Source organism: Rattus rattus, chromosome 8 (genome assembly GCF_011064425.1).
Source record: "Rattus rattus isolate New Zealand chromosome 8, Rrattus_CSIRO_v1, whole genome shotgun sequence".
Taxonomy (NCBI): Eukaryota; Metazoa; Chordata; class Mammalia; order Rodentia; family Muridae; genus Rattus; species Rattus rattus.
This window is the reverse complement of record NC_046161.1, coordinates 65,014,860-65,136,755: the sequence shown is the minus strand read 5'-3', so window position 1 is coordinate 65,136,755 and position 121,896 is coordinate 65,014,860. Positions and strand designations below refer to the sequence as shown.

Genomic DNA, 121,896 nt, shown 5'->3' with positions numbered 1-121,896 from the left:
CAGTGACTTCATGAAATTCTTAGGCAAATGGATGGGACCAGAAAATATCATCCTAAGTGAAGTAACCCAATCATAAAAGAACATACATGGTATGCACTCACTGGTAAGTGGATATGAGACCAAAAGTTCGGAATACCAAAGACACAATTCACAGATCACATGAAGCTCAAGAAGAAGGCAGATCTATGTGTGGATGCTTCAGTGCCTCTTAGAAGGGGGAACAAAATATTCAAGGGATGAAATATAGAAACAAAGTGTGGAACAGAGACTGAAGGAAAGGTCTTCCAGAGACTGCCCCACTTGGGGATCCATCCCATCTCCAGACATGAAACCCAGACAATATTGTGGATGCCAAGAAGTGCTTGTTGACAGGAGTCTGATATAACTGTCTCCTGAGAGGCTCTGCCACACTCTGACAAATACAGATATGGATGCTCGCAGCCATCCATTGGACTGAGCATGGGGTCCCCAATGGAGTAGGTAGAGAAGGGATTGAAGGAGCTGAAGGGGTTTGCAACCCATAGGAAGAACAAAAATATCAACCGACCAGACCCTCTAGAGCTCCTAGGGACTAAACCACCAACCAAAGAATACACATGGACAGACACATGGCTCCAGCCACATAGGTAGCAGAGAATGGCCTTGTCGGACATTAGTGGGAGGAAAGGCCTTTGGTCCTCTTGATTCCCCAGTGTAGGGAATTTCGAGGGTTGGGGAGGGGGAGTGGGTGTGTGGGGGAGCATCCTCATAGAAACAGGGAGGGCAGATGGGATAGGGGGTTTCCAGAGGTGACACTGGGAAAGGAGATAACATTTGAAATGTAAATAAATAAAATACCCAATAAAAAAGAATGTAGAGGGGTTGGGGATTTAGCTCAGTGGTAGAGCGCTTGCCCAGCAAGTACAAGGCCCTGGGTTCGGTCCCCAGCTCTGAAAAAAAGAAAAGGAAAAAAAAAAAAAATGAATGTAGCAAATGAACTGGGAGGTGGGGGTGTAGCTTACATGGTAGGACACACACTCAGCATGCATGAAACCCAGGCTAAACCTCCAGCATTTAACAAAAAATTAAAACAAAATGTAAACACTAATAATAATAATCCTTTACAATAACCAACTATCAAATCCTACTTCACATATCCCTAATGATCTTTTAAGTTTTCCCACTGCAGAATCCAAACAAGTTCATCAATTGTCTTGGCAAACTAAGTCTCTTCTAATTGATCTTTCTCTCTTTGAATTTTAGTTGGTCACTTGCTCTGCAGTTTCCGGAAGGCTGGATTGTGTGGACTTCTCTATGCTTTCATTTGTTCCTTCTATTTTTAGAAAGTGGTGTCAGGTCTGGAAGCGAGATCAGGATATGGTTGGACTTGGTGGGTTTGCTCCTGTAGAGATGTGCTTCCATTGAGAGGTGTCATAGGCCTGCTGTTTCATCCTGAGGCTCACGGTATCTGGAGGGGATTCTCTCCACCCCTTCATCCCTGAAGGGTAAAATGGCAACGTCTTAATTCTGTATTTTTCTTCAGTTTGTTGGCCAGGATGTCTTTAAAATTTTCATATTCCAAAGGTAACTATGAATTTGTAAAACCAGAGTTTCAATCTCTTGAAGATATTATTTTTACTGTTGCTAAAATTATCTTCAAAGTGCTTCCTGAATCACTGTATAGACTGGTGTGACAGATTTTTTTTTCTTTTTCTTTGTACATATCTTTCCCTACACCCAGAATTAACCACTTATCCAAGGAAGTCTGACTCCTTTTATGAAAACAGTATTTGAAGACCACAGCTGGAGCACTAAGTTTTGACCTTCATGAAATCAATTACACAGTCTTCCACTGTTGTTTCCAATAAACTTATGTGGGGGTAATACATGCAGACTTTCAACTTCTCATATTTCTTTAAAGAGAAATCCTTATATGTTACCAGTGAAAGACACTATCACCTTTTTTAATCAATGACCTTTCAATCATTGATTAAAAAACCAAAAACTCTAGTTTTAAGACTGTACTATTAGACTTAGGATTTCCACAAAGGATTGTTTAAAATAATGAACAATCTGAAACTTAAAGACCCAAACAATGGGGAAGTGACTGATGTAAAAAGGCATACAATACCTCCATAGGGTGAGATCATTACAGCCATCAGAATGGTTAATACACCATCATTATTTTGCTAAATAAGAAAAGTGGATTACAAATTATACTTTTAGTCATATGCCATTGACTCACATATTGTGTCCTGAGATCTTGACAGTGGAGCCGAAGCAGGCATTATCCCATGCCCAGTCACCCATTTCACTTCAGGCTTAGAATGTGCTGTCCCTGGAGCTGACAAACCAGACAGGACACCTCCATCTGCTTCCCAGTTGCCAAAAATGTATTCTTGTTACCACATTCTTCCCTTCACCTGCTCTTTGTTGGATTAGCCCTAGCATTTTCATGGTGATTTAAGGACAGAGACGGTGATAAACACTGCATTCCACTCTCTTGTATTTATCTAGTATCCAGTTGTTTTTTAATAGAAAACACATTCTGAAAAGGTTACCAATTATAAATACACAAATGTCTAGTGAAAACAGCATATAAGTATATGTCTGAAAACACAAAACACATGGGAATACAGAGTACAAAGGTTGAATCTGTGTCTCACTAAAAGAGTTGGCTCCAGAAACAATAATGAAAATGTTAAACTGGTAATAAATGGGGAGAAAAAAATCAACTGGAAGTCTTTTGTTGTTGCTGATGTGGCTCTCTTGTTTGGAAACTTGTCTACTCTTGCCCGGCCTGGCTTCTATCTCTAGGCAACAAGCAACCCTGCCTCAGCCTCCTAAGTAGTTAGGACTGCTGGCATATGCATTGTACCTGGCCTAAGAGTTCTTAACTGAGAATCTAAAATGTTAAAATCAAAGCTGCACTCTGGGCAAAGTGATAGTCCTTTGTTTCTGAGACAGAAAAATAGAGTCCCCCTACAATCTCTTATAGCATTAGTGACTTCTCTAAAGATGATTTATCCTTACCAGTTGCTTCAAACTGGTATTCCCTGGCTTTGGGAGACTCTGATCCTCTAAGTATGAGGATGACTATTTCCCTTGTACCTAGGTTCACAAGACATTTGCTACATCAATGCTGAGAAACTCTGAGACCTTTAATTAGAAATACTCCAAGAGAACTTAAAGGCTTTCTCAAGGACAGTGTGCACATCTCACAGCTACCAAAGACACCAAAGGTTGAGAGCAACAATTAGGTCTTAAAACACAGTTGCAGCCCAAGACAGGACTTAGAAACAGAAAACCGCTCAGTTTTGGCAAATCTTCAGTTTTATATTCAACTATGAATGCAACAAATCTGAAGTGCCCAGACTACAAAGTATTAAAGAGACTGAAAAGCTAAGACTAATCTCATAAAGCTGTGTTTTCCTTAGATAAATCCTTCCCCAGCCTGCATATTGCCTAGTGCTATGGAAATCACTAAATCCTGAAACCGTAATGATATATTTGTTTGTAAACTGGTGTTCAAATTTAGAAACTATACCAAAAATAAATTCCAAACAAAATTTAAGCAGCAACAAATTTGTAATTATCTGACTTGGTAAAAATTATCAGTCTCATGGGAAAACAAAACAATCCCTTCCCCCCTATTACTTAGTAACTCTACTGTAAAAGTATGATAAAGTAGACACAAATATAAATGCCCCTGATTCCAGCACTTGGAAGGCAAAGGCAGTGAGTTCAAGGCCAGCTCTAGAGTAAGACTTCCACTTCAAAACAAACAAACAAACAAACACCAAAACAAAACCAAAAGAAAAAACAAAGTATTGCATATTTGCTTATTTGATATATGCCAATATTTACAGCTAGTCTTAATTTTAAAATAGGAATTTGAGGCATATTATTCCATATAGGGTACTATCCTATATACAAAATAATTTCTTCTACAATGTCAATTCTCTGCTTATAATATACAATAAATCTGGTAAGACAGAAAAATGTTAATTCAAAATTTCAAATATATTTAGACCAGGTCTTCTTTTGTGTGGGGGCACTGGCAGGGGAGCTGTGAATTGAAGATAAGGTCCATGTGCATGCTAGGCAAGTACTTCACCAGGATTGTTTGGGGAAGGAATCTGGCATATAGCCTAGGTTGGCCTTTTCTCTCCCTATCCTTCTATGTTAGCCCCTCTAGTACTGATATTATGGATGGCCACTACCACATCTAGATACATTAGACATTAATAAAGCACTTAGCGCCCAGACAGGACTTTGAGAACACAGAAAGAAGACTGCAAGTTCCCAGTTAGGTTTAGCTCTTCAGAAAGACAGTCCTGGACACTGACGAGAAGCAGTGAAAAGCAGCTGCACTGAGTGACTTTTAACATGCAGTGTGTGTATAACAATGACAATCAGCTCCTCACTGTGGCTCTGGACTACACAGTGACGCCTGCACTTGCATGGGGAGAGACCTTCCTGCTGAGTGTTCCTTCATTCAGCACAGCAGCTGCTTCTGACCATTCTGAGTTCACAGAGCATAGACCCATCAGATTGATTTCATCAAGTCTATTTATTAATGCATTTCAAGTTTCAAAAACCCTTACATCTTTGCACAATACTTTATTTTTTGCAGGTTTTAGTAAAAATTTCCAAAGTGAACAACAAAAAAAAAAGATACTGTATAAAACACAGTGGACATTAAACTGACAGTAGTATTAGATCTTACTGGTCCTGGTCCTTTCATTTTTTACCACATCTTGATTTGTAGTGGAAACAGTTCAGTGCATGTATCTCCTCAGAAAACATTTAACTTAGACTCAAAATAAAATAGGGCAGTGCATAACTGCGAAAACCCTACCACAGGATAACATTACAAGCAAAAAATGTACATGTTCCAAAGTCTACCACACTCAAGAAGTTACTAAGAACTCTTGCAGAATAAAAGTCACCATTTTAGAAATGCAAACCCATTTCCAACCTTTGCACACTCCACAAACAAAGGCATTTGAATGATTTAAAGCAGTGTCATACACAGCTACCTACTTGTTGGGTTAGAATTATTTATAGTCTATCTGGGGTTTCATGTACAAAATTTGTCTCTAAATCATGTACAAAAAGCTGTTTTGAAAAAAGTCCCGCGTACTGTACAAGTTTACAAGGAGAGATCCCATTGTTTCTCTAGCGGTTTTGGCCTTGCTGGCTCGCGTCACATTGTGAGTGATTGTGTAAACCTTAGACTCTTAAGAAAAAGGAAAAAAAAAAAAGCCAAACACAGTAATCTTGTCAACCTTCTCTAAATTGCCTCCTATGTAAAGCCAGGAAAATCACTGCTGTTGACTTCTAATTTAAGTGATGTAGCTGGAAAACAGAAGCAATGAATATGTCACAAGCTTACATTTTTTTAATGCCCCCTCCATTTTCTGCATAGCGATAAGCCTGTTAATACATTAAATGCTTTTGCTTTCTCTTTCTTTAAAAATGCCAATATTTATATCTGCTTAAAAAAGGAAGTTTGTAATGGGACACTGTGCTGTCTACCTTCATTGTTGCTAAAATGTCTTGGGGGGAAAAACAACATCAGAAAACCTATCTACAATTTCAACTACCTGCTGAGCAAATTACTCATCTCTAGTGGTTACCAATGATCAGTGACAGTGTGCTGAAGAACTGTCCAAATATTTCAATGAAGACACTGATTTTCTTTTCCATATCAGATAAAAACAGAATTAGCAGGCTTGAAGTACATGGAATACACAGAATAATAAGCAGGCTACAGATGAAAATGATCATTTCCAACATAATTCCTACCAAGGCGTGAAAAAAAATTCACCTAGCAATTTAAAAACGGAGTTGATTTAGAAAGTATAAAGTACTAACGCAGAAATCAGACAATGACATGAAGAACTGACTGAAGCCAAATGCTGTTGCTGCCCGGTTTGTAAGCCATCAGCTGAGCTCTTCAACACAGCCTCTCCTACTCACAGCAGCCATGGAACAAGGAAAAGGATGCATTAAGAACCAACTCCACCATAAGAAAAAGGGAAAATAATTCTCATTTCAAAATGGCCTGCATGAAGCATTACAGAATCCTGGACCACTGCACACCACCATTCTCTGTTATCCTGAGTATGTCAATTAAACAGTAATTTTTCATTAAGAGCGGAAAAATTTATAATACAAAGAAACATCCATATTGCAATTTCTGTTTACAATTGCACAGAGAAGTACAGTGTACGTAAGAAATACATGTCTGCATATAACAAGGTATGTACATTGGCAAGTGATGTATCCAATGTTGAGGTGGTCGAGCCTCCCAGCCTTGATTGGCAGTTGAAAAAAATATATTTCAATTTGTGATAAAAGTTTATCGAGAGCCAAGTCTGTCTGCAAGTGAAGAAAATGCAGCAACGAAGAACAGGGAACACAGGGCACACAATAATATTCTAAGACTTTGTGCCATTAGGTTAAAAATATCTGTCCATAAGAAAATTGGGTTCCTTTTCCATCCCACCCCCCCCAAAAAAATTGGAATTTTCAGGCTTTAAATTTTAGGTAATTCCACCTGGTCTGAGGACATGATCTCTTGCCATTTTTTCTTCAACTATTAACTGTGAGGGTTTCATTTGCAGATGATGACTTAACAGGTTTCTCTTTGGAGTGAAGTTTTCCCACTGTAGGCACTAGGAAGAACCAAGGCAAAAGCTGCATCAGCGTCGCATGTGTCCCATTTGATAACTCTCCCGGGGCCTCTGACGCGGGGGCTGCTGAATGGGCTGTGGCGGTCTCCTCCTCTTTAAAGTGCCTGCAACGAAAGCAAAACAGCTTACTGTGTGCCACCTCCTAATCTTCAAAAGTGAAGCACTCTTTCACCAAGAAAAGCTATTCTTTGGCACTGACCAGCAGAAATATGTGCTCTGTAACAGTTTTTCAGGTTGTCATAATAAAAATAAAATAAAAATTAATTTTAGTACTTATTTCATCTAGGCCAATCATACCAACCTTAACATGTACTCAATATAAAAATTACTAAAATGTTTCACTATTTTATGTTAAGTTTTTAAGTCTGCTCCATCTTTAATATTTAGCAGCACATCTCCGTGGAGATGAGGTGCATTCCAAGGACTTGACACCTTAAGAATTAGACTGAATTATTATTAGAATTATTATTCTAGCGTTGAGGGCGGAATCTATGCCTGGGCCCTGACGGACACTTGAGGCCTGTCTGCACAGCATATGGCCAGTCACTCACCCGGTTTGTCATACAGACCTTAAAACCGCCCTTAAGTATGTGCTCAGCACTTTTATGAAGTTTGAACAAGTGAACAGTTCTCAGAGGCGTCAGTACACAAGTCCAATGTCTCACCACTAAAGGAGGGCACCATGGCAACCGTGCCCCAAAGGTGTTCTATAGCTCTTGGAAATGTGTTAAACTCACACAAGTACCTGGGCTCTGACAACTCCGGGAACTTAAGAAAATGAGTATATCAAATCAAACATCCTCTACCCCACCATGAGGACTCCTGGGCTCTCTTGTCCCAACACAGGGAAATGCAAAGGAATAGCTGAGCGGAAATACAAAGTAGAAGAAACCACTTTGGCGTGAGACAAGGCCCTCCTGAGGAGGGGCACACCCTAGTACCCAACGCTGACTTCCCTGCTACTCTCTTAGGCAGTCTTCCCCATACCTGTAATGACTAGCCACACACACCTTGGATAGGGAAAGAAAGGACTGGTAAGACTAACGAGTAACAGAGCAGTTGCTTCCTCTCCTCCTCTTCAAATGCTCAAAGTTGACTCAGCCTAGTGGCAGTCAGTATCCTCCAGACAAAAGGAGACTATTTGACAGGTTCTTAACATCTGAACTAAGACTCCCCTACATGCAGATTTATATTTCTCAGTAAGCTCCTTCCAGAGGAAAATGTGCTTCCATACCAGAAACTATTTTAAGAATACAGACATTACAAATAGTATCAGAGCTATTAACTGTTTAGATACAAAGACCAATAATTTAAAATCACTTTAACTACTGTAACAAAAACAAGGTATGGTAAGAAACTGCGACAAAACAAGGAAGGAGAATCCAACCAAATATCAAAATGTTGGTCCAATGTTTTGTGACACTCAGGATGGACCAGCATTATAATGGTAGTCAATAACTAGACCAGACTGATGAACAATTACACAGCCAGTGAATCATTAGTCAGGCAATTTATCAAAAACAAAGCCCTATATAGTCAATTACTAAAGCTCCCAGGACTGTGTCCTCCCTGCCCCGCAGCTCTGGCTCTACTCAGAGCAGCACCCATTGCTCAGCACCTTACCTGGAAGTGGTTTAGGAGGAGGCAACTTTGGATTACTACTTGGAGTGTGAACACTGCAAATCTTGATAAATCCAGCCATTAGCATGATCAGGGCAATTCCCATAAGCAGTACTGCCCACCAGTGAGCCTGGACAGGAACAGAATTAGACTGTTCTAAGACAGCAGATATTAACATCCAACATATGCAATATTTACAACTTTCAATTTCTGAATGTCCACACTGGCTTTAATGTAGATTACTAACACTTATGCAATTACTACTAATTATTTCTAGCAAAACATTCAAAGCGCCTCTATCATCTGAGGCTTTATACAACTTACTAACTCTGTACTGTTTACCCAGATCCTAAAATATAAACACATGCTATGCCAAAACACCCCAGTCACTTTCTCTGCATACATAAGCTCCCTTATATTAAAACAACTTTTGTTTCTTCTTGAAAGAATCTCTAACATAATGAAAATTTGTAAGTACAGTGCAAAGAACTTTAAAAAATCTGAACCAGAGTCAGCTTTATACACCACACTACTCCCCATGAAAGTCCCATAACACTGGCTCAATTGGTAAAGTGCTTGGCTTGTCACCAAAATGAGGACCTAAGCTCAGATCCCTTGACACTAAAAAGCCAGGTGTAAAAGCATATACCTATAATCCCAGCACCGCAGAGCAGAGAGACAAGAGAATCTCTTGGGCTTACTGGCCATGCAGTTTTGTCAATCAGAAATCTACAGGTTTAGTGAAAGATCCTACCTCAACAACAAAAAAAGGTGGAAAACAACACCCAGCACCAAACTCTGGTCTCCCACACACATGCACATATACACGCAGACCACAGACAGATGGTTGAAGAGAAGGGCAGACATATACATACAAATTCCTACATTATAAAATATAAAAGCATTTCCTAGATTTCACTCTCAAGTGGCTATTTGTCAAGAGGCAGGGTACAGGACTCTTGTCAGTCTATTCAAACAGTCCAGAGACAATTTTGAGCAATGTTGGAAGCTCCACATTCCTTGAGTCCAGTTAGTAAATACTAGAAGAACCATTCGCTACTATGACAGCTACTGCACATTTCTGAGTTACTTCTGGGATCAGTGCCTTTCTGTATTGCGGTCATCTCTTACATGCAAAGGGCAATGGTCGTCCTGCTCCATGGAGGCTGAGGCCTAGTACTGGCAGAGCAGATCCCTACATCCTTAGTGCTTCTCATGTTCTTCCTAACACTTCAGTCTCCAGCCTCCTGTGCTCCTAATACCTTCCATATGGCTATCTGTGCTACAACTGTGCAAACAATGGGTTTGATTACACCTCCTTTCGTTTCAATTCTTTGTCCTAAAGCTGGATGGCCCAGGAGCGGGAAAGGAAAGCAGAAAATGAAGCCTGAGTGTGCGAAGCAGCATGGTTCTACTCAGATTCTAAAGAGCGCACAGGGAATTCATTCTCGGCAGACAGGGCAAGAAGCAGGCCTGCTTTTAAATGGAGTATTTTGTCAACCACTAAAATTCAGTAAGCTTTCAAAAGACTTTTCAAACTGTTTTGGTATGGAAGATTCATGCACTTCCTTCTCCATGAAACATTCCTGTACATCTGCTACTGCCAGCACTTAAGAATGCAGTTGCAATGTCATCTTTTTAAAGAGAACTTTCCAACGGCTAAATCATAGACAATTTGTCTAAAGCACATAAGGCCCTGGGGGTCAGTTCCCAGCAACACACACACACACACACACACACACACACACACACACACATACACACTATCTATATCTGTATCTACATCCACCTATCTCTATCTATCTATCTACACATACACATACACATATACACACACACTAAAAACAAAAAACGAATCAAAAACAAAAATTAAAAAAATTTAAGATTTCTCCAATAGAATTTGCTGTTTTCTATGAAAACAACACATAGAACTAAAACACACTTGTATGTGCCTGTCTTCCATATCCTACACTGGACTTACATCCTTCTCTCTCAATTCCATAAGAAGCCAACTTCAATTCTCAGCAATTCCATGGCAGTTCACACTGTCTAACTCCAGCTCTAGGGGATCCAATGCCCTCTTCCAGCCCCTGTGGTCATCTAGATTCTTCGGGTCAATTCTAAAGCTCTGACTTAACTGACTTGGTCAAGGCCCCATGGTGACACTCATGTACAATTAGCTGCTGTTCTTGGACAATGTTTACCAAATGATATCTAAGAGCATCAGATTTATAATCCTTCTATGAATAAATGCTCCTGTGATTGTTTTGAAAAAAAGTTATGAAGACACATACATTCCAGGTCTTTTCACCAGCCTCCAGTTTTCTCAGAGGCACTAGACAATCAACTTGAGAGCAACTGTAGTCTGTGATCCACTTGGGAACCACAGCTCTAAATATCCCACTCAAAATAAAAAAATAACAGATACTTGGTATCTGCATTCATAAAGTTAGAACAAAATATGGGGATAGAAACTGATTTAAAAAATGAGAAAATGAGCCGGAGGAGGTGGCACGTTTCTTTAATTCCAGCACTCGGGTAGGAGACAGAGACAACAGATCTGAGTGAAGCCAGCCTGGTCTACAGAGTGAGTTCCAGGACAGTCAGAGCTACACAGAAGGACCCTGTCTTGAAAAGAGAGAGAGAAAGTTCATTTTTGAAGTTGCTATAGGACTGCTGTTAGTTGGACCTCAGCTTGGGCTATATAGAAAGTACCAGGTTTAGGGCTATGATATATATGACTTGCCTAAATAAATAAATAAATAAATAAATAAATAAATAAATAAGCAAGCAAGCAAGCAAGCAAGCAAGCGTGCATGTACAAGCCCAGCCACTCAGACCTGGACACCATAGTAAAAAGGGGGATAAGGAATGATGATGATGATGATGACGATGATAGAAAAATACAAGCTTTTGGCAAACAAATAAAAATTCACAGCATAGTGAGAATGAAAGGAGGCATATAATGCTAAACCCAGAAAAAAAAAGATTAAAAAATGGTTCTCTGCAACATCAAATCTAGTGCAAAAGATGGAAAGAAAGATAAGACCACATCAACTATAGCAGAAAGTGGAAAAGAATTACTGATGTCCTCATCTCCCACTTAAACAGGTGATAATGGCCCAGGATTCTCAAGAACTGCATTTAGCAGGCACTAAAGCTATGGAGTATTTATCAATGCCTCCTAGCTAGACAAACTCAGCAGAGCATATTCTGGAAAAATCTAAACATGGTTGTTAAAACAACTTTCCACCAAGAAAAAAAAAAAGATCATCTCCATGACAACAGTACCCATAAAATATTGAAGTGTTCTCAGGGTTCTTCAAAGTCCACAGAACTGCATGAGGAGAAAAGGAGTCATAGAGCACCATCAATGGAGACAAAAGGACACCAGGCAGCACTGGAAAAGACAGTGAAGGAAGTCCTTCACTTCTTGCACAGCCTCTTAGAACGGAACAGCCTAGCAGTATATGTAACCACAGAAATGACAGGACACCAAGACACAAGCTATCATTAATATAAAACAAACCTTGTTATGCAAGCAAACTGCACAAAATCAGATGAGACAAATAATGTAAGAGACTCAGCACTTGTGGTCTTGCTGCTGGACCTGGCCAATGCTCACTAAAGCATCTCGGTCTGCTCTCCAGGCATTGTGGACAGTGCTAGCTGAGGATGCTACATCCATGTACATCCATGTTGACATTATAAAATAAAAGGCATGTATTAACTCACTCACAGTGTCTGATTAATCTATTCCAGAACATAAGATAAGCATTCTCATTGCTAATTCACAGAAAGGAATTTTTCATTAAATCAACTTTGTTTTTTTAAAAAAAAGTAGTAACTTAGAAAAGGAAGAGTCTGAGTTCTAAGTCAATTTACAAAGCAAACTACTGCACATTCCTAAACATGCCACTTGAAAGAACATCTCCTACACAAATCACTTGGAATGCATGAACATTTAGGCTAATCTCAGCAATTCTTTAAGAAAATCACAGGAAATACAATGTTTCAAAGATTTGTTTTGTTTTGAGACAGGGTCTCAAGTATCACTGGCTGGCATCAAATTCGTTTGTCTGTTTTGAGACAGGTTCTCACATAATCCAGACTGGCCAGAATGAACTACATACTATGTGAGGAAGTCCTTAAGCATCTGATCTTCCTCCTTTACCTTCCAAGTGCTAAGAATAACTATATTGCTACCACGCCCCACTTTACGAGTACTGGTTCCAACAGCTCAGAGGCTCATGAATAGTAGGTAAAGTACTCTACTGAGCTGCCCCCTCAAGTCAATGATTTTACAATTTAGAGAAATATAAAAATTAAATTAAATTTAGTAGATGAGGACTGAGTAAGCAGTATGACCATTAAGGGATCTGTGACTGAATTTTCATATGATCTTACATTGTTCAATATCTATCACAGAGAAGACTTACACTGAAAGATCAGAAGAAGAAAACCAACAACAACAAATGCAGGAAAAAAGCCTTCAGAAAATCAATTTCTTTCTCATCTTTACTGTTGAGCAAGGTAGGACCCATAGCTTGCTACCTGTTCTACTGAAACAACAGAGAAATAAATAAAAAGAAACCAAAAAACAAACAAACAAACAAACAACAAAACCAAGTAGCACTTTCCCGAAAAGCCCAGTGAAAACACTAACATCTGCACCACCAGAAGTCACCTGCAAGAGACAACGTAAGCAAAGCAGCAGAGGGAAACAGAACGACTCCACCCTCAACACAGCTTCAGATGGAGATACAGATCCCTGTAGAAGGAAGTAAGAGCTAGGGATATCTAAACATTCAAAGTCCACACATATAGTGATTCTAGTATACACAGGCACAGTGTTTGTCCCCCAATATTGGTGACTTCTGCCCAAGTAAAATTAAGATCAGACATTTTGAGGTTTTTATGAACGAAGTCTATACTTACCACAATCCACTCAGCAATGTTTTCATAGAGTTGTGGACTAAAAATTGCTTTTTTCAGCCTAGCTAGAGGGCCATCAGCATCTACTAATCTGCACCGCATGAAAACATCACAGTAGCCTCTGAAGTCATTACATGGAGAGCCTGGCTGCAGAGTGATAGTCCGACCATTGAACTGCTTGTTCCACTGCAAAGAGCCTGTACTGGCACAAGTTGATGGGGCCACTGGAAAAGAAGTGCCAGACACAAACAGAGATCAGTCTTGGAAAGAAAACAGACTACATAACTCATCCCCATGTTACACAGATCTCTACTAGTCTGTCAGAGTAGCATCATTACTCATTTACCTCAAATGTACAACAACTGACTTAGTGCCTCCAATGGCTTTAAAACCATTGAGGTTTGTTTACATACATTTTTACCTAAGGCACACAAGATCTGGTTTAATGTATTACTTAGCAACATTGTAAGAACCATAGTGTATTGCCACATTTAAACTTTTCTCAAGAGAACTGATTTAGCTGGAAAGTATCTGTCTAAACTGTGTATCAGTTTAACAATGAATACTTAAAGGCAAGGATCTCCTCTGCCCTATACCACCCCACCCCTGCCATTGCTCTCAAGGCAGCTCTCTCTCTCCCCCCCGCCCCCCATCTGTCTGTTTCTGTCTCTCTCTGTAAACTATAACAGGCTTCACTCCAGGTTTTAAAGAGAAGCTTCTTTTCCTTTAAGGCACTACGCTATTTTTGATACTGCTGTCCCTTTCTTATGCTCTCTCACATCAAGGTTCAATCATGGTCTCAAAGGCCCTTCTCCTAATAAACCTCATTCTCAAAGGATGAAAAAACAAAACCATTATGGAAGCCAACTTTAAGCTGAGTTATTGAAAGGCCTTACTTTTCTTCATGCAGCAAACATGACATAATTCCTTATCATCTTTGCCATCAGAGCTGGCACAGGTGCACTCCTCCAAGTCATACTTCTCACAGATAGAACCTGCACATTGCTGGGGAAAAGGTAAATTTTATTTCAACTCTGTGCAGTCAAGTTCATGGCATTAGGCAGGTATAAGCTTCTGATAACAAATAATAAAATGGAAATAGGAGTTACAAACAACAGAAGTAGGTTTGCACCTTCATGGCAAGCACTTGCTAGCACATGCAAGGTTCTGGGTCTGATCCCCAGCACCACAAAACAAAACCACAGATGAATATCAGAGCCAATAATACCACATAAATAGATCTGAGACTAAATGAGAGAAAGCTGTATAACTTTTAAAGGAATGAAGGGAAAATCAAAAAGCCTAACCAAAAGTAGAGGAAGAAGCGGTTCCACATTTGTGTTGGTTACTATGGCTCCTCTATAAGCAGAGAAAAAGTAAGTTTTCCTCATGCAGAACAAAGTGACATTTAGCCATGGGAGCTCAGAAGATTTCACACTCCAAGAAAATGACCAGATGAGTTCTTTTATTCAAACTCCTGAAATATTAATTTATACAACTTAAAAGCAGTGCAGATAAGACGACATGCCTAGTTGTACTCTTGTGATTACCAAAGACACATGGTTGCAAAGATGAAAAGTAAGTCAGGAGCTAACTAATGCCACTAGGCAACCGTGTCACATGCATTCATGGCTTTGTGGGAATAGATAGGGATCTTACTGAATGGGGCCCCAGAATAGTTACCTGGTGGGTGTCAACCATTATTATGAAAAAGGATGCTCAATAAGATTTAAAACATCTTAAATCAAATACTTACTCCATTAATGCACACTTGTGTATGCCTGTTACAGTCTGTAAAGTTGGGCTTGGGATCAGATGCTGGGCAAAGGGCTGTGAAGCCATTGCATATCCCTTCCTTTGCACAGTCAGAATCATCCCGACATTTCTCAGACTTTGACTTGAATGCACACTGTGCTGTACAGCAGGGTCCTTGACTTGGACTAGGAGAAACATTAAATGATCAAATAAAGTAAATCATTAGCTATTTATTATACACTTAGATATGAGCCAGATTTTCATATCATAGACTTCATCTGTTAAGTGGTAAGTACATTGATGGAATTCAACTTCAAATATTACTAGTAACAAGCTACTCTATTTGGACATTTTAGCAAGTCTAAGAAGATGACTAAATATATGTTTTCTACAGTCAAAAATGCTACAAATCAGCATTATTAATCTGCCTTTTGTGAAGTGAATTTAGGATTAGAAAACTTTTTAGTGTTTTCCCCCATAGGTACATAACACACTAATGATTTTACACCTTTCTGTGCTAAAATCAAACATGGATTTACAGACTAAGCATTTAAACAGTTTGTGTAAACTGTAGTCTATTTCCTGTAATCATGACTGCATTTGACAGTGAAATAACGATATGGTATTAAGTCACAGAAACCTACATGCCCCACTTCACCTAAATAGTTTAAAGTAATATAGTTAATGTTTCAAAGTTAAGAACTAAATGATACACGAATTTATGGAGCAACATTTTCAGTCTCTCTCAAAAGCCAAATCACTAAATTATGAATTGTTCCAAATATCAAAACAGGATGCCATTATTCAAAAAAATTAATGACAATACAACACAGGGGGGCAAACTTCCATAGTCATATGGCTCTCTTGATGTCAGCATTAAATCTGTCCTAAGTGCAGGGATGTTAACATCACTGGGGTTGGCAAGGCAGACAGATACCTGCACTGCTTCCCAGGCTTTAGCTTGCATTTCTTCCCCTCTGGCTGGTTTGCATCGAAGCAGCACTCATCTTTGCATTGGTCACTGTAGCCACAGTCACACTCTTCCCCTTGCTCCACCATCCCATTTCCACAGATAGGCTGGCCAGATTCTGAGGGAAGTCACAGGACAAGGTAAGCACTCTATGCACACACAAATTTTCTTCAAAATGTACAAGCTCAGGGCTGGAGAGATGCCTTGACAGTTTATTTAAGAGTACGTTTTACCCTTCTTGGGGACCTAATCTATAATTCAAGATCCAGGGGATCTCACACCATTTTTCAGCATCCCCTGGGAATCAAGCTTACACACAATTCAAACATGCATACAGGCAAAACAGCACACATGTAAAAATAAATAAAACTGACAAACTTTTTAGAGTTTTACCAAAAAGAAAAAGAAAATTATTATAAAGAAAAATACCATAGACCTGGGGAATCATCTGCAAACCATTATTTGAGTCTAGCACAATGGTGCACCCCCAAAGTCCAGCACTCAGAACACAAATATGGGAAGACTCTATGCTATACCCAGAACAACCAAAAACTCCCCAAGGTATCTGACAAATAATCAGTGATTTTATGAAGAAATCAAGGACGTGGAGAAAGAGAAACACCCCTCCATTGCTGGTGGATTGTAAGCTTGTACAACCACTCTGGAAATTAGTCTGGAAGTTCCTCAGAAAATTCAACATAGTGCTACCTGAGGACCCAGCTATACCACTCCTGGGCATACACCCAAATGATGTTCCAACATATAACAAGGACACATGTTCCACTATGTTCATAGCAGCCTTATTTATAATAGCCAGAAGCTGGAAAGAACCCAGATGTCCCTCAGCAGAGGAATGGATACAGAAAATGTGGTACATTTACACAATGGAGTACTACTCAGCTATCATAAAGAATGACTTCATGAAAGTCTGAGGCAAATGGATGGAACTGGAAAATATCATCCTGAGTGAGGTAACCCAGTCACAAAAGAACACACATGATATGTACTCACTGATAAGTGGATATTAGGCAAAAAGCTCAGAATACCAAGATATAACTCACAAACCACATGAAGCTCAAAAAGGAAGGACAAAGTATGGATGCTTCAGTCCTTCTGAAAAGGGGGAAACAAGGTAGAGGGAGACAGATAGTGGGAGAGATCTGGAGGAGGAGGACAAGAAGGGGGAGAGAAAAGGGGGGTAGGTTCAGGTGTTGGAGGAGACTGGGGAGGTACAGAGGGTCAGGAAATTGAAGGATATGTGTGGCAGTGGAGGATGGAGAACTGGGGGTAGCCACCAGAAAGTCCCAGATGCCAGGAAAGCAAGATGCTCCCAGGACCCAGTGGGGATGACATTAGCTGAAATACCCAACAAAGGGGAAAGAGAACCTGTAGAGACCAACCATATCCAGAGGTTAGGCATGGTCCCTGGTTGAGGCATAAGGCCACCCACCCATCTCAAAAATATTAACCCAGAACTGCTCCTGTCTAAACGAAATGCAGGGACAATGAGTGGAGCAGAGACTGAAGGAAAGGCCATATAGAGACTGCCCCAACTAAGGATCCATCCCATCTGCTGACACCAAACCCAGACACTGTTGCTGATGCCAATAAGCACTTGCTGACAGGAGCCTGGTATAGCTGTCCCCTGATAGGCTCTGCCAAGAGACTGACCAATACAGATGTGGATGCTTACAGCCAACCATTGGAATGAGCATGAGGATCCCAATGGAGGAGTTAGGGGAAGAACTGAACGAGCTAAAGGAGTTTGCAACCCCATAGGGAGAACAGTATCAACCAACCAGACCCCATCCCTTGCCAGAACTCCCAGGGACTAAACCACCAACCAAAGAGTACACATGGAGGGACCCATGGCTCCAGCTGCATATGTAGCAGAAGATGGCCTTATCTGACATCAATGGGAGGGGAGGCCCTTGGTCCTGTGGAGGCTTGATGCCCCAGCACAGGGGAATGCTAGGGCGGTGAGGAGGGAGTGGGTAGGGGAACACCCTCATAGAAACAGGGGGAGGGGGTATGGATAGGGGGTTGTAGAAGGAAACTGGGAAGGGAATAACGTTTGAAATGTAAATAAATAAAATAACCAATAATAAAAGAAAAGAAAATATAAGAGATTTAAAACAAAACCAACCAGCCAACCAACCAACCAACCAACCAAACAAACAAACAAACCAAACCCCAGTTTTATTATGTGGAAAAAAAGAAATCTCAAAATTTAATGAACCAACCAAACAAAAACCATTAAAACAGCTGCGAAAGGTGAGTGGTCATTTCATCAAAGAAGACAGACAGCAAATAAGCTGTGAAAGAGCTCACCACTGTTACCAGAGAAGGCAAAAGTCTCACAAAAGCAGTGGCTACACTAGACTTTGACTGATGATGATGATGATGATGATGATGATGAAGCGAGGAGACTGGTCATAACTAGACTGTGAGGATGTAACATACTATGGCCTCCCTGGAAAACAGTTTGGGAGTTTTGTAAGAAAGAAAACAAGTGATCATTGTATGGTCTGTTATCTAGACTCTGGATGTTTATCCAAAAAATAAAAAGTTTATGTCCATACACATACATGTGTGCGTGAGACAAGATCCAGAAGAGTCCAACCTAAAGGTTATATACTGTACACACATACATACACCCTACACGTGAATTTTACAGACATTTAATTGATAAAAGCAAAACCATACAAATAGCCAGCCTGGCTGTTTTTAGTAGATGAATGACTAAACAAACCATTACCCTGCTTTATGCTTCTTAGCAACAGAGTGGACAAACTACTGATAAAATATGAATGACTCTTCAGGGATTTCTGCTAAGTGAACAGAGGCAATCCCTAAAGGTTATATACTGTACAATCCCATCTGTACATTTTCAAAGGAACAGTATTTTACAAAAGGAGAAGAAATTAGTGGGGTGGATGGGGAATAGCAAGAGACAGCTAGGCGTAGTTAGGAGTAGAAAACACCGAGTATCCTTGTCCTGTTGGACTCTTCTGGATCTTGTCTGTGGTGGTGGGATATAAAACTACACATGTAATCATATTATTAAAAGAAACAAACACCCTGAGAAAACAAGAGTAAGGAGTGTGGAGTGTGCCCAGATGATAGCATCAACCTGGTGATCCATCAGTCTGCATGGTGTTACCAATGGAGACACTAGAGGAAGGTACTGAGCACCTACTGCTGCTGTTAACTGTATGTGAATCTACAATTATCCCAATAAAAACTGTATGTAAATGTATCTAGAAGTCCTCAGTTCATCAATCTTTCTCTGAATGTTCCTTATATACAAAAGTGACCAATGACTCAATTATTTGTGTTCAAGTATTCTATAGTCTTATAGAAAAGGAGGATACACAAACAACTTTAAGACAAGGCAGAATCTGAAAAATGTTACAAGAGAGATATACAGCTGAATGAAAGACCAATATTTGATATGCTTACACAGTGGAATATTGTTTACCTTTTAAAAGGAATGGAGTTGTGATGCATGCTATCACACAGGTGAACCTTAAAAATCTCATGCTAAGTAAAGTAAGTCAGACAGAAAGGAACATGCCCGCTGATAGAAGCAATGAGTAAGCTGTATTCAGTCCTGTAACACACTGATATTCAGCAACAGGAACAAAACACTGTGATGAACTTTGTGGAGTTAAAAGTAAAATTCCATAAAAGGAAAAAGCTGTGAATTCCATTTGTCTGAAATCTTAAAACAGACAAGCCAACCTTTGGTTAAAAAATCAGTTAGCAGTTGCTTCTAGAGACTGACTATGAAGTAGAATAAAGAACTTTCTGGGCTGACAGAAATATTCTGCATCTTCACAGATGTTTGGTTTAAATAGGCAATTGCCATCTGTCAAATTCACTAAATGTAGCAATTAACACTTGTGCATTTAATGAATCCATGTTTACTGTAGCACTATCCACAAGAGACACTGTGGAACTAACCTGGGTGTCCAACAAGAGAATCCAATGAAGAAACTTTACATATATACACTTTGGGTTTGGGGATTTCATTTTTTTTGGTTGGTTGGTTGGTTGGTTGCTTGATTAGGGTCTTGCTGTATAGGTCCTGGTTGGCTGGGAGCCTGCTATATAGACCAGGCTGGCCTTGAACTTACAACCTTCCACCTGCCTCTGCCTGCCAACTGCTAGGATTAAAGGTATGCATCACCACACTCATGGAGCATACACACAATAGAACTGGTTTTAGACATGAATGAAATTATTTGTCGTCTGTAGGAAAAGATATGCAACTGGACATAACCATCTTAAATGAATTAAGTAAATGTCACAAAGACACGTATCAAGCTGTCTTCTCGTTTCTGGTTCCTACGTTGTATATGGATCCATAAAACCATGTACAGATATGTGACATGAAAGCTGCCTAGGAAACAAGGGGGCCACCAAGAGGAGACAGCGTGAGAAAGGGAGGATAAGAGGTATGGGGAATAGCTCATTGTACAGTAAGTGCAAATGTCACACACGCAGCAGAGCATTGCGTATATGAATGTCATACACACACCACACACACACACACACACCACACACACACCACACACACACACACACACACACAATTGATTGTGCATTCACCTATGAAAGAAAGGAAGGGAGGGGAGGGGAGGGAAGAGAAAAAGACCTCAAACGATACTGAACTCTAGCTAATGAGATAAGCTAAAGTTCTCAGAAGGGAAATGCTATCTGATACTTAAGTTTCTAAGGGACAAATAAATTCCTTAAGTATTTGATAAAATAAATACTTTTTGCAATGTGTTAACTGGAAAACATAGGTGAGAAATGAGTGGACTCTTTCACATTTTCTGAATGTTTAAATATTTTGGGCTGGGAAGATGACTCATCACGGGAAGGTGCTTACCACCAAGCTGGACAAGCTGTCAGAACCCACATGGTGAAAGGGCAGAACTGACTCCATCAAGCTGTCTTCTGACCTCTACATACCTGCTGTGGCTTGTGTGCATGTAGAAGAAAAGGTTAATAATTAAAATGTTGGAAGATATACATACCAACAAAACAGTTGTTCCTCTTCTTCTCAAGCACTTGGCTTATGTTCCTAATGCTGCAGAGTGAAAATTTGTTGTTGTTAAGTTTGTCCCCAGACGTCGCTCTCGCATACATGATGTAATTGCCATTTTCTTTTTGTCCTAAGTTCTTAGACTCTCCTGGAGTGCACTCTGTTCCAGAATCATGCTGCCAAATAGAATATGGTGTTACATTAATAGGAAGTAAAATAGGGTTTCCCAGTAGAAGTCACATACCTTCTTTGAAGAAGGATTTAACAACTGCCTAGGATAGTGAGTTAGGATAACCACTTGCTCTATCAGGACCACTGTTACAGCATTGAGAAAAACCAAAAGTCTAAACATAAACTTTCTTAGAGCTTTGTAATTATGGACTAGAACTGAGCATACACTGTCATAAAAATTACTGAAAAGAAGATTTTAAGACTGGCAGTGATAATATGGATTAGCATTCATTAAAATACATAGTAAATTACATGCTAAAACTGGTTCAGGAAGACAGAAGTGAAAATGAAACTCAAGACCAGTGCTGGGGAAGGCAGAGTAAGAACTCAAGGCAGTGACACTTCCTTGTGAATCAGTGCAAAACACAGCCAAGCAAAATGCTGACTAGAGTCAAACACAAATTTTAAGAAAACCCAAGGCATGGGATCAAACACTGCTTTACAGAATAAACAGGAGACAGAGTTCTGTGTATGAGCACATGCACAGAAGTGGTTTTGGTTCTGGTAATTTACCCAGGTATCAGAGGTATGAGAAAGACCAAAGCAAGAGCTTCCAGAATCTTTACAAAGGAAAAAAAACCAACCAAACAAAACAAAAAACCAACAAACAAACAAACAAAAAAAACCCACTTTTAAAGCTGCGATAACAAAGCACCTGCTTTCCTTGCACATAACGCATTAAAACAACAAAGCCAGTGTAGATGGCTTCTCGGCAAAGAACACTTGATATCCATGCAAGAGGACCTCTGTTCAAAAATCCAGGACCCGCATAAAAATCCAGGCCCAGGACCAGAAAGATGGCTCAATGGTAAAAGATGCTTGTCACCAAGCTTGACAACTTCAATTTGATCCCCAGGACCCAAATGCAAATAGTTGTCCTCTGACCTCCACTCACAGGCTGTAGCATACAAATAAACATGAACACACACACACACACACACACACACAAATAAAATATAATAACAATTTTAAGAAAAAAAATTAAAGCCAGACATGACTGTGCTTATTTGCAACAACCCCATCACTAGACTTCAGAAGCAGATACCAAGAGCTCAGCAGATGACTAATCCAGCCCAAAGGCAGGCTTCTGGTTCAGAGAGCCTGTCTCAAAGCTAATGTCTCAAGAGTAATTGAGGAAGATACTCACTATCCTCCTCTGACTTCTGGGCGTGCATACATAGGTGCATACGCAGGTCCATGTACCACACACAAAACATCCTTAATACACACACAACACACACATGAAGGAAACCTCACACACAATGTCCTCAAGTAATTAAGGTATTCATTATTATAAAGGGCAAAAATGTTGGATACCAGAATGGTAGTTATATTTAACTCAATCTTGATTTGAATACCCAACAGCCAGACTCTTTATGACCAAACAATAACACCAAGTCACTCTGATTTTATATTTCCTCAGCAGAGGTCTTACAACTAACTTACTCTTCCTGATACTGCCCTGCTCATCTCCTGAGCCCAGATTCAGTCTCTGGCAACTACTTGCTCTGTACACAGTACTACCCTGCTTTATGCTTCTGTTCCTTACAACCCAATTAGGTTTTTTATTGAGTATGGTACTAGCAACACTCTTCATCATTCAAATTGAGAAACAGAAGGAAAAGTTCCAATACTGAATGGCTTAATGTGATAAAAAAAAAATCGCTAGCTATTTTACAAGGCAGTAAGTATTTAGAGTAGCCAGTTCTACATGGAAGTACTAAACTATACAAACCTATACAGATGAAATAAACATTGTCAAGCTTGGCAAGGAGTTCCATTCTTAAAAATAGCAAATTTTGACAGCCATCGCAGTACACTGAGTTCCATAGAGACAGCGCAGGGGCAAGTGATAGCTGGATGGGCACTGGGGGACTCTGTGACTCAAGGAGGAAAATCAACTAAATATGGGGCAAAGGAGATCCTAAGAAGCGGAGAGGCAAAATGTCCTCATGTGCATTCTTTGTGCAAACCTGCAGGGCGGAGCACAAGAAGAAGCACCTGGTTACTTCTGTCAACTTCTCAGAGTTCTCCAAGAAATGCTCAGAGAGGTGGAAGACCATGTATGCTAAAGAAAAGGGGAAATGTGAAGATCAGGCAAAGGCTGACAAGGCTCGTTATGAAAGAGAAATGAAAACCTACATCTCTCCCAAAGGGGAGACCAAAGAGAAGTTCAAGGACCCCAATGCCCCCAAGAGGCCTCCTTTGGCTGCCTTCTTGTTCTGTTCTGAGTATCACTCAAAAATCAAAGGCGAGAATCCTGTCTTACCCAATGGTGATGTGCAAAGAAACTAGGAGAGATGTGGAACAACAGTGCCGCGGATGACAAGCAGCACCATGAGAAGAAGGCTGCCAAGCTGAAGGAGAAGTATGAGAGGGATATTGCTGCCTACAGAGCTAAAGGAAAACCTGATGCAGTGAAATAGGGGGTAGTCAAGGCTGAAAAGAGCAAGACAAAGGAAGAGGAAGACGATGAGGAGGATGAAGGGGAAGACAAAGGATGATGATGACTAAGTTGGTTCTAACTCAGTTTTTTTCTTGTCTATAAAGCATTTAAACCCCCCCACCCCCGGACACAACTCACTCCTTTTAAAGAAAAAAAATTGAAAATGTAAGGCTGTGTAAGATTTGTTTTCAAACTGAACAGTGTCTTTTTTTTTTTTTTTTAAATAGTTCATACACTACCGAATGTGTCTTTAGCTGGCCCTGTCCTGGTGGTATCTTCAATAAACACTACCCTTGCCTGGTACAGTCTGGGGGTTATAAATTGTCATGGAAATTTAAAGCAGGTTCTTGTTGGTGCACAGCACAAATTAGTTATATATGGGGACAGTAATTTGGTTTTGGTTCTTTTGTTTTTGTTTCTTTTGGTTTTATTTTTGGGATTTTTTTTCCATCTTCAGTTGTCTCTGATACAGCTTATACAAAGATATTTGTTGTTCTGTTAACTGAATACCACTCTGTAATTGCAAAAAAACAAAAGACAAAAAATTGCGCCTGTTTTGTTGACATTCTGAATGCTTCTAAATAAATATAATTTTTAATTAAAAAAATAGCAAATTGTGACCTACTTGCCTAATCTCAATTATTCAGTAATGGTGTAACAGATCTCACCAAAGTTCACAGAAGGAAGAATGGACTGTAAACAAAGATGTTTACTTAGTATTTGCTACATCAGATATAGGAACAAAACTGGCAAACAAACAAATAAAACAAAACAAAACACCTCTGACACACATATACACACAAAGGATTATCCTGACTGGATGTCAAAAAGGACTCAGGATTCAAATTAAGAGTAAAGTTTCATGAGTATACTACAACTTTAGTTAGATAAGAAAGTAACAAAAACTACTTTGTAAATTCATAATATAAGATACATTTGGTGGAACAGTCTGTAATCTTAGCATTAAAGAGGCTGAGGCAGGGGTTGGGGATTTAGCTCAGTGGTAGAGAGCTTGCCTAGCAAGTGCAAGGCCCTGGGTTCGGTCCTCAGCTCCAAGGGGGGAAAAAAAAAGGCTGAGGCAGAGAGATCACAAATTTGAGGTTAGCCTAGGCTATCCAATAAGAACCTATCAAAGAAAAAGGAAGAAACAGAAAAGAAGAAGGTAACAAAGCGAGAAAGGAGGGAGCAAATATTCATAGAAAAGTAAGAAAAAGATTTAAGAACATATGAAACGAAATTATAATTGTTTACAACTATTGACAGTTTGGTGTATTTCCTATGATTATAACTGGCTGTATCACATCCTAATATAAACTCTGGGATCTGGTGTGTGCGTGCGTGCATGTATGTATGTATGTATGTATGTATGTATGTATGTATGTATGTATGTATGTATGTCTCAGCTTACCAGTATAAGAAGTACTGAAGAGCCTAAGTTTTTAAATAGCTAAAGAGTATTCCACGGTAGCAACCAAAGACATTTGTTGCTTCTTGAAGAAGACCTATGTTCAGTTCCCAGTACCCACATGGAGCTCACCAACCATCTATCTGTAAATTCCAATCACAAGGGTTCTGACACCTTTTATTCTAAGGATTGAGACATTCATGTTGTACCTAGACATTTATACTGACAAAACACCCTTACATATTAAAAATAATATATAAAAAAAGATTTTAAGGTAAGATAGGTTGAAGCGGGAGATTCATCAGATTTGAGAGGTGAGAGATGACACAGGATATATACTTTGTATTGAATTATGGCAAGGCCTAAATAAATGATGAAACCTGTAGTGGTTTGAAAGAAAATGGCCCTTATAGGCCCATAGGGAGTGGCACTATTAGGAGGTCTAGCTTTGTTAGAGTATGTCACTAGGGGGAGTTCATTTCCTGCTGCCTATGAAGCAAGATCTAGAACTTTCAGCTCCTTCTCCAGCATGTCTGCCTGCATGCTGCCATATGTCCTGGCATGATGATAATGAATTTAACCTTTGAAAGTGTAAGCTAGCCCCAATTAATTTTTTTTCTTTATAAGAGTTACCATAGTCATGGTGTCCCTTCATAGCAATAAAACCCTAACTAAGAGAGAAGTTAGTACTGGAATATTGCTGTGACCATGCTTCTGTTTAGAGGAATGTAGACTTTGGGACTTTGGATTAGAAAAGCAGTTGAACATTTTAAGTGGGACTTAATGGACCAGCCTAGTAGGAAGATGGAAGGCAGTGGTGCTGAGGGTGATTTAAACTGTTGGGGCCTGGCTCAAGAAGTTTCAGAAGAGAATTTTAATATGTGGCCTAGAGACTATTGTGGTAATTTGGCTAAGATTGTGGCTGCTTTTTGACCTTGTCTGAAAAGTTTGCCTGAGGCTAAAGTGAAGTTTTGGATTAATTTTGAATTGGCAGAGGAAATCTCAAAACAGCCTAGTACTGATTCTGTCCTGTGGTTTGTTAGCGTTCAGTCTTATGAAGATGTATAATGAAAAGAAGCAAACTAAACAAGGAAAAACAAAAAAATGTACAGATCAAGGAGAAAAGGGGTACAGGGAAATGGAATGGAGCTAAATCCTGTGTTCAAGGAGGTAATCATATTAAAGGGAAGGATGATATTGGATGGGATAAAGGGAGGAGACCTCAGGGCAAGATTTCACCCAGCTAAGATTCCAATTTATGAAAAGAAATTAAATTAAGGCCAATCTGGTCAATAGAGAGTGTTTCAGGACAGCCAAACTTAGATAATGAAGGAACCTATCGAAAACAGGAAGTTAATAAGTCGTAACTGAACAAGAGGACCATGTTCCAGCCCCTGCAAGCAGCAGAACTTTGCAGCTTCAACCACGTGGTTCTGGCTTTAGAGTCAAGGATAGAATAAAGGTCTATGGAGTCCCCTTTGTAGCTAAGGAAAGCCACTGAGGCCAAGTATGTGTCAGGGGTGTTCCTGCATGGAAGCCCAGAGAAGCCATTGTGTGAGCTGTGAAGGTGAAGCCTAGATTGCTTTGGAGACCCAAAATATTGAGGTGCCAGAGGTGTGGGATACCTGCCAAGGAAAGCTGCTGACAGAAAGTGGAACCAGCCCAGGAGCAAAATGTATGTTGCAATCAACAAAGGTGAAAGGAGTTGGAGATCTGAAGAATGTTCTGACATCAGACATGGAGATACAGTCTGGAATTTGCCCAGCTGGTTTTCCATCTGGCTTTGCTCCTGTATTTCCTTACTATGCTTTCTTTCCTCCATTTTAGCATAATAATATGTATCCTGTGCCACTGTATGTTGGAAGTCTGGGATCTGCATTTTCATTTTGATTTTACAGGGCTTACAGTTAGACTGCATGAGTCTCAGAAGAGACTTTGGAGTTTTAAAAAGTGCTGATATTATAATAGACTATGGGGACTTTGGAAGTTGGACTTAATTCATTTCTGCATTCTGATATGGCTACACACCTACAAGGGTCAAGGTGTAGTTTGAAAGAAAATGTCCCCTATACACCCATGGGGAGTGGCACTATTAAGTGTAGCCTTGTTGGAGTGGGCATGGCTTTTTTGGAGAAAGTGCTTAATAAATATTTGGGATAAGAAAAGTGAATATAAAAAGGAATGTACACCACTTGGAGAAAGTAACATTATATGGCACAGAGACATAAGAAGAGGGAAGCATGGAGAAAGAAAGATTTCAGAAATGTCAAAGTGGACAGGTTTGGGTATTCATGGTTCCAGTTTATCTTATCATAAATCACTCAAAAAAATTCGGACTCAGGATCTACCATGTATATGTATGGTAAAATTAACAATATATACAAAGAAAGTGTGGTTAAGCATTAAAAGTTAACAAAGTTGACAAGGGATGAGAACCAAATTACCTATTAAGCAATACATAAGATACAATAATGGGGGTTGGGGATTTAGCTCAGTGGTAGAGCGCTTGCCTAGCAAGTACAAGGCCCTGGGTTCGGTCCTCAGCTCTGAAAAAAAAAAAAGAAAGAAAAGAAAAGATATACAATAATGTTAATTTACTAAATGCAATCGTTGGCAGTCAGAAGACTAAGATTAGATGTGAGGAGGCTGGGGAGATGTGGCTCAGCAGGTTAAAGCGCTTGCCACCCAAGTCTGCAGATTTGAGTTTAGATCCCTAGAACCTACATCTTAGTGAACAAGGCAGTATGCTGGCAGTTGAAGAAATCTCAGAGGTTTATAGGACAACTGCTCAGACTAGCTAAAAGGTGAGCTCTAGGTTCAGTGAGCTGTCCTGCCTTTAAAAAAAAAAAAAAAAAAAAAAAAAAGACTATGAAACAATGGAGGGAGTGCAATGGAGAAAGAAACTTGATGGTGGCTTCTGACTGCTTACAAACAAACATGCACCCCCACCAGGAATCAATATTTTGGGTTCCCTGGATGATTTATATGAACATTAAAACAAGACAGGCCAACCAGGTATGGTGGTACTCACCTTTAAGGCCAACATTTAAGTTGAAACAGTTGGATTGCCATGAATAAGCCTGGTCTACATAGAGAGTTCCAGAACAGCCAAGTTTACACTCTCCAAAGGCAAATAAGGAGAGAGAGAGAGAGAGAGAGAGAGAGAGAGAGAGAGAGAGAGAGAGAGAGAGAGAGAGAGACACACGGGGGAGGGAGGAGGGAGGGAATTAGAAGGGCACAGTGCTTGTGAAGAAGGTATGTTTCCTTGCACTTGAAATTGCAACTTAACCATCAGCGTCAGCGCTCTGCTCATCTCTGACCCTTCAAGAACTCCTTTGAAAACAGCCTCTCAATTTATGATGGAGACTTAGACAACATAAGTGTGAGATGATACATTTTTAAAATTTGGAAAACTTAGAAGTGCCTTTTAAGATTTTAAACTACAAACTCATGAATGTTTTTATTAGTTTATTTATTTCGATACTAGAGATTAAACCCTAGGCTTCATGTATGCTACATATGTACTCTATACTGACCTATACCCTCAACGCCAACAAATTATCCTTAAAATAATAAACATTCCATGTTTTAAAGTAATAAGGTTCAAGTAAGATGAATTTATAGTTTTCAAGTAGAATTTTCCCAAACACATACTTGATAAGCTCCATTAAAAGCAGATAAAATCTTTTACTAGTTTCTATTTCTGGGTTGAATTGATGTTTATTTGATCACTTTAAAATCATTAGAATGAACCCAAGTATTGCAGAATACCAAAGACAGCTGCTATAAGTGTAATAAACACAATGTGGTTTCATATGCAGCCTTTCTTCTAAAGCCTGTAAATTTAAACATCTTAACAAAGAAAAGGAAGGAACACAAAAAGCAGACAATGCAAAATCATGATAATTACCAACCAACTCAGGGATCAGCAAATGAACCCACATTACACACAAGCTGCTATTACATAGCCTAAGCCAAGAATGACTTTCCATATTTGAAGATTTGAAGAACTGAAAAATAAAGAACATGGCCTGCTATGCTATTCTTTCTTCTGTGTGTCAGAGTTAAGAAAGTATAAAATATTAATCTATTTATATAGTAAAAAAAAATTCAAGTAAATCACAACATTGCTTTAATAGAAACAAAAGTCAAAAAGCTATCACAATTTATAAGATTACTTAAAAGGAGACTCATTCAAAATATATTTAAGTGTATTATATGATGGTAACTGTTTCATAAACAGCAAATATAGACAGATCACCTTCTGTATAAACAAGCCAGACTGAGTGAGACACGGTTGGGGTATACAGATATTCACCTAGAACTTGGGAAGCAGGGATAGGGATTGGAGGGTCAGGAACTCAAGACTGCCTAGGCTCCACGAGACTGTATCTCAAAACTACCCTCCCAGAAAGAAGCTAAATAAGATTCTGGGCTTTCACAGAATTCTCCTTACTTCCAGTATGGTCAGTTACATCACATGTGCTGGCATACTAACACTCCACACTCATATGTGCAAAGTATCGCTGAAGATAAAAGTCAAGCTAATTGCTTTTAAATTTTTAATAATTAGGCAGTACTCACTGGGGATCCAAAGTTATGTCCAACTTCATGAGCAAAAGTAATATGAGAGACTTTGGGAGGCACGTGAGAGCCATAGTTTTGAACAGTAATGATGCCCGTGTTCAATGACTTCTTCTTGCCATCTGAATATAACTTGCTTTTCTCACATATTCCTCCAGAGCTTCCTAATTCAGATTTTAAAATAATAATAATAAAAGAAACTAAATTAGTTATCTATTCCCGTACCCAAAACATGCAAACAGTAATTAAAATCATTACATGGAACTTAAACATTTATATTTTTCGATTCAATGACTAAATGTACCTAAATGATTCAAATACTCCAATTAGTTCAAGATCTTAAAATCATTTAAAACATTAATGGTCCCTGTAAAGAAACCCCAGGATTTAGTACACAATCTTTACATATTTTTTAGCATCAAAAAGTCAATTTTTTTGGCCATTAACATAGCAAAACATTTCTATTTCCTTTAAACTTGGGTAAGTCCTTCATCTTTTAAAGGGAGAACTTACAAATTAAATTTAAGTTAAAATATCCTCAATGTTTTACATTCTGCAAAGGAAACTTCTACAGAGTTTGATGGGCATCATCACGTGCCCACAGTCCTGGAATGTACTGTATCACTCATCTGTCAGGGAGACACGAAGTGACATGGATTGAAGGACTAAAGACAGGAAAAAAGAAGGGTGGAGAGAAGGTGGGAAGAAAAAAGAACAGGAAAGCAAATATGGGAGAATATGAGTATCTGGTTGGCCTGGTGTTCACTGCACTATTCACACAACTCTTCAGCAGCTGTGAAACTTAAAACAAAACAAAACAAAACAAAAAAAACCTGAATTATGATTTTGATGTGCCCTGAAATCATTTTCAAAATTTAAAAGACATTACTGAAGTCACAGGGAGTGGGGAGGTCTGCTAGGGTGGGAGTGTGGCAGGGCATCCTCTTGGAGACAGGGGAGGAAGTAGGGGATGAGGAACAGTCAAAGGGTGGAACAGGAGGAGGATAAAGACCGGACTATAAAAAAATAAACTACAGAATTAAAAAAAAATTACTTGAAGTAAGCATAGTAACCTATTTTGTAGTTTGTCTTTTCATTAAAAAGAACTTTGGAGTTCAAGATCAAAATGATAACATTTTCCCAGCCAAAGGCAGTTACACAAAATTAATAAGAGACAATAAGAAAATCAACTCAACCAGCTCATCGATCCCTGCACTGACAAGAGTGACCTCTCCTTGTGTTTGTCTTGTGTCTGAGAGGGTCCACCTGTGCTCACTTCCCCGCATTTGCCATCTTCTTGATCTCAGACTCCCAATTCTTTTAATTAATTTTAAATTTATTTAAAATTTAAATAAATTTATTTAAATAAATTTAAAATTTATTTAATTTTAGATACTGCAACTAGTTTTGATACACCAGAAAGTCAGTGACAGGACGACTCAGTAAGCTGACTGTAACTCGAGCTCAGTAACTACAGCATGCCAGCGTTTGCTGCAGAGTTATTAGAGAAACAAACTTGTGATTAATGAGAAGTGAAACTGATTAACACTGAGACTGGTTAATACAGGTCCGAACATACCTGAACAAGCCAGAGAAATATATTTCAGAGTGTGTTAAAGAGGTTCAGCAAATGAAATGAAACTGAATGAAGTTGATGGCTATCTAACCTAGACTTTCTGTAACCCTAGAACTAATGCTTGGGAACCTGTAACAAGAAAGCCCCAAGCTCAACACAAAGTCAAGCTTACCTGTCTAGAGTGAGCCCTTTTACTCAAAACAAAATGTACTTTGTTATAAAATCATCATGATGACAATCAAAATGATAACAGGTTATCTGTTTACCACTGAAGAAAACTGTATAGTTTCTTCACTGTAGAGTGTTCTGTTTTGACTTTCTCACTGGGACTGATCAAACACTAGGCCTTGTATATGCTAAGCCTGTGCCTGCCACTGGGCCACACCCCCTGTGCATCTTTGAATAGAACCAGACTCTTTTCTGATGGCTCCACTGTAGGCAGAGCATAATTTTAAGTGGGAATCTCCAGGTAAACTCAGTTCAACGGGTAGATATGATTTTCTTGATCAAAGGCACCTAAAAAAAAAATTTCAAATAAAGGAAAGTACTAAGAAAGAAGAAAACTAGAGAATCTTTAGTATACATGGTGTCCTAATTCCAACACAAAAGTAAAAGAAGAGATTATTCAAAAACAAAACAGCAAAAGACATAAAGGCCAGAAAGTTACTATTAAAGATACTTCAACCCTCATTGATTTTCCTGCATCAATTGGGTCAGCAAAAAAGACAACCATAAATAATCTACATACATATTTTGTGATAATTAACCACACCATAACAAAATATCTACCATATTTTTGAATAGTAAAGTAACTTCAGAATTTAATGAATTAAATTTAAGGCAAATTATAAAACAGGATAAGAATTAATGAAGATTAATTAAACCAAAAAATGAAAGATTAAGAAATATTAAAAGACTATAAACTCAATAAGTCAGCTAAAGTGTTATCTAAAATGAACAAGATAAAAGCAAACATAATTAAGACTTAAAAGCAGAAAGATGGAGTCTCAAAGGAAGGAGAGAAGAAAAATTATAACACAAATTATCTGATGCAAAGTAATTTACTGGAATGTATTTTAAAAAAGCAGGTAAGAGCTCAGGGCTCTTAGTGCCACTACTATTCCCACAGAGCTTTACCAATGACTCCACCCGGTAATGCTGAAGTATAACACAGTTCCCGTGTTCACCTTCTTCTCTTAAGAAAGAAGGAAATGCAATCAATTAAATATAAAATCTACTGGGGAGCAGAAACCATTACCCTGGAATAATCAAGCAGATTACATACGTAACATCCTTTATAAAAGAAAGTGTTTATCAAACTCAAAATTAGCTCAGTACCGAGGACAAAGCTGCTAGTGTTATTTCAAGGCACAACCCTGTATTAAGGCAACTGAGTCAAGAGAGAAAAGACTCCTTTCCTTCACTCTGACCTCTAATCTCTCTGTCTATACTCTCTAAAACAGCTTTTGGAAAAAACCTTCTAAGACCCAGAGTTGGAAATTTAACAGTCAAGTTAGAGTACATTTCACAACTGAAATAAAAAGTTACTAACACAGAAAGAAAAAGAACAGAGAAGGGGGAAGTGAGGATAAAGGTTGGGAAAAAAAGTCATATATTTTCCATTCTCACTGCTCAATCTCTCTTTGCTCATGATAGGCTAAAGTAGAGTCCTGCTTCTCTCATACATAGAATCTAACAAAAAAAAAAAAAGGAGCCCACAAGTCACACTGTTTTCAACCTAAAACTCTACCCAGCACCATGTTAACAAGATGAGCAGCATCACAAAGCACAAAGTAATGGTTCAAATATCCCAAAATCTAGACATACAAGCTGTGTCCCTAAGCCCACAGCCTCATTTGATCATAAAATCACAAGATATCCTAGAATCCAGCCAAACAGTGTTCTTCAAAACCAGTGGGGAGAGGGGACTCTCCATAGCATCTGCTTCGTTTTTCTTTAACTCTAAAAACTATTCTAAAGAACAAAAAAATGAATTTAAAAGGAAATTAAGCAGTTATGTATATAAAAGACATGAAGGCCTCTAAAGATTTCAATAAAGTTTGGCCAAGTTCCCAAAGTATCCACCTCCCCCCATTCCTTTGTTTTAGAGACAAGCTCTAATAGGTGGCGAAGGCTATCCTAGGACTCAGGATTCCAGGCATTTTTGATGAACAATAGTCTGTAAATGAAAATGCAAAATGGTAGCAGTCATTTTGGAAACTGTCGTGCTTGCTCGGGGGGTATTTGGTGAGTGAACATCAGAGGCATAAATAGTTTTGGTGGTTCTTGGTCTCACACTTTAGTGAGCTGCAATGTCATTTGGTAGGCTTGTTCAAAGACTGCTGAGATGCATAACAAAAGTTACTGATTCAAAGGTGGAGCCTATGAACCATAACATTTCTCACAGGTCCCGGGCAAGGCAGGCACTGCTAGCTATGTTCCCCAGGATGAGAACCATTTACTTACCCAAGAATATCTAGAACATATGCAAGGGAGATCCAAAGAAATACCTAAGCTTTTATAATACTCACTGGTCAATAGTAAAAGGGAATCATTAATCTTGTGGGGAAAAATGTTCAGCTATTTCAGGGAAAAGAGAAGAGAATTTATAAAACCTGAAACATCCTGGGAAGAAGAGAGCTGAACAACTTGCAACAATGCAAGAAGCATGAAAAGAGGACTAGGCACAGACAGACTGAAATAGCACCAGGTAAGAGAAGCAGTCCATGGCAGACATCTGTACCTAAGAGACACAGCAGTCAAGTGCACTTTATGACATGGGGAAAAAGAAAAGGAAAGCCTTGAAAATAAAAATATGGGTATTTACCATTGGCTTCTTTAAAAAAAGCAAGAAATGTAAAATGAAATATACTATTTAAAAACATGGAATATATAGAATAAATCATAGAATAAACCAAACAATGAGAAAAATATGCTTTATACCATGTAAAGAAGGGTCAATTTGTGAATAGAAATGAGGCATCAGATGAGAAATCATTGCTTATGACTCCAAAGTTTATGCACAACTCACACTCCACACAGCCACACTCATATCCAAAGAATCTGAGCTCCCTTCTACCTATCTTTCAGTGACTGATCTGAATCTGCCAACAGTTCCCTCAAACCCACTGTAATGGGAAGGGGACGGCTCATCTCAGCCTTCTCAGTGTTGGATACCATCCCCACAGTGAGCTTAGATGATGCCCACAGAGCTGTGTGGCACTTATGCTGCTGCCTAGATTGCCTTCCAGGTAGTACATCTTTGCTGTTAAAATAAAGGCCAGAGGAAAGCAAATGAAGATATGTTTTCTTTCTTTCTCCCTGCTGCTCCTGGCCAGAGTTTCTTTCTCTCACTGCAGAACATAAGAATATTGTTGTTGTTGTTGTTGTTGTTGTTGTTGTTGTTTGTTGTTTTTTTACCTCTTTTGACAAAGCAAAAACTATTTTCCCCTCTTGACTTTCAGGCTCCATTCCAAGGAGCAGGCAGGGGAATAGAGTAGAATTTAGCATTTAGCTTTTGTGGGAAAACTTAGGTTTCCCTTTTATGGTGTCACACATACTACTTCTTCCCACAAAAGTGTTAGCTTCTGGAAATCCCAAAATCAAGGTACTTCCCAAACTTCTCTTTTCTTTTTAAACTTTTACTTATTTATTTGCTTAGTTACTTGAGATAGTGTCTCCCTATACACAGTCCAGGATGGCTTTAAATTTACCTTACCTCCTGACTCAGCATGAGAGCCGAGATTGTTGGTGTGTGCACCACAGGCCAACTCTTAGATTCCTTTCAAAATAAAAGGCTGCTTCATCTATTCTGCCATTTGCTTTACGTTATGCATCTAGTCTTAACCCAGGTTATATGAATAAATTTCTGTACAGGCATTGTTTTCTCCTATACTTAGTAAAACTCAATCTTCCCCCCAAACTTGCTTTTTCTTTCAAGTATTAAGACATTGTTACACAATCTACCTGAAGGTGCTCCAACCCATGCCAGACCAAGAACACCATCATCAAAATCCCGGTCCGTGAAGACATAGGCCAAGCAGTAGTCATCATGATTCTGCTCAGAATTCAACTCCAGGAACTTCTCCACACCAATATTAGGGAAACGGAAAGGATTTGTAGGATCTTTTTCATCAGATGTTGTATTGATCTAAAATCAAAAACAATGGATGATTAATAAATAAATTAATAAATGGAAATTAATAAATGAGTATTGCCACCTGTTCTTTACCCAGCCCCTCCACAGACCTGGACAACATTCTCCTGCGTTCCAGAGATGTTCTCCCTGCACACAGCCCTGAACCGACTGTAGAAACCATAAACACACAGATAAAAAGAACAAAAAGAGAGCAGGGCAGAAAGAGTGGAGCTGATGCTACTAAATGTCTCAGCAAGGGTATGCCAGACTCCTGAGCAGGAGCATGTAGAAGACACTGTGCCTCTACCAGTTCTGATAAAGGAGGTGCCGGAGCAGGCTTTATGGGAGCTCTAAGAATGGGACCAGTGCAAAGACATAAAACCTCACCATCAGCTTACAACCAGAACTAGGTATGAATGCAAAGCTCGGTTTACCAGATTCTCCTGGTCCTCTTGCCTAGACAGCAGGTAAGTTAACCCTAACTAACTATTTGATCCATTGTTTTCTTGGATATACACAAGAATTCTGAATTCTACTTTCACCTCCCTTCTCGTACTGTTTAAGCTAAGTTACTGCAGATCTTTTATCTGATACTTGGCTTAGTCCCTCCTTTATAATCTGAAGAACAGTTAACAACAGACTTTTACAGCTTTGGGAGAAACATAGAGTTTAGTAAATGATTGGTACTCTGAAGACATTTGTATCAATAAAAAATATGACAGCTTCAAAGATTGTAACTGAGATTGTAATTTTCATTTAAAGCAATACTACTTAAATATTAACTACCTGTTTTTAATGTAGCTAAAATTTAGGTTCAGTTTTTAGTTATAGCCATTATAACAGAAATGTCAAGAAATTGCAACCAGTACCCTGTAGTTCAACAGTTTTGAGAGTTACAAGTGATTTTACCACAAAAAAGGATTTCATGGTCAAATTTTGAGCTTTCTTTCTTGGAGGACTTCTCAAATCTGATATATAACATTCTAAGCTGTGAAGTTTCAAGATTATAACAGTAAGTGTTTCTCCAAATTTTAATTTTATTTAAGCACTGTATTTATTTCCTTAGCCCTAGAATAACAAGTAGGGGACACCCAAAACAATATACACAAAGCAAACCTTAAGAAACTAGTAATGTGTTCTGGGGGCAGGGGGAGAACAATGAGTATCAGACAAAAAACCAATACTGTTTTACCTTGACTGTAGTCACAATTAAGGCCTGGTTGATTTGATTCTTGTAGTGGTATGTGTATATGCTCATGTGTTATATGCATTGAATGCAAGCATGTTTGTATGGAGGTCAAAGGTTGACCCTGGTGTCTTCCTTTAATAATCTCCACTTCATTTTTGAGACACGGATGCTCCTTAAACCTGGGGCTCATTAAATTAGCTAGCAAGCCTAGCCAATGAGCTTCAGAGATTAGCCTCTCTCTGCTCTAAAGATAAAGTAAAAAGCAAGTATTTTCTTTCTTTTATGTTAACTTGATCTTTACTAATTTTTTAACCTTAAGATTTAATCATTTTTATTTTATGTGTGTTTTGCCTTCATGTATGTAAATAAATTGCAAGCATGCAAGTGTCCATGGGGACCAGAAAAGGGCATTAGATCCTCTGGAACAGGAGTTACAGACTGTTGTGAGCCACCATGTGAGTGTTAACCAAACCCAAGTCCTTTGGAAGAACATGAGTGCCTTTAACTGTTGACCCAGCCCCCTTAACACTTTTTAAAATGTCTTTAATAAAGTTCCTTACTCTTATGCGTTTCACCATAAAGCTGATGTTACGGATTCCGGAGAAGTCTGTAGTCTGGTAAATTGTATCAATTGCTTTAACATGACTGGATATCTAGTAATTAAAATAGAGAACAAAATATTTTAGGGGCAATGCTAAAATATGAAAAAAACTATTAATTTCTCTTTGTAACATCAAGAGTCATTTATGCTGCACATTTAAATTTTAAAATATGTACGCCATATGTTGAATATTCATAAAAGATGAGTGAGCTAGGGCAGAGAATGGATACTCTTGTCTTTCTCAGGCTCTGGCTAATCAATCAACTGATGAATCAATCAGAAAGTATACCCTACATCAGCCCTATTAAAAACTTCATCAATCCAGCTTGCAGAGTCCCATTCCTCTGCTTTTCACACACTGCTGACCTTAATGCCTGGAATGTCTTTATTAGTCCTTAAGACTCAAACACCTTCTACAAAGATCTATCAGTCTCGGGGCATGCATTCCATCCTCAACAATAGTCCTTCTGTTGCTGCACTGACACGAATTCCAAAAACTCTGATTACTTTCTACAACTAGGCACTGTTTCAAAGGTCAGAGATAAACTAATAAATGAAATAGAGAAGGTCTCTATAAATTAATAGAGTTTTACTGTGATGAAGTATACAGAAAGGAGATAATCTGAATATAAAATAAAAATGGTTATATCTATTTAAATTCTAAAAGGAAATAAACTTAGTGAAAGAACACAAGAGGTTTTTGTTTACTTAGCTGACTTCCAACTAAGCATTGGCTCTAACCACTTTACATGCGACCTTCCAACTTCATCTACAAAAGAACACACTGACTTCCACCTAGGTGGAAATATGTATGTGTGACTTCAAAACTTGTTGAGAAGACACAGAAGTCGGTCAAGAAGTAGCATTAATGAGAATATTTCAAAAGCAGCCTACACTGACAAACACTCCAAGGAGTAGGACAGCAGTGCTGAAGGGTCCATCCTGAACTCACGTGCCTGGCCTCAGCTGCTCCCAAGGCTTAGCCCAGTTTCCCCACTGTTTCTGCTCCACGCCCATCTGTGGTAATTCAGACATTTCTGCAGGCATGATTACATCCCCTGCTTTACTTGGAGTCCCTCCCTCTGTACCTTTAGCTTTCTTCTTTCCCTCTAAACTTCCTATCTCCTTCTCAGATGTGACTCCTCCTTAAAGGGTAACTTAGGGCTACCCTACTCCTTAATGAATGTCCAAGAACACTTTCTCTTCAAAAGACACTGTGGCTATTTAACATTACCCATGTGCCTCTATTATACTGTCTCTCTTCAAGGCTCTTCCCTGCCCTTTAAATATGCTCACTGCTCTCCATTATCCCCAAATTACAGCTTACTCAATCCTTTCTATTTCTCACATTTCTTAAAATGTCTATACCTACCACCAGAACATAATCATCATCTACACCACAGCACTTCCTTCTTCTCAAGCTCAAATCCTTGGTCAAAAATACATTTAACAACTTTCCCTAGGTTCTTCAACATAAAAAGACATTTTAAAGGGAACCCTAAAATATTTTATTTTCATAAAGATTTTCATACAGGTAGAGCAAACCTGTAATCCCAGCACTCTTAGGAGGCTGAAACAGAAGGATTACCATGACTTCCAGGACAGCCTCAGAATAAAGTTGAGTTCAAACCATTCTAGGCCTCAAAGAACTTGTTCTCAGCAGGGAAGGTGGGGGACAAATATAAATAATAATTTTACTTGGAAAATGCTAAGTACAATGAGACACAAAGCAGAAATTATATACTTCTAATTTAAAAAATTCCTGTTTTCTCTTGCAAAATCCAAATGAAAAATGGAACAGTTTTCAAAGTTTCATACTTGTTCACCACACAAGTCACTAGGCCCAAGTCCAAAACACTAAGTTTCAATGTTACTTACAACTTTAAAAATTGTTTCCTTTATCTCTCTTCTGATTGCCAACCCAGAATCTAAACTGGTCTTTCCCTCTCCTCTGCACTAAGTTTACAGACTTCCCTGTGGCACAACTGAAACAATAATACACTACATAACAAAATAATGGGAGAAAGGCATCACACGGTGAGTAACTTTAGTACCTGAGCAATCACAGCTTCTCGTGTTCCATAGTATTTAAAGAACAGGTGATCTGTCTGGATATAGAGCTGACAAGTATTTCTCTCAGCCAGAGTTGTGCGCTTTTTCCTCAGGAGCTCAGGACCCATACTAGCAGCATGCTCCTCTGAATGTGCCTGTATGTCAGAGCCATTTCTGATAATTAGCTTGTTTTATAATTATAGTTTTATAGTTAAGAACACATGTTAAACAATTTTAAATCACAAAGCTATGCAATACCCCAAGTAGTTCTAAAGTCACTAGAAAATACCTCATAGTATAAAAGGGTCATTAGAAGTAAGAAAAAAGGTAAGGAGTGTGGGGTGGCCAGTGGACACCAAAAGCTAGAAACGGAGGACCACCATGCTCTGGTGTTCTATGGCTCAGCAGGGCAACTATGTTCTACTACAGCCAATGACAAACTCCCAAAGAGATTAAGAACACACACACACACACACACACACACACACACACACACACACACACACACAAACAACACACACACACACACACAAATAGTTCCACCTAAGGAAGTGGAAATGCTGAGGACTCTGATCATCATATACTACGCGTGCACCAAGTCAATAAATATGTACAAATATCACGTCGCTTACATTTTGTAATATTTAGAATTTACTTAAAACCAATACTTTTGTCTATATAATATTCTCCACATGGATAACATACAAACAATTCCTTCATCTTTAAACATTTTCAAAGTGTATAAAACACATTCATTTAAATGTAAAGCAAGTCTTAATAACCATGCATAGTAATTTAGTATCATCTTTCCATTCCCACCCACGACCTGGTCTTAGCAAATTTATCCCCTAAGGCATTTTCTCTGGCTCAGCCACTTCACTAAAGCTGGAATTTGAACTGGTTTTCACACTCTCATCTTTGCAAAGATGAAAATGTTTTTATTCACCTGAATAATATATTTCAGTGAGTTCTTATTACTCTAGAAACAAAGCTCTCAATTCTTTATATGCTCTAAGAGATCAGTACTGCACAGCCTTTATTTACCAACCAAACACTCTTTTTCCATGTTGCTTTCAGAAAAGAGTCTATATGACCCAAGCCTACTTACTCTCTATGGTCTAACTGCAGACGCCTTTTATGATTCCCCAGCACACAGCCTGCCTATCTCCCACCATTCTTCATACACGCTTATGCGCTCTCTCTGGAACCATTAGTGTCTTTTCTCAGACAGAGACTGTTAGTTCAGCCAATATATATATATATATATATATATAACTTCTCAGAGCCATGCACCTGTCTTCCTTACACAGTAGGACCTTGCAGTTATTATTTTTTGCTTAATTTCTGTCCCTCACTCATCAACAACTAGAATATACATTTTTGAAGAGGAACCACGTTGTGTTTGTTCTTCACTATATTGTTATCAGCTAGCAGATTTAGCAGAAAGTATTTCTTTAATGAATTACCACTGTTGCTGAATTCAAACACTTGAAAATGTTTAAGACATCAAAAACATCATTTTAAGCCTAATTTGATAGTCACATAGAACTTAAGTTTTAAGCTACAACTCCAAATTTACATTCACATTTTATGCTTTCCTTCTCCCTTGACAATTTATACAAACTTAAATGCTGTATTATGTTCACAAAAGACGTGCAATAGTGTGATAATGAATGTTTTAATTTGCTTTCCTAGAATAATCATTTTATTCTATATATTATAAAGACGATATCATTAAAATATACAATTTAAAAAATTTTAAATGCTATAATAGGCAAAAGACAAATTCTACTGGGCTAGTGATATAGTTCCGGGTTAGAGAGCTGGCTAGCATGAATGAGCCCTATTCAATCCCCAGTCATGGGAGAGGGACAAATCAATACAGCCCTAAACAGTACATTTGGAGGAAGCATGTCTTTAATACTGTTTTCCTCAAGATACTCATTTAGGTGGTTTCTAGGTGCCAGTCTGTTCAGCTTGAAAGTGACTGAAAAGTACTTCATGGGACCAAATTTGTGTTATATAATTTATATTTACAATCATGTTACTTCTTACATAAATGATTTTATGTTAATCTTAGCTATACTTAAAGTTGTATATACAGTTTGTTTTTTTAAACTTCAGGAGGAAAGTCTGAATGCTCCAATACAAAAAAAATTTTTTGAGTAAAAATTTCTGTTATTCTCAAATGTAAAAAAGACTATTGAGTTAAGAAGTTAACATAAAAAAATATAAAAAGAGAAGTTAACATAAATTAAACGGTCAAGTTTATTAATCATATAATTCAGAATTTCCATATCTTTATTGGGCTTTATTCTTTGTCTATTTTCTAAGAAGTAGACTAAAATGTCTTGTCATACAGTCTTTCTACTGCTCCTTTTTGGTTAGTCAATTTTAGCTGCATTGTTCTGTTTAGAGACAAAGCCTCATATAGCAAGGCTGGCCTTAAATCCAAAGTGGAGCTCAGGACAAGCTTGAAGTTCAGATCTTCTTGCCTGTACTTCCAAGTGCTAGGAATACAGATATCTAACAAGGGCGCTACAGCCCCAGGCCCTGCTTTATATACTTTGAAGTTTCAGTTTAATGCTACAACATGAGGGAACTAAACCTTTTAAAAAAACATTTATTTTACTAATCTTTTCTTGCCTAAAGTCTACTTTGATATTAACAAAGTATATATAATATTGGTGGGAATTGGAAATATTTTTATCTTGTATATTGTTCATTTCGGCCTTTCTAGATTCTTATGTTTTAGAGGAAGAAGTTAACTTAGAGATAACCATATAATCCTTAAGTTAACAAATCAAATATACTTTTAACTATTCACAGAACGTTTAAGAACCTGAGAAGACATTCGTTATCTTTTAGACTGCCTCAGCCTCCCAATACTGGGATTCTAGCCTGGTGGGCAGCTTCACATATTCTTAAAGCCTGTTTTCTCCTGGAGTGTTTATCTAGCATTTCCCTAGACACTTAAATTTATAATACCTGAGGGCATTGTAATCTAGCATAGAATGTTTGTGACGAAAAAGTTTTAAAAATCAAACGGAAAAAGGGAATGATCAATGTGTAATTAAATGTCAAAAGCACTGAGCTTTTATTTAGGGTTAATAATCATCTTGGTTTGTCTAAAGACTCAAGACTTTTAAAACAGGTGATCGCCACCATTGTACTAACTGCTAAGTTAGGTGCATGGTCTCTTGAAGTACTAAATGAGAATATTTCACAGTGGTATAAATATTTCACAACTCCTGGAACATATGTGTAAAAGGAAGAAACACTGGCCCAGGTTCATTCTGTTTCTTAACTTAGCGAATGCTGAAATCCTTACCCGTGTTCCTTCCTCTACTCCAGTCATTTGGTATTTCCTCATCCTTTCAAAGACGGAGTGATCTGCACAGCCCCCCTGTGGGCCGTATTTATGGGGATAGTCTAAAACAGAGGAGAAATACCATCGTTACACATTTAGACAGAGCCAGCATCTTATCAATAAAAATTACCGATCCTAATTTGGGACTGGAGAGACAGTACAGTGGTTATGAACCTCTTCTTCCAGCCTCTTCTAGAACACGTTGGTTTCAATTCCCAGCACCCACATGGCAGCTTACAACTGACTGTGATTCCAGTTCCAGGGGATCTATCCAATGCCTTCTGTGAATACCAGACACAGATACAGGGCACAGACACGCACACATGCAGGCAACATGCACACCAAATAGAAATAAAATTTAAAAACTAACTATGATAATTAATGAAGGCCATAAATGTTTGCTGAATATTCATGAGAAAGACACCATGTTGGGACCTGAACCCTAGCAGGTGTATTTCTTGATAAAAATCTAGCTTTTTGTCTGTGAACTTCTGAACTCAAAAACAGAATCATAATCATTCTTTATTTTGGACTTAACTTTCCCATTTTGGATATACAGAGCATCTTAAAACTGTAATTTTTAGCTGTTTTTGTTTAATTTAGATGAGTCATTTAAGTGCTTATTCCATTCTCTCAACATGTCTTTCTTACTAAGTTCATGAATAACTTTACAATCCAATCCAATAACCACAATTAAGAGAAATTACAAAATAAAATGCCAAGACACAGGTAGGACAGTACACACTGAAAAGTACTTGAGCAGTAACTGTAGAAACCAGGAAAGTGAAATGGAACCATTGCCAGGATGCGGGTTAGGGAACAATATAGAGGGAGTGGCAGGGTACAGTGATCTGATCAGGAATCTCTTTTCCAAAAGTAAGGGACTCCTAAGGAAGAAGGTGGAAAGAGTGTTAAGGGGAAGGATCCAATAGGAAAAATGGAGAAAAATGAGCTCTTTTAGAAGGAGAAAGAAGACAAAATAACAGTAAGGATGTCTGAAAAGGGCATAGTATGATAACAGGATAATAGCATGATAAGGAACCATGCTATTAATTATTTACCTTAACAAAAGACTTATAATACATAAAATTCTGTACATAAATGTACTTAAATAATTTTAGTGAATTTCTCATCTGGGCTGACAATGTTCCCATCAACAGTCAAAAACCATCTAACAAAACCCCCAAAACCAGACATGAAAAGGTTGATTTGAGTTGTTGGTCAAGGTTGTCCAAAAGATTCCCAAAACATACTGCCTATTGCTGTCGCCCTTTGTTGATCCCAGAGGTGGAAACAAAGTCCCTATTGCTGAAAATCAAATGCACTTCAGAAACAAGGGCTAGATACCCTGAACTGGAACTGACCTAAATGCCCCTCCCTCAAGAACTAGTTTTCATGGTACTAAGGAGACAAGGAGCTAACAGTGTGGTAAGATCACACATACCTTGGTGCCATCCAACAGCTCTCTAACTGGGTTTAAGACTTGCTTAAGAAGAAGAAAACCATTTCAAGTACTGGAAACCTAGCTAACTGCTCAGTACTAGTGAACTCACAGTGATTAGAGGAGACTCTACAACTACCACTTTGCTAAATAAACCAGCATAATTTCTAACAACAATCTAAACATTTGTCCTTCAACCCAGAAGTATAGTCTTCACCCCACATCAAGGAAACCTCTTTCTGCAACAGAGACCATTACAGAAAACCACAACCAATCAAAATGCAAAGTTAAAGCCCAGTCCCAATGGTTATATCTACAAACACTCCCACAGGGAACACTGTAGAAGAGAAGACAGAAGGATTTTAAGAGTAAGAAGATCTGGGAATCTGCTGTGAGATTGTGTCTCCTAGAAATGTCAGACGCTACATCCATAAGGTCTCACCAACATGACTGCCCAAACATGAGCTGAATATGGATGATGACACCAATGGACATGCCAAAGTAGACAGGGAAAAGCCTACAATGCCCCGTCCCTAGGCAAAGAAGTATAAGCAACTAAGGAATGCTAAGAGCAGGAGAAATGGTTTTCCCCAGGACTAATGAGTATCTAACAATCAGTAGAACTGACTTGGAAAGGATTAGGAAGTGTGGCCTTATTGGAGGAGGTATGTCACTAAAGGGTGGGCTTTGAGGTTTCAAAAGCCCACATCAGACCCAGTTAGCTCTTTCTGCCTTATGGTTGTTGTCTTAACATGTAAGCATTCAACTACCACTCCAGACATGCCTGCCTGTCTGCTGCCATGCTCCCTGCAATCATGATCATGGACTCACCCTCAAATGGTAAGCCCCCAAAAATCTCTTTCTTCTGTAAGTTGCCTTGGTCATGGAGTCTTCACAGCAACAGAAAAGTAACTATGACAGCGGTGATTAGAGAAGCAACTGAAAAACAAAAGTTCTACGAGTACTGACATACTAAATGGTTTACCATATAAACTGTGGTATTTAAAGTTTTAAATTCCTGTTCCAGGATGAGAAGCAAATAAATTACTGTTCAATTAGTATGCCACGTTCGTGTTTTTCCTTTGAGTCAGTACATGGTTCCTCTACATAAATTCCTAAGAACAGTGTCAATATTTCATGTAATAAGATCCCATTTTAACATTTACCTTAGGCTAATATATGTTTTTTTGTTTTTTGTTTTTCTTTTTTTCAGAGCTGGGGACTGAACCCAGGGCCTTGCGCTTGCTAGGCAAGCGCTCTACCACTGAGCTAAATCCCCAACCCCCTAATATATGTTTAATAGGGGACAATATTCAATATTTGATACAATTTTTACTGAACTGAATGAGGCACTCTCCTCCAAAGGACTATGCTTACAGTTTGGATTATGAAGTTTCTGAAGCAGTTAGATCCTCACCTCCCAGCCCCCACCCTCAGCCACATTCAAAACTGATCTTACACTCAAATGAGAAAACAGACATAAGACCACATAGATGATATTACTCCCAAATAAATGACTACTGAAAATAAGAATTTCAAAAGACAACCTCTGCGATTAAACCACTTGCAGCAAGTTTGACAATAACATTCCCCAAATGCCTCCCTCCTCTCTTTATACCTCAATACCACCTGCAATTAAAAAGAAAAAAAAGAGTATTCCCAATCTTGGCAAGACTTTTATCATGAAGGAGTGTTGGATTTTGTCAAATGCTTTCTCAGAATCTAATGAGATGATCATGTGGGCTTTTTCTTTGAGTTTGTTTATATAGTGGATTACATTGATGGATTTCTGTATATTGAACCATCCCTGCATCCCTAGGATGAAGCCTACTTGATCATGGTGGATGATCATTTTGATGTGATCTTGGATTTGGTTTGCAAGAATTTTATTGAGTATTTTTGTATCCCTATTCATAAGGGAAATTGGTCTGACATTCTCTTTCTTTGCTGGGTCTTTGTGTGGTTTAGGTATAAGCATAATTGTGGCTTCACAGACGAATTGGGTAGTGTTCCTTCTGTTTCTATTTTGTGGAATAATTTGGACAGTATTGGTATGAGGTCTTCTATGAGGGTCTGATAGAATTCTGCACTAAACCCATCTCGTCCTGGACCTTTTTTGGATGGGAGACTTTTAATAACTGCTTCTATTTCTTTAGTACTTATGGGACTGTTTAGATGGTGTATCTGATCCTGATTTAACTTTGGTACCTGGTATCTGTCTAGAAAATTGTCCATTTCCTCCAGATTTTCCAGTTTTGTTGAAGATAGGATTTTGTAATAGGATCTGTGATTTTTTTTCATTTCCTCAGATTCTATTGTTTTGTCTCTGTTTTCATTTCTGATTTTATTAATTTGAATACTCTCTGTGTGTCCTCTGGTTAGTCTGGCTAAGGGTTTATCAATCTTGTTGATTTTCTCAAAGAACCAGCTCCTGGTTTTCTTGATTCTTTGTAGAGTTCTTTTTGTTTCTGCTTGGTTGATTTGAGCCCTGAGTTTGATTATTTCCTGCCGTCTACTCCTATTTTTGTTCAAGAGCTTATAGGTGTGCTGCCAAGCTGCTAGTGTATGCTCTCTCCAGTTTCATTCTGGAGGCACTCAGAGCTAAGACTTTTCCTCTTAGCACTTTCATTTTGTCCCATAAGTTTGAGTATGTTGTGCCTTCATTTTCATTAAATTCTAAAAAGACTTTGATTTCTTTATTTCTTCCTTGAGCAAGTTATCATTGAGTAGAGTGTTATTCAACTTCTATCTGTATGTAGGCTTTTTGTTATTTTTGTTGTTATTGAAAGTCTTGGAAAGATCAGGAATTCAAGGCCCATATCTAAACATAGTAAAAGCAATATACAGCAAACCAGTAGCTAACATTAAACTAAATGGAGAGAAACTTGAACTAAATCCCACTAAAATCAAGGACTAGACAAGGCTGCCCACTCTCTCCCTACTTATTCGATATAGTACTCGAAGTCCTAGCCAGAGCAATCAGACAACAAAAGGAGGTCAAAGGGATACAAATTGGAAAGGAAGAAGTCAAAATTTGCAGATGATATGATAGTATACTTAAGTGACCCCAAAAGTTACATCAGAGGAATTCCTAAACCTTCAGCAACAACTTCAGCAAAGTGGGTAAATAAAAAATTAACTCAAACAAATTAGTAGCCTTTCTCTACTCAAAGGATAAACAGGCTGAGAAAGAAATTAAAGAAATGACACCCTTCACAATAGTCAGAAATAATATAAAATACCTCAGTGTGACTCTAACCAAGCAAGTGAAAGATCTGTATGACAAGAACTTCAAGTCTCTGAAGAAAGAAATTTAAGATCTCAGAAGATGGAAAGATCTCCATTGCTCATGGATTGGCAGGATTAATATAGTAAAAATGGACAGTTTGCCAAAAGCAATCTACAGACTCAATGCTCCCATCAAAATTCCAACTCAATTCTTCATAGAATTAGAAAGAGAAATTTGCAAGTTCATTTGGAATAACAAAAAATCCAGGATAGCAAAAACTATCCTCAACAACAAAAAAACTTCTGCAGGAACCACCATCCCTGACCTCAAGCAGTATTACAGAGCAATAGTGATAAAAACTGTATGGTATTAGTACAGAGACAGACAGGTAGATCAACAGAATAGAATTGAAGACCCAGAAATGAACCCACATGCCTATGGTCACTTGATCTTTGACAAAGGAGCTACAACCATCCAGTGGAAAAAAGATAGCATTTTCAACAAATGATCCTGGTTTGACTGGAGGTCAGCATGTAGAAGAATGCAAATCTATCCACTCTTATCGCCTGCACAAAGTTCAAGTTCAAGTGGATCAAAGACCTCTACATGAAACCATATACACTCAAATTATTAGAAGAGAAATTGGGGAAGAGCCTCCAACACGTGGGCACTGGGGAAATTTTCCTGAACAGAACACCAATGGCTCATGCTCTAAGATCAAGAATCAACAAATGGGACCTCATAAACTGCAAAGCTTCTGTAAGGCAAAGGACACTGCCATTAGGACAAAACAGCAACCAACAGATTGGGAAAAGATCTTTACCAATCCTACAACTGATAGAGGGCTTATATCCAAAATATACAAAGAACTCAAGAAGTTATTCTCCAGAGAATCAAATAACCCTATTAAAAAATGGGGCACGGAGCTAAACAAAGAATTCTCAGCTGAGAAATATGAAATGGCTAAGAAGTACCTAAAGAAATGTTCAACATCCTTAGTCATCGGGGAAATGCAAACCAAAACAACCCTGAGATTCCACCTCACACCAGTCAGAATGGCTAAGATTAAAAACTCAGGTGACAGCAGATGCTGGTGAGGATGTGGAGAAAGAGGAACACTCCTCCATTGCTGGTGGGATTGCAGACTGGTATAACCATTCTGGAAATCAGTTTGGAGGTTCCTCAGAAAATTAGACATAGTATTCCCTGAGGACCCAGCTATACCACTCCCGGACATATACCCAAAAGATGCTCCAACATACAACAAAGACACATGCTCCACTATGTTCATAGCAGTCTCATTTATAATAGCAGAAGCTGAAAAGAACCCAGATGTCCTTCAACAGAGGAATGGATACAGAAAATGTGGTACATTTACACAATGGAGTACTACTCAGCTATCAAAAACAATGACTTCATGGAATTCATAGGCAAATGGATGGAACTAGAAAATATCATCCTGAGTAAGGTAACCCAATCACAGAAAAACACACATGGTATGCACTCACTGATAAGTGGATATTAGCCCAAAAGCTCCAATTACCCAAGATACAATCCACAGACCACATGAAGCTCAAGAAGGATGACTTCAGTATCAGATGCTTCAGTAACAGATGCTTCAGTACTTCTTAGAAGGGGGGACAAAAATATTCATCGAAGAAGATACAGATACAAAACGTGGAGCAGAGACTGAAGGAAAGGTCATACAGAAACTGCCAGACCTCAGGATCCAGCCCATAAACATACAGCCACCAAACCCAGACAATATTGCTGATGCTAAGAAATGCTTGCTGACAGGAGCCTGATATAGCTGTCTCCTGAGAGGCTCTGCCAGAGCATTACAAATACAGAGGCAAATACTTGCAGGCAACCATTGAACTGAGGACAGGGTCCCCATTAGAGGCATTAGAGAAAGGACTGAAGGAGCTTAAGGGGTTTATAACCCTGTAAGAACAACAATACCAAACAATCAGAGCTCACAGAGACTAAACCACCATCCAAAGAGTACACATGGACAGACCCATGGCTCCAGCTGCATATGTAGCAGAGGATGGCCTTGTTGGGCATCAATGGAAGGAGAAGCCCTTGGTACTTCCCCCTACCCCCCGCCAATGTAGGGGAATGTCAGTGTGGAGATGTGAGAAGAGTTGGGTGGATGGGTGGGAGACTGCCCTTATAGAAGAAGGATGGAGATGGGTTAGGGGCTTTATGGATGAGAAACCAAGAAAGGGGATAACATTTGAAATGTAAATAAAAAATAGCTAATAAAAAAAAACCGAGTTGGGTAGAAATGATCAGTTCAACAAAATACATATTTTTAATTGGATATTTTTATTTCCATTTCAAATGTTATCCCCTTTCCCAGTTTCCTGTCCATAAGCCCTCTATCCCATCCCCATACCCTTTCTTCTATGAGTGTGGTCCCCTACCCATCCATCCACCCCTTCCCACCTCCATGCACTGACATTCCCCTATACTGGGGGATCAGAACCAAGAGCTTGGTGCCCAACGAGGCCATCCTCTGCTATATATGCAGCTGGAGCCATGGGTCTGCTCATGTGTAGTCTTTAGGTAGTAGTTTAGTCCCTGGGAGTTCTGGTTGGTTGGTATTGTTGTTTTTATGGGGTTGCAAAACCCTTCTGCTCCTTCAATCCTTTCTCTAGTTCCTCCAATGGAGGACCCCATTCTCAGTTCAATGGTTGGCTGCTAGCATTTGCCTCTGTATTTGTCACGCTCTGACTGAGCCTCTCAGGAGAGAGCTATATCATGCTCCTGTCAGCATGCACTTCTTGGCTTCATCAATATTGTCTCGTTTTGATTGTTGAAAATACATATTTCTTAAAAACCCTTTTATATTAGCATACCATTTATTCAGCCCTTTAAAAAATATTTTTGAACTTTCAAAATTTATTTTTTGAAAACAGCAATTTGAAAGTCATTGACCAAACTACTTCTCATTATTGTTGGCAAATGTGTTTAGAATGAGCTTTGTAGCTTCAAGTAAGGTATCATGCACAAGTCAGTTCTATCTCAAGTACCTAGCCATGATCCTCCCTGACCTTTTGTCCTGAATGGCCAATAGAATCCAAGCTGGTAACAGCAGAGTGATGCTATGGATTGAATAATAATATAAAAATAGTATGTATCTATGAATCATGTAATGGCCCAATGACTTCTAAATGCAAAATTTTCTAGCTGTTTCTTTGTGTATATTGTTAAGACTTGTACCTTTCTTGTCAACAGCCATTGATTTCACTGCCAAGTGTAACAACATAGAGACAAATATCTTATGTGTTTTCAAAAACAAAAAGTAAATTCTAAGAGAATCTATACTCTTGCTAAAAAGAAAGAAAGAAAGAAAGAAAGAAAGAAAGAAAGAAAAGAAAGAAAGAAAGAAAGAAAGAAAGAAAGAAAGAAAGAAAGAAAGAAAGAAAGGGAAGAAAGGGAATAAATGAGTAAATGCTGGACAGCTGGAGATGACCCTCAAGCCTCTGCAAGTACGCATATACATGTACATTGATGTGCACATACGCCACTAAAAAAACTTTTTAAATTCCTTTAGTCATTTATTTACACTTTTTAAAGAGAACTTGTTTAGGAAACATATAAGAACAACAAGAAAGTATTAAAAAGGCCACTTTGCACAATTTTAAAAGGAAGCAATAAAGCACACAGGTCTGTAAGTACTAAGCACTGACTCAGCACATCTGGCTTAATAATGAGAGTCACCAGGTCTAAAGGTAAGCAGATGAGTATGTATAGAGAAGCAGGTCAAAAGGCAAAGTAGGTAAAAACTCATACCTATGCTTGGCAACTGTATGTACACAGCTTCAGGGTCTAAAGCATTCAATTCACAGCGACAAACTGAGAGTCTTAATTAGATCAATTAAAACCACACGAGAAATTAAGTATATAGTTATCCAAATAGCCAAGTTCTCAAAAGAAGCTTATCACTCAAAAATACAAAAATTCTTCACTAAGGATAGTTCAATGATGTGTACACACACACACACACACACACACACACACACACACACACACACACTCACATACACACACTTTACACCTAAGGCACTGCTACAGCTTTTGTCAGTTTTGAGATAAGATCTTAACATGTTACTCTGGTTGATCTAGAACTTCCTATCTAGAACTTCCTATGTAGAAGTTGGCCTAGAGCTCACAGAGACCTGCCTATTTCTTCTGCCTCCTAAGTGCTGGGATTAAAGACACTTAGCACCATGCCCAGCTTATAATGTATTTTCATGGAGTCAAACTCACAAAACTCCATAAAACAAAATGGAACCTAGTCTAAAACTATTTCTCACTTTCAGTATTATAAATAATACAAGGATGACAACTGCGTATGTAGCAGAAAATAGCCTTGTTGGGGCTCCAGTGGAAGGGGAAACCCTTGGTCCTGCCAAGGTTGGACCCCCAGTGCAGGGGAATATGGCAGGGGGGGGCATTAAGGGGGATATATGGGGGGAATACACATATGGGGGAGGGGGAAGGGAGAGGATGGGGACTTATGGACAGGAAACTGGGAAGGGCTTCCCCTTCCACTGGTGCCCCAACAAGGTTAGTCTCTGCTATATATGCAGTTGGATCCCTGGGTCAGTCCATGTATAATCCTTCGGTAGTGGTTTAGTCCCTGGAAGCTCTGGTTGGTTGGCATTGTTGTTTTTATGGGGTTGCGCTTCAACTCTTTCAATAGAGTAATTAGAATTACTAATAGAGTAATTAGAATTACTCTAATTCCCCCCAAGGGAGTCCTTTCTTAGTTCGGTGCTTTGCTGCTAACATTGACCTCTGTATTGGACATGCTCTGGATGTGTCTCTCAGGAGAGATCTATATCCAGTCCCTTTCAGCATGCATTTTTAGCTTCATCAAATCTTATCTGGTTTTGGTGGCTGTATATATATGAGCCACATGTGGGGCAGGCTCTGAATGGCCATTCCTTGAGTAGCTGTTCTAAACTTTGCTTCCATATACCCTCCTATGGATATATTTTTTCCCCCTTTTAAGAAGGAGTGAGAGCATCTGCATTTTGGTCATCCTTCTTCTTGAGCTTCCTGTGGTCTGTGGAGTGTATCTTGGGTAATTGGAGCTTTTTGGCTAATACCACTTATCAATGAGTGCATACCAAGTGTGTTTTTCTGTGACTGAGTAACCTCACTCAGGATGATATTTTCTAGTTCGTTCCATTTGCCTATGAATTTCATGAAGTCACTGTTTTTGATAGCTGAGTAGTACTCCATTGTGTAGATGTATCACATTTTTTGAATCCATTCCTCTGATGAAGGGCATCTGGGTTCTTTCCAGCTTCTGGCTATTATAACTAAGGCTGCTATGAACATAGTAGAGCATGTGTCTTTGTTGTATGTTGGAGCATCTTTTGGGTATATGCCCAGGAGAGGTATAACTGGGTCCTCAGGTACTATAATGTCCAATCTGAAAAGCAGTTTTAAAATGAAACCTTTGGGCTGCCATATGGCGAGACCAATCCCTTACCTAGAATTTGCCTTTCTACTCCTCACACATAGCTCGCTTTACACACACACAGTAGAGAATTTTTGTTTTGGAAATTTCATCTTTTAGAACATCAACATTTGAGACTTTAATCTTTTGGAGTGGTGAGGTTTTGGAGGGGAGTGGCAGGGCCTCGCCACACTGCATAGGCTGGCCTCAAACTCTTGAACTGGACTCCCGTACCTCAGCCCCCTAAAGTAATTACAACTACCCCTCTATACATTACTATGCATCGTTTATAAATTTTTGCTACTTTAGACTTTAAGGATTTTGAACTTTAGGGATATTTCAGTGCTTGGTGTACTGTGTGTCATCTGAGATTAGGATCAGCATCAGTTTTTATCAATACATTGTTATGGATGCAGGCTAGGTATTTCATCATTAATCCTAAAATGACCTAACAAATAATATTTACTGGGTATTTTACTTCCTTTATTGATCAAAGATTTGAGTTAATACGCTAATAAACACATCTATTTGTAACACGTGCAATTACATATACTTGATATTAGAGTGGATTTCTAGTCTTCATACAGTAGTCAATATGTGTCAGTGTTCAGAGTATATCATATTGCCTATATGAGCTACCACCAGCAGGAATTGAGAGAAAGTCAGTAGAAACTTATCAGAACTAATATCTAACAGATTGTCACTCCTCACAGTTGAAAGACAGCCTAGAATTAGTAATAAAACTGTCATGCCCCTACTACCCTGTAAAACGACTACAACTATCTATAATCACGAGTTGTGTGTTTAACAACAGGAGGTGGGGGCTTACCCTGACGCTGTTGCCTGTCTATGGATTCTGTTCCCCTCTCTGGACTCTCTTGTCTGGCCTCAGTGGGAGAGGATATAGCTAGTCCTGCAGTGACTTGAGGTGCCAGGGTAGGTTGGAAACAAGGAGGACCTCCCCCTTTCTCAGAGCGGGATAGAAGGACAGGAGAAGGGCCTGTGAGTGCGGGATTGGGAGGAGACAGGATGTAAAGTAAATAAATTAATTAATAGGAAAAATAATGTCTTTAATAAATCAGCTCCTCGAAAGTTCATCATCTGGCAAAGGTCAAGAGCATCTTCACTTTCATCATGAAGTCAAGAGCAACCTATTGTTAGAAAGATAATCGTCTTCCCCTCTCATTTCAATAGGTATTCAGGGCTATCTACTACTTTCTGTCTTGGATAATTAAAATAGCCATTAGATTATACCTGTGACTCTCCCACATACTACAGGAATTTGAAGTCACTTCCCACTATTTATTTTTAGTTCTTAACTCACTCTCACATCGTCCATCACAATTCTTTGAAACTACACCATTCCTGTTGGTGATTCCTCTAGTATATTTAGATCGTTTCTCTAATCCATAAGTCTACTTTTGGACTTCTAATTACTGATAACCTCTTTACATCATCAGCATCCTATCTTCTGTTCACCATTATTATCTATACAATTCCTCTAGATAGACCCAACAGTCATTCAAAAACAATAAATCTTTTAATTCACCAGTGCCTATCGTCCTGTGCACTAATTTTTTTTTTGTAAAAAAAAATTTTTTTGGATAATTTTTTATTTACATTTCCAGGTTTCCCATCCAAAACCATCCTATCCCCTCCCACTTCCCCCTGTTTCTATGAGGGTGTTCCCCCACCCAACCATCCACCCCTTCTGACCTCCTTGCCCTGACATTCCCCAGTGGAGGGTGGGGGGGTGTTCTGGCCTTAGCAGGACCAAGGACTTCTCCTTCCATTGGCGCCCAACAAGGCCATCCTCTGCTACAATCCTGTGCACTACTATAGGGCAGTTTCCTCCTGCTCATTCAGTTATATGCCATCAGGGAGCATAATTACTCACGGCATTACCCTGAATCCCCTTGTCCCCTAGCCGACTCCCTTGACTCCCAACAAAATCCCTTTTAAATTCAACTCTTTGCCCATAGCTCTGGTAACTAGGACTTTCTCATGACCGTAAGCCCTGACATAACCTGGAAACCTCCACTCCACTCCACAGTCTGTTTTCAGTATCTCTCTCATACACAGCTAGCATCAGAGAGACCTCCTGTTGTACAGCAAGTAGCACAGGTCATAAGACTGACCCTACAAACTGCTCAAACTGCGCAAGTGACCTCAATAATCAATGAAAAAGTATAACCATTATAATCTTTAAAGACTTTTGTCAAAAGACAAACTTTCTAATGTTATCAATGCATATAGGAATGAAGAACAATAAAAGTACTATTTATTTACTTATACTGTAATTTAAAAAAACTAAAATTAGTGTTTAAACAAATAGTGTTTTTTCCTCTTTGTAAATTATATTGTGCATAAGTTAAAGACAAAAATTATTCTGAAAAACTGTTAGGGTAAGAAAAAAATTCCAAGGCAACAAAACATTATTTTGTTTCAAATTCTGTGAGCACAAAATTCTCATGACAGAAAAAGAAAAAAGGCCAAGTATAAATTTTTTTCTATATACTTCCAAACTTTCTAAGAGACTATTTCCCCTGGCCACCACATTAACCACCACCACTACCCCCCAAAAAGGAACAATGACATTTTCTCTGTAAAATTACTGACAATGTAATCCCCATTTCTAGAAAAAGCCTTTGTTCAACTAATGAATAAGCCCTCATTGAGATGCAAAATCATAGGATGCACTGCAGTTCCCTGAAAAGGCCAAACAGTGATTCTTTCAAAAGAATGAGCAATGAGTGGAGAACATTAGCCAGTTTCAAACAAAGATCCACTTAGAGCTCCTGCCTTTCCTCCAGTTCCTGTGCATGCAAACCTCTTGCTTTTGTTTTGCTGCAGGAAACACAAATATAAATAACACATACATTGTGGCAACACCTCACACAACAAGTAGTTGACTCTCAACTATCCTCTCTACTAAAGCAGAATATTTATAGTTTGAATTATCTGCCCAGCACCACCAGTCACAAACACCACTTCTAACAGCTTCACCACCATGAGGGCAGCACCTCTATGCAGTTAAGGTCTAGGGTCTCCCCCCCGGGGGCTCTCTAATAGACAAAAGTAGTTTCAAAATCTAGTAATGTTCTATTAATCAACAAATTCAATTAAATAATTCAATCCTTAATATGAACTGAAATTTAGATAGAATAATTCCACAAACAGGTAACATATGAAAACTGTTGTCATATCACTGACATGTTCCTTAACTAAGAAAATTTCTATTTATTCCAAAGTTGCCCAAATAACAATAACCAAGAGGAGAAAGAACAAAGAATGTAGAGGTAGAGAAGGCCTCCAAATACTTCCCTGCATTCCGGTGTGAGAGGGCCCCCTTTCCCTATGATCTACCCCAACCCCAGACACAGTTTGTAAGGTAGGGAAGGTGGAAAGAGCAGCAGACACAGAGCATCCATCTTCCAGGAAACAGGTGGAGAGCTGACCCAAGCATGTCTAACTCACCCTGGCCTTTAGGAACAAAGGATTAATGCTGGCAGGCTGGGGATCATGAGAGTCGGAGCAACAGAGGAAATTTTGCTGTATTGTGATCAGCTATAAACAGAATCACTAGACTTTGAAGTCCAAAGGATGAACTTTTGCTGTATTTACCACTGTATACTAGGACCTAAAGAGAGGATCAGCCATTCAAATGTCAATTAAGAGATAAAGTAATCATATAAACCTGTTAATGGAATATTTGTTGAAGGCCTGGCTACCTACTGTGCTCAAAAGCAGTAGAATAAACCTAGCAGGAATTAGGTCACTAGAAACAAGCCCTGGAGAAAATAACTGGATCCAAACCCTTTCCTGTCACTTCCTCTGAATTCCCAGAGGATGTAAGGTGAACAGTATTCACCTGGCTCCCCACCCTGCATACTCTGTTGCCCCCAGAGGCACAAAGCAAAAGGGCAAACAAACCACTGACTGAAACCCCAGAACATAAGACAAACTAAATCCTTTCTCTGAAAGCTTTTTTTTTTTTTAAATCACAAGTAGGAGTACAAAACTAACACAGAACCTGTGAATTGTAAAACTTACAACTGAAATACATAAGAATACTTTTAACAGATTGATTTATGTCCATCTATACTGCCTGGGATGCCACATCTGTCCACAGTGTCTCCAGGACAAAGCCAATGTTTAGTGCTTGGGCTTTTTGTTTTGCTTTTTAAAATTTTCTTTTCTCAAGTTTCTCAAGCTATGACAGGCTAATTTTGGATGGATGGATGGATGGATGGATGGATGGATGGATGGATGGATGGATGGATGGACGGATGGACAGACAGACAGATAGATGGAGTGAGTCACAATCAGGTAACGGCTTCTATAATCACAGATTCTTTTCTCTGGCAGTCTAGTGAAGACCTTTTGTCTTGAGGTTCAAATCCAATGTCACAATCCTCAGGAAGCCTTTCTATATCCAACTAAGGATCCCTGAAACTGTCCCACCCTTTGTTTTAGTTACAGCATTGAGCACATTCTTTTACCAAGTGAGAATTTGCTATCAAGGTGTTATTTTTTAAAAAACTTATTTTTTCCTGTATATTCATAAACCAATACAATTGAATTTAATTTTCAACCAGCATCTATGGCTCTTTCTCAAAGGCAACTATCATACAAAGACATAGATTTAAAAACAACAACAACAAAAACATAGTTTCAATAGAACTGCTGGCCTTCACTCCATCAACAATGACTAGGAATTATCTATCATTTCTAAATTGCTTCTCCAAAAGTATTTAAATCTCTGTTTTACAGATTACTACAAAAGACAAAGTGAAAATTAAGGACTGAATTAGAAATAAGGTTCAGCAGAACTTGTCCGGAACACATACAATACCTACTCTTTAAAAATTAAAAAGAAAAAATTTAAAAAGTGGCCAGATGTTTTGACTAATATGTGTTACAATCATCCTGAGTTGCATTAACTTATGTACCAATACTCCAAAAAAGTATTAGATGGGTGGACAGATGGACATTTTTAATTGTTATTTAAAAATAACAATTTTAAATGGACCCAGTTGTAAAATTTTAAGTTTTTTTAAAATTCAGTCTTCTTACTAACAAATTAAATATTCACGAACATTTCACCACACTGTACTAGAAACTTGAAATTAGACCCAACTATAATATCTAGAATATATGATGAATTAATTTCTCCACTTTTGGTTGATGTTGCTTATTTATTTAAGACAGGATCTCATCATATAGCCCAAGCTGTCCTGGAACTCACTATGTAGTCCAGTCTAGCCTCAAATTCACAATCCTCCTGCCTCAGGCTCCTGAGTGCTAGACCACACACATGAGCCACAATGCCCTGCTAATTTAATCTTTTTGTTGCAAAACAGAATCATGAGACAATTCTCAGAAGAACAAAAATTTCAATGTTACTTCTTAGAGCTATTTTATAACAGGCCTTTGATGTTTTTAAATCACCTTGTGCTTCTAAAATAATGAATTATATTTTAGTGTAGCTATATTTTATAAAAATATATATACAGATACATATGATAACAAATCAGAAAGGTCTTGATCTAAAATTTTCTCAAAAAGTCCTACTTGTATAATCTTTGAGTAAATAAGTTCTTTTTTTAGACCTAATTTTTGTTTGTACATTGTAGTTTGTTTGTTATGTTTATTGTTTTTGAGAAAATGGCTTGGTTCTGTTATCCAGGCTGGCCAGAACTCCCTGTGAAACCCAGGCTGGATGTCATCTTGGAATCTTCATTACTCAAATCACCTATATGCTGACTGCTGATGTTCCTCATAGACCTGGCTTCTTCTTATCTAATTTTTAAGCACATTAGATTTCTACTTAACTATCATTTCTAATAACTGCTATTTTACATGGCTTTCTCGATTTTTCCACTTGTAAAATGGTTGGTGAAATTTATATTTCCAAGAGGTGAATTGGGGGAGGAAAGTACACACAACAAAAAAGCACCTCTCTAACTGATATTTTAAAGATATTACAAGTAATATACCCAAACCTCCATAAATAAGGTTTCTATATCAATGGAATCTCCATCTTAAGATACTAAACACTGTTCTAAATAGCTTCATTTTTTTAAGTTCATGAAATTATATGCTTTCTCACTGAAGCAGAAAAAACAAAAACAAAGTAGAGAAACATACAGTATAGCTAACACATGCTAAGAGCAGGAGCACCTACATTCCTAGAGAGACAGGCAAATTTCCATATACAGGAAAATAAATAAGAAACAGTAACTCTAAATGAAAAGAATAAACCAAACATATTCTATGTAGCTTTATACATTTAATTAAAACATCTTATAATTCAAAGTTTAATCATTTTTATTAAAGTATAACAGGAAAAAAATGACTTAGACTCCTGCCTCAGAGAATACAGAAGGTTCAAAGAAGAAACAGTCAGGCATTCCTAAAATTTACACATATCAAAATTACTATTAGAGGGCTGGAGAGATGGCTTAGCAGTTAAGAACGCTGACTGTTCTTCCTTCCAGAGGTCCTGGGTTCAATTTCTAGCAATAATATGGTGGCTCACAATCATCTATAATGGGATCGATGCCCTCTTCTGATGTGTCTAAAGCAGCTGCACTATACTCATATACACAAATAAATGGTTCTTTAAAAATATACCATTAGCGTTTACCAGACAGTGGTTTTTCTACTTCTTCAAAATAAACTGTATTAGCAGGCAGAGAACTAAGTGGCATTTTCATCTTGTCATAAGTGTGATACTGAGAGTGGTTCTTACTGCTACAATGGAGAACTGAACGTATGTGATTTCTAACTGGCGACTAAGGTAGTGAGCAGCATCACATCCAGGTATGTATCAAAGCACCTGGAGAGGCTGCTCAGTATTTCTACTGAAAAAGCATCATCTAATGTTCTCTAGAACAAAAACATTTTCCACATGGCTTTATATACTTATGCCAATAAGTATAAAGTCAATATTCAGAAAGCATAGCTAAATTATCGGAATCTTTATATAAGTTCACTTATACATATCAACAGTATATAAAAAAGCAAATAACACTTCAGTTGTGAAAATAAGTTATTGGCACTAAGCTAGTTATGTAAAAACAATAATATGCATTAAGGAGCATACCCTTTCTTTTTATTAGTTAAGGGGAAAAAAAGAAATCAAAGAATAGATTTTGGTCTAACACAGAAATAGATGCAAATATGTAATTTTGGGAAGGGGTGCAGATTTTAGAAAAGTCCCAGCGATCCTGGTAGTAAGAGTAATGAGATTATACTGTTTCTTCCCATGGGTACATGGCACAGAAGATGATACCCACAAGGCACATAAGATTCTAAGTCTTCCTATCCTCACCTATAAAATAGGAATAATGTTTGCCCAGACCTTATGGAGCCTGAGGATGAAATAATTAACACACAAAGAATTTTATTTAGTGGCAAGAAACATTAAATCACAACACCCTTCTAATTAATGCTGTTTCTTTTAGGATCTCCAATACCCAGACTTTAGTCAATTAAAAGTAAATTTATTTGTCAATCACCTAGAATTGGAGTGGGTAAACTACAGTTTGCAAGACAAGTAAGTCCAACTCCCTATTTTTGATTCATTGGCATTTGCTGAAAATGGTTTTTATACTGTGTGTGGTATACATGTAGGGTAGGTGGTACATGGATGCAGGTGCATGCCAAAGCCAAAACTTGATACTGGGTGTCTTCCTGAGTACTCCCCATTTTATTTATGGTCAAAGTCTCTTAGTGAACCTGGGGCCACCAATTCTGGATAGTCTAACTCGCTCTGCCTCCCAAATGCTGCTATTACAACTCTCAGGCTTTTGTGTGGGTAATGGGATAGCCTTCGCACTTGTGCTGCAATCACTTTTATCCACTGAACCATCTCCTCTGCCCTAACAACTCTGCTTTTCATATGAATAAAGTTTAAAATACAATGAATGAAAATGTTGTAACAACCCTATTCATTTTATGCTAACAAAAGGTGATAAAAACTTTTTTATAAACTGTTGCTGCCTACATGCCCAACTTGACACCACATTTCCACTTAACAGAGAAGTTACAAGAAAAATCATCTTAAACATAACTAACTTTAAATTTTAACACTACTACTGATGTCTAATAAGAAATACTGACATAAGATATTTGGAAGTTATAATGAGATGTAAGAAGGGGAAAGTGTAAATGTAAAGAAAAACAAAACGTATATACGCCACAGAGATAAACAGGAGGAAGAAGACATCTCAGAAGTCATAAGCAGCACAAAATCACAGGGGAGCTGCTGGCAAGAGCGAAGCTCATGGAGCAGCAGTCGCAGGGCCAAAGGGAGGAAAAACAACCTGTTCAGTCACACTTCTCAACTTTCTTGTCCAGAAAGGCCTGGTCCAAGTCTGAAGATACATGCAGGAACCATATTTCAACATTTTATTGGACATTCATCAAGATTGCTTTACAGATAGTGTTACTTGAATATTAAATGGGCAAACCTCACAGAACCTTTATTTGTAGAAAAGCACATTGTAATATTGAAGATAAAACTGCAAAAAAGACTAAATTTATAAGAAAATTTCAAGGAAAAGCACAAGCCCAATGAAGAAAAATTCTGTCAGTAGAAAGAAAAGCAAAGGAATCCATATTCCTACTTATGGGAGGAGGACAATAGCTTAGATGTCAAAAGAAACTCCAAGATGGAGAGTGGGAAAGGTATCAAATAAGGATGACTGAAAACACAAGCAAAGCAGCATTAATAAATCCATGAGACAGCAAACAACAACAGTCATAAACACATCCTTAAGTAAAGTTGGCTATTCTCCCACAGCAGATCACCATCGGAATCAACAAGCAGTTGGGCAGATGGAAACACAGAAACAGTCAGAGCTAATGGAGCAAAAAAGCAAAATAGTTCACATTTGCCAGGATATTACTAAACACAGAAATGAAATATGGTAATAAATCCTTCTGTAGAAAAGAAAATGAGGGAGAGGAGGCTGGAGCGAGGAGGGGAGAGCAAAAGAGAACATGACGGCAGGTGTTATGATTCCTCCTGCACATGCTACAGGTTGTTATGACTGTTCTTAAGGGATGGATACGTATAGGATTTTGTGTTGTCTAGATGGGCAATTTCTATCCTTATCAATTGGTTATAAGTTTATTGTGTGGATGTATTGTGGATTGAGAATTTAACATATAAATCTGATTATTAGGTTACAGTTTGTTGAGTCTTGATTTTACCAGGTAGCTGGGACCAGAGAGTTCCCGGCTGGCCAGGGTTGGCCAGGGCGATTAGCAATGAGAGCAGAGAGACCACTGGGGCTAGAAGAGAGGTAGGCTAACATGACATGGTGTCACAGTGGAATAAATGGTGCCACTGCTGAAATAAATTAGCCCTAGTTCCCATGGCCCTCTGGAGCCAGAACTAGTGACAGGGTACACCTGGCAGGGTATATGCTGGAACCAGTTCCGCCTTCCTTTTTTCTTTCTTTTTTTTAATTGAATATTTTTTTAATTGCATTTCAAATGTTATTCCCTTTCCCATTTTTCTTTTTTTAATTTTTACTGCTACACTAAGATTAGTGGTCAGTAGTAGGGTACTCACTTATAATGAGTTAAGTTGGAGTTGGGTTTAATCCTAAGTTTGGGGAAAAACAAAACAACAAAAAGTTGTTTTATAATGAAATAGTTTAGCAAGTCATTCAGGTATTAAAGGCAACAAGACATGCACATCATGTTTATACTTAAAAATGAGAAAGCAGAAAAAAATTGAAAGCAGCAAAAATACAGTTATATTCTGCAGAGGCCTTTAGTTAATGAAGTCCCGTATTCATTGTGATGCATTCCCTTGTATGCACAAAACATGAGGAGATGGAGACCGCAAGCACGCAGAACCTGTCTGATGGCCCATGTGGACACTGAAGAACTAGAAGATTGTCGTGTTGGATGTGCCCATCCTCCCCTATATCATGCTCAATAAATGTTGATTTACTCAAAAAAGAAAAACAAGAAAGAAAAAAAGAAAGAAAATGAAAACAAAAGGAAGCTGCCAAGTCAGGAAAACAGGCAAAACTAGAGACCTAGCCTGGCTCCACTGAAAAGAAAGGAAGCACTCAAGATGCATAAAAATTACAGGCATGTGTTTCTATGTGCTTTAATGGCACATTCTTACAGTAGCCACAGAAACACAAACAATGACAGAATTAAAATGTAAAGTCTAGATGAATTTCCTATCCTTAAACATAGAAAAAGAATTATCACAACAAATCCATGGAAGGCCTGGAGCCTTACATCAAGCTGTGGTCACATCATTATTTCAGTATTCTAAAGAGAAGCACTCAGTGGATTTAGAAATTAGAAAAATCCTATGATATTACACAAATATTCATACAGAAATGGATATCTGAAGATGTGTCATTGTTGTGCCTTCAGCAAGTCACAGACATGAGATGTTGTTACCAAGTAGACTGGCTGATACCAGAACTTAGAATTACAGTTCAAGTGGGTTTGCCTGAGTCACAGTTCAGACGGACTTGGTTGTTTTATATTTACAGAGTATGACTGGCCTGTGTTGACAACTGCTATAGCACACAGACCCATTATTCACTAAATGGAGACTTTGCTTATTATACTCTGGTTACGTCTGTCTCCACGCAGTTATGAGGAGAATTCCTATGCCTTTGCAAAGCCCACCTAATATTAAGTATGAATACTTACTAATATCATCTTCATGATAAATGACAGAGTGAAACGGCAGGATTCGGTCTTTAATATATCTCTCTGCTGGCTCAATATAAAATGTGCCGCCCCGAGTCTGGATGAAGCCTTCAAATCTTCCATCAATGACAGACCCATGACTAAAGCTTCCTTCTTCACCTGTATGAAAGCAACAAAATCCTGAAATTCTAATTTGCACATTCTCCTACTTTAAAACACACATACACACACACACACACACACACACACACACACGCATGCACGCACACACGCGCGCACTCACACACACTTTTTACAACTATCTTAAATACAAATGTGCTGGAAAATTAATTTTCACATAAAATAAATCAAATTAATTGAGACATGAATGGCAACCAGTATTTAGTTAAAACAAATATGCAATTACTTAAACAACAATAAAAATGGAACATCTGTCATACTGACAATCTCATGGCACAATGTCTGACATGCACATGGCAGTCAATCAATACTCACCGCATTTACTTAATGTTTTAGAAAGCAAAGAGATCCTCTAATAAACTAGGTGTTTCCAGAATAAAGGTCCTTAAAGTACCTTTTGAAACTTTTCCTAATTTACCACAAGTGAAAAGCTTCTTTCTAACTTGACACTGTGTATTTTTTCATGTTCTTGCCACCTATAAATTTATAAATACATTTTCAAATAGAAAAAGGTCAAATGGTTCAGAAGTAATTTAAACAAGTGCATTTCTACACTCTTGTTCAAGATGCTGGACAAAGAAACTGGATGTCATGTCTCAAGCCTATAGTACCAGAGCTTAGGAACTTGCAATTTCAAAGTGAGAATGAACTTCACAGTGAGAATTAAGTCAGCCTGGGAGGTAAGATTTTTAAATCTTTTTAAAAAAATGAGTCTTTGAAAAAAGGTACTGGACAGATATGTAATACTATCCCATTATTCTCTAGTAAGAGAAGTAACATCAAAAAAGGAGTACTTTTAGTTCTATTACACATAGTCACAAACTCTAACTCACCAAAGTTAAGTGACATGGAGACATGGAGCTTGGCTTTGCTTCACTTCATTGCTCTGATGCCTCTGAAGCCATGATTTCTCACGTGCTAGACAAGAATTCCACCTCTGAGCCATGTCTACAGCACCACCAATCATTTTGGTTTTGTTTGAAGATAGCATCTTAGCTATATTGCTCAGATTGATCTCAAACTCCCCCTACCTCAGCCTCCCAAGTAGCCAAAACTATATGCATATGCCTTTAGAAAGGAGTGGGATTCAATGTTAGATTTAACAAGGTGGGCATGAGACTGGGATGGAAATGCCTGAAATCAGCCTGAACACTATTAACAGACCTTTTGTCTTTAACAACAATGAAACCCAAAATTTTACTTCTTTAAAATTTATCTCTCAAGAAAGCAACCACAAGGGGGAAGAAAGGAAGGGACCCGGGAGGGAAAAAGGACAGAGGTAGGGGAAAGGGGAACATGGCCTGGTATTGGGTAGGGGAAAAAGGACAGCCCTGAGGGCCAGCAGAAAGAATGGAAACAGGCTACCTCAGGAGGAAGGAGGTTGGGAGGACACTCCAGAATATACCAGAGACCTGGGAGATGAGAGACTCTTGGGACTCAAAGGGAGGGATCCTAGATGAAATGCCCTTCAGTGGGGAGTGGGAACTTCTTGAGCCCACCTTCAGCAGAAAGACAGGGCATCAAGTGAGGGATGGGGTTGCTATCCCACAGTCAAAACTCTGACCCATAACTCTTCCTATCTGAAAGAACTGCAGGGATGGAAATGGAGAAGAGCCTGAGGAAAGAAGGTCCAGTGTCAGGCCCAAAGAGGGATCCAGTTCAAGGGGAGGCCCCAAGGCCTGACCCTATTACTGAGTCTATGGAGCACTCACAAAAAGGGACTATCATGACTGTCCTCCAAAAGACACAACAAGCAGCTGAAAGAGTCAGATGCAGATATTTGCACCCAATCAATGAACAGAAGCTGCTGGCCCCTGTGGTTGAATTAGGGAAAAGCTGGAAGAAGCTGAGGAGGAGGACAACCCTGTAGGAGGACCAGCAGTCTCAACTAACCTGGACCCCCAAGATCTCTCAGACACTGAGCCACCAACCAGGCAGCTACACCAGCTGATATGAGGCCCCCAACAAATATACAGCAAAGGACTCTCGGGTCTGGGTTCAGTCAGAGAAGATGCACCTAAGAAACTGGAGGCCCCACAGGGAGTTTAGAGGTCTGGTGGGATGGGTGGGGTAGGGACATCCTCATGGAGATGGGGGCAGCGGGAGAAGGGGGGTTAGGATGTGAACATTTGAGAGTGGACTGGGAGAGGGATAGAATCTGGAGTGTAAAAATAAATTAAAAAATTGATCTCTCACTAAAAACAAATTTTCATGGGCTCAATCTCAAACATTACAAAGAGGGGAGAGGAGAGAAAAGGGAGGGAGAGGAGGGTAGAAGAGACCAGAGGAAAGGAAAGAGAGGGAGGATAGAGAAGAGGGAAGGGAAGAAAAAAGAGAAAGAAAAGGGAAGAAAAAGAGGAGAAGCAGGGTAGAGAAGGAAGGGAAAGAAAGGAGAGGGCAGGAAGAGGAAGGAAGTGGGTAGTGGAGAATAGAGAGAAAAATGAATGAAGAAAAAGGGAGGAAGGGGAGGAAAGAGGAAGACACAGCTGAACTCACCTCAGAGGGTTCTCTGTAATTTTGGGAGGAGAAAGGGGCCAAACTGGCTCTGATACATGCTAAGCACATATGCCACCCATGTCTCTCATGATTTCTAAGTTACAGATTAACACTGGTTGATTTTTAATAAATCACGAGCTGAAAATAAAACTGTACTTTTTTTTGAGACTATCTTGCTATGTCCTGGCCCTGTACTCATGATCTTGCTGCCTATGCCTCCAAATTACCAGAAGTACAGGTATGTGCCATCAAATCTAATCCCTAAGATATATTTTAAATGACACCATCTTTCTCTAGAGGCTCATTTATACTTTTATTTTTTATGATCGTCACCTACAAAAAGGGCACAGTTTGCCCAGTAAGACAAGTGATGAAGAAAGTAAGAGAATATTATAAACTGTCAAAAAAAATACTTTCCTTTTACAATTAGAAGACTGTAAAAAAAAAAACTATTAAAATTTAGTAACAGGTCAGTTTACAGGTAATTATAAAAATGTATCATCTGTCTAGTATAATAAAAAAATTAAAAGTTTCTCTTTAAGCATTTAATTTTTTTAAATGTTATGACTTAAGAGCAAAAAAAAATCTCATTTACAGAAGGAAATTTTGACCACTTTTGAGTTAATAGTTGAGGGCTGCCTTTAGTAATTATTAATATAGAATTATAACAGCCTAGAAGACTGAATTATGTTAGTTTCCTTATGACTTCCCTGTCTGTCCCACTTTGCTGTCTGATGAACTTTCTATTGGGTTAAGTATGTGACTATGCTTCCCAGCATTTAAACTCCTAAGAGATATCTGTTACAAATGTCAAAAAGAAAAAAAAAAATGGATTTTAAGGAGGAAAGGGGCTGGGAAATTTTTCTTAGGTGGCTTTGTTATATTGTTTTGGGCTAAGATGACCTCTACTGTCAGTTTCCTTTTAAGTCTTTCTATTTATATAACTTAGAAATCCCCATTTATTTCCTCCTTGAAAAATTAGAAGCTATAAAAATCATTGAAAGTTTTTTGAGAACTCTGATTGAATGAGGTAGTTCATGCTTATAGTCTTATCACTTATGAGACACAGGTATGAGGTTTGCTAGTTCTAGGCCAGCCTAGGCTACATAGCAAGATATTGTCTCTAAAACAAATAAACAGGAAGCTAAAACAACAATAACTCTTAAACTTGGAAGTACCAAGAGTCAAAGTGTCATAGATTTTAGAAGTGGTACGTTGTATAATTCACTATTAAACATCATGTAAAGTGGGTCCACAGATGACTTCATTCTCAAAGACCATTGCCTAAGATGACCTGATCTATCTCCTCAGAGTTTGTTTAAAAACAGAAAAATACTGGATTAAGTTAATTAATTAATTAAAATTTTCAAACTTCACAAAATCCCCTACATGCCTTGGGTATAGGAACATGAGGCTTAAAGCCAGGCAAGACAGATGACTCTAAGTAGAGCTCTCATCTCTTCCCGGCTCTGTACATCTGCTGCATGCAGTGGTCTAGTCTACAAAAGGCTAGGCAGGAAGAATTTACAGCCACAACCATCTTCGTTTTCTTCTGCTTTTGTTTTAACAAAGTTGGAAATTCATTGACAAGTTTTTTTTGAGCAACTGATATTAGGGATAGAAGTACTTAGGGACAGTATGAACCCAAGTACAGATATGGACTTCTAAAGAGACAGCCAGCCACCTGGGATCAGATGCCAATCTCTTCTCCCATTTCTCATAGATACATGAGTCCTGTCCACAATGCACCCCAGGGTACAAATCAGCCAGTGGAATGCTTTCTCCATCCTTTATGGATCTCTAAAGGAAAGTCCCTGGCCAACAGATTGGTAAGCTTGATTCTTAATGATCTTAGAGTCTTCTAGAATTCTTGATACTCTGGACAGTCAAATGCAAGATATTCTTTCTCTGCCACTTTCTTTCCTCTCCTCAGCATTTAAACAACCTTTTCTGAAATATCTGACTATATTTATCATTTATATTCCCTTGTGTAGAATAAAAAAAATCAAAGAAAATGTTAGATAAAAGTCCAACTTACCATAAATATGTCCAGTGTAAATATGAGAGGTATCATAATCAAGTACTTTATTTGACGTTTCTACTTTAAATTCATCACTAAAAAGGGAAGTGTCCCTCTTCATTCGTAGGTTGAATTGTCTGCAAAATGGGACAGGAAAAGAAATTTAAAGGATCCAAATCCTATATGACTTCTTTCACTATTAAAAAGAAAGTACACAAGACAAGGACTGTGTCACACAATTCACCTATTTGGGAAATATAGTGAGTTCCAAGCCAGGTGGAACTATAAAATGAAACCATGCCTCAAAACGAAACTAAAGTAAATTATAAATTCTGCCCATCTTGTGGAATTGTTCTAAGGCTTAGAGATCATAACATAAAGTCAGCACAATACTTAGCCTGCAGGAAATGTGGATAAATGACAACAACTTAACTGTCATTACTAAACCCTTAAAAGTATATCATACTTCCATAATTGCTACAGGAGTCTACACACAATAGAATTTCTACTCCATGATCTTTATGACAAATATAACAGATGTGTGGTAACAGTTTATCTTCTAAAGTATGTTTTGAATAGAAGAACAAGAAGGAACCTTGTTTAAAACACATTACAAATTTGCACCAGTCACTAAACTCATCTGTGACATAAATAAGTCTGTATAACATCTGCTTAGGAAAACTGATCAAGAGAATCAGTGGCAGGGTTGGGGATTTAGCTCAGTGGTAGAGTGCTTGCCTAGCAAGCACAAGGCCCTGGGTTCGGTCCTCAGCTCCAGAAAAAAAAAAAAAAAAAGAATCAGTGGCATACATACAACAGACTTCAATAAATGGCCTCTGTCTCCATTTCCTATGACAAGTCCCTTAAAACTCTGGGATCTCCTGAATGATAGGAGTGTCTTCCTCCTTATTCAAGAGTCCATTTCTAATCACACCAAAATCTATAAAGAGGTGACTGAACATGGGACCCCCACACATCCTCAGGTTGATCAGGGACTGTGTAACATTTTTATAGATTTTCATATCCACTTTGCAATCCCTGATCTCTAGGGCTAGAATTCCAGCCCTCAGTCACTTGGACATTTCTAATGGATGATCAGATTAACCTGAGGTTGTCTAAGGGTCAGCCCATGTTCAGTCACTTCATTATCACAGTGAAATTGATGAGTGTCCACCAGTGGCTAATGCATGGGAGTACTACAAAGGTGATACATGAGGAAAGGGCATGGAAGCTCTGTGCTTCTATCTGTCCTCTGCATCACTTTCATTTTGCTGTTCCCAAGTTGAATTAACTAATATTAGTAAGTAAACTGTAGGGCTTAAGGTATAGCTAAGAGGTAAAGTATCTTATTATCATGTTTAAGGGGTATGAGTTTGTTCCCTATATCAATGAAAATAAAGAATTTACATATTGAGGTGAGGGAAAAGAAACACTTATTTAACTGCTAGTGCAAATACAGACTGGTACGGCCACTATGGAAATCAGTGTGGTGGTTCCTCAGGAAGCTGGGAATCAATCTACGTCAAAACCCAGCTATACCACTCAAGCATATACCCAAAGGACTCTACATCCCACTACAGAGATAACTGCTCATCCATGCTCACTGCTGCTCTATCCATAGAAGCTAGAAAGCAGAAGTAGTCTAGATGTCCATCAACTGACAAATGAATAATGAAAATGTAGTACATTACATAATGAAATATTCAGTCATTAAGACGTTTACGTTTTTCGTTTACGTTTTTAATTGTGAAATCTGTAGGTAATCCATACCCCAAAATACAAATGTTGTATATTTTACTCTTACATGTACAAGTTAGCATTTAAGCTCTAAATATATATTCTTCAACTTGAACAACCACAGAAGTTAGGTACTCAGTAAGGGACAAATAGGGAGAGAGGATCTCAATAAAGAGTAAATAGAATATAGTGTTATAAAAGAGACAAAAGGGTTAAGTAGAATGTGAGGATTAAATAAGGAAGGAGCTGGAAGATAAGGGTAAAGAAAGGAATATGGCATAGTACAACTAACATTAAACCACTGAAAAACCATATAGAATCCTACTACTACAAAAGCTTCCTACAATACATTCAAATGAGAGTCACTAAATAATAAGAAGCAATGCTCCAACTAGACATCTTATGCCACCAGTAAAACCTCCAATGCTAGAAATGGGTTGCACCTTGTTGAGTCACTGGCGTAAGGGGCTTTACAGAAATGTCATAGGCTATTGCCAAGGCTATTCTTATTCTCCACAACCTATTGCTGAAGTCAACACTTCTATGAATTATGAGAAGCTTCACTTCCAATGACTAGCATTGATGATACTGGAATGTACTTTGCAGGCTATAGAAGGAGAAAGATAATCATCAATATCACCCAGCTACAAACCCTGTGACCTACAATGGTAACCTCTCTACAAGATAAAGTAGTGCAATATTGGCACATGTATTATTGCAGCAACCAACCACTTTCTGATTGGATTTAAAGCCCATTCAGTGAGATGTAACCCATACCTGGTATTACTAAAGTGGTCAAGAACCTGAGACTAGATAGGTCACAGGCACAAGGGAATAAATAACTAAAACTACTACTACTACTTTGCTAAAGGAAAATGGCAGTAATGACTCAATGACATACTGCTACACCCACAGATCAGACCCTTGTTCAACCATCATCAGAAAGACATCTTCTTGCAGTAGATGGGATTTAACAGAGACCCACAAATGGACAATGCACAGAGCATTCAGTCCTAAATGCTTTATCATCCTAATTGGAATAAGCAAAAAAGATTCTAAGAGCCAGAAGTGATGGAAGAATCCAAAGAAATCGTGTCTTCCAGCCACAACAGGATTGATGCACATATGAATTCACAGTAGCTGTGGTAGCATGAACAAAACCTGTACAAGTTCAAGCCAGATAAGACTGAGAGGGGGGAAGTAGACACAGGGTCTTACCCCTAACCAAGAAACTATCTGAAACTGATACCCACTGACAAAGGGAAAATCTGTTTTCTCCAATGGAGTCTCTCTGGGTGTACTAGCTACACTTGAGGGCAGGCCCCAAACCCAGGAGTAAGGTGGTTAACACAAAATAAAGTCAATGGTATTTTTGTCAACTTCTGTTTCATTTTGCATTGTTTACTCCATTTTTTGTCTTATTAGACTTTTACTTGTTTAGATTTTGTTCTATGGTTTTGAGAGGTTTGTGTTTTTTGTTTCTTCTTCTTACTTTTGTTTCTTGTTTTGTTTTTTTTGTTTTTTTTTTTTGAAAGAGAAAAAGGGAAAAAGATTAGTTGGGTGTGTAGAGATAGAGGGGAGATCTGAAAAGAACTCAGTGAAGAGTAAAATTATGATCAAAATATACTGTATGAAATATTTTTCAATAAAAATGTAAAGAAACTATTTTCCTAACTTCTGTGACCCATTCTTGAAAATTAACTTTAGGAAGAAATTGTAAACACTCCTTATTTGTAAGGAGTTTTCCTGCTCCCTACCAGACTCCTGGCCTGACAGACATGACCACACTCCTCACACAGGAATGTGACTGGTGGTCCTGAAGACCAGGACAGAGTTCTCCACGTTACTGAGGTACCTAGATGGGTCTTAAGGGTTTAGCCAATAACCTTTCCAACCAGGACATTCTTAGTCCACTCTGAGGAAGTGGTATGTAACCATTCCCCATGATGAACAGGCAATAAACAGTATGGATAAGCTTGAACTGTCTCTCTCATCAAGAACCGCCTCGGGGAGCATAGAAAAAGTCTTTATTTATAGAGCCTTGTTAAGTCTCTCACAGAAGGCACCTCCTCACTATTTCCAGCAGAGTCTGGATGTCCAAGAGTCGGGGAATTCCAGCTTCGGCCTCAGTCTATATCCTTTCTCACTCTAGCTGAAGCTTCCAGCCTGGGTTGCATTCTCCCAACCCCTGAGCAGTACATCAACACTTCCACAAGCCCATAACCCAATGGTGGCTTAGGGTAAAATGTAATCTAGTATCTCCCATTTTGCTTACTCAAGTGACATTCCCACAACCCAGCAGCAAGGCAGAAAGTGTGACCACAATAATGATATAGATAACTCTGAATCAGTGAGGTTTCCTTAGTCATAGTCTCTTATAGGAATATAAAAGTAAATAGCATATATAGAACTCCCTTAAAGAAATGCAGGAAAATACAAGTAAACAAATAGAAGCCATTAGAGAGGAAACACAAAAATCCCTGAAAGAATTACAAGAAAACACAATGAAACAGGTGAACAAATTGAAAATGGAAATAGAAACAATAAAGAAATAACAAAGGGAGACAACCCTAGATATAGAAAACCAAAGGAAGAGACAAGGAGTCATAGATACAAGCATCACCAACAGAATACAAGAAATAGAAGAGAGAATTACAGGGGCAGAAGATACCATAGAAAATGTCAACACAACTGTCAAAGATAATGTAAAAGGCAAAAAACTCCTAGCCCAAAACATACAGGAAACCCAGGACACAATGAGAAGATCAAACCTAAGGATAATAGGTATAGAAGAGAGTGAAGACTCCCAAATTAAAGGTCCAGTAAATGTCTTCAACAAAATTATAGAAGAAAATTTCCCTAACTTAAAGAAAGAGATGCCCATAAACATACAAGAAGCCTACAGAACTCCAAATAGATTGGACCAGAAGAGAAATTCCTCCCGTCACATAATAGTCAAAACACCAAATGCACAAAACAAAGAGAGAATATTAAAAGCAGTAAGGGAAAAAGGTCAAGTGACATATAAAGGCAGACCTATAAGAATTACACCAGAATTCTCACCAGAGACTATGAAAGCCAGAAGATCCTGGACAGATGTCATACAGACCCTAAGAGAACACAAATGCCAGCCCAAGTTACTGTATCCAGCAAAACTTTCAATGAACATAGATGGAGAAACCAAGATATTCCATGACAAAACCAAATTTATACAATATCTTTCTATAAATCCAGCCCTACAAAGGATAATAGATGGAAAACTCCAATACAAGGAGTGAAACTACACCATACAGAAAGCAAGAATATAATTTCCTTGCACTGATACCAAAAGAGAGACAAACATAATTCCACCTCTAACAACGAAAATAACAGGAAGCAACAATCACTATTCCTTAATATCTCTTAACATCAATGGACTCAATTCTCCAATAAAAAGACATAGACTACCAGACTGGATACGTAAAGAGGACCAAGCATTTTGCTGCATCAGGAAGCACACCTCAGAGACAAAGACAGACACTACCTCAAAGTAAATGGCTGGAAAACAACTTTCCAAGCAAATAGCTAAAAGAAACAAGCTGGAGTTGCCATTCTAATATCAAATAAATTGACTTTCAACCAAAAGTCATTAAAAAAGAAAAGGAAGGACACTTCATATTCATCAAAGAAAAAAATCCACCAAGATGAACTCTCAATCCTAAATATCTATGCTCCAAATGCAAGGGCACCTACATTCATAAAAGAAACCTTACTAAAGCTCAAAGCACACATTGCACCTCACACGATAATAGTAGCAGATTTCAAGACCCCACTCTCATCAATGGACAGATCATGGAAATAGAAATTAAACAGAGACATAGAGAAACTAACAGAAGTTATGAACCAAATGGATTTAACAGATATTTATAGAACATTCCACCCTAAACAAAAAAATATGCCTTCTTCTAAGCACCTCATGGAACCTTCTCCAAAACTGACCATATAATCTGTCACAAAACAGGCCTCAATAGATACAGAAAGATAGATGTAATCCCATGCATCCTACCAGATCACCACGCACTAAGACTGGTCTTCAATAACAACAGTAATGACAGAAAGCCCACATATACATGGAAGTTTAACAATACTCTACTCAATGACAACTTGGTCAAGGAAGAAATAAAGAAAGAAATTAAAGACTTCTTAGAATTTAATGAAAATGAAGATACAACATTCCTAAACTTATGGGACACAATGAAAACTCATAGCTGTGAGTGCCTGCAAAAAGAAATAGGAGAGAGCATATGTCAGCAGCTTGACAGGACACCTAAAAGCCCTAGAACAAAAAGAAATGAATAAACCCAAGAGGAGTAGAAGGCAGGAAATAATCAAACTCAGAGCTGAAATCAACCAAGTAGAAAGAAAAAGGACTATACAAAGAATCAACAAAACCAGGAGCTGGTTCTTTGAGAAAAATCAACAAGATTGATAAACCCTTAGCCAGACTAACCAGAAGTCACAGAGAGTGTATCCAAATTAACAAAATCAGAAATGAAAAGGGAGACATAACAACAGAATTTGAAGAAATTAAAAAAATCATCAGATCCTACTACAAGAGCCTATACTCAACAAAACTGGAAAATCTGGAGGAAATGGACAATTTTCTAGGCAGATACCAGGTACCAAAGTTAAATCAGGAAAAAATTAACCATCTAAACAACCCCATAACTCCTAAAGAAATAGAAGCAGTTATTAAAAGTCTCCCAACCAAAAAGAGCCCAGGTCCAGATAGGTTCAGTGCAGAATTCTGTGAGACCTTCATAGAAGACCTCATACTAATACTGTCCACTATTCCACAAAATTGAAACAGACAGAGCACTACCAAATTCCTTCTATGAAGCCACAATTACTCTTCTACCTAATCCACACAAAGACTGAACAAAGAAAGTGAACTTCAGACCAATTTCCCTTATTAATATCAACACAAAAATACACAATAAAATTCTTGCAAACTGAATCCAAGAACACATCAAAACGATCATCCATCATGATCAAGTAGGCTTCATCCCAGGGATGCAGGGATGGTTTAATATATGGAAATCCATCAATGTAATCCACTATATAAACAAACTCCAAGATAAGAACCACATGATCATTTCATTAGATGCTGAGAAAGCATTTGACAAAATTCAACACCCCTTCACGATAAAAGTCCTGGAACGATCAGGAATTCAAGGTCCATATCTAAACATAGTAAAAGCAATATACAGCAAACCAGTAGCTAACATTAAACTAAGTGGAAAGAAAATTGAAGCAATCCCACTAAAATCAGGGACTAGACAAGGCTGCCCACTCTCTCCCTACTTATTCAATATAGTACTAGAAGTCCCAGCCAGAGCAATCAGACAGCGAAAGGAGGTCAAAGTGATACAAATTGGAAGGGAAGAAATAAAAATATCACTATTTGCAGATGATATGATAGTGTACTTAAGTGACCCCAAAAGTTCCACCAGAGAACTACTTAACCTGATAAACAACTTCAGCAAAGTGATTGGGTATAAAATTAACTCAAACAAATCAGTAGCCTTCCTCTACTCAAAGGATAAACAGGGTGAGAAAGAAATTAAGGAAATGACGCCCTTCACGATAGTCCCAAATAATATAAAATATCTTGGTGTGACTTTAACCAAGGAAGTAAAAGATCTGTATGACAAGAACTTCAAGTCTCTGAAGAAAGAAATTGAGGAAGATCTCAGAAGATGGAAAGATCTCCCATGCTCATGGACTGGCAGGATTAATATAGTAAAGATGGCCATTTTGCCAAAAGCAATCTACAGAGTCAATGCAATCCCCATCAAAATTCCTACTCAATTCTTTATAGAGATAGAAAGAGCAATCTGCTAATTCATTTGGAATAACAAAAAACCCAGGATAGCAAAAACTATATTCAACAATAAAAGAACTTCTGGAGAAATCACCATCCCTGACTTCAAGCAGTATTACAGAGCAATAGTCATAAAAACTGTATGGTATTGGTACAGAGACAGGCAGATAAATCAGTGGAACTGAATTTAAGACCCAGAAATGAACCCACACATCTCTGGTCACTTGATCTTTGACAAAGGAGCTAAAACCACCCAATGGAAGAAAGATAGCCTTTCCAACAAATGGTGCTGGTTCAACTGGAGGTCAGCATATAGAAGAATGAAATTGGATTCATTCTTATCACCATGTACAAAGCTTAAGTCCAAGTGGATCAAGGACCTCCACATCAAACCAGATACACTCAAACTAATAGAAGAAAAAGTGGGGAAGAGTGTCGAACACATGGGCACTGGGGAAAATTTCCTGAACAAAACACCAATGGCTCATGCTGTAAAATCAAGAATCGACAAATGGGACCTCATAATACTGCAAAGCTTCTGTAATGCAAAAGACAATGTCATCATGACAAAACGGCAACCAACAGACTGGGAAAGGATCTTTACCAATCCTACATCTGATAAAGGGCTAATATCCAAATTATAAAAAGAACTCAAGAAGTTAGACTCCAAAAAGCCAAATGACCTGAAGGATATAAAAGAAATTAAAAAGTAAGGGTTAGCTTGGAGTTCAAAATGACTAGCTGGGGATAGGAAACAGAAGGAGACTGTCTCTTTTACTCTTCTGCACCATCTAGATTTGAAATATATGAACTTATTCCTTACTCAAAAACCTAAATGTAAATTAACATCTTAATGTCCGTGAGTATAGTTCAGTGATAAAGCACTACCTAGCACCACAAGGCCCTCTATTTTAGCCCGGTGACACAAAAAGATACAAAACAAAACATAGACAACCTTAAGATACAACACAATGGGGCTGCAGCAATGGCTTAATGTTTAAGAACACTGGTTGCTTGTCAAGGACACTTAGGTTCAATCCCTAGCACCCACAAGGCAGCTCACAACTATCTGTAACTCCAGTCCAAGGGATCCTCTCTTCTGGCCTCTGAGGGCACAGCCTGAACATGCTAGACAAATAAAACACCTGCACACACAAAATAACCTAAGAACAGGAATAAGAAGAAGAGAAAGAGGAAGTGCTGAGGGTGGAGCGGGGGAGTGGATAAAGAAGAAAAAACACAAGGCACAAGACATGGTAGCTATGTAACACATTTCAGGCTTGAGCTATACAGATAAATGCCATCACAATTGTGCCCCTGCCTTCAAACTATAAAAATCATGAAATAAATAAGAGGACAAGCCCCATCAAGGACTGGTTAGCTCAATGGTGGCAGAGCACTTGTCTATCATGAGTCCAATCCCCAGCAGCAAACCAGGCTGGGAGGGCAGACAGACTACAGGTGATAATACTTGCATGTGGTGGCACATGCCTTTAATCCCAGCACTTGGGAGGCACATCAAGAGGATCTGTGATATCAAGGCCAGCCTGATCTACATACAAAGATATAGGCCAGCCTGTGCTACACAGTAAGACCATATCAGAAAAAGAGAGTGTGTGATAGTGAGGAGAAGATGGAAGGGGGAAGAAAGAGAAAAGGAAACAGAAAAAGCAAACAGGAAGAAAGAGAAAGGGAAGAACAAAGGTGATGAAACTAGAAGAGAAGTTTACTGCATATGTAATATAACCATGTTCAAGAATTAGAACATTGGCTCTCAATCTTCTGGATGCTGTGATCCTTTAATATAGTTCCTCATGTTATGGTGACCCCCAACCACAAAGTTACTTTGTTGCTACTTCACAAGTATAATTTTGCTGTTATAAATTGTAATGTAAATATCTGATATGTAGGATATCTGATATGCGACCCCCGAGGTGTCCCAATCCATGGGTCGAGAACCACTGAATTAGAGAGAGCATATTAGCATTATTAAAAAACAAACAACAGGGGTTGGGGATTTAGCTCAGTGGTAGAGTGCTTGCCTAGGAAGCGCAAGGCCCTGGATTCGGTCCCCAGCTCGAAAAAAAAAAAAAAAAAAAAAACAGGAAGCAACACTGGGGGCTGAGATGTATCCTGGAAGCTCTGGTTGGTTGGCACTGTTGTTCATATGGGGTCTCGAGCCCCTTCAAGCTCTTTCAGTCCTTTCTCTGATTCCTTCAATGGGGGTCCCATTCTCATTTCAGTGGTTTGCTGCTGGCATTCGCCTATGTATTTGCCATATTCTAGCTGTGTCTCTCAGGAAAGATCTACATCTGGTTCCTGTTAGCCTGCACTTCTTTGCTTCATCCATCTTATCTAGTTCGGAACATCACCCATTTTTAATTCACTCCCAGGTCAGCATCATAAATGCTACAACCCTCCAGGGACTAAGCCACTATCCAAAGACTATACATGGACTGACCCTGGGCTCCAATCTCATAGGTAGCAATGAATAGCCTAGTAAGAGCACCAGTGGAAGGGAAGCCCTTGGTCCTGCCAAGACTGAACCCCCAAGTAAACGTGATTGTTGGGGGGAGGGCAGTAATGGGGGGAGGATGGGGAGGGGAACACCCATAGAGAAGGGAGGGGGAGGGTTAGGGGTATGTTGGCCAGGAAACTGGGAAAGGGAATAACAATCGAAATGTAAATAAGAAATACCCAAGTTAATAAAGATGAAAAAAAAAATGCTACAACCCTAAGATGAACATCTTACCCTCTGTACAAAAGCATTTTTAAAGTGCTTGGGAGTAAATTCAACAAAAGATGTATCATATCTCTATACTGAAAACTATTTAGAAAAAAAAAAAACATTCAAAGAAACTAGAGAAGACTTAAATAAATGGAGGTATCAGATTCAGGATATGAAGACTCCATAGTGTTGTTGGGCTGGGTGTACAGTGTGGTAGAATATATGCTTAGCATGCAGTGTGCTTAGGACATGAAGTCCTGAGTATCAAGACTTAACACTCCTTCCAAAAAGCTATTAACTTTCCAAATTATCTAAAGATATGCCAGTCTCCTTCAAAATAGCAAGTTTTTCTATAGACACTGACAAGGCAGCTCTAACATGATGGAAATGCAAAGGACCTAGACCAGCAAAGCAACTCTGAAAAGAAAACTGAAGGCCATAACCTCCCCAAACCAACTGGGACCAGGTATGGGACACATAAACCTATGGGAAATATTTCTCATTTAAACCACACAGCATTCAAGAGACATCTCCAGATGTTCATTTTCTCTGTCCGCTTATAAAGATGCTTGAGATAGTCGCTCAATCTATATTTTCTTTCTATTACTAGAAAGTGGGAGTGAATATGGGCAATACACATGATGTCCACATGTAAAGGTTTTAACAGAAACATTGTTTTACATGCTAATTTAAGAATAAAATAAAAAGGTAAGTTGTCAATGTGAACATCAAATATTATAAGTGAGTTATAAAGTTTGCTTTCACTAGTATACTTTTATTACATTTCATACCATTTACTTGTGTGTGTACATGCGTGAGTTCTGTTCTCTCCTTGAATCATGTGGGTCCCAGAGATTGAACTCAGGCCATCAGGCTTAGCAGCAAGTACATTTACTGAGCCCTTCACTAGTGCACTAGCATAGTTTTTTAAAAGAGAAAAGTTGTTTTTCTTCAAATCACCTTTTAGAAGCTCAACATGCATCACACTGACGTACATAAAGAATAAGCAGAACAGTTTTACAGAAGTACAAGACAGAGTCAGCTCCGTGCACCCCAAGCATCATCCACAAGTTCTAGGGCTCTAGAGACTGGAAACAAAGGCAAAAAATACCACAAATTAAGCAGAAAATGTAAGTTTAATAATTTCACAAGTCAGAGAAGAGTAACATGAATATCGCACAAATAAAACCAGAGTCTGAGTCTAAACCAGCCATCTTTATTTAGCCAGCCAATGACCTCCTCACCATACCAAGTTATAGTTTCCCTGCTTAGGATGTACAAGGAATCACAATTGGCAAAATATAGACCTTCTATTAAAACCAAAATCAAAGGACTGAATGAAAAAGCATAACCAATAGTGAGAAATTCGAAATGGATGTGTAAATAATGGGAACCTAAAAGAAGCAGATCAAAGAAGTAAAATAGGCTGTATACTCTGTCTTAGGATGCCCTCCAATGTCAGTCTGGGCAAAATGACCAATGTCAGCAATCAGGCATTCCCACTGGTGCAACATGTGCGGTACATAAAAGGTTCCAGCCACCCCACATATCTCTCTCTCTCTCTCTCTCTCTCTCTCTCTCTCTCTCTCTCTCTCTCTCTCTCCCCCCCCCCCCCAAGCTCTTTGTAAAACTGGGAGTCAACTACATAGATAGAACCCTTTACCAGAACCATGCAAAATATGTTTTTACTTCATTTGGTAAGAAGAAATTATCCAAATCAAAAGTAACTGGATCCCTGCAATCACCACAGAATTAATAGAGATAGTTCTTCATAGTCTGGCCCATTAGGCATACACAATCTGTTGAGTTTGATCCATTTAAAAAGAAAAGGCTAGGCGCAGCAATGGGAAACAGAGACAGGAAAATCCCTTGGGCTCCTTGGTCAACAAGCTTAGCCCACTTGGCAAGTTGCAGACCAGTGAATAACATGCCTCAAAAAAAGAAAAAGATAGGCTATACCTGAGAACCAACATCCAAGGTTGTCTTCTCACCTCCACATTCATATTCACAAACATGGATGTACAAATGTACACACACACACACACACACACACACACACACACACACACACACACACACACACACACACACACAAGTATAGCCCTCATAAGAGCAAGGTAAGAAGATTACACTTGTTCAAGGGCAACCTGAACTACAAGGTAACAGACCAGCTTATGCTAGTGAAATCCAGGCTAGTCTGAGCTACACAGTGAAACTTAAATAAAACAGCACATAGGAGCAGAGGAAGGAGGACTGCTATTAGTGCAAGGCCAGACCTTGTTTCTTATATATATAAAGCTGCAGAAATGACTCAACAGCTAAGGGCTCGTACAACACAAATCTTACTAAGACCTGAATTTGATCTTCAAAACCCATGTAAAGGTGAAAGGAAAGAACCAACTCCATAAGAGTCGTCCTCCTACCTTCATATGCATATGCAGAAGCGTACACAGGCACACAGGCACACAGACAGACAGACAGACAGACAGACACACACACACACACACACACACACACACACAAAGAGTACATAAATAAATGCTTTTGAAGGGATGGGTTTTTCACACAAAGCCCAAAACACATCCAAACTAATCTATAGAGATATTACATCACAGAATACAGAACTGCAGAACCAAGACATAAATGAGATTAAACTTGCACTTTACAAACCGCGTCAATTAAATTCCTCAGGAGATTATTGTACATTGGTATTATAGACACCTAAAATGCATGGTAGTCAAACCACAAACATGATAGTTAAGACAGGACTGTATGGCAGTTATAGCAGGATAAAATATGTCACTGGCTAGTATTTAAAAGGAAAAGAGAAAAACAGTTTCTGGTACATTATATACTATTTCATGAAGACAAAGTTGGAGAAGCAAAAATTATCTGAAATTATTACCAAAAAATCTATGTCTTAGAATAAGATACATCTGCCCTTTCTGCATATTCTAGACATTTCCATATTCCTTCCTTCCTTCTTCCTCTCTCCCTCTGTCCCTTCCTTTCCCTTATTATGACCACATGTAAAAACCTAAGGAAGATTCAGGTTCTACCTCAAGTTCACAAGGGAAGACATATATAGGTGGACCAAAAAATAAAATAATCAAAAGAAGAAAAAGTCATAATTGAAATAAATACAGCACTAACTAAGCAATCTCATTTATTTAAATGAAGCCATTTCAGAAATCCAGAAAATTTATTATTCTAAGCAAATTGTCTGTGATGTATTTTACCTTAGTGCCTAATTGATAAATTCTTTTAAAACACCTTCTCCAACAGCTATAGTACTGGCTCGAGTAACACTTTTGACAAACTTTCAACTCTATTTCAAGAACAATACCTTTTTGTAGAATTCTTAATTTTGCACTTAGGCACAGTAGCTCGAGCCTGTAATTCCTGTACTCTGGAGGAGAATTGCCACAAGCTCAAGGCCAGCACAGTCTATATCATCAGTTCTAGGCTATCCTGAGATGTAGAGTGAGACATGGGCTGGGTATATACCTCAGTTGGTAGAGTGTTTGCCTAGCATGCACGAAGACCTCAATTCAAGCCCCAACACTGCATAAACCAGGTATGGTAGTACACCCCTGTAATCCCAACAATGGAAAGATGGAGGCAGGAAGATCAGAAGCTGATGGTCATCTTTGGCTATGAAGCCAAGTTCAACCAAGACCAGCCTAACATATATATTTCTCCCCTGCCTCAAGGGAGAAAGGGAAAGAAAAAAAAAAAAAAAAACAAACGTTAGGCTTGAAAAAAAACTGCACTCAAACACACTCACACACATATAGTATTTTATTTTGGTTTGGTTTTTGGGAACAGGGACTTTCTACACAGCCCTGGCTGTGCTGAAACTCACTATATAGACCATACTGGCCTCAAACTCAGAGACCTACCTACCACTGCCTTCTGAGTACTGAGATTAAAAGAGTGCACCACGTGCCTATGTCTGACCTAAAAAAAACAAAAAAAAACAAAAAAAACAAAAAAAAACCTTAATATTAAGCAAAGTTGAAAGTTTGTTCATATGCTTAGTTATAAAAAGGACTTTAATAACTGGAATACTTCTAAAAAGTCAAATCATAATTGTCTAATCATAATGCAGGTTTTCAAATAAGATAAATAAACTTTTGAACATGCTTGGCCCATGGGAAGTAATACTGTTATGAGGTATGACCTTATTGGAGGAGATGTGGCCTTGTTAGAGGAAGTGTGTCACTTTTCTGGAGGTACAACTTTGAGGTCTCATATATAATGCTCAAGCTCCACCAAGAGCCTCCTCCTTGTTGCCTACAGAAGATAGACTCCTCCTGACTGTAGGATCAAGATGTAGAACTCTCCTCTTCCAGTACCTTATCTGCATGGATGCTGTCATGCTCCCCATCATGATGATAATGGACTGGACCTCTAAAACTGAAAGCCAGCCCCAATTAAATGTTGTTCTTTATAAAAGTTGTCTTGATCATAATGTGTCTTTACAGCAATGGAAACCCTGTGCAATAGAAAATACTGTGCAAGCATAATTGTTATGTACGTGAGCTAACTATGCTGTATTCAACATATTCCATAATTGATTAAGTAAATTTACCCAAGAAACTGGGCCCTGGTTTGCAATTAAGATAAATAAACTTATTGATATCTTTATAAGGCTGAAAAAAATAGGTAAGTAACCTAGCCACAAGGCATATAACAATCAACGTTTAGAGATGTGGCTACAGTTAAGGGTAACCCAAAGTCTTCATTATAGTGTACTCACTATCAAATACAAATATATAAAAGATCATTTATAAAAGTTAAATGCAAGTTACTCTTTATCCCCAAATTGGTAATCTGTACATAGATGCTTATCCTATTAGATATATTATGATATACTTAGCTAGCATTTCAATTTGTTCTTTTAGACAGGATCTTGCTATGTAGAATACATTGTTCTAGAACATGAGATCCTCCTTCTTGACTCTCTCAAGTATAGGGAATAGATATAGTCATGTACCATCACACCTGGTTTTACCATTTCTTACAAATCAGAGGAAATACATCTGTAAGAAATCTATGACTTCATTACTTGCATTTCCTACTTCAAAGAAAGGGAGAAGTTACACTATCAAACCATCACAGTAAGCTTCCACAGTACTGCATCTCTAAAACACCACAGCAAGTTTGACTTCACAATGACTTCTGCACACCCTACCATGCCTATCAGCTCTGTGTGTATGTTCCTATCATCCAGGGCTTAAAAGAGGTCATTTTTAACCAACAATCAAATTATTTTGTGGATGACTGCATACCTGCATAGTTGCTCATTCTGACTCACACACATAAAAGAACTAGAGATTTGGTTTGTCAAATATAAAATATGTAATTTACATAATAAAATCTACCTATACAACAATGTGGCATCCAAAACAAAGTCAACTACTAAAATCTCATCCTCTGCTAGTGAGGAATACACTAACATGTATTCGGGAACACAGTAGTAAGTTTATTTGGAGAGGTTACTAAAGTTAGAAAAGCTAATGATATTATTATTTTATGGTACTAATAAAGAATGGATGATTCTTAATAATACCTAAAACTAAGAGTCATAAAATTTTATTTAGTGGGGTAAACTACTAGCCCTAAATTTTTAATATTAAAAAATCTTTAAATTAATCTTTTGATTAATCTATTAACATCTTTCCAAAAACACCTAGAAGAGATATGAAATATACTGAGCAATTCTAAAGAACACAGTGCTCGCCTGTGAGGAAGAAAATAGCACATACACAGAAAGGAAGCAGGGCTAAAGAGGGCTCAGTGTTTAACAGCAATGGCTGCTCTTGAAGAGAAGCTGACCAGTTCCTAGCACCCACAGTCCCATTACCCACATCTGTAACTCCAGTCTGGGGAATTCGACACCCAATTTTGGCCTCCATAGGTACCAGGCACATATATGGTGCACAAACATAAAAGGTAGGCCAAACACCCATATGCATAAAATAATCTTTAAAAGAAAAGTAGGCAAGACATTAATGCATGGATAAAAGGAGAGCACAAATCAAATGTCAACGAAACTGCACATTAAAAGATCAGAATGTGAGATAACATGCATATTGTATGTGCACCCTAGATACTCAGAAGACCATTCTGGATGAAAAAAACAAAACAAAATACTTGAAGCTAGCCTAGACTAATAGGCTATGACTAATTTACAGAAAAAACTCAAAGGCAAACTTAAAAATTTGGCTAAAACTTGTGAATTGAAGGTTTCAAAACATATGTTAAATGACATAAAAAGAAAACATTTAGGTGCTCAGTGGTAGTGTTTGTCAACAACTGCAAGGCTCTGGGACCTAAATCCAGGACTGCAAAAAAAAAAAAAAAAAACTACTGATAACAGTTTGGAAGGTTAGGAATCTACTACGAAGTAGGTCTTAAGGTTATACCAGTACAGTAGTTCAAAATGTAATTATAGCAAGCAATATGGAGTGCCTGACCAAGAACACAAAAGGGGTTTGGGGGAGACTGCAGGTTTTAGTCATCTAGGTCTGGTTAAAATTCTGTGTAAGTTATTTAACTTCCCTGAGTCTGTTTCCTCGGCTTATAGACAGTTACCTTTATCTAAGTGTGTATTGGTTATTTTAACTGTCAACTTGACACAACTAAGAACAACACCTCAGAGGAGAGCCTCAATTATGAAATGGCTAACTGAGATTGGCCTGTGGGTATATCTGTGGGGAACTGTGTGGATTATTAACAACATAACAGAACCCACCCCACTGTGGGAGATACCACAGGTGCTTCTGAACTGTCTAAGAAAGGTAGCTGAGTGTAAGCCAGCCTGCAAGCCACCTAGCAAGCAGCACCCATCATGAGTCCAGCTGTACTTCTTGCTATAAAGCAGAGCTCCTTGGCTGGAGGCAAGGATATGTGGCCTAGCAACCAAGCCTCCTGGCCCTCAGCAATAGACTGGACCTGGAGCCGTAAGCTAAAATAAACCTTTCCTCCCTTCAGTTGCTTTTGGTCAGAGTTTTTATTACAGGGAGGGGAAAGCAAACTAAACAGTGCTAAGAAGACAAATAATAAAATGCACATAAAGGGCTTTTGAATGACAGCAGATAAAGGCAATTTCTGTGGAAGCCTGACAACCTGATGCCTGGACCCCACATAAAGGTGGAAGGAGAGAAACACCGCAAAGTTGCCTTCTTACCACTGCATGTATACCACCATGTCATGTATACACCCACAGATACCTAACCATAATAATATTTTTTTCAAGAAAATGCAAGTAAAACACTAAGAGTAGAACAGTTATTTAATAATTAATTTTCTCTTTCTCTCTTAGCTCTTCCTGTATCCCTTCACAATTCTGTTTCTGAATTGAACAGGACAGCAGATAATCTGCTATGGTTGTTATTACAGAACTAATAAAATTAAGTTAATAAAAGATTAAGTGACCTATTCAATAGAAAACAGTTAGCCATTTTGTCTGTTGGTACCAGAAAAGATACATTAAACACAAAATATACAAAAAGTGGAAAGCCACGCACAAGATCACTTTTAAAAGACATACCATTCTATTATCAAATCTGACTCACTATACACAGAGCCTGAAGGGCTACTTATACTTAGAAAGCATGTTGCTGATATGGCTATCTGGTATGAGTTAGCTGAAACATAATTGACACCCAACATCTGAAGGACTATGAGTTGGCATGAAATGGCTATCACTAGATTAAAAAAAAAAAAAAAAAGAGTGATGACATCTGTTATATAACTATTCCTAGCAGAGTGCCACTTTTATGTGATATATGGCCTTAAAATCAAAAGTGAATGCCTTCTCTTTTAACAACCTGTGTGTATCTGCCACTGTCCCTATCTCTGTATGGACTGGTACACGTGTATATGCATGCATATCTGTGTCCCATGTGCAATCTGTTCCTGGGCACTTGCCAGCATTCCCCTGCCTACCTAATCACTGTACACTAGTGATTCAAGTACATCTTACCTGCCTATGGCTCCTCATGTTTTCTGCAACCTCCTACCCTCCTGTGACATCCTCTACAAACATCCAAGCTTAGACCTTACATTCACAATTCAAAACCATTTACATGTGACTTCAATACATAAAAGGGCAATCCATTTTTAAAGATGGCATTTTTTAATGTATATACCAAAGTCCAGTATGAAAGAATTTGGTATATTCATTGAAGATGAATCTTCAATCAGGAAACTTCCCACTAGGGAAAAAAGTTGCTTCCATTAGCAGACTGCATCAAAAGACTTCAGATACTGAGAGCAATGAATTTACTCACCTTCCATGAGCATGGAAATCTAGAAGTAAAAACTGGTCCTCGTGTGAGACTGCTCGTTTGGCACGCTGGTGTTTTTGGTGTAATGAATCCACATTGTAAGATAATCCTTCATAATGTCTAATATATTTATTTAAAGGATTTCCATACTGACCTATAAAAACAAGCACACAGGTAACAGTCTGAATTAATACCAACTTGAAGGCTCTTTCTAGTTCTAACTTATTAGTCCTAACTCATCCATTATTTTCAATACCTATGAATGAGTATATACCAAATGCCTCATTAATCCTGACTACTATGATGAATCTCCTAGGAACATAATTTTCACACACTTTTAAAGTTATTATAAGAGTGACATTAGCTGGATGTGATGGTAAATACATTTAATCCCAATACTTGGGAGGCAAAGGCAAAAGGACCTCTCTGAGTCAGCCTGATCTACATAGTGAGTTCAAGGATAGCAAGGGCTCTGAAGAGAAATCCTGTCTCAAACAAACAAACAAACAAACAAACAAACAAGAATTTATCAGAAGGATGACATTAACCATAAACAAAAGCTTTCGCATTTGCTGTAGGCTGTCTTAGATATGCTTTACCAGGTTGAACAAATTTTCATTAATCACATTTTTGCTGATAGAAATTATCACCATAGAAGCCAATTTTGTCACCTGGTCCACTCAGTAACTATCAATATTATCAGAGTAAAAGATGAGTGAAATAGTCTGTCTTCAATTTTCTAGATAAATTAAAAGAAAATAAGTTATCATTTCCCCCTTCAAGTTTGGTCAAAATTAATCAATGCAATCACCTTACTGTTTTGTAGAAACATATTAACTACAATCTCATTTTATAAATAGACTAAAAGGCTGGGCATAGTTGTGCACACCTTTAATACTACCACTCAGAAGAAAGAGATCCGTGGATCTTTCCGCAAGGTAGAAACCAAGCTGGTCTACAAAACAAGTACCAGAACAGCCAGAGTGGCATTGCATAGTGAGACCCTGACTCAAACAACAACAAACTAATATCAAAAAAAGAAAAAAAGCTAGTTCTGGGTGAACTTCATAGGCATTCAGTACTATAAATGAATGTTCTCTCAGTACTACCTCAGAGATAACTCACAAATTCTGTTATATTCCATTTCTATTTTCACTCTCCCTCATTATTTCTAATTTACTCCTTGATCCATACGCCATTTTAAACACTAATGATATTTAATTTCTAAATTCTGAATATTTTCAACTATATTTTGATTATTTAAGTTATTGTCATGAGCCTCATAAATGCTAGGCAAGCACTCTACCACTGAGTACATCTCAGAACCTATTTCTATTATTGCCTAACTTAATTCTTAAATAGCCAAAGAATATGGGTTGTGTAATATCCTTTCAAATGCACTTAAATTCCTTTCATAACCCAGAATAAAAATCTCTCCTGAGAAATGTTACATGTGCACTTAAATATAAACTTGCATAATCATATTAGAGCAAAACCACAAAAGAAACAAAATAAAAGGGGGAAAAATCAACCCAAGATGAAAACGAACATATGAAAATAATTTGAAACAAACCAGAATCAGTCTTTGAGGAGATTAAGGAATTCTTGCTACTTTTCTTTAGTACTATGGTTACAAAACAGAAGGTCTTGAATTTTCAAAGACAGTTTTTTGAAGTATTTTAAGAGTTAATTGGCATGATATCCATAACTTACAGTAAAATGATTCCAGAAAAAAGAAAAAGATGCAAATTGTTAAGTCAATATCCAGTTCTGGATAGGATGAAATAAAGACAAATAGAATTCAACCAACCACCCTAACAATTAGAAACCTGACAAAGCAACAAACGAGGTGAGATCTTTTCCACATGCCTACAATTTCCAAGAAACAACCTAAAAACAGCTGAGTTCAGGGAAGCCAAACATTTAAGATCTGTGGGACACAGTTGCCAGGAGGAAGAGAGTTGTAATACTTGAAGTGTTTGATGAGTAGAATGTAAAAGAATAAATTTTCCCACCACAAAAAATAAGAAACACAGGAGAAGAGGAGAATAATTCTTCTTGGATTTTTTTTTTCATTTTTTGTTTTGAAACAGGATCTCTCTATGTAGCCTTGGTTGCCCTGCAACTATGTAGCCTAGGTTAATTCTGAACTAACAGAGATCTACCTGTATCTGCCTCTTGAGTGCTGGGGTCAAAGGTATGTACTACTAAGCCCAGCCAGAACACATCTAACACAGGACTGGTAAGTATTCATATTCATATCACCAAGAAAGAAAGTCCTAAAAGTGTATAAAGCACTGGGTATAACCCTCAGATAAGTAACACCTTAGTAATGGGGTACAAGTAGCCATAGACAAATAGCTGTTCTATATCTATTAACAAAGCTTAAATAAACATGGCCTTCCAAATTTAAATAACAAATTAGATTTAACTGATTCCAAGTAGCTTAACTGTCAGAAAAGTCTAAATATATTTAAAAATAAAATGAAACCCCTCCAAATATAAAAATAGAAATTTCTTTATCCAACAATTACCATGCATATACGTGTGTGTGTGTGTGTGTGTGTGTGTGTGTGTGTGTGTGTGTGTGTATAACACGCTATATATAGAACCATAACTAGAACAAAAATTTGTCCTTAGTAATAGAGTACTAGAGATGATGAAGTTTGCAGATGAGGTTGTAAAAGCAGTTACTAAAACTAAGCCACCCATAAGTCCAGTTGGGGGATGACTGCCTTTAACCCTAGCACTTGAGAGGCAGAGGAGTCTCCAGGACAGCCTGGTCTTCAGAGTGAATTCCAAGGCTACACTGAGAAACTCTGGCTCATAAAACCGAAAGCAAAGAAGAGTGTGTGAGTGTGTGAGTGTGTGTGTGTGTGTGTGTGTGTGTGTGTGTGTGTGTGTGTGTGTGTTTACATATAAACTAGGTCAAAACTAAGTCCAAAAGATTATATGTAAAAAAAACAGATAAAGTCAAATCATAGACTAATGATTGAAAAACTAGAGGTCAAAATGTTAAAATGAACTGGAGCAGAGAAGAACAACAACAACAAAAAGCCACACATATATAGACAGGTAAGAATGAAGGCACGACTCTGTATAAATCACAAGGTAGGCACCTATATTTAAAGTTCTTTCAAACTTCCAGCCCAAGATCCTATAATCAGTTAAATGAAGGGCCTTGGAGGTCAAAACTAAGACTTGTTTAGATATCAAAACTTCTAACTTATTATTACCAGACTTATACTACTAAAAATATTAAAATTCAGGCAGAAAAAGTAATAACGGGAAACTGAAGAGATGGCTCAGCCATAAAGAATTACTTAAGGACTTAAGTTCTCAGTACCCACATGGCAGATAAATCTGAAACTCCAGCTCCAAGGGATTCACTACACTATTCTGGCCTCCAAGGGCACCATACACACACATGATACATAGACGTGCAAGCAGACAAATTATTAATAGGTTTTTTAAAAAAAAAAGGTACAGAAATACAGGACAACACAGGTAAGCAGGTTGAAGCCCTTAAAGAGGAAACACAAAAATCCCTTAAAGAATAAACAGAAAACACAACCAAACAGCGGAAGGAATTGAACAAAACCATCCAGGATCTAAAAATATAAACACTAAAGAAATCACAAAGGGAGACAACCCTGGAGATAGAAAACCTAGAAAAGAGACCAGGAGTCATTGATGCAAGCATTACCAACAGAATACAAAAGATAGAAGAGAGAATCTCAGAGGCAGAAGATACCACAGAAATTACTGACACAACAGTCAAAGAAAATGCAAAATACAAAAAGCTCCTAACCCAAAACACCCAGGAAGTCCATGACACAATGAGAAGATCAAATCTAAGGCTAATAGATATAGAAGAGAGCAAAGATTTCCAACTGAACGGGACAGTAAATATATTCAACAAAATTATAGAAGAAAACTTCCCTAACCTAAAGAAAGAGATGCCCATAAACATGCAAGAAGCCTACAGAACTCCAGTAAAGAAATTCCTCCCATCACATAATAGTCAAACACCAAATGTACAAAATGAAGAAAGAATATTAAAAGCAGTAAGGAGAAAAAGTCAAATACATATAAAGGCAGACCCATCAGAATTACACCAAACTTCTCAACAGAGATTATGAAAGCCAGAAGATCCTGGGCAGATGTCATAGAGACCCTAAGACAACACAAATGCCAGTCTAAGATACTATATCCAGTAAAACTCTCAATATACATAGATGGAGAAACCAAGATATTCCATGACAAAACCAAATTTACACAATATCTTTCTACAAATCGAGACCTACAAAAGATAATAGATGGAAAACTCCAACACCCTAAACTACACCCTAAAAAAAAACAAGAAAGTAATCTAATTTGAACTGACCCAAAAGAAAATAGCCACATAAACATAATTCCACCTCCAACAACAAAAATAACAGAACACAACAATCATTGGTCCCTAATATCTCTCATCATCAATGGACTCAATTCCCCAATAAAGACACAGACTAACAGACTGGATATGTAAAGAGGACCTAGCATTTTGCTGCATACAAGAAACACACCTCACTGACAAACACAGTACTACCTCAGAGTAAAAGGCTATAAAACAATTTTCCAAGCAAATGGTCCCAAGAAACAAACTTGAGTAGCCACTCTAATATCAAATAAAGTCAATTTTCAACCAAAGTTATCCAAAAAAGATAAGGAAGGACACTTCATATTCATCAAAGGAAAAGTTCACCAAGATGAACTCTCAATCCTAAATATCTATGCTCCAAATACAAGGGCACCTACATTCATAAAAGAAACCTTACTAAAGCTCAAAGCACACACTGTACCTCACACAATAATAGTGGGAGATTTCAACGCCCCACTTTCATCAATAAACAGATCATGGAAACAGAAATTAAACAGAGACATAGAGAAACTAACAGAAGTTATGAACCAAATGGATTTAACAGATAGCTTTAGAACATTTCATCCTAAAACAAAAGAATATAACTTCTCAGCACCTTAAGGTACCTTCTCCAAAACTGACCATATAAAGGGTCACAAAACAGGCCTCAACAAATACAAGAAGATTGAAATAATCCCATACATCCTATCAGATCACCACACACTAAGGCTGCTCTTCAATAACAACAAAAATGACAGAAAGCCCACATGCACATGGAAGTTGAACAATGCTCTACTCAATGATAACTTGGTCAAGGAAGAAATAAAGAGATTAAAGACTTTTTTAGAATCTAATGAAAATGAAGGCACAACATACCCAAACTCATGGGATACAATGAAAGCTGCACTAAGAGGAAAACTCATAGCTCTGAGTGCCTCCAAAATGAAACTGGAGAGAGCATATGTCAGCAGTTTGACAGCACAGCTAAAAGCTCTAGAACACACAAAAAAGCAAATACACCCAACAGGAGTTGACGACAGGAAATAATCAAACTCAGGGCTGAAATCAACCAAGGAGAAACAAAAAGAACTATACAAAGAATCAACAAAACCAGGAGCTGGTTCTTTGAGAAAATCAACAAGATTGATAAACCCTTAGCCAGAGACTAACCAAAGGGCACAAAGACAGTATCCAAATTAACAGACTCAGAAATGAAAAGGGAGACATTAACAACAGAAACCAAGGAAATTCAAAAAAATCATCAGATCCTATTACAAAAGCCTATATTCAACAAAACTGAGAAATCTGAATGAAAGGACAATTTTCTAGACAGATACCAGGTACCAAAGTTAAATCAGGATCAGATACACCATCTAAACAGTCCCATAAGTACTAAAGAAATAGAAGCAGTTATTAAAAGTCTCCCATCCAAAAAAGGTCCAGGACAAGATGGGTTTAGTGCAGAATTCTATCAGACCCTCATAGAAGACCTCATATCAATACTGTCCAAATTATTCCACAAAATAGAAACAGAAGGAACACTACCCAATTCGTCTATGAAGCCACAATTATGCTTATACCTAAACCACACAAAGACCCAGCAAAGAAAGAGAATGTCAGACCAATTTCCTTTATGAATAGGGATACAAATTACTCAATAAAATTCTTGCAAACCAAATCCAAGATCACATCAAAACGATCATCCATCATGATCAAGTAGGCTTCATCCCAGGGATGCAGGGATAGTTCAATATACTGAAATCCATCAACGTAATCAACTATATAAACAAACTCAAAGAAAAAAACCCACATGATCATCTCATTAGATGCTGAGAAGACATTTGACAAAATTCAACACCCCTTCACACTAAAAGTCTTGGAAATTCAGGACTTTCTTGGAAAGTCAGGAATTCAAGGCCCATATCTAAACATAGTAAAAGCAATATACAGCAAACCAGTAGCCAACATCAAACTAAATGGAGAGAAACTTGAAGCAATCCCACTAAAATCAGGGACTAGACAAGGCTGCCCACTCTCTCCCTACTTATTCAATATAGTACTCAAAATCCTAGCCAGAACAATCAGACAACAAAAGGAGGTCAAAGGGATACAAATTGGAAAGGAAGAGTCAAAAATATCACTATTTGCAAATGATACAATAGTGTACTTAAGTGACCCTTAAAGTTCCACTAGAGAACAACTAAGCCTGATAAACGACTTCAGCAAAGTGGTTGGGTATAAAATTAACTCAAACAAATAAGTACCCTTTCTTTACTCAAAGGATAAACAGGCTGAGAAAGAAATTAGGGAAACGACATCCTTTCACAATAGTCACAGATAACATAAAATACCTCATGTGACTCTAACCAAGGAAGTGAAAGATCTGTATGACAAGAACTTCAAGTCTCTGAAAGAAATTGAAGAAGATCTCAGAAGATGGAAAGATGTCCCATGCTCATGGATTGGCAAGATTAATATAGTAAAAATGGCCATTTTGCCAAAAGCAATCTACAGATTAAATGCAATCCCCATCAAAATTCCACCTCAATTCTTCATAGAGTAAGAAAGAGTAATTTGCAAATTCATTTGGAATGGCAAAAAACCCAGGATAGCAAAAACTATTCTCAACAATAAAAGAACTTCTGGGGAATCATAATTCCTGACCTCAAGCTGTATTACAGAGCAATAGTGATTTAAAAAAAAAAAGAACTACATGGTATTAGTACAGAGACAGGTAGGTAAATCAGTGGAATAGGATTGAAGACCCAGAAATGAACCCACATGCCTATTGTCACTTGATCTTTGACAAAGGAGCTAAAACCATCCGGTGGGGGGAAAAAAAGATTGCATTTTCAACAAATGGTCCTGGTTCAACCAGGAGATTAGCAAGTAGAAGAATGCAAATCGATCCATGCTTATCACCCTATACAAAGCTCAAATCCAAGTGGATCAAGGACCTCTACATAAAACCAGATATACTCAAACTAATAGAAGAAAAAGTGGAAAGAACCTCAAACACATAGGCACTGGGGAAATTTTCCTGATAGAACACCTATGGCTTATGCTCTAAGATCAAAATCGACAAATGGAAACTCATAAAATTGCAAAGCTTCTGTAAGGCAAAGGACACTGTCATTAGGACGAAATGGCCCAACAGATTGGGAAAAGATCTTTACCAATCCTACATCTGATAGATGACTAATATTCAATATCTACAAAGAACTCAAGAAGTTAGACTTCAGAAAATCAAATAGCCCTATTAAAAAATGGGGCACAGAGCTAAACAAAGAATTCTCAGCTGAGGAATATCAAATGGCCACAAAGCACCTAAAGAAATGTTCAAAAACCTTAGTCTTCAGGGAAATGCAAATCAAAACAACCCTGAGATCCCACCTCACACCAGTCAGGATGCCTAAGATCAAAAACTCAGATGACAGCAGATGCTGGTGAGGCTGTGGAGAAAGAGGAACACTCCTCCATTGTTGGTGGGATTGCAAGCTGGTACAAGTACTCTGGAAATCAGTCTGGAGGTTCCTAAGAAAATTGGACATTGCACTACCTGAGGACCCAGCTATACCACTCCTGGGCATATACCCAAAAGATGCTCCAACGTGTAACTAGGACACATGCTCCACTATAGTTCATAGCAACCTTATTTATAATAGCCAGAAGCTGGAAAGAACCCAGATGTCCCTCAACAGAAGAATGGATACAGAAAATGTGGTACATTTACACAGTGGAGTACTACTCAGATATTAAAAACAATGAGGTCTGGAGAGATGGCTCAGTGGTTAAGAGCACCGACTGTTATTCCAGAGGTCCTGAGTTCAATTCCCAGCAACCACATGGTTGTTCACAGCCATCTGTAGGGGATTTCAATGCCCCTCTCTGGTATGTATTAAGAGAGCAACAGTGTACTCATACGCATAAAGTAAATAAATAAATCTCTTTTAAAAAAAAAACAGACTTTGTGAAATTCATAGACAAATGGATGGAACTAGAAAATATCATCCTGAGTGAGGCAACCCAATCACAGAAAAACACACATGGTATGTACTCACTGATAAGTGGATATTAGCCCAAATGCTCAAATTACCCAACATACAATCATCCACAGACCACATGAAGCTCAAGAAGGATGACCGAAGTGGGAATGCTTCAGTACTTCTTAGAAGGGGGAACAAAACTATTCATAGAAGGAAATACAGAAACAAAGTTTGAAGCAGAGACTGAAGAAATGGTCATTCAGAGACTGCAACACCTAGGGATTCAGCCCATAAACATACAGCCACCAAACCCAGTCACTATTATGGATGGCAATAGGTGCATGCTGACAGGAGCCTGATATAGCTATCTCCTGAGAGGCTCTGCCAGAGCATGACAAATACAGAGGCAGACTCTTGCAGCCAACCACTGAACTGACAACAGGGTCCCCACTGGAGGAGTTAGAGAAAGGATTAAAGGAGTTGAAGGGGCTTGCAACTCCATAAGAACAACAATACCAACCAACCAGAGCTCCCAGGGACTAAACCATCTAAAGAATACACAGGGTCAGACCTATGGCGCCAGCTGCATATGTAGCAGAGTATGGCCTTGTGGGGCACCAATGGTTGAGAAGCCCTTAGTCCTGCCTAGGCTAACCCCACACAGACACACCCAGTGTAGGGAAAGTCAGGGCAGGGAGGCTGGAAGGGGTGAGTGGCTAAATGGGGTAATACCCTCATAGAAGAAGGGGGATGGGATGGGATAGGGTGTTTATAGATGGGAACCGAGAAAGGAACATTTGAAATGTAAATAATTTTTTTAAATCCAATAAAAAGAAAAGAAAAAAAAAACCAAAAAGTACAGAATAAAAAAGAAACATAAATCACAGACAACTCAAAAACCAAATATTCTAACTTGCTCTCTCAAAAACTTAAAATATCATCATTCTAATCACTTCTAATAAACTATTAGCCCATCTTTCAATAATCTGTTGTTCCTAAACACCTCTATTTTGAACAAGACAAAGCAAGAAATATGCAAAAAATAAAAGATCAAGTACTAATCAATTTCAGGTATGAGAGTACATTTGTAGGATCTAGAAATACAATTCTGTGTATGCTTTCACCCTATACAAATACTTTTCCTTGCACAGATTTTCCTATCACAAGAAACCTCAGTGTCTAAATTGTTTCAAGGGCTAGAACATAGGTACACAGTGGGAAAATGTTAGGGTAAATTCTGAGGCACCCCAGAGCGTCTACTGTCACCCCCAAATAACTCCCCCAAATAACTCAGTGTGGTAAATAACTTTGAATGTTGCCTGGACTGGATTGAGAGACATTGAAACTGTTAGGACAAAACCTGTACAGTGTCTATGGAAATTTTCAGATACTGTTAGATCAACGGGGCTCTGACCTAACTAAAGCTCTCAGTCACTGGCAGACTTAAAATGTTGAGGAGACTACTGGATGGAGCTATGGAAGGTGGGCCCTATTTTAAAGATGTTAGTCACTGGAAGTATGCATACCATTAAAAAGCATATTTACCTTGACCCAGCAACCTCCAGTTACCCGTCCTTGTTTCCTGGCCACTATGAAGTGAGCAACTCTGTTCTATCAGAACGTTCCATCTGCCTCACTACAGGCCAGATACAATAGCTGTGGTCCTTGGACTGGAACCTCTGAAACCAGGAGCCAAAACAAACTATTCCTTCCTCAAGCTGATTTTCCCAGGCATCAGTCACAGTCACAGAAAGGCACACGATCTAAGTCCAGACAGGATTTCCAAAGTCATCTATATGTACATTCAAACTTAGGAAGCATTGTGATTTTTCTTCATGAAGAAATTCCAGACATCAATCAATAGCTATTTCCCCACGCCCTCTTTTTTTTTTTCTATACAGAATTGCTTTAAGCATCAATAGAGTATTAACAGGGCTAAGGACCACCCATGCTTCTAGGTAAAAGAACTGCTAAGAAAAATTTACAAGAGTCTACAACCTATAAACCAAAAGCCAGTTTTTAAACAGTACTTGTGTTTAGCACAGATAAGAAGCTCTGTGTTGGTTTTTATCACTGCTTTTGTGCAACAGAGATGAGTAAACTTGTAATCCTAGTACTTAGGAGGCTGAGGCAGGTTGGTTACAGAAGTCATTAAAGACACTAAGTTTCCTTAGTGTTGATTTAACAACAATGCATCCTTTCTGCTGCAATAAGAACATAGGGGTTGGGGATTTAGCTCAGTGGTAGAGCGCTTGCCTAGGAAGCGCAAGGCCCTGGGTTCAGTCCCCAGCTCCGAAAAAAAGAACACAAACATAAGATCAATAGACCTCTGTAATAGTTAATGTCTTCCTGACTAGATTAACAAAGATTTAAAGATAGGGCAAGAAAGATGGTTCCACCCTTGAAAGCACTGGCTGTTCTTCCAGAAGACTAGGTTTGACTCCCAATACCCACATAGCAGCTCACAACAGTCTGTAACTCTAGTTCCAGGGGATCCAATGCCACCTTTTGACCTCCAGAGATACCAGGCACACATATACTACACAGACATAAATGAGGGCAAATACTCACACACATAAACTTGATTTTGTTTTTACTTTCGCATTTAATTTTTTTTAAAAAAATAATCAAAAGAGCAGCCAAAGTGCTATTTATTTCTGGGTGTGTCTATGAGACTGCCATGTGAGCTAGGGATGTGAGTGAGGATAGGTGAACATCACCAGCTCATCATCCTGCACATGCACTTTTCTCCCTTTCTCTCTTCCCGATGGCCTACCATGCCACTTCTCATTGTCCATAACCACAAGTCAATTCCTCTAATAACCCCCACCCCCACGCCTAGATCATCCAGATCCATTTAACTGTTTCTTACTGGTTTTATTTCTCTGGAGAGAACCTGTAAAGTCCTTGATTATGCACGAAAACTTCTGAAAATATTTTGATTTTCTTTCCTGGCACTGTTTCTCCTATTTAAATCTCTCCCTCATCTACTTATAACCTTGTCTGTTTAGCTTACTATACTAACTAGGATTATCACAAACCACAAGAAATGAGAGCATTTTTACTTTTCCCTCAACTTTAGTAAGAATACCTTTCAGTTCATCTCATATTCATAAAATCATGCTAATGCTTTCCTTCCATTTCTATTTTAGAAATCTAGTATTTTAAAATTCACATGAAAATCTGGCTCTAGCCAGAAACAAAAAAATTGTACATTTTTACATGAACAAATTTACATCCTCAGAAGAAAAATTTAAATCCCAAAACTACAAAGAGCTATTCTATTTAAGTACTTTAGTTGTAGGCTTTTGTTTTGTTTTATTGATTTTGTTGTTTGTTTTTTAATGGACACTGACAGTTTACTATGTATAAAGGAGGAAAAGGACTATCCTGATTAGGTAAAGTTTTTGCTTAATTAAATATTCATTATGACAGGGAAGATGGCTTAGTATATAAAGCTGCCTGTGACCAAACCTGGTAACTTTAGGTCAATCCTTAGAATTAGAATCCATGAGGTAGAAATAAAGAATCAATTCTCAAATGTTGGTCTCTGACCTCCATGAACATCATGGCAGGCTTCTGTTCCCACCCTAACCCCATGAAAAATAAATAATTGTAATTTTAAGATACATTTCTAAATTAGCACCTGATCTTAAAATAGGTTAAATAAAATAAATGCTTATGCAAGCTTGTTAACGTTACATGACAGTTACAAAAAAACAAAAAACAAAAAAACAAAAAAACCCTTGAGGACATCTTACAGGAGGAAATACTTATTTTGACTCACAAACTCAGAGATTTTACTCTGCCATGGCAGAGACAGTATGATAGAGCAAAGTGGCTCACATCAGTGGCCAGGAAGCAGAAAAAATGCTTCTTTCTTATTTCCCTTTTATTCCACCCAGGCCTCAACATATTGGATGGGAGGTACCTCCCACATTCAGAGCAGGACTTACCACCCCCTTATACCTAGTTAATCCTCTCCAGACTACTAATCTAGGTATCAAGATAACCAAGGCTAACCACCACAACAATAGTACTTATAAATTGAATGTAATGAAAATTAAAATTTATTGAGCACTTGCTATTTACCAGGTTATACATTGCTCTAAACTTTTCTATTTAATCCACCAAACAGATTTATTAATTAAAAAGTTATCAGGTGATATTAAAGAAACTGGTGGTTTAAGAGATATGTAATAGGACAGGGAAAAATCAGGAGCAATATGAAGGAAGTAAATGAGGTATCAATGAGGTCATGACAACATATAACAGCTCTACTATCTTCATAAAATCAGGCAAATTCATGACACTGATGTGACTACAAAGAACAGAAATGAAAACCATCACGTGGCAGCACATGGCCTTCAAACCTAGCATCCACCTTTAAGATACACTTTTTAAAGCTACATACAATGAAATACTAAAAAGGAATGGAATGTACTTTTTATAGATCCAAAAATATATGTGTATACCCTTAATTTCCACAGCTAGTAATTGACACTGGCATGGTTGACTCCACAGGAATGCAAGCCAATCTTCAGCCTTTGCACCACTTACTCAGTCAGACACCACAGAACTGCCTGTTTCTACATGCAGAGCCCTACATGCAGCTCAGACTCTGACCTGACTCAACTGAGCTTTGTTCTTATACTTAACAACTGGTCAGGAAATCAAAAAGTAAAGCCAGAACACAGATGCCATCAGGTCTCACAGACACATGTTAAACACGTATCTCTACCTAAACAAAGCACGGCCTCTATGCCTCTCATTTTTGCATCCAGTCCTCCTTGGCAAAGCTCTCAGTTTCCCCAGTGCCAGTATGCCAACTATCTATTCCAATTCCTTACCATCTACTCTAGTACTAATCCTTGCCACCTGCTATTCTTCTAGACTAGATTCTACCTATCTATAGATGCCTTTGGACTAATAATATTATCCTTCCTATAGTATCGATCTAACCAAGGGAATCAAGCAAAGCAATTATCACACTCAAATAGAAATCAAAGATTCTGTGTTTCTTACAAATTGTCTTATATCTGTCTCATGTTTCCATAAATATTTTTCAATGTGATTTTCTTTGACCTCTACACTTCTCATACAATATAATCTACTTAGGAGTAAAATTCCACACTGTAAAAGAGCATCAAACCTCTCCACTATCACCCTCAAGACTACCCAAGTAACTCCCAGAAGCGAGCAGATACACCATAATTACCATCAAAATACTGAAAGTATTACCTTTCTAATGTCATCTTTGTGGTGCTGGAGACTTAACACAGGGACCTCATGGGTGCTGAGACAAGCACATTACCACTAAGTTGTACCACAAGCCCTCTCTGGTGCCAGAAACTCAATCTAAAAGGAATTGGGGGAAAACTTCCCAAAAGATGCACACTAATGCCAAAACTTTATCAAGAACGCATGTCTGCTCAGTTTCAGAACCTAAGTCCTCAGGGATAGTTCTAATTACAGGTGCCTGGAACTACCATGCCTAGAAAGAAAGAAATGTGCTGCAAAGAAATCTGAAACTCTAAAAGCTGAAAACATACTAAGCACAGAAAGGTTCAAAAGTATCTCAACAGTCAGCTGAGTGGCAGAGGCTGGTAGATTTCTGTTGAGTTTGAGGCCAACCTGGTCTACAGAGCGAGTTCCAAGACCGCCAGAGCCACAAGGGGGGAAAAAAAACTGTCTCCAAAAAAAAAAAAAAAAAAAAAAAAATAATAATAATAATAATAATAATAATAATAATAATATCTTGACAGTCAAAACTATGACAAATAACTGACCTTTTTGGTACTATTCCTACCTTCCTACCATCTATCCTTTATACAACAAGGTAACTCTATTCAAGAAAAGTACAAGCATGTTAACCTTCCAGACTCAAAGTCTAAAGTTTATAAAACTAAGCATAATCCTTGTAAGAAACTGCACCCCACGCACCCAACTCCTGTCTACCCTCATCCTCCTCCACTTCTCCTTCTATGTGCAATATCTCTATCTACCACCTTTTGTCACCCTGAGTTCTCTGACCACCCAATCTAGTGCACATTCCCACCACTCTAATGTGCTGCTCTGGTATTCTTTATGAGTTCTAACTAACATGTACTACCCACCACCACCATTAGAATTCAGTCACAAGTTAAATAAGCACTTTGATCACTCATGTATCCTCAGCACTTGGACAACAGTCAGGTAAAGCATGTTGGTATACCTTTAATCCCAGCATTTGAGGCAGAGACAGGAGGACCTCTGAGTTTGAAGTCACCCTGGTTTACACAGCGAGTGCTAGCCAGTCAGGGATATGTAAGGAGACTCCATCTCAAAAAAAAAAAGTTGATCAATAAATACCAATATAAATAATTAATGAATGAATCTATTCAAATGTTCCAAGCAAAGGGAAACTATATTTTAGAGATTAAAAGCCATAAACTAATCACTGGAAACCATGTGATTCTTTGGAACTAAATAATAGAATTTCAAAAAGCCTGGCATTGGCATAAAACTGACTCTTTTATAAACCCCTATATTTATTTGCAAGATAAAGGAGGGATTATCTTACTGCTATCATGGGTACATTTCAGGAAATTTCCATGCAAAATAACAATGCATTATTTACAACTGTCTGAACTACCTACTTCATTATGCCTTATTTTTCCCATTTGAAAAAATATATAATTTACCAGTACTTATACCTAAGTGTGACTAAATGGACTAAATGTATGCTGTTTAAAGTGACTAATTCTAGGGACTAAACGTATGTGTGTTTAAAGTGCTGAGAATGGTATACAGCATACACTACCTAACAATGTAGTAAGTTACTGTTAAAAACTACTGTTGGACATTGTGACTGATAAACCTATAAGCCAACAGAAAGGAAGCTGAGGGAGAAAGATGAATTTGAAACAATCCTTGGTTATAATTCTGTCTCAAAACAACGACATATTAATCCATTTAGGCTACTTTTGTAATGAACTAATATAAACTTTAAAATGCTTTCAGGGATTGGACTTGGCTCAGTTAAGAGCACTGCCTGGTCTTTCAGAGAACACAAGTTAGATTCCAAGCTCCTGTACTGCATCTTACAAGTGTCTGTAAACACTAGTTCTAAATATTCTGACACTTTCTGGCCTCTATGGAAATCAGACACACAAGTGCACAGACATACCACAGACATACTTTCCAGAAAAAAACACACATATGCACAAAATAAAATATACTTTCAGATAAAAAGACACAGGTTTTTTAGTTTTTATGGAAAAAAAGTCTAACTCTATCTACCTCTTTAATTAAAAGGCCATGTAGAAGTACTTAATGAGCAAAATAAATACACTAGCAAAAAACGGTAATCCTGTTCTATTTTAAAGTTGATTACAGTACGGCTGAGGAACAGCTCTGTAGTAAAGTGCTTAGCTAACATCCTGAAGTCTTAGGTTTGACCCTAAGCACCACTCAAAATGGTAAGGGGATCAATTTTAAAAAACACAAATTTCCAGAGGCTTTTCCCTCCATACACACTCTCAGAAATTTGGGTACACTTAATAGTGTATATGTTAACTCTACTGTAGGTTCTGAGAATACGAACATTAAAAAGTTACAATACATGACTACTCATCTTGTGGAGCTTTGCTCTAAAAAGATAAACAATAATCAAAGCTATAAAAAGTTATTAATTGTTATTTAAGGAAAGTGGTCGCTTAAAAATCCCAAGGAAGGAACTGGAATAAGGTATGAGGTAATCTGTAAATTAACATATGAAAAGACGCAACAGAGAATAAACTACAACAATGAGTGTCCATAACACTACTGAACTTTTAAATTACATACTTGGAAATCGTTAACATCTTATTGCTTTTTTTTTAAGTTTCCAAAGTAAATTCTTAAGAGCTGATAATACAACTATATACAGAAATTGTATTGCATGTAAAGGACCAGAGTGTAAAGTCCCTGACACAGGCAAATCTGGCCAGAAAAGAAATGAACACAAAGGCACTCACAGCTTTTACAAACTTTTACTTACAATGGTGAATTACTTGACAAGTGTGTTATTGTTTGCTCAACTGAAATATTTTTAATCAAGATAAAATTCATATAATAAAAGTCGTAACTTTAGCCAATATAAAGTATACACTCTGTTACTGGCTGGTTTTGACCACTCTTGGATGATGGCCGACTGCTAGGTGAAGAGAAACTGAGTGAGGCAGATGCAGGGAGAAGAGTGACTGAACTAAAGAAGATGATTTTAACTTGAATCAGTAAGGCAATAGCGGTGAACTGGTGACTGAAATCAGCTCCTGAGTAGGAGAACAGGTTCAAAGCTTACCTGGGTTACAGAGAAAATAACTACTAACTACTAGCAAAGAAATGTGTCTTTCAAAAGCTTGCTGCTACTTTAACATGGAATTTATATCCCATGACAAAAACTTTCCCCTGGCTTAAACCCTTTAAATATATCAAGTACAAAAGGAACGATCTTCTAAAGACTAGGAGTAAAACCAAAACCAAAACAGTGCAGAGCTAGAGCATTTCTTTTCACTACTTATGTGTTACCATGGAGGGCACAAGGAACAACAGGAAAGTTAACAAGAAGGGCTCAGAAGACATCAACCAGAGGCCAGGGGTGTATATAGCCCAAAGGCAGAAAACTTGCCTAATATCCACAGTGCCTGCAGTTTGATACCCAATACTGAAAAAGAGATAAAAAGAAAAATGTTGCCAACCCAAACTCCTTTTATCTCCAAATACAGACAACTCTACTAAAGGTGTTCCCATGTAGAAATGTTTCCTGGTAATAGCAAAATAAACACACATTTAACCTGGAATGCAGAGTGAAATGCTCCTTATCTGAGGTCAGTGGAAAATGACAACTTCTGGTGAAGGAAAGTTCCTAGATAACCCGTTTCCATGTGTCATGTATCTTTCCACTTGAACTATTAGCATTTCTCTCCATGGCTTAACATCTTGATTGGGGAGGCCACAATGATGCAATAATCCTTAGGCTATTTCACTGCAGCACTGTGACTACATTAAACCACTCCACTGCGCACTTTGTTCAGTAGGTTATCTTTCTCTTCAGCTACTTTATTTCATCTACTCAGAAAAGCCTAGCAGCAGCAGTTTGCTTCCTTGTCCTTTGTTAGAGATTTCAGAAATCTAAACTTTTATAAAGTACACAGTAATGCACACAGTACCTAACACTTTAAAGGCCCCAAGGAAATTCTAAACATTAACACAGTTCACACACACACACACACACACACACACACACACACTAGGGATGGAAAGACTTGCCACCAAACCTGAAAAACTGAGTTTGGCACTTAGCCTTACAGGATAAAGCACTTTCCTACCATGTGTGAGGAGGCCCCGGGTTCAACCAAAGAATTGCGAAACATCATGAAAATAAGAAACTAAGTAAACCACACATGATCATACCTGTAATCCTAGCTACTTAGCCTACAGATGGTGGGTTAATAGGATCACTTTTGGACCAAACAGCAACATTACTTAACAAATATTTTTCCATCTACATCCAAACCAGAAAAGTTGATAACACAATCTTAAGAATGGGGGAAAAAACTAACAAAAATATTAACATAGTAAATCTTCCTACTTATGGAAAACTCAATTACATTACATGAAAGGGTAGATAGAGGACAAGCTAAAGCTGGTACATCTCTAATGCCTCAAGAGAATTAGCTGCAATCAAGTTATTTCCAATACTTTCACTTACATTAATTTCAAAATTTGACACTGAATTTATTCAGTTACTTTTCTCACTGTTGTGGCCTGACAGTATAGTCCACCATGGACAAGATGTGATTCAAGAAGGTCATGCAGCTAGTCACAATTCACCCATAGTCTGCAAGAGAGATGGGGTCCTGGTGCTCAGCAACGTTTCTGGATTTTTTTTTCCTTTGCAATCAGTCCAGGACCCCAAACCATAGAATGGTAGTACCCACATTCAGATCTTCCCTCCTCAACCAAACTTCTCTGAAAACACCCTCACAGACATCCCCAGAGTTGTGTCTCCTAAGTGATTCCAAATTCAGTCAAGTTGACAATTAAGGTCAACAATATGATTTCAAAATACTTCTTTTCAAGCCATCAACCATACCTCAAGAAACACCCATGACCAATGTTCTTTTATGCCAATATGTATTCACTCTGATCGTGTAATATTACACAGCTCTTTCAAAAGTGCTCTCTCGGATAACAAAAACAGCCTTCTAAGAACTATGTCCTATATTTCAGCAATAATAGCAAAGTATTTTAATGCATTTAGATATACCATTTCTACACTGTGACTTCAAACTGAAACCAATATCTATTTCTTCACTAGAAACCAGTCAAATCTTCTAGACTCAGCTATCTACATCTCACAGTTGCAAGTAAAACTTCAAGATAACAAAATATATCTATAATTAAAAGCATATTTCAACACATCCATTTTTTAAAAATAAGCTAGACTCTTATAAATAAAATAATAAAGATAGCTCAATCAGAAGTGAAGTTAAGTAACCCTTTCACAATTACAAACTAAAACACAAAATATGAATGACTAAAATCCACTGACTATTCTATTTCTACCATTTACTTAAGAAATTAAGTATTAAAATTTCAAAATGGAATATGTATATATATACTCATATATATGAATACACACACACACACACAATGCTGATATCTGAAATTTTCATATACTTTCAAATAAATACCACCAATACAGATGGTAATCTTCATAAAAGACTAAGGCTTTCAACCTACCTACATTATTCTTCCACACAGATGCAAGAAATTCCAGCCACCACTTCCACTGCTGCTGTACCTCTATCTTACGTTTCAGCCTACGCCCATACCCATGGCATTGCTTCCCATCCATGTCACACTGCTGGCAATCACGACTCTGTAGCTTACTCTACACACGAGGAAAAAACACTTCTGGATTACTAAGATATTTGTACTACTACATGGGAAAAATCAGATTATAGGTCACCAGGGAAATTAAACATCTTGACCAAAATAAAGTTAAAATTTGTGTGTACAAATGACTACCTACCTCCAAGGCTAGCAGCCAAATGGTTCTGGATTAATGTATTTAATCCTATTATTGTCCACTTGGAATTCTGATAATATACTGTATTAATGGGAAGGTATACACTCTAATGTACTGCAAGAATATTTCACTTTAACAAAAATCATCATGACATTTAGCTTTACATAATGAAGCTATTTCCATAACACTGTAGACAGACAGCAATTCAAAGGCTATTTCACTAAACTACAACCTTGCTTAATGAAAATGCCTATGTAACATGAACTCGCAAATCCACTCCACTCACCAAGCAATGTTGTTTTGTGGGTTTTTTAACTTTATTTAATATTGTGTGTATGATGTGTACATGTACGTAGAGAGTGTGGGAATGCAGGCACACATGAATGTGCATGGCAGATGAGAGAGGACAGCTTTTGGGAGTTGGTCACCTCCCTTCACTGTGGATTCACGACACAGCTCATCAGGCTTTTTCTTAAACCTGCTGAGCCATTTCACCAGCACTAATTCTGCAATTTTAATTTTAATAAAACATTTATTATAAATCTTGATGTGAGCTACACTCTGTGCTAGGTCCATATAAACTAAGAATAAAGTCAGGGATGAGTAGATAGCTTGTTGATAAAGTGTTTGCCACATTAACATGAGAACCCCAGAACACATGTGAAAAGCTTGTAAGCTTAGTGCTGGGGAGGCAGAGACAAGCAAATCGCTGTGACTCACTGGTCAGACAGCCAGCCTAGCCCACTCAGTAAACCCCAAGCCCCAGTGAGATTTCATTCATACATACATACATACATACTCACTCACCCATGCACACGCCTAGATTTTGCATATGACAGAAAACAGTTATCTTAGAGTAGCTTATTTTCTTAACATGACAACCTCCAGTTCTACCAATTTTCCTGCAAATTTGGTTATTCTTTACAGCTGAATTAAACTGCATTGTGTATAAATAATAAATTCCTTTATCCATTCATCTGTTGATGGTCTTTTAGGTTGATATATGCTATTATTACAAAAAAGTCAAAAGTTCAAATGTTTGTGTGACTCTGCGCCTCTAATCATCATTAATGTAAACAAAGACATGGGAAGATATTTGTGGAACTATTGCTCCTCAAATAGTATACAGCCATTTGCCTAAACTTTAAAGATAATCCTGTTATCCCCATCTTGAAATAGAAAGTTTACAAGCTGAACCTAACAGAGTACCAGACATAGTCTAAAATCTTAGAGGTTAATTCCAACAAGATAAATCAGTAACAAATATGGAGGCTAAAGAGATAGTTCAGGGATGGGATAGTTCAGAGATACATTAACAGTTTAAAATAGGAGGACTTGGGTTCAGTTCCTAGTACCTACCAGGTGGCTCACAACCATCTCTAATTCCAGTCCCAGGAGATCTGATAACCTCTTTTGGCCTTCACAGGCACCAGATATACACATGGTGCATATACATACATGCAGGCAAACACTGATACATATAAAATAAAATTACTTTGTAAAAATGTGTTCATGTATCTTCAAAGCTAATCGCTCCCCTCTTTCCAAATATATTAGACTCCTATCATCTAACTCTCTAGAACAATACTTGCCAAATTACCAGCCCACAGAGAACTGCAGAGCAATGCAAACTCTTAAGCGTCCCCAGGAAGAAGTGTGGTAGTATTAAGTCACAGACTATGATATCCACCCCTATCTTCTATCTAGAATCAAAATCTCAAGACAATTTCAACTTCAACAACTTAGGTCCTCAAAAGTTTACAGAGTCACTCTCTATTGTAAAAAACTTCTAAGATCTCATTTCAACAGTAAGCCCTCAGTATATTTTGTTAGTTTAACTTGAAACATTTGCCAAATTTTACCAGTGCTTTTTCCTGTGTATATGTGTGTGCATATAAGGGAGGGAGGGGAAGGGAAGGGAGAGGCGGGAGGAGAGAGAGAGAGTGTGTGTGTGTGTTGGGGGCAGGCAATATATAGGACAATTTAGGGAATTGGTTCACTCCTCTACCATGTAAGTCCCAGGGATCACACTCAGGTTTTCAGGTTTAATGGCAGTGCCTTTACCTGCTGAGTCAGCTTGACAGTTTTTACTTTTAAAATCTTTTTTTCTATAATATCTACTCTAACCTGAGACTAAGCCACACAATTCACCAAGTGCCTAACGTATTCCTCATTGTATTACATCCCAATCATTCAATATGGAGACCAACTGCATTCCATAATATTCCATCCTAGCAATGGCCCAGAATATGAATAATGCAAGTCCAGGTCCTTACAGCCTAGCTAGCATCTCTCCTTATCGCCATTTAAAACTCAAAGATCATACTATTTTCCCCAACTAGTGTTTGAAATGGTGAGTTCACAATTTGCATATAACCAGATGTACCAGGCAATCTAGAACCAAAGAAATTAATTCCAACATGTTAAATTAAGAAATTAAAAAACAGGGGTTGGGGATTTGGCTCAGTGGTAGAGTGCTTGCCTAGGAAGCGCAAGGCCCTGGGTTCGGTCCCCAGCTCCGAAAAAAAAGAATTAAAAAAAAAAAAAAAAAGAAATTAAAAAACAACTGTGTCTCCTCAAACCTAATTTCTAAATCTGCAAGCATCATCATTCTTTACCTCACACACTGTCCCAGCTAGTTAGGTGACGTCTTCACCAAATTTCACTTCACTTGTAACTACAATACATAACTGAAACAAGATGCTTACATCCTGGCATTTCCTCCCCTCTGACAAACTTAGTATTTTTACTTTTCTTCTCAAACTGTGGCATCAAAACTCCATCTAATTATAGATACCCAACAATCCCTGGTTCTTATTGGACACCTTGCTCATTATTTAGCTAGATCTGTAGTAGGTTCAGGATGAATTCTTTCTGTAGCAAAGGGAGAGCACATTATCTGAAACTATTCTCATATGCATTTCTGCAATCTACCTAGATCAGACCTATGCCCACAAGTACTAACCCAAGGCAGTCTCACTGTTGGAGAATAACTAGAGATCCAACTAGTAGAAATTATTGCAGCTTTTCCACTCTGGTTGACATTGATTGCTTCATTGTCCCTAATATAAAAATTGACAATGGGGGATGGGGACAGAGGATGGGGAAATGGCTCTGTAAAAATGCTAGTCCAAACATTGGGACCTGAACATAAATGACCAGCAGACAGATGCAAATCTGAGAACTGATGCTCATACCTATAATTCCTCTATTAGTGGGTACAGACAGGCTCCTGTTATAAATCCCAGGAACTCTCTGGCCAGCTGGCTTAGCTAAAAAGGCAAACTTCTACTTCAGTCAGAGACCCTACTCTGGCTATTGTGGTGGAACACAATACAGGATGGCACCCAAAATCCTTCTCTGGCCTCTGCAAAGTGCTTACAAAAACATAATTACATGCATATATCATATATATTAAATTAATTAATAAATAACCTTTAAAAACACTGGCATCTGGGTTAGTCAGAATTACCACTGCTAGGTTATTTTCCAGAACAAGCCAACTCTGTATACGTATGGTCTGAGTACAACTTACAGGAATCAGTTCTTTCCTTCCATTGTGTGTATTCTGGGGATCTGATTCAAGTTCTCAGACTTGAACAACAGGCACTTTTATCCATTTGAACCATCTTGCTGGCCCCGAGTCAACTTTTTACAATTTCATGGGAGAAGCATTAGCAAGTATTAAATAAATTAACTCTTCCTTAAACAACAACAAAATTTTAAACAACCTTGAGGCTCTACCCAACCTTACTACATGGAGTTGCCTAGTGAAAAGCAGACTAACTACAAATCAGCTCCTGCTATTTAAGGTCTCTGCCTCAGTGATTCTGAGCTTGGGGCTCCAACTTGAAAATACCATGTACTTTTCTGTCTACGGGCTTTCCTACTTTACAATATATCTCTCCAATTAATAGTTGCACAGCCTATCACTGAAAGGCAGCAATTGAGATTACCTTTGTCCAGCTCTCAAACAGTCTCCATATGTGCAAACTATATTATTGGGATTAACACAGATTTATTTTAAGACAGACCTTTGCAAAACCATATGCCCACATGATGGCATATACCTGTAAATCCCACTGCTATAGTCCCAAGAGCTCAGTCTAGGAGTCTTAAGCCATCTTGGGCAACTCAGTAATTATGTCCTACATGTATCAACAAAAAGACAAAACAAACAAACACCCCACCAGCATCAGCAAATTTTTCCTAAACATTATAATTAAAACACTGAGCTGTGGGTGCATCTCAGTAGTAGAGCATTAATAATGACCTGGATTCAGTCTCCAACACCAAAGAGAGAAAAAGAGTCGGGGTGGGGAGTTAACTTTACCTGACCCTACTATAATCCTAGCTACTCAAACTACTGAGAGAGAAAGATTGCAAGTTCAGGGCTTGTCTGGGCTACATAGAGTTCAAGGCCACCCTGGTCAACTTAGTGAGACCTTGTCTCAAAATTAATCATAAAGAAAGAACAGTGAAAGCCTAACAATCAGAGTTCAGTTCCCAGAACCCATAAAGTAAAACTTCCAGAAGGCCCCCTGACATGAATAAGTGTGCTGTGGCATATGCATGCAAACAAGTATGTGCACATATACACACAAAGTAAATAAATAATTTTTAAAAGTTCAAATATTAAAAGAGGGTTGGAACGTAAGTCTCAGTATTAGAACGCTTTCCTAGCAGGGGCAAGGCTGTTCAATTCTCTATGCTGAGGGAAAAAAAGGTAAAAAGGGAAACTAGAAATGCAACTTTAATATAAACAAAAGAATAAAAACTAGAATAACAGTGTTACTATAGCACAGCTCTTACAGTAAATAAAACAAATATCGGAGCTTCTACTGTCTAGCTTCTACTGAGTTTCCTTTAAGTAGAGAAAATACATTTCCTCAATTCACAGTTTATATTACTACAGGGAATATTACAATAAGTATTATTACAATAAACATTTAAAAGTATGTGTTTCCTATCAATAATCTAGTAAATTAGTTTAAAGCTACAGTATTCACCATTCAGACTCAGGACATGATCTGTCTATTACTAGATGAATGAGCAGAGTTTTTGTTAAACCTTCCAGGTTATTCATGGGTTTTCTTTCCGTTCTATCCTCCTCACTTCAACTAACACATTAGTACCATATCTCAATAGTTCAGAAACTACAAAGTGACCTCAGCAGTAAACGCTACAAAGCCAAACATACATTTAAAAATATAAAACTACCAAAGGTCATCTACTTTCTCCCACAGAAGAATCAGAATTTCCACTGTACAGGCAAGTGTTAAGTATGTTGACTTAGTTTTCTCAGAGGGAGAAGCTAGAAACAGTTTAAGTTGACAACCTGGCTAGGTATGATGGCACACATCTGTAATACCAACACTCCAAAAGAAGAGGCAGGAGCAGTAAGAACTCCAGGCTAGCACAGACTATGTGGCAATTCAAGGCCAGCATGGGCTTCATGGTAAGAAGCCTGACTCCCATTCCCCACCCCCTAGAAATAACATCCTCAAATTTCACAAGAAAACCAGGAAACCTAAATGCATTTTAGAAAGCTATTATCTAGGGGCTGAAGAGATGGCCTAGTGATTCAGAGCACTGGATGCTCTTCCAGAGGACTCAGGTTTGATTCCTAGCACCAAACATGATAGTTCACAACTGTAATTCCAGTTCTAGAGGAATCTACCAAGCATACATGTGGTACATAGACATACATGTAAGCAAAACGCCCATACACATAAATCTTTTTTTTAAAGGGAGATTTTTTTCAATTAAAAATAAAAAGGGCAGAAAGTTGTGGGGTTCTTTGTGTTCTTTGAGACAAGGTCTCATTGTGTAGCTCTGGCTATCCTGGAACTCATTGTGTAGACCAGGCTGGCCTCAAGACTCAAAGTTTCATCTGTTTCTGCCTCCTGGGTACTAGGATTAAAACTATATGCCACCACAGCCAGAAGAAAGTTTTTAGATAGTCTGACATGGTAGAGTTCACCTGTAATACCAACATTAGGTAAACTGAGGCAGGAAACTCTAAATTTAAGAACAGTGTGAGCCACACACTGAACCCCTGTTTCCAAAAGGAAAAGAAAAAGGAAAGAAAAGAAAACAAAACTTAAGACAGATATAGAGGTAGTGGCTTAAAACTTTAACCTTTGAGATTTCTCTTGCTTTGAGGTAAGTCAGGCCTATTGGTACAGATCTGTAGTCCCAACTACTCAGGACACCAAGCTCCAGGTCAGCTTAGGACTTAGTAAGGAGGCCCTGTCTAAAACAAAAAAGTTTGGGGGCAGGGGAGAATAGAAATGTAGTTCAGTAGTAGAGTATTTGCCCAGCATTTGGGAGACCTCAGATCTAACCTCTACTACCCGAAATAAAACGAAAATCAACTGGCCTCTGTTTGGATATTTCACCACTTAGCAGATACTAGAAAAGTTATCCCTTTAAGCCTACATTTAATTTTCATACATATTTAAAGGAGAAACTCCTAAACACTATTAAGTCAATGATGAACATCAGAGAAATGTCCTTTGTACTCCTCCACCCAACCCTTTGGATTACAATCCTTAGGAAAAAAGAGATCCAATAATATGCAATATGTGAAGGTATGGAACAAGTTATTAGAAGCACATCAAAAACAAAGGAGTGCCTGCCGGCCATGCCCAGTCCCCTTGTCCCTGCCAACAGGGTTCCTGCACTGACACAAGAGGCACTGCTAATGCTGGGGATGACTTGAACTTGGCCTTGTTTAGGTGACACAGTGTACTGGAGTCTCAAACTCTAGTTGTAAAAAGATAAAAAGTTAAAGCTCCTTTGAGTCGATGACAAAGAGATGACAAAAAGTATCTTCTCATACTCCTACTTGCCACAGAAAAACAGTGAAGAGTTAAAGCTTAAACCTTGATATTTTAAATTCCTTAGGCTAAGTATCCAAAAAGTTTGTTTCTGTAGAATGTGTATCATACAAAGCATTTACACTGATTTTTAAATTAAAACACACACACACACCCCACTTACCAAGGTTCATTACATGGATGACTTCTTCAAGCCAAACATTAGAGGATTAATTTGTTGGTATAACTAATACCTTTCTGAGTTCTAACACAACACAATTTTTCTTTTTTTTTTTTCTTTTTTTTTTCTTTTTTTTTTTTTTGATTTTCAAGACAAAGTTTCTGGAACTCTGTAGACCAGGCTGGCCTTGAACCAGTGATCTGTCTGCCTCTGCCCCTGCCCCTGCCTCCCACATGCTGTGATCAAAGGTGTGCTTTACCACTGCCCATAAAATAATTTTTCAAAAGAAAGACTAACTTTTTCTATGCTTAAAGGTAACAGTTAGCCCTACATAAAGGCCTGTACCTACAGTCCCAGCTACCAGGAAGGCCAAAGGATAAGTTGGGTCCAAGAGTCAGAGTCTAGAAACAGTCAGTCAGCATCTCAAAAAAAAAAAACTACATACATAAAAATTCTTTGGCTAATCAGGATAGTGGCAATAAGTTCCTAACATGTGTCCAAATAACATGTGTGAGTAAGGGCATGAGGAACCATGGTGTGCATGTGCATGTAAGAAACAATTTTCAGGAGTTGATTCTCTCAACTAAAGGATAGGGAATAGAATTCAGATAGTCAGGCTTTCAAAGCCAATGCTCCCATCTGAGCCATTTTGCTAGGCCTCAAATAACTTTTAGAAGCATTTTGTACACATGTTTGAGTACTTCCATACAGACATTTCATAAACTCTAAAACTGTCACAGTATATTTCTACAAATTCGACATTGACCAGGACATCTACTAGAGAAGGGAAAACTAGGAAAGTTTGTTTTCATGTTTAAGCGTTTTATTGCCTCCTTCCAGCTTCCCACCCCTCACATTCCGTGCAGTGAGAGAAACATTCACACACAACAGTGATCAGCAAACAGGCAAGATGAAAGCAACCAACAGTTTAGTTCGCCTGAACATGGTTTATACCTTAAAGTTGCCTATACTGCTACAACCATTTACCTTTCCAATGCACTAAAGCCATCATCTACTAAGCTTGAACATACACTAGCCTAAAGCATCACAAAAGTGTATTAACTTAGCTACACATGGTTGAGATCCAATAAAAACAGCATAGAGTTACAAGTAAACATAGGAGGGTTTTAGGGCCTTAAACTGGGCAGTTGAATCCAAAGCTTTGCATGGCCTTGCTAGGCAACTGCCACTGGGCTACATTCCACAGCCCAAAATTATAAATATACCTATATATTCAAGTATTACAATTTTGAAATGCATAAGTGAAAACACTGGGGTTTTTTTTTTTAAGTTTTTAACAGAAGCACAACAAAAATTGGCCTTTGAATCATTACCTAGTGCAGAAAAAGACTCCAAAGATCTGAATAAAAATCTTCACCCTCAATGATTATGCTGTTAATTTACTTTTTCCCCTAAACAACAGGCTACATTGGTTTTAGTTTTCCTTAATAAAAGGCATTTTATATCACTACTTACCTAAGTGTTTACGTTAGTTTTAATTACTTCATAGAGAACAGTGTCTAATTCCTGACCATAATCACTAAAAGTGAAAACAGTCAGCCAGGGCTATAAGCCACGCTACCAAAATACAAATGTTAAATAAAGAGGCTCTTTACAAACGGTCTGAAACCTGGTTCTTAGAAACAAAAACAAAACAAAAAATCAAGCATCTATTAGTGGCTGTCATCTAAAATGTGTGCTTAATAAATGAATAGTACACATGACAACAGATACTAGGTACACAAAACCAACTTCAGAGTAAGCAGAAAGCCGGACAAAAATAGGCTGGGCCCTGCAGTTTAAGTCAATAAGACAAAAGGATGAACACAGACAATACACTACAGAAAACACTAGGATATTTTCTAAAGTATCAAATTAGACGACTGACAACCATCCAAAGCACCCCTGGAAGTTTTCGGGGTTTTGTTTTTGTTTTGTTTCCAATTCAATGCTTTTAAGCTAAGCTCTATCCGAATACCTGGGCGGCAAATCAGCTTACCTAAGGTAAAGCACTTTCTCAAAGGAACAAAATAATCGTGCGACCTCTCTTAGGAAACACTGGGAACGAAATATCGCTGTCTCTCAAACCCGAAGCGTCAGGAAACTTTAAGCAACTGTGAACGCCAATTTGCAGGGGGAGGGAGCACAGCTCTGACAATCCTCTGACTACGCGGTACATCTGCTCCACCTGAGAGTTTAAGAAAACTCTGCAAGTTGGATAGCCCAGGAAGGGTCGGTCTTGCTTCTCTAGGGGACTCAAATCAAACAGACAGACAGATCGAAGAGCATCCTAAAACGGCTTGCTATCCTCCTCAGTCAACTAAAGCCTTGCCCCGGGGAGACGACAGACAGACAGACAGACAGACAGACAGACAGACACACACAGACACACACACACACACACACACACACACACACACACACACACACACACACACACACACTCGGGCGCGCTGGCTGCCAACACTCCGAAAAGATCACGGTGAGGAGGGAAGACGCTCGGGTGGGACACGCACACCGGCGCCCGACACCCGGCCCGGGTCCGCTCCAGATCGCCCCGCTCGCTCGCTTCCAGAACAATGCATGCGCCGCGCTGCCAACCTCGCAAGTTGCTGCGAGTCTGCGCGGTCCCGGAGCTCGGACCCGGGCAGGGTTAAGGTGGCTGCGGAGCGCGCGAGGGCGGCTGGCCTGGGCTCCGCGGCTCCCGGGAAAGCGGCGCAAGAAGCTAGGCAGGCAGGGCCGCCGGGCCGTGGGGGCGGGGAAGGCCTGGCCCGGGGCTCCGCAGCCTGCTCGGGCCGCCGCCGGCGGGAGCGCGGTCCGGGCGCGCGAGGGACAATAGCGCGCGGGGAGCGCGGCTCGGGGTCGGCTGAGGCGAGCTGAGAGAGCTGACAGAAGCTGAGGAGACCTGACACGCGCGGCCCGGCTCCGCGACGCTGCGCTCGGCCGACCGCCGCTCCTCCGCCGCCCGGGGTAGTGTCTCACCTCCCAGCCCCGCCGCCCAGGAGAGGAGCAGAATTAACACTGTCGGCAACACCATCTTCCGCGGCCGCCGCCTCCTCACGGGTTAACCGCGGTGCATCGATCCTGAGGGAGCCGCGACCGGCGCTGGGTCCCGACGAGCCTCCCCGGCAGTGGCACCGGCGAAGCGTCTCCCTCTCGCTCCACTTCAGGGGCCCAGCCGCGCGCCCTACTCCGCCAAAACAGGGCCCTCCCTCCCCCTCGGCCTCTTCCTTCCTCCCTTCCCCGCTTCCCTGCCCTCGCTCTTCGCCTGGTCTCAGCCCCTTCCCTGAGCCGCGGCCCTCCGCCTCCTTTCTCGCCACGTGACGCGTCGGTACCCAATGCACTCGCGAGGCCGCGCCCCTGCCTCCCGCCCCTCCCTGCTCCCACAGGCGCCCCGGGATGGTGCGCATGCGTGCCAAGGCGAGCGCCCGGGCCGCTAGGCCCCGCCGCTGCTTCCTGTCCGCTGCCGGAGAGCAGGGATTGGCCTTGGAGGGCGGGGCTACGGGAGGACCCGCCCACCGCCCCGGGCGGGAGCGCTCTTTTCTCGGTGAAAGTGCTACCTGGTTCTACCAGCTGTTAGGGGCTGTCGCTGAGGCTCACACCCTACCCCGAAGCTCTCAAGCAGGGCTTTCGGCTTCTTTGCCTCCAGAAAACGAGAGGTTTTCCTTGCTTCTCTACCTGCCTCTCTCGAAGCTCTGCATCTGCCAAGTAAACAAAAGCAGTCGCAGCAAGCCCTGTTTTTAGCCGCGATACACAGCTCTGGTGGGAACATACGGGGAAAGATCCAACAGGAAGAAAGGATACCTAAAGGGGTAGTTTCGTGAACCACTAACAAGTGTATGTCACCTACTAGGCCTTAACCACGATAAAAAGCCGGTGGTCCTTAGTCTCCAGCTCAGAAAATGCCCTTTTGTTAGTCTGTCTCCCTCATACCGCCTTTATGTCAACTTCTACAAAACCGATATTTGGCTTCTCATTTACTTACTTTGATTCTTTATTCTTGTATTCAAGAACTACAACTTTAGGGGTAATGGGGGGAGGGATTTGTAAGGGTGGGACTGAAAGGAGGGGGAGCTGCGATGGGGATGTAAAGCGAATAAATAAATGAAAAAAAAAAAAAGAACTACAACTTCATTATAAGAATAAATCGCAAACCTTTTACTTCTGCCCTATATATTTTCTACAACCTACATTGTTAAGTCGAATGTGGTTTTTAAATTAAACAGAAATAAAGACGAGTATATATTTCCCACCCCATCTCCTATCTCTCACCTAATGTATCCTGTTCTTTGAGTCTTTATGGGGCCAAGGATAAACTTGAAATTCTGACTCTTCTGCCTCCCATCTTCCATCTTCCATTCCCACCTTCCGTGCACCATCAGACCTTGTTTAAAGAATATACTTATTTTAATTGTTTTGAGGAATGAATTGTTGTTTTGCTTCACTTTACTAAACTCAATACTACAGTCAGAAGTTCCCACATCATCATGATTGTCCTGTCCATTCGCTTCTACTGAAGTATATGAAATCAACACAGACTAACTGAATGTCGGTTTTTTTTCTTTTTCCTTTTTTAAAGTATCTACTCTTAGGAAAGTTGCCTGTAGACATGTTGCTTTTCACATGTGCTTTCTATTTCTCCCTTACATCCTCGATGTCAATAGAAGTTTTGAGGTTTTGAGTTATTAATCCATCTCTGTCTTCCAGAGGACCTGAGTTCAGTTCCCAGCAAGCACATGGTGGCTCACAGCCATCTGTAGTGGGATCTGATACCCTCTTCTGGTGCGCCTGAAAACAGCTACAGTGTACTCATATTAATCCACCTCTGTAACAAGTTTGATGTTAGGGAGTATTGTTTATAAACAAGTCTAATAATCTTAGCCAAAGATCATTTTCTTTTTAAACTCAAAGAAATCACTGGACTTTACATCCAAGATGCTGTTTCTTTCCTTTAAAAAGCAGGATAGCACTACACTCCCTCATAATGAGTGATATTTTCACATCTCGAGTTTGGGCTATCGCTTTGCTTAACGTCTTCGTTCCATTCCTGGCGTTTCACAATGAAGAGGAAAGCGATAAGGTCTGCATCACTGCATTCATCACACACCTACTTGAGTCTGACTTCCATCCCTGCCTCCTTAAAGCTGATAGACTTTGGCGAGGTTATTTCAAAATTCTTTGTAACCTCAACATTTCCCTTGTAAAATGAAAATTGCCTTTTGGAACTATTTTGATGGATTAAATTCAGTTCACTTAACATTGTAAAGCAATTACAAGTTCCTAGCGGATAATAATCGTTATATGCCGAATAAAGTGGATAAATACTACTTCCTTCCTCAAACAAATATCTAATCTAGTGGAAAGCAGTGATTCCTTGATTTTTTTAGCTCTCTCTCTAAAGAGAAGGAGAGGGAGGAGGGTACATGACCCATAATAATAAGCATGTGGAGGTCAAAGAACAACTTTATGGAATCATCTCTCTCGACCTTCATTTGGGTTCCAAGTGACTCAAATCATCAGGTCTGTGCAGCCCACCTGCTCCAAGAATTACTTGGAGCAGCATTGTTACTTCGTCAATAATGACGATTCTGATGCTATCAGAAACAGTTTTGTTTGTTTTGCTTTCTGTTAACATCTAGCCCATAAAAAAAAAATCCTTAAGTTACAATAATGAGACATTTCCTTAATAAACAAGTGCCATAAATGATATCTCAGGCAAGCAATATTAAAGAGAAATGCTTGCTACACGGACCTAAGACCAATATTGGCCATGTGGCAGAGGACAACCTCGTATCTCTGATTCTTTTGCTGCTAATCCTGAGAGTTGGAACTACATGCATATGCAGCTAGGAATCAAGTGTGGGGCTGCATGCATGCTAAGCCCGCACTCTACAACTGAATTCCAACCCCAACTCAACAATTACCTTTCATTTTTCAAACTCAGGGATACATCCCATTCCTCTTCTCTTACAATAGCATCTCCATTCTCTCAGGAACCAGAACTAAGTAGAATCAGGTGGCTCAGTACCTCCACATCCATGGCTGCTCTCCAGAGGACCCGGAGTTCAATTCCTAGCATCCACATGACAGTTTACAACTGTCAATGACTCGGTTACAGGCTATAAGACTCCTTCTTTGGTCCATGAGGGCAGCAGGCAAACACATGATACACAGACACGCACGCAAAACTCTCATACACATAAAACAAAAATAAATGTTTTTTTTTTCTTTAAAGTGGAATTGGCTAAGAGACTTACATGGTCACCCATGGTCAGTCACCAAGTCATACTGAGTCTTCCCTTACTCATAGCCTTCAACCTTCCCTCTCTGCTCTCACCCTGGTTTATACAATGCCTCTTGCCTAAGCACATACAGGACTAGCCCATCTCCCTTCTCCAATTTCTCCTGCTTTCCAACTTCACTTTAAGGCATAGCAATTTGATGCCACCTCACCATTTCTAAAGACACTCTTGCTGTGAGCCACCAAACATCTGTTGGTTGCCAATGCCAGTAGACGTGTTCAGTTCTTATCTTACCACATCTCCCGGATATTTGACACTTTAGTGTCAAAAACAGTGTTCTGGGACTTTGTTCTCTCCTTGCTCTCCTCCTAGCACTGAACTGTGTTTCTGTCTTTGTCTGCCCTGGGGCTTTCTTCTCTCTAACTCTTAGATATTATTGGTCTTATTGGTTTTGTTTCTTATCCTTCACTGCCCTGGTTACTACTTTTTACCCTCATGTGACTGCGATTGGGTTGTAAACTTCATGTAAACAGAGCCTAGGGGCTGCCTTGTTCTGGATTCTTCTCTGGTTCTTAGCATTTAGTCACCTAGTTTTCCTTGTCCTCTATCCCAAACCCCAGCCCTGTCTATGTCTTAGTCGCACCACTTCCCTAAACAAGTGCTCTTGGCTAAGGTTGAAGTCATCTAGTCCAAGGGGCTGGAGTAATGGCTCAATGATTAAGAGCACTGGTTGTTCGTCAGAGGACCTGGGTTCAATTCCCAGTCCCCATGTGGTGGCTTAAAACAATCTGTAACTCTAATAACAGGGCCTCTGGTATCTTCTTCTGGCTTCTGGGGGTACCAGGAATACATGTGCACAGACATATATACAAGCAGAACACCCGTACACATAAAATAATAATAAAGTTAATCCTTTTTTTAAAGGACATTTAAGTCTCAGTTTCCTGATCTACAGAATTGGAGACTAGTGCTGCCTACCACAAATTGCCTCCAGAGTGAAATAAGTCAACGGGTATAAAGCAGCAGGACGGTGGTGGCACACACCTTTAGTCCCAACACTCGAGGAGCAGAGGCAGGTGGATCTCTAAGTTTTGGGCCAGCCTTGTCTACAGAGTGAGTTCCAGGACAGTCAAGGATGCACAGAAAAAAAAACCTGTTTTGAAAAACCAAAAGAGGGTTGGGGATTTAGCTCAGTGGTAGAGCGCTTGCCTAGGAAGCACAAGGCCCTGGGTTCGGTCCCCAGCTCCGAAAAAAAAAAAAGAACCAAAAAAAAAAAAAAAGAAAAACCAAAAGATAAGTAAATGAAAATAAATAATTTAAGAAACAGGTGCAAAGCACCAAGACAAATGCACAGCACACAGTGAGCATTATAAAACTCTAGACGAACCTATTAAAATAACATGTATGATATTTGTTCACGACCTCTTCCCTCGTGCTATATGGCCACACCGCGCTCCATAATTTCCAATTTACCCTACCCCTATCAATCTCCTCAAACCTTCTAAGCTCCAATCCCAATCCCAATAGGTCATCAAGTCTTCTTCTTTTTCTTTTTTTTTTTTTTTTTCAGGCCTGGGAACTGAACCCAGGGCCTGGGATGTAGCATTCTACCACTGAGCTACAACCCAACCCATTCCTTTTCTTCCCTGGAAATGCAGCTCAGTGGAGAAGGTTTGTCTAGTGCGTAGGAGATCCTAAGTCCAATTTAGCGCCAGTGGTGGTGAGGAGTTAATGAAATAAAAGAAACAAGGGCAGAATCAGAGTGACAGGAGCTGACATTCGTCAGGAAATGGAGGTTTAAATAACTTAAAGTAATGCAACCAAAGTCAGGAGCTCGCGAGTGGCAGAGCCAACCGCCAAGGTTTGATTTGTCTGGAGAACGGGCTGGCTTTAATCAGCACAGTGTGCCACCATCGAACAGCAGTTAGCTTCCCAAACACACACCACTTCCCACTTCAACACCTTTGCACATGTTCTACCCTCCAGAAGGAGTGCCTCTCCCACATGTTCTACAGAATGAGGCTCTGAAGATCCCCTCGGTGATTCATTTCTCAATACACTTTTTTGGTTCGAATTTTACTTTTCATGTAAAAGAAGAATTTGGGGCGGGGCATAAAATACACTTCTAGAGACTAATGAAATACGCTGTTTACAACTACAGGCATTTAAAAGTACCAGTGTCTGGGCTGCATGTAGATCACCAGCAGGGGTTCTTGCTTAGCACGCATAAGACTTTCCAACACCGGGGTGGGGGATGGGGACTGAGTATCCATTCCCTTTTAAATGCACAGAGACAGGCTGGTGATATAGTATGCTGACTGGCTTTTTTTTTTTTTTTTTTTGTCACCTTGACACATCTAAGGTCCTGTTGGAAGAGAGAACAAGCCTGCAGTCCATTTCCTGGATAGACGATTGGTGTGGGAGACTCCAGCTCA

At 38.7% G+C, this 121,896-nt stretch overlaps 1 protein-coding gene and 1 pseudogene across 1 annotated transcript; one reads left to right on the top strand and one right to left on the bottom strand.

Annotated features, from left to right (window-relative positions):
- Window positions 1–4,533: 4,533 nt before the first annotated feature.
- Adam10 (ADAM metallopeptidase domain 10) lies at window positions 4,534–116,487 on the bottom strand. Its single transcript, XM_032911186.1, has 16 exons — window positions 116,202–116,487; window positions 86,777–86,927; window positions 68,167–68,285; window positions 63,453–63,611; window positions 42,567–42,667; window positions 39,238–39,390; window positions 37,143–37,235; window positions 35,222–35,405; window positions 29,680–29,843; window positions 21,006–21,189; window positions 15,928–16,078; window positions 14,992–15,175; window positions 14,132–14,240; window positions 13,239–13,459; window positions 8,304–8,430; window positions 4,534–6,784 (listed from the first exon to the last, which is right to left on the bottom strand). The coding sequence occupies exons 1-16, from the start codon at window positions 116,254–116,256 to the stop codon at window positions 6,690–6,692; spliced, it is 2,250 nt and encodes a 749-aa protein (XP_032767077.1). The 5' UTR covers window positions 116,257–116,487; the 3' UTR covers window positions 4,534–6,689.
- Window positions 23,162–23,748, top strand: LOC116907149 (annotated as a pseudogene).
- Window positions 116,488–121,896: the final 5,409 nt, after the last annotated feature.

What these genes read in the sequence shown, in the direction of transcription:
- Adam10 (XM_032911186.1), bottom strand. Translation starts at nt 116,256, where the DNA reads ATGGTGTTGCCGACAGTGTTAATTCTGCTCCTCTCCTGGGCGGCGGGG. An exon ending in TTACACTGGACATATTTATG is followed by an intron (nt 63,612 to 68,166) that starts GTAAGTTGGACT and finishes GCTTTCATACAG; the next exon opens with GTGAAGAAGGAAGCTTTAGT. An exon ending in CACAAGTGTGCATTAATGGA is followed by an intron (nt 14,241 to 14,991) that starts GTAAGTATTTGA and finishes CCTTTTCCCCAG; the next exon opens with CAATGTGCAGGTTCTATCTG.